At 48.8% G+C, this 118,821-nt stretch overlaps 1 protein-coding gene across 1 annotated transcript; it reads right to left on the bottom strand.

Moving 5' to 3' along the window:
• Positions 1-50,898: 50,898 nt before the first annotated feature.
• On the bottom strand, positions 50,899-114,095 carry TMEM151B (transmembrane protein 151B). The gene is made up of 2 exons (XM_086925846.1): positions 113,714-114,095; positions 50,899-53,815 (listed from the first exon to the last, which is right to left on the bottom strand). Exons 1-2 carry the CDS (start codon positions 113,798-113,800, stop codon positions 52,376-52,378), a joined length of 1,527 nt encoding a protein of 508 aa, XP_086781972.1. The 5' UTR covers positions 113,801-114,095; the 3' UTR covers positions 50,899-52,375.
• Between the last annotated feature and the right edge of the window lie 4,726 nt (positions 114,096-118,821).

Here is a 118,821-nt window from a genome sequence, read left to right as displayed (position 1 = left end):
TGCTGGTTTCCCTGAGTACAGGGGTTGATTGGGCCACGTTTCTGGGCGTCCACTAAAAATCCTGCTTCGGTTGCATATTTGTTTGTGGCAATGCTTATTCCTCAGACAGCAGAACTGAGGGGGTTATGGTGGCAAGCCAACGATCATGGCAATAGGAATGATCTCTTTATTATGAAATGCTATGATTGAGGCGCTAGGCCAGACATAGCTGTTGTGACAAGCATATGTTAAAGTCAACATGCATTTAAGTGTGGACTGTTGTTACTCTTACCTTAAAGCCTACAGATAGGTATTTTGTTACATGGAATCTCACAGATTATCGTAGTTGGCAAGGTTGTTGGTGTTGGTGACCCCCTGTGGCAAACCTTAGATATAGAAGAGAATCCTTGTAAGGCCCTCTTATATTTATTTATTTATTTATAACGCGCGGCACCAATCCGGATGGATATCACGACGCTGAAGGAAAATCCTTTCGGGTGAGAAATCCAGTAAGGTGGGGAGTTCTGTAACTCATCCAGCTTTGGAGAATAGATGTGTTTTCAGATTTTTCCTGAATAATAGGTGGCAGTCAGTAAGTCGAAGTTCAGATGAAAGTTCGTTCCAAAGTTTTGCCGCCAGATGTGAGAAGGAGCGGCCCCCTACTCTGGATTTTTTAATATATTTGGTACTTGCCCTAGCCTGGTGGCATGATCGCAGATTCCGCTTGGGAAAATAGAACTTGACTCTGCCTTGGAGAATTTTAGGTCCGGCATGATGCAGGACCTTATGTGCATGACACAGCAATTTAAATATGGCCCTCTGTATCATTGGGAGCCAGGGTAGAGTCTTCATGCATTCCGAGGCTGAGCTATATTTCTTCGCATTGCATACTGCCTTAGCAGCCGCATTCTGAACTAACTGGAGTCGAGAGAGCAGGTAGTCCACCATGCCAACAAAAAGAGCATTCCCATAATCCAGCCTGCTAATAAGCAGTGCTTGGACCAGGGTCTTTCTGCACTCCAGCGTAATCCACTGGAATGTTCTCTTTAGCATTTTTAGGATAGCGAAACCTTTCCTGCAGAGTGCATAACCATGATTCTGCATGGTGAGTGTATTATCCACGAGAATTCCCACGTTTCTTGTCACCTGTTTGGGGGCCAGGGTTTTGCCCAAAGTCGAGGGCCACCAGGTTGTATTTCAAACTTGATGAGCACCTCCAAACAATAGGATTTCAGACTTGTCCGCATTTAGTTTCAGACAGTGGTCCAACATCCATGCTGCCATTTCTGTAAGGCAGATGGTAAGTCTGGTCCTAGTGTCATCTTGTCCATCTAAAGTGACCATCAGTTGGGTATCATCGGCGTAGGAGCATATAATGATGACCCATTTTCCACATATTTTTACCAAAGAGGACATGTAAATATTGAAAAGAGTGGGGCTCAATGATGCACCCTGTGGTACGTCGTATTTGATCAATCAATCAATCAATCAATCAGAGTAAAACGCTCTACTTACCCGTGAGGGTCTCAAGGCGCTGAGGGGAGGGGGTGCCGCTACTGCTCGAAGAGCCAGGTCTTGAGGAGTCTTCTGAAGGCGAGTAGGTCTTGGGTCTGCCGTATGTGGGTAGGGAGGGTGTTTCAGGTCTTGGAGGCGAGGTAGGAGAAGGATCTGCCGCCGGAGGGCGAGGCTGGCAGGGCGGAGCTGGCGGGTGGGGGTGTAGTAGCTGACTCTGCTGTTCAGGTAGGCTGGTCCGGCGTTGTGGAGTGCTTTGTAAGCGCGGGTGAGGAGCTTGAAGGTGATCCTCTTGCCGACGGGGAGCCAGTGTAGGTCTCTCAGGTGGGGGGTGATGTGGCTGCGGTGTGGGACGTTAACGATCAGTCGGGCAGAGGCGTTTTGGATACGTTGTAGTCGTCGTAGGTGTTTGTCTGGGATTCCTGCATAGAGTGCGTTGCCGTAGTCCAGTCTGCTGCTGACGAGGGCCTGTGTCACCGCTCTTCTTTTTTCGGTCGGGATCCATTTGTAGATCCTTTGGAGCGTGCGGAGGGTGTTGTAGCAGAAGGAGGAGACGGCGTTGACCTGCTTAGACATGGAGAGGGAAGTGTCGAGGATGAATCCTAGGTTACATGCCTGGTCGGTGGGTGTTGGTGCTGTTCACAGTGTGGTCGGCCACCAGGAGTCGTCCCAGGCTGAGGGGGTGCGTCCGAGGATGAGGACCTCCGTCGTGTCCGAGTTCAGTTTCAGACGGCTGCTCCTCATTCAGTCGGCGACGGCCTTCATTCCCTCGTGGAGGTTTGTTTTGGCGGTGTAAGGGTCCTTTGTAAGGGAGAGGATGAACTGGGTGTCGTCGGTGTAGGAGATGATGTTGAGGTCGTGATGGCGGGCCACTTGTGTGTGGGAGGCCATGTAGACGTTGAACAGCGCCGGGCTGAGGGATGCGCCCTGGGAGACGCCGCAGATGATGTCGGTCACTTCGGATCGGAAGGGTGGGAGGCGGACGTTCTGGGTTCTGCCGGAGAGGAAGGACGTGGTCCAGTAAAGGGTCTTCTCTTGGATTCCGGCTTCTTTGAGGCGTGTCTTTAGAGTGCAATGGCAGACCGTGTCGAAGGCGGCTGACAGGTCCAGGAGGATGAGGGCTGATGTTTCGCCATTGTCTAGTTGGCGCCTGATGTCGTCTGTGGCGGCGATGAGGTCTGTCTCGGTGCTGTGGTTTCGTCTGAATCCGGACTGGGACGAGTCCAAGATGTTATTGTCTTTGAGGTGGCGGGCCAATTGCATGTTGACGATTTTCTCAATGACCTTCGTCGGGAATGGGAGCAGGGAGATGGGCCGGAAGTTCTTGATGTCCTTGGGGTCCGCCTTGGGCTTCTTGAGGAGGGCGTTGATTTCAGCGTGCTTCCAGCTTTCCGGGAATGTCGCTGTTTCGAAGGAGATGTTGATGACCTTCCGTAGTTCAGGTGCGATGGCTGCGTCTGCTTTGTTGAATACGTGGTGTGGGCACGGGTACGACGGAGATCCTGAGTGGATGGAGTTCATGACCTTGCGTGTCAATCAATCAGTGACACTTATAAAGCGCGCTACATACCCGTAGGGTCTCAAGGCGCTGGGGGGGGGGAGCCGCTACTGCTCGAACAGCCAGGTCTTCAGTTTCTTCCTGAAGGAGAGGTGGTCTTGGGTCAGGCGCAGGTCGGTCGGGAGGGAGTTCCAGGTCTTGGCGGCCAGGTAGGAGAAGGACCTTCCTCCTGTAGTCGCTCTTCGGATGCGGGGGACGGCGGCGAGGGCGTGGTTGGCTGATCGGAGGTGGCGTTTGGGAGCGTAGAAGTTGACTCGGCTGTTGAGGTAGCTCGGGCCTTGGTCGTGTAGGGCTTTGTGTGCGTGGGTGAGGAGGCGGAAGGTGATTCTTTTGTTGACGGGGAGCCAGTGAAGGTCTCTCAGATGTCCGGAGATGTGGCTGGTTCGTGGGATGTCGAGGATGAGTCTGGCTGAGGCGTTCTGGATCCGCTGGAGTCTTTTCTGGAGCTTGGCGGTGGTACCGGCGTAGAGGGCGTTGCCGTAGTCCAGTCGGCTGGTGACGAGGGCCTGGGTGACGGTCTTCCTGGTCTCGGTGGGGATCCACCAGAAGATCTTCCGTAGCATGCGTAGGATGTTGAAGCATGCCGAGGAGACGTTGTTGACTTGCCTGGTCATGGAGAGGGAGGAGTCCAGGATGAAGCCCAGGTTGCGTGCATGGTCTGTCGGTTTGGGTGCGGTGCCCAGGGCGGGAGGCCACCAGGAGTCGTCCCAGGCGGAGGGAGAGGAGCCCAGGATGAGGACCTCCGTCTTGTCCGAGTTCAGTTTCAGGCGGCTGGTCGTCATCCACTCGGCTACCTCTTTCATCCCTTCGTGCAGGTTGGCTCTGGCGGCGGCGGGGTCGTTGGTCAGGGAGAGGATCAGCTGGGTGTCGTCGGCGTAGGAGATTATGCTGAGGTTGTGTTTGCGTACGATGGCCGCGAGGGGGCTCATGTAGACGTTGAAGAGGGTGGGGCTCAGAGATGATCCTTGGGGGACGCCGCAGATGACTTCGGTGGCCTCTGACTTGTACGGTGGTAGGCGGACTCTCTGTGTTCTCCCGTCGAGGAAGGAGATGATCCATTCCAGCGCCTTGTCCTGGATTCCGACGTTGCTGAGGCGCCGTACTAGGGTGCGGTGGCAGACCGTGTCGAATGCCGCGGAGAGGTCTAGGAGGATGAGGGCCGCTGTTTCTCCGTTGTCCATCAGGGCTCGGATGTCATCGGTGGCGGCGATGAGGGCGGTCTCGGTGCTGTGGTGTCTTGTTGATGTTGGACCAGGAGGTCAGGCGGTTGGCGCTGGTGGTGTGGTATCGGGTTCCCAAGGCCTACATGCTCCATAGATAACCCACTTACACCGAAAGAACTGTTGGCACGGGAACTGAAAAGTACAAAGAACAAGTTTATTAAGACCCCATGGGGTGGTGGTACATTCCTACAGCACCCTTTGGCAATGCAAGCAGTATCACACCGAACGTTGGTGCGAATACTTCTTTTATACATTTTTACAGGTAATAAAAGATAGGCGGTACAAGGTTACAGAGTTTTATGTACATATATGGTCATTTTTGGAGCACAGCCAACTCATGGGAGGGGTTACAACTCCACTGGTCAATTTGGCGGAACATTCCTGAAGGGTGACTGGTCAGTTGGAACTGCGCATGCACAGGCTTGACCGTTGCTAAAAATAGCCTGTTGCTGGGCAAAGTCGAGTGGTCAGTGGTACGGACAACGGACTAAAGGGCATGCTGACCACGAGCTCATTCCCTAAAATGGCCGCCGTAACATACAAAATGGCGTTTTCTAATATGGCCAAGTAAAGGGGAATAACGTGTAGCAAAGCTAAGCGCTAACCCGGCCATTGTCAAATTACGACAGACGACCCTTTTAGCGTTTAGCTGAAGCTACCTCATAGTGGACGTAGTCGGGATACTCATCCTCGATATCAATTAACATTATTTGAGCTACTTCTTTATGAAGCATCATTTCATTTTGAGCAAGAGCTCGTCTGGATGGGATACAAGCTGATAAACACATGGAACATAAGGCAGGGCCACATTGTATACATAAACATACAAAGAACAGTATCCCAACAATGATACATAAAATCGTCAGCAGTTTCCAACCCCAAGCGGTAAGCATTGACCAGAACCACCCTGAAAGAGTCCAAGTGCCATTGTCCGGGTGTATTTCAGCAGCTATCTTGTGAAGCTTTGAGATTGCATCATAAACAGATGGCGAATTATCTGGCACATACATGCAGCAGCTACTTCCGATGATTCTACATGCCCCCCACGGTCAGCTAGAACCACATCTAGAACCATACGATTCTGGAGCGTAACAATCCTAGAAATCTGGAGTTCTTCTGTTACGTACCCCAATGCAATAGCAGTATCATTGGCTACAGCCTCAACAACACGAGTCAGCCGTCGTATTTTCCGACTATTCAAGGCAGCCCCCTCAAAGGAAAACAGTCCCAAATTAAAGTCTACATACTGTTGCAAAGCAGTATCGGTCTGGTCAATATCGTCCAAGACCACAGCACGTTTAACACGATTTAGTACAAAATCATGGTAGAGTACATAATCATTATGGTACATTGGCGGGGCAATGAATACAGGGGGCAATACAAAAGATACATAACATGTGCCTAACCATCCTAAAGGGAGCTGATGATAGCCTTTATTGCCACAGATAAAGTAAGTATTTCGAGATGCCACAAATGATATGCCATTCGGACTGTCAAATGTAAGTGTAGTGTTACATTCACTTTTCCCCACCGAGATTGTACCTTTATTACGAATGCAGAGATCTGCCTTGGTAGTGATAACATGAATAACATGTGAACTGGACATATTAATGTTCCTTTGATTACTGTAAACACGGGGTGCAGACACATTATCGGGGCGGTACTCTTCCCATTCAAATCGAGTACCCTCAGCTCGTGGATACCCATCCCGGTCATGGTAACAAACTTTGTTCAAACGGAAGAGCACCCCCCCTTTCGTTGGCCATCGTAAAGTGAATAGAAGAGTGTACCAGGCATTGCAGGAACCATTATGCGAAAATGGGAGTGGGATGAGTGGAGTGCCCCCTTTCTTCTGATGACCAGGCAACATCCCACACACCCAACAATTTGAAGTGTTCGTCATATTGTGAGTATGATGCAAAATCTGAATGAAGCTATTGTTCAAGTAAGTCTGTCGGTGCCGTTCTTCATGGTAGGGCAAAGTGAAGTGAAAATGTTCAGATGGAGCCGGGGTAGTCGGCAGCAAATGTTCACGTACAGGCACCACGAGTTCTACTACCCAGGCTATTACTGCTATCACCACAATTGTCAATACGAACAAGATGGCACCAAGTATTCTTTTGTCTCGTGATGCAGAAGACGCCATAGTTCAAAGAGTTCACAATGTCTCAAATGTGTATACCTAAAAAAGAAAAATACGGTGCTGAGCTCCGAGGTAGCCGTTGTTTTCTTCTCCGGGGTCAAGACGGGTGTCGCTACTCTTGGCAGAACTGATCCCCCCCCCCTTGAGATTCCCGGCTTCCGTTTCACAAACCCCAGAGCGGTAACCAACCAGTCTCGAAAAACAAAAATCTTCTTCCTATCGTGGCCGCAGATCGTAACGCTGTCGTCCAGAAACAGTGTGGTCCGGGAAGGCTCCCTCAACTTCGTCCGATGTCACAGCTGGGCTCTTTTCTTTATCCAGAATCTCCTTGTAGTCGGTCAGCACAGTAGGATTCACCAGATCCGGAGAGACACGGCGGCAGTGAGTTGAGTGCACCCACCGCTTCCTGTTGGTCACTCGCACAGCTGTTCGAGTTGCCAGGAGGACTTGCTCGGGGCCACGCCACCTCGGTTCCAAGCTATTCGCCCTCTCAAACGACTTCACCATCACAAAATCGCCAGGACGAAGATTGTGAGCCTCTCCAGTAGAATTGTCAGGGAGCGCTTCTCGAACCTGTTGATGAATAGAAAGCAAATCATTTGTTAATCGTGCCAAATAATCGTTCATCATTATGCAAGGCACATCATGTATCAATCGCGGCTTAGGCACTCCCCATATGTTCATAGGCCTTCCAAACACCACTTCATACGGTGTGAGGCCTGTTCGAGAGTGGGGCACTGATCTAAGAGAGAGCAATGCTAGCGGCAAGGCATCCGGCCACTTCAATGACGTGGACGCCACAATCTTAGCCAGTTTCAACTTCAACGTAGCATTATACCGTTCAACAAGACCTGCTGACTGAGGGTGGAACACAGCATGAAACTTCTGCTGGATACCCAACCCCTTCAGTACATACTCCACAATTTTCCCAACGAAATGAGGCCCATTATCGCTCCACAAAAATTTGCAAACTCCAAATCGAGGGAAGTACTCCTTGAGCAACACCTTAGCTGTTGTCAAAGCTGTATTATCTTTCGTGGGGAAGGCCTCAACCCATTTGCTGAAGGCACACACCACCACTAAGACATACTTAAGGTTATTGCAGCGCTCAAGCTGGATGTAATCCATTTGGAGTACCTCGAATGGTGCAGAAGGTGGAACGATCCTCCTTTCGGAGTATGTGTCCCTTTCGCAGGATTGTGCTGTAAACATATCAGACAGGTCTGCACTACTCTCTTGGCAGTATTGGCAATCTCAGGATGCTCCCAAACTCGTGTTAACAATCGAGTGATTGCAAGAGCTCCCACATGCGCTAATCCGTGTGTCATCTGAACCATCGCCTGCAAGTAAGCTGCAGGCAATTTCCATCTCTCCATGTCCTTGCTTCTCCAACAACCCTCATCATCTAGTACCCCTTCTGCTGCCCATGCCGCAAGTTCTGATTCAGTCGCTGATTTTTGGATATCTAGTATCTCCGCTCTAGCATCATACCATCGCTCAGCCTGTGATTTTGTTACATACATGGGGGAGTCAGTTCGGGACATAGCTGTTTGTCTTGCTATGCTGTCTGCAAAAGCATTTCCTTGACCCACTTTATCAGTGATCTTTTTATGGGCACTGCATTTAATTATCGCTACTTTCTTTGGACAAAGCAACGCGTGTAGGAGATCACGCACCAGTTCTCCGTGCATAATGTGTACTCCATGAGAAGTCAAAAACCCACGTTCTCTCCAGAGTAGCCCGAAATCATGCGCTACTCCGAAGGCGTACCGGCTGTCTGTGTATATGTTCACACATAGGCCAGCACTCAGCTCGCAGGCTCTTGTCAAGGCTATCAGCTCTGCTGCTTGAGCCGATTTCTGTGGTATTCTAGCTGTTTCTACCACTGTCTTAAGTGTCGTGATCGCATACGCTGCGGAAGTCGTACCATCTGGCAGCCTCAAACACGATCCATCAACCCACAGTTCCCCATCCACATCTGGAAGTGGCATATCCTGTAAGTCGACACGACCTTTTGTCTGTTCCTCGGTCAGGAAAACACAATCATGATGTTTTTCTTCCTGACCCTCCTCAACCGGATAGGGCAATAAAGTGGCAGGGTTCAGGGTAGCGCATCTTTTCAATGTAATGTGTGGCGCCAAAAGTGTGAGCTCATATCCTGTCAAACGTGCACTCGTGAGATACTGTGTTTTTGTTTGATTCAACAGGGCATCTACTGCATGAGGAACTAACACCAACAATTTGTGCGATAAAACTATTCCCTCACTTTGTCGTATAGCTACCGCTGTTGCTGCAACTGCTCGAAAACACCCAGGTAACCCTCGTGCTACAGGGTCAAGAACCGCTGAAAAGTATGCACATGGCCTCTGCTTGTCCCCGTGCGCCTGCACTAACACTGATAACGCGCACCCATCTTTCTCGTGCACGTACAACGTGAAGATCTTTGTATAATCTGGTGTACCTAACACGGGTGCAGAGCAAAGGGCTTGTCTCAATTGATCAAAAGCATTTTGGCATTCATCTGTCCATTCGAGGGGCATTGGTGTAGTTTTGGACAGTAATGCTAACAAAGGTTTTATAATGTGCGAAAACCCCATGATCCACTGTCTACAAAAGGACGTTAATCCTATAAAGGCATGCACATCTCTCTGAGTGCGGGGGACTGGTGTATCTAAAATCGCCTGAATTCGATCTGATGTTAATGCACGCCCCTCCTTAGACAAAAGATGACCGAGGTAGGTCACCTTGGGTTTACAGTATTGAAGTTTTTTCTTTGAAACCTTATGATTGTTCTGAGCCAAAAAGGAAAGCAAGGCGAGCGTGCTCTCCTCACATTGTGCATAAGTGTCTGCAGCCAACAGGAGGTCGTCAACATATTGAATAAGGGCTACTCCAGATTGCAATTGAAAAGAATCAAGCTGTCTTTTTAAAGCCTGGCTGTAGATACTAGGACTCTCAGTGTAACCTTGAGGAACACGACAAAATCTATACGATTTACTATTTCACGTAAAGCCAAATAAATATCTGCTATCAGGATGGATGGGGGTGGAAAAGAACGCATTTTTCAGGTCGATGACACTAAATGTCGTCGCCGTCGGTGGAACCAATGTGAGCAATGTCGTGATGTCGGACACCACCGGATATTGGGGATTGACAATTTTATTTATTTCTCTCAAATCAATAATAAATCGATAGACCTTGTCGTCAGTGTCTTTCTTAAGAATCGGAAGAATAGGGCTGTTGCAAACATTATAGGGAACTTCCTCCACTACTCCTGCAATGATCAAATCTTGAACAATGTGTGTCAGGGCAATTTCACCTTCCCTGGAAATCTTATACTGTGGTACACGTGGCAAAAGTACTCCCTCCTTTACAGTAATTCGAATAGGTGGAATAAGCATCTGTCCCACATCCGTATCTGAGATAGCCCATAACGTGTGAGGGAGAGAGGCTAACGCTTCACTTTCTTGTATAGTGCAGAATCTGTCTGAATCTGGATAATTGTCATTCAAAATAACTCGCACTCCCTCCGGAGCGCAACGTATCGTTGCTCGAAAATATTTAAGCAAATCAATGCCCAGAATGTTATCTGGAGTATGGGGTGACAACAAAAATTGACCAAAACTGAAAAATTTATCAAGACAAAGTGCAAGAGGCTTTGATAATGGGCTAGGCGAGGGTGTGCCATCAAACCCTATACATGTTATCACGTCGCTGGACAGGGGAGCCCTCGGAACCAAGTTTTTAGACAAAGCGCTACGAGTAGCTCCTGTGTCAACTAAAAACTGATCAGTAGAACCCAAAATGCCCGCTGATACATATGGACCTCTCTGATCTACTGGCACTTCAACTGATTCCGTACCCCATCCTACGCAGTCCTATTCATGCACATAATCCTGATGCTCCACATTCTCACCCTCCGATATCTGATACTGGTTTCGTCTATCAAATGTATTACGTTCATCCTGGCCACGGCCCCTCTCTTCAAACCTACCACGATCACTTCCGCCACCTCTCGCCCCGAATAACTGTTCCTTGACCTTCCACCTCCTCGACCACGCTGACTACGTTGCTCACGAAGTACCGGACAATCGTCAGCCCAATGCCCAAACTCCTTACAATAGGCACATTGGTCCTCCGCTATATCCGTACGCCCGTACGACGCATTACCCCCTCCTCGCCTGCCTCTATCATTCCCTCTAGATTGCGTTCCACGAACCTGAGCCAACATCACCTTCGTTTTCAATTCCTTCGCTTTTTTATCAACACTTTCTTTAGCCTCCAATTCCTGCCGCTCATAATACTGAGCCATAGTTAACAAAGACGCAGGGGTCGCCGTGGTCCAGGAACTTTCGCTCGTTTTCAATCGCTTCGCAATCTCCGGTAGGAGATTAGCCACATACTTATCAACAAACAGATGCCTACCCGTATCGTCTGTTAATGATTGCCCACTATAATCATGAAATGCTTCTTCGAAGCGTGTAAAGAAATCAGATACCGATTCATCTGGCTTCTGTTTACATGAAGCCAACATAGTCCAATCGATCTTTTTAGGAGGCACCAGAGTTTTTAATTTAGTCAAAATAGCCGTCGGGAGATCTAGAATCAAAGCACACGGTTTACATGCAGGTTCCCTTTGTAAGTCAGCCTGTTCTAAGTCCTTCCAAGTAGCCCCAAAAGTCGTTTGATCATTAGTTTTACGAATCAACCTCCACATATCAGGGGGAAGAATTAACCCAAAGAAGAGATCTATATCAACAAGAGTCATAACACAAGAGGAAATGGCCCCCTCCACCCCTTCATAGAACGCAGCTGGATTTTTACGAAGATCGGGCAGGGAGTTCTTTAATGCCATAACATCTGCTCTATTCCAAGGCGTATATACCCAATTATATATAAAGTACCCCTTTGCATCCTTCGATGCTTTATCGTCATCCGTACCCTCTCCCTTTGGGGGAACATACAAAGGTGCGGCTTCACGCATAGGCATAACATGCACTTTAGAACTCTTATCTGAACCCCGGAGAGGACACTCTTTGGACTCCTCCGTCGACCCCGGCACGGACTCTTTAGCATTTCCCCTTTCATCCCGCAGTCTGGTCGCCTCATCCCGCAGATGGAGTAGTCGTTTGAAAAGGTCATCAACATCTGAAAGAGCAAATAAACCTTTATCCAAATTCTCACAATAGACCGACACAGCTTTGGGTTCTAAAGTCTCCGAATATTTACGAAAGCGAGTAACAACTTCCTGTGCTAAAGTATTTATGAAACACAGTAATTCTCGTTCTGACCACATTTTCCTTTCAGCTAAAACCGTTGCTACAGTTATATGATCCATGTTTAATTTCCTAGCAAGACTACGCAAGTCCGCAGCTTTTTCCGCAGATAACCTGACACTCGAGTTGTCCTTTCCATCCGACTTATCCCGACCTTCATCACCGGAATCCTCGGACGGAGCCGTAGGGTGGACATACGGAGGCGGAGAGCGATCTAATAATGAAAAATCATCAATTTCGTTATTAAGGACAGGATAAAGCGGCCGACGAATAGGAAATTGCCCGGTCGTTTGCAAATTACGTTCCCGTGCCTCCCTCTCTTTCTTCTCCTGCGCCTCCTTTTCCTCAAGCTGTAAAGTCTTATCTCGAGCAGCCTTGCGCTGCTCTTTATCCGCCAAGGCAACCTCACGCTTCATACGCTCACGCACCGCTTTCTCCCACATTCGTACACAATCAAACATATTCTGTCTAGACCTACGCTGAAACAAACATTGCTCCACAAACTGAACCTTTCGTAAATCAAACGACCCATGTAGTGGCCATTGCAACTCGGGATCGGTTCTGGTATATTTATGCCATAATTTACTGTACAGTATAGGGGGAAGGCCGAATTTCACATACATCTCACGAGTTCCTTCTGGGGGAGCAGGCTGTGATTCCGCTAACCTAATTGTGGTACCATTTCCAAGACAGCACATCCCTCGGAGTGTGCTTAAAACAGGAATGTTCAAAAAGTATCACGAAAGCGTGATACCATATAAATGGCACTTACAGTACTTCATACAAATGTGCCGATCAGAGTACAAAACAAAATTAGAGAAGCATCTATACATGCCTGCCTATGTGAAGTGCACTACACATATAATTCAAAGTTCACAAAGTCAAAAATGTTAGCTAACTCAAATCATAGACACAATCATAGAACTTCAGTAAGCGTCCGGAGACTACCTTACCGATCACAAATCATAGAACTTCAGTAAGCGTCCGTAGACTACCTTACTGATCACAAGTCTTACCCAATTTCAAATATCCAGGTTCCAACTGCCAAGGTCTTTAATCGAATCAGCCAAACAGGCACTGTACAGCAACGCAGATGATCAGGATCTCAGTCGGAGACCGGCGCCACCTGGAAGGTCAGATCAGAAGGAAAGGAAGAAAACACCGTGGGTGCCAAGACTCGGGTCACTCAGTGGCAGCGTACGCGTCCATGGCGAGTTTCCAATCCTTCGTCACGACCTCTCCTTCGGGCATCCGAGTCGCCGATGAGTCCCTTCGTGGTCGCCAATTTGTGGTATCGGGTTCCCAAGGCCTACATGCTCCGTAGATAACCCACTTACACCGAAAGAACTGTTGGCACGGAAACTGAAAAGTACAAAGAACAAGTTTATTAAGACCCCATGGGGTGGTGGTACATTCCTACAGCACCCTTCGGCAATGCAAGAAGTATCACACCGAACGTTGGTGCGAATACTTCTTTTATACATTTTTACAGGTAATAAAAGATAGGCGGTACAAGGTTACAGAGTTTTATGTACATATATGGTCATTTTTGGAGCACAGCCAACTCATGGGAGGGGTTACAACTCCACTGGTCAATTTGGCGGAACATTCCTGAAGGGTGACTGGTCAGTTGGAACTGCGCATGCACAGGCTTGACCGTTGCTAAAAATAGCCTGTTGCTGGGCAAAGTCGAGTGGTCAGTGGTACGGACAACGGACTAAAGGGCATGCTGACCACGAGGCCGCTCATTCCCTAAAATGGCCGCCGTAACATACAAAATGGCGTTTTCTAATATGGCCAAGTAAAGGGGAATAACGTGTAGCAAAGCTAAGCGCTAACCCGGCCATTGTCAAATTACGACAGTGGTGTTCGCAGGGGATGTAGAGTCTGGCGTAGTCGGGGCAGTCGTGGTGTTGAAGCTGTCGTGGATGTCAGCGATCTTGTGGTGGAAGAAGATGGCCAGTGAGTCGCACAGTTCTTGTGAGTGCGGGATGTCGTTGGCATTGGCGCTGAGGTTGGAGAGTTCTTTTACGATGCTGAAGAGCTCTTTGCTGTCGTGTGCGTTGTTATCCAGGCGGTCTTTGAAGGAGGATCTCTTGGCTGATCTGATGAGGTGATGGGAAATGGAGTGGAAGAGAAAGTACCCAGCTGTATAGTTTGTGTTCGATTGGTCAGAAATGAATGGAGCCATTGTAGGGCTTTGGAATGTATGCCCTTGGTGGATAGTGTTTTCAGCAGGAGATTGTGTGAAACAGTATTGAACGCTGTAGACAGATCTAATAAGTGCAGTGCAGCAGCTTTGCCGTGATCTACCACACATCTGATGTTGTCCAGTACTGCTAGGAGTGTTGTCTCAGTGCTATTATTAGTTCTGAAGCCTGTCTGGGAAATATATCGAAGTTCATTGGCTTCAAGATACTGAGTCAATTCCCTATTCACTAATTTCTCCATTACTTTAGACAGGTAGGGTAGTTGGGATATGGGACGGTAGTTGACTGGGTTATGGACGTCGATACCTGCCTTTTTTAACAAGGGAACTACTGTAGCATTCTTCCAGATGTCTGGAATACTGCAGTGCATAATGACTGATTAAGGACTTGGGTAACATGGGGGCAAATTGATTGTGGCAATCCGAGAAAAAATATAATGGAGGCAGGTGTCTACTGGGGACCCTGATTTGACTTTCATCATGATTTTTTCCACCTCATGTTCGGTAAATGGACCAAAACTATCAAGGTGGACCATTGTGTTCGGGTTGGGATTACAAAATTCCTGTTTATAGTCATCAGGTGGCTGCTTAACATGAAAAGAGGTATAGATCACCTCGATTTTGTCCACAAAGAACCTACTGATCGCCTCGCAGCCCTCACGCGACAGAGTCAGGGTTTGCGACATACTGGCCATACTTGACCAGGTCAAACCGGGTACCTGGCAATGAGGGAGGGTCGCTCCACCTGTGGAGAAGTGTGGCTCAATTGTTAGAGCGGCAGACCCTGATGCAGAGGTCTGGCCCGGGACCAGGGTTCAATTCCCGCCTCGGTGGGTCTTGGGCTCAATTTCCTCGGACCTGATAATTCTCGCCTCAGTGCCTATTCTAATCATGGGTCCCACTCTGCAACTCTGGGCAATAGCGTGCTTAATCTCCACAACGGCCCCAACAGCGCTGGGATACCTGGCTTCACCTTGGGGGTGCCCAGGAGTGGACATTTCACAGGTAAAAGCCAGGAAGGGTTCCACAGCGGTATGCGTACAGCGCCAGGAAACCCCGGTTGGGGTATAAGTGCGCTTTACAAGTACAAATTCATTTAATTTTATTTCACAATTTCATACAATTCTTTGGATGAGCTGCTATTCATGGCCACGTGATTGGAGAAGCAGTTTTTTTTTTTGCATTCTTTATTGCAATGTTGTAACTTTTCATTTCAACCTTATACGACTGTCTGTCTCGGTCTGTTTTAGACATCCTCCATTTATGCTCAAGAATTTTACATTTTCTCTTCCGTATCTTGAGATCCAAAGAGTACCATTTTTCTGTTTTGATTCTGGCCTGATGCTTGTTTCCTATTTGGGGGGGCACAGAAATCAAAGGTTCAGAATTGTATCATGAAGATTGTCTGCACTCATCCCTCCTACTATCAATTTGGGGTCATCACGGTCCCTGGAGTTAAAGGGCCTCTCAAATTTCTCCGGAGGACCTGCCTCCAAGCCCTCTTTACTGCTGCTACCGGAATTTTAGAACGTGAAAATTTCTTCAGGAGACTAAGAGTGAAGGTAATCAGAGAGTGGTCTGTCCAAAGTAAAGGTCTAATTTCTTTTTTAACAATAGACTCTATGTTGGAGAAAACAAGGTCCAGGGTGTGTCCAGCAATGCGGGTGGGTTCACCTATCCATTGCTTTAGCTGCAGGAACTCCATATCACTACTAAGGTGCTTAGTTGCAGAGTTGTTTCTATCCTCGTAATGGACATTAAAATTACTAGGTAACTCTTATATTTCAGACATGTGGGGAACAGCTGGGTAAGAAGCTGGGTGCTATATTGAAGTGATTGACGCACAGGGTACACGACAACACTCCACTCCCGATGTATCCAACACTTTTCTGTCATACTACAAAACCCTTTACACTTCCACACTTTTGGGGGAACACTGCCACCCGGGACCGTATTTGAATGAAATTGCCATGGTGTACCTAGCGAAAAACACGCAGGAGTTTTTGGCCATGCCCATAACGCCAGATTTTATAATTGAGGCCATTGACTCATTGAGAAGCTCCTCAGCTCCCGGCCTTGATGGTTACTCGGCTGACTTTTACAAGGAATACAAGGAGGAACTTGTCCCTAGACTTGTCGAGGTATACGCGGAGGCGCTGGAGGTGGGCTTTCTCCCACCCACGCTCCGGGAAGCGGTTATTGTTTTATTACCCAAGCAGGGTCGTGACCCCTCTTTGTGTAGCTCCTATAGGCCCTTATCCCTCTTGAACTTGGATTCCAAGATTTTGGCCAAAGTCCTTGCAATTCGCTTGGCGCTGCTCGTGGAAACTATCATTTCGCCGGCTCAGTCCAGATTTGTCCCACATCGATCCACCTCCCTCAATCTTCGGACACTGTTTTCTGTTTTACACAGAATTGAGCCCTCCACCCCAGCTGCAGCTGTGTTCCTGGACGCGGAGAAAGCGTTCGACACCCTGGAGTGGCCCTTTTTTTGTCAATTATGAGACGAATGGGAATGCCCGCTATGTTTGTGGCGACGGTGGAGTTACTGTATTCCGCTCCCACCGCCCGGATACGATTGAACAGCACCATTACTGAAAACTTCACACTTTCGCGAGGTACCCGTCAGGGGTGCCCGTTATCCCCGCTCCTGTTCATCATTGCGATGGACCCCCTGGTATGACATTTTCAAGAGAAACATCTCCACAGGGGGCTTCAGTTCCGCACCGGGCCACTACTCGTCTCGCTGTATGCCGATGACACTGTGTTGTATGTTCGGACTCCTCAGTCCAACTTGGAGCCGCTATTGTCGAAGATTACCCGCTTTGGCGACTATTCGGGCCTTAGAATAAATTGGCACAAATCGGTCATTTTTCTGCTCACCCCCTCCACCTTGCAGTGGACCTGCTCGTTTCCTCTAGAATGGAGCACCGACTCTGTGAAATATTTGGGAATCCACATCCACCTCGACACAGTTTCCATTGTCCGTTTTAATTACGGACATGCCCTTGATATTTTGGACGACCACACGGAGCGCTGGCTTCGCCTCCCACTGTCTATGGCTGGCCGGACTGCCATCATCAAAATGATTGTCCTCCCCCGGTTTTTGTATTTATTCAACAACATTCCGATCCCTCTCACCAAGATTTTTTTTTCACATTTTCGCTCCTTACTGCTGCATTTGATATTGGGCGGTAGAAACCCACGAGTGGCCTGGCGCACATTGACACTCCCTTACGAACGTGGAGGATTCGGAGTACCAGATTTTTTTCTTTATTACCTAGTAGCACAGAGCTCGTACGCATACCCTTGGTTCCACCCGGATGCCAGAATTCCATATCTGAGGCCTGAGACTGATTTGGCACTCCCTGTGGCCCTCACTTCCATCCTTCCTAGGGGACTCCCTCGGGACCCACAAGACATACAGCCTTTGTCCACTACATGTTGGGCTTGGGATAAACTGTGACGCCTACTAGACGTTGAGAAACTATACTCGCCTGCACTGCCGTTGCCTAATCCTCATTGGCTCCCCATTACAGGCGAATCGGTGGTACAGCGCACAATGTACAAATACCAACTACACACGGTCGGAGATCTCTTCCCGGACGGCCATGCTTTCTCCCTTATGGAAGACCACCGCTTCATAGACAGAACGTTCATGGACTCATTCACGCTGACTAGACTTCGCTCAATGCTGAGGGCTTAATTCCCCACATTTCCGCTCCCTCCTGATGATACTCCTGCACTCACGTTTATAATACAGAACCAGACGGGGGCACATGTCGTCTCTAAGTTGTACAAGATATGCCTTGCCTCAGTCCCTTCCTCCGAAGCAGCGGTGCGCACCGCTTGGGAGGGCAACATGGGCATCCAGATCACAGACGACCAATGGGCGGCGTGTTGTGCTACCACGAGAGAAGTGTCCATTAACACCAGACATAAACGTATACACTTTAAGTTCCTGAAGAGGACGTATCACACTCCCGCAATTGCTCATAGGATTGAATCTAGCAGGCCACACCATTGCCCTAAATGTAAAGCCCCAAAGGCAGATTTCGCCCATCTTTCCTGGACTTGCCAGCAACTGCATAACTACTGGCTACAAATGCACCGGGTTCTGGGGGACATATTGGGCATGGACCTGCAACCCACCCCTGAAATTGCATTGCTAGGTTATGTTGCCAACGTCCCACGCCCTCTTCGTAAACTGGCATCCATTGGCGTTCTTTTGGCTAAACGGGAGGTGGCGCTGCTCTGGTGTGCTAGGCGCGCTCCAACCATCCGCGCTTGGCTCCGTAGTATGGCCTACTGTAATGTTAACAGTGTTGAATATTCAGAACAGATTCTAATTGCTTCCAGACTGATTGACATATGGGGGTCATACCGGAAGTATGTGGCGAGGCTCACTCAGGAGGCACAATCCCAATCGATTAATTCCTTTGTTCCGGCGGGGGTGGGCTAGGGTGGGCTCCACTGCCATGCAGAGACTGCCTCCATTGTTATTTTTATGCGGATCATGTATGATTAACTCAGCAGAACATCGTTGCTGGTCGCTCCGGTGGTTTGTGGAAAGGCCCCATGGGCCGCCTTAGGTGTTGCCTCTTTCGCTGTGGGACTCCGCTGTCACTCCTATGGTGTTGGGCGGGGAACTGGCCTGTACCTGAATGCCTCGATGTTTCCATTTCCTAATGCGCCAAATTGAGAATATAATTGTTTCTTGTGCTGATTGATCTGCTCTACTGTACTCGCAATCTTACTGATATGACTCACTCTTTGTATGTTGCTTATTATTTCTTCTTCAGTTCCTATATGATTTTCTCTTTTATTTCTAGTTTCGTCAAAAAGCAAAAATGTACTATTGCCCTGTGTCATTCTAGAAGTTTGCAATCCCCCTGTGATACATCTCATTATTGGTTATTGACTCAATTTATGCATCTCGATATTTACCTTGATACATCTGTATGTAAAAGCGGATTGCTTTCTTGTGCAATAAACATATTTTTTTAAAAAAAACAGAAGCTGGGTGCTAAAGTCTGCCTTATATCCAGGAGGGTTATAGATGATCACACCTCCAAATAGAGTGTAAGAGCCCTTCTGTACTTCAAACGCTAGATAGAACCTCATGTTTCCCAAGGCAGGTCACAGGCTCATGGAGGCAGGAATAGCAATTCTTAAAAAGTATGGCTACGCCCCTCTTAGGAGTGATCGTATTTTGCTTAGCCACCTGTCGTTTTGATATCTCTCAGTTTTTCAAGTCTGTGCGCCTGATGTTTGGCTTGAGGAGAAATGTCCTCGTGCTGAAAGCCTGAGTTGGATATAGTGACGAACTATAAGCCTGATTGGGTCACTGCAAAATGTTATGTTCGATGCCATAGATCAGGTCTGCTTGTTATGAAATGTTATGACAAAGCTAGAAGGCTTGACCTATTTATCATGAAAAGCGTATGTTAAAGACTATAGGCTTTTAAGGATGGATTGTTATTACACTACTGTGCTAAAGCCTGTAGGCAGGTAGTTTGTTACATGAAATCTCACAGGTTATTTATTCGGCAAGGGTTTTGGGGCCCGATGTAGGTAAATTCATTTTACCACTTCTTAAATACCGAATCATACCGATTCGGTATTTGAGAAGTGGTAAAATGGAAGGGGGGTGGGGTTGTAGGTATTTCTGAATCGGTAAATACCGAATCGTTAAGATTTGGTATTTACCGATTCTGTAAATACCGAATCGGTAAAGCCCATTGATTCCTATGGGCATTGAAGCCCATAGGAATCAATGGTCATTACCTAATCGGTATTTACCGATTCAGTAAATTTACCGATTCGGTAAATTTACCGAATCGGTAAACTAGGGCCCCTACATCAGGAATGACCATTTACCGGTCGGCAACAGCCGAAATCGGCCGTTACCGGTCGGTAAATGACACCTACATCGGGCCCTTGGTGTTTGTGATCCACTCGAACACACTGTTGGTGTAGAAGATATTTATTTTTATTTTATTTTATTTTGACGGTTTTGTATAGCGCGAACAAGACCCTTGTGGATATCAGATTGCTTTACAGGGCAAATATAGGATGACAAATACAATTAAACACAGAATTATGAGAATACAGTACTGATAATTATTAAACATTAGCATATATCTACAGGAATGTACAAGTAACAGTTCAAGTGAATTTAGACATGAGTATCGATTTCACTTGTTTTTTTAAAAAGGCTGCGGACGGAATTAGTCTTGTTTCTGGGGGTGAAGCGTTCCAGATCCTGGGAGCCATTCCTGAGAAGGTACGATTATATGTTTTCTTCTTGGAGAAGAAAGACAGTATGGCAAATGGTTCCCTCGTGGAAAGCTTAGGCTCAGTACATTAGTCTTGAGTTGGTTATAGTGCTGAGCCAAAGTCCGTAGGCCTTATTTAGTAGGTAAAGTTATATTAAAGGCAGTGGGCCTGGCGTATTGATTGTAAAAAGCATATATACATATAGGTTTTATATAGCGCAAACTCAACCCGAAGCTATGGGAGCTCTTTACACGAGCACCAGTTACGGCGCATACGGTCACATTCATTGTTTTAGGCCCGGGGACATTAAGTCAATTTTGCAGAATCACAGGAAGTTGAGCCGATGCCAAGACCTGAACATGGTGGCCACATCCTCTCCCCTAAATGTGCAGGTCATTGGGCATTTAGGGTAGATTGCTATTACTCTGCGTTAAAGCCTACAGATATTTTGTTACATGGAATCGCAGATTCCCGTAGGAGGCAATCATTTGGTGCTGGTAATCCAGTCTGACTAACAAGTAGGTCCAGAAGGTTTCCACGGAGAGAACCCTTGTTAGGCCCTCTTAGTAGAGACAGTATTTCATTTTGTTTGTATAACTTTATTCGATATACAATATCATAAAAGTTTGTTATTTTCCCCTTGTTTAAAAACTTTAAAAAACATTTACACAATAAAACTATGATATGTTACAAAGTTCATCCATGGTGTACAATACACACATTTTATAGCACAGATTGACTGATCATACATTGTTAAAAAGGATAGAGACCAGTGTATCGTAGGAAGACAAGGTATACGTCAATCGGGACAACAATCCGCGACTCCACAACCAGTGGTTGGGTCTTCTCACACAATTTCATCCTTCTCAACCAGGCACAACCCAAGTATTTGTCCAGCCCACATATTAGACTTGGAATCGCGGTATCCAATCCCAAGATACGCAGTGCTACCCTGTAATTTCTACAGCCCAGGTTGGAACAGACTGGTTTCAACCACCTCCTCCTGGTCTGACCATACGCAGGGCAGGCGAAGAGAAAGTGGGCAACCGATTCCGTGGGCGAAGGACAACCCGGACACCCCAAAACATTCTCCCCCCTGTTCCCCCAGCCTGTTCTGAAATCATTTACTGGTAGGTTATTTCATTTTGTACTATGTATTTTATGACTGAATGCCTGATGGTTGCCTTGTGGGAAAGCTGAAGCACAGAACAGGAGCTCTTAGTTATGGTGGCAAGCGAGTAACATTAGCTAGAGGCCTGCCTGGTTTATTAGGAGAAAATCATTCTGATGCCGAACCTCTGATCTGTGTGTAATGAAACGTCATGAGAATCACAGTAGGCCTATCTACCCGGGTAGATGCATAGAGAGCCTATGAGTGAGCTATGTTCTGCCATTGGTCGGAGCGCCATTTGTACTCTGCGTCCATCCATGAGAGTGAACTGAATGGGGCAATGCTTCAGCCCACATCAGTTCTTGGCTCTTTTTCTGTCTGAATGACATCATTTTCTCATCACATGTTCATCTACCCGAATGTAAGTGTGCTTCAGTGTCGGGCTGGTTGGGCAGTCCTTTACTTTTCACATTTCTGTAATGTAATGTGTCCCTGAGGCGTCGTGGCGCTGTAGACCGCTGGGGAACCCGTCCTGGCTATCCCTGTGAGATGGTCCCTACTGGGTATCTCCAAGGTGAAACCAGGCATCCCCGGCGAATGTGGGGGGCCGTTGTAGAGAAGAGGCAAGCTTAATGCCCAGAGTTGCCGAGAGTGATCCCTGGTTAAAGTAGGCACGAGGCGAGAACTATCGAGTCCGCTGACCCTGGTCCACGACCCTGCCGCGTTGGGAATTGAACCCTGGTCCCAGGCCGTCCTCTGCTTTCGGGCCTGCCGCCTCTAACCAGTGAGCCACAGCACTCAACTTTCTCCTGTTATAGGTTCCCTGTCATTTCTTTACTCCTCCTTTTTATTTTAATGTTTCTTAGGAGGATACAACAGTGCTCCAAGCAGTGCTAGCGGCCACTTGTTTGCATCTCATTTAATCTGCATTGACCGCATCTTACATGGTCACTTTCACTAAACTCGGAGACCGTTATGGGAATACTGTTGTTCATAGTGTATCATTGTTTTACCATTCCTAAATGGCCAGCATGTTGGTCCTAAATGTGGCAGGCTTGCTGTAACTTTAAAACAATTACAATACACAATTCGTGAGTCGGTCGGTAACTCCTGTTACCAGTAAATTGAGAATTACGGTCCACGTGGAATGAAGGCTTTGTCTGCCCTTCCAAGCTGTTCTTGTCCTGCCCTTTCAGGTCTCGAGAAATGTGATTCAACAATTTTAGAAGTAGATTTGATGACTGTATACTAGCCGTAACAGGCTTTTTGTTTGATACTTGTGGCCTTGCTTTAAATGTCTAACAGCAATGTGACAAAAAAATATTTTTTTTGTAGCCCTATGCTTGCTTGACCTCATTAGTAGGAGTGTGGTCTGCAGCTTTCTCCTTTCAGCCTCTAGATTCATCTCTTTTGCCAAGTCTTTCTGCTACGATTGCCTTTTTGGTGGCCTCTACACCTGCCTGTTGCTTGTGCAAAAGTGAGTTTCATGAAGATGCTAGATCATAAAGTTGGGGACCTACAGACTTCCCATTTGCTACCAGAGTTTGATTGCAAGGTGCTTTCGCGATTCTACAAAAGTCAGGATATTGTCCTTCTGGCCTTTTTGAGGACTCCGTCATGGAAGGAGGACGAGGGCTGCATAGTCCTGATTTGAAAAGGCCTCCCCTTCTGTACTGCAGTAAGACAGAGGAGCCCCGCGACAATGAATCCATATCTGTCTCTCGTGGCTAGGCAGGTAAGGGAACACACCAACAGCATCTAGCTTGAACCAGCCATTGCCCTCTCCGCTGAAGTTCCTTTGGGGTTCCGGCCATTGCCCTCTCCGCTGAAGTTCCTTTGGGGTTCCGGCCATTGCCCTCTCCGCTGAAGTTCCTTTGGGGATTAGGCCTTTGCCGTCTCAGCTGAAGTTCCTTTGGGGTTCCGGCCATTGCCCTCTCCGCTGAAGTTCCTTTGGGGATTAGGCCTTTGCCGTCTCAGCTGAAGTTCCTTTGGGGATCCAGCTGTTGCCTTCTAAGCTGAAGATCCATTGGAGATCCGGTCTTAGCTGAAGTTCCTTTGGGGATCCGGCCATTGCCGTCCCAGCTGAAGTTCCTTTGGGGATCCGGCCATTGCGGTCTCAGCTGAAGTTCCTTTGGGGATCCAGCCATTGCCATCTCAGCTGAAGTTCCTTCGGGGATCCGGCCATTGCCATGAAGTTCCTTTGGGTATCCGGCCATTGCCCTCTCCACTGAAGTTCCTTTGGGGTTCCGGCCATTGCCATCTCAGCTGAAGTTCCTTTGGGGATTAGGCCTTTGCCGTCTCAGCTGAAGTTCCTTTGGGGATCTGGCCATTGCCGTCTCAGCTGAAGTTCCTTTGGGGATCCAGCTGTTGCCTTCTAAGCTGAAGATCCTTTGGAGATCCGGTCTTAGCTGAAGTTCCTTTGGGGATCCGACCATTGCCATCTCAGCTGAAGTTGCTTTGGGGATCCGGCCATTGCCATCTCAGCTGAAGTTCCTTTGGGGATCCGGCCATTGCCATCTCAGCTGAAGTTCCTTCGGGGATCCGGCCATTGCCATGAAGTTCCTTTGGGGATCCGGTCATTGCCATCTCAGCTGAAGTTCCTTTGGGGATCCGGCCATTGCCGTCCTAGCTGAAGTTCCTTTGGGGATCCAGCCATTGCCATCTCAGCTGAAGTTCCTTCGGGGATCCGGCCATTGCCATGAAGTTCCTTTGGGGATCCGGCCATTGCCATCTCAGCTGAAGTTCCTTTGGGGATCCGGCCATTGCCGTCCTAGCTGAAGTTCCTTTGGGGATCCGGCCATTGCCATCTCAGCTGAAGTTCCTTCGGGGATCCGGCCATTGCCATGAAGTTCCTTTGGGGATCCGGTCATTGCCATGAAGTTCCTTTGGGGATCCAGCCATTGCCATCTCAGCTGAAGTTCCTTCTGGGATCCGGCCATTGCCATGAAGTTCCTTTGGGGATCCGGTCATTGCCATCTCAGCTGAAGTTCCTTTGGGGATCCGGCCATTGCCGTCCTAGCTGAAGTTCCTTCTGGGATCCGGTCATTGCCATCTCAGCTGAAGTTCCTTTGGGGATCCGGCCATTGCCGTCCCAGCTGAAGTTCCTTTGGGGATCCAGCCATTGCCATCTCAGCTGAAGTTCCTTCGGGGATCCGGCCATTGCCATGAAGTTCCTTTGGGGATCCGGCCATTGCCATCTCAGCTGAAGTTCCTTCGGGGACCCAGGGAGGCCCATTTAATTTTAAGGGTCCAACATGCTTTTGAACCTACATATGTGTTATGAGGTCCCAACCTTTTAGGCTCACAACCAATCCTGCTGCATTTATTTATTTATTTATTTAGTTATTTATTTTCAAAGTTTTATATGGAGCAAACATGGCCACCAAGGGCACCAGAGCGCTTTACAAATTATGCATCACAAGGTAATAAGCATACAAAACAGAATAACGAAAACAACAAATTCAAAGTCAAAAGTGTGCAGCATTCTCGTAAAGGCACAGCAAAACACATCATAAACAACAGAGAGAGAAAAGAGATCACAGTCTAGAATTGTCAGACAGACTCATGAACCAGGTGGCTGGGCAAGAGTCAGCGGGTATGGACCCAGTATCAGAGGAAGCTGTCAGGCTAAGGCAAAAATTGCTTCATCAGGAGCCCTGTGACTTCCTTTTTCTAAGAAGACAGTCGACGGGTTCACCCAGACTTCAGGGGGAAGGGAGTACCAGATCCTCGGAGCCATCCCTCAGAAGGCTCGGTTATAGGTCTTTTTTTTTTAGGTTTAAGCAAAAGGGACCTGGCTCTTCTGGACGGTCTAGAATGACAGGAGAGTTCCAGTTTCTGCGCAAGGTACAACAGCGTCTTGAAGTGGATGGCTTTGTGAGCCATGCATGCAATTTTTTGCTGTATCCGAGCTTCATATGGGTGCCACTCAGTTCCGCAAGTCCGGGAAGATGTGGTATTTTTTGTGCCAGTTAACAGCCTCGCAGCGGAGTTGAGGGTAGCCCTAAGAGGAGCCGTCCTCACTCTGGGCTGGCCACAAAGTGTTGCACTACCATTGTCCAGCTTTGAGAGCATCAATGCTTGAACCGCAACCTTTAGGTCATGAGCAGGGAGAGAGGGTTTGAGCTTCCTATGTAAGCTGAGTTGGAAGTTCCCTCCTTTGGTGAGGGAACTGATGTGCTTCTGCATGTTCAAGCTTTTGTCTAGAATGATGCCCAGAGATGATGCCGAATCTACAAGGTGTGGTCTGCAGTTAAGGGCAGTCAGCTGATTCAACCATTGCTCCATGACGGGGGATTGGTTGTGGGGTGAGATCACTAGGAACTCCAGTTTAAGTGCATATTTTGAGAAAGTTGAATGCAGTGTGAGGGCAGGCTTGAGGTCTATCTCTAGATGAACACTCTGGAGTCCCAATGAATACTCTGCCCTTGAGTGCTCAGCTTTGCTGCCTAGTCCCTGTGAGCTCCCCCTTTACCTGTTTAGACTTGATTATGGCAGGGTCTTTTAAAGCCTAGTATTTTACCAAGGGGCCTTAACCGTCCACCACTTCTTGTGTGCTTTCCTTAGTCTCTCACCTGTAGGGGTTGGTGATTCAGGTGGTGTTCTACCCCCCTCTGGATCAAGGATTCTGAAAAAAGCTATTGTGTTGTGGCGTCTTCCAGGTCTGTTGACCTTCCCTCCAGTTTAGAGGTTACATCCTTTACTGGACTTCAATATAAGCCGTTGGAGCCGCTGGTGACCTGCGAGGATGCGGTGCAGGTACCAGTTACCTAGGATTGCACGCACCCTGCGCATCGGCTATGCTGTGTTCAGAGCTCCCTGGCATAGTTGCATCGGTGCTTCCTAACGTGCCGTAGGATATCCATATCACTCAGGAGGGGCCAGCTTTAGCACTGGTGGCGCCTGGTGCCACAGTCTTTTTTGCCTCCCCCGATGAGTTCCTCCTCAGATTCCCTCACTAGCAGCCAGTAAAAGTGCCCCTCACCTATCACTAGCCCCTCCCTCATATACATTGAATTTCTTTTAAAGCACTAGTGAGGGCTGGCTTTACTAATCCACATAAAAAACAGAGCTGTCCTTTGCAGCAGGCACATAAACCCTCTGCGCTAATTTATGGTGCTTCAAAACTGACGCTAGGCAAATCTCCGATCTCTCTCTCTCTCTCTAGCAGGAACATTATTCACAATAGTTATCTTGACATGTTTATTGCTGCCTCACAGCTGGACGCACAAGGAACTCTGCATGAGCTGCTTTAAAACCGTATGTTATTGCTAAACACAATGCCCCCCCAGGTTTGAGCCCCCCCCTCCAGGTCAGAGCCCAGTGCGGCTGCACCGGTCGCACCGCCCTAAAGCCGGCCCTGACCCGGGAGATTGTACACCTACTTTTTTTCTCTAATCTCTCCTCTGATGGTAACAGGACTTTTGCTACTCTGAATGTGAGGCGTTTCTTTACATGTTACCTGGGTGAAAGGCGATCATTGAATCCTCCGATCAGTTGTTTGTTCCTGATGGTGGCCTCTCTCCAGGCAGCAGGCAGCCCAGTGGCAGCAATAGCTTGTTCAGTGGTCCATCCTTTCATAGCATTTTTAAGTTGTTGGTCTCTGTACTGCAGGTGGTATTTACTGACTTGTGCAGTAGCGTCATACCTTTCAGACGGCTGCTTGTGGGTCTGCTTGTGGGTCTGCTTGTGGGTCTCCCTCCTCCAGGTGGCTTTCAAGGACTGGTCTCCTTCCTTTCAGATGGTTGCTTGTGGGTCTGCTTGTGGGGCTGCTTGTGGGTCTGCTTGTGGGTCTGCTTGTGTGTCTCACTCGTCCAGATGGCTTTCAAGGGCTGGTCTCCTTCCTTTCAGACGGCTGCTTGTGGGTCTGCTTGTGGGGCTGCTTGTGGGTCTGCTTGTGGGTCTGCTTGTGTGTCTCACTCGTCCAGATGGCTTTCAAGGGCTGGTCTCCTTCCTTTCAGAAGGCTGCTTGTGGGTCTGCTTGTGGGTCTGCTTGTGTGTCTCCCTCCTCCAGATGGCTTTCAAGGGCTGGCCTCCTTCCTTTCCGAAGGCTGCTTGTGGGTCTGCTTGTGGGTCTCCCTTCTCCAGATGGCTTTCAAGGACTGGTCTCCTTCCTTTCAGAAGGCTGCTTGTGTGTCTCCCTCGTCCAGATGGCTTTCAAGGACTGGTCTCCTTCCTTTCAGAAGGCTGCTTGTGGGTCTGCTTGTGTGTCTCCCTCCTCCAGATGACTTTCAAGGACTGGTCTCCTTCCTTTCAGACGGCTGCTTGTGGGTCTGCTTGTGTGTCTCCCTCCTCCAGATGGCTTTCAAGGGCTGGTCTCCTTCCTTTCAGAAGGCTGCTTGTGTGTCTCCCTCCTCCAGATGGCTTTCAAGGACTGGTCTCCTTCCTTTCAGAAGGCTGCTTGTGTGTCTCCCTCCTCCAGATGGCTTTCAAGGGCTGGTCTCCTTCCTTTCAGAAGGCTGCTTGTGGGTCTGCTTGTGGGTCTGCTTGTGTGTCTCACTCGTCCAGATGGCTTTCAAGGGCTGGTCTCCTTCCTTTCAGAAGGCTGCTTGTGGGTCTGCTTGTGGGTCTGCTTGTGTGTCTCCCTCCTCCAGATGGCTTTCAAGGACTGGTCTCCTTCCTTTCAGAAGGCTGCTTGTGGGTCTGCTTGTGGGTCTGCTTGTGTGTCTCCCTCCTCCAGATGGCTTTCAAGGGCTGGCCTCCTTCCTTTCCGAAGGCTGCTTGTGGGTCTGCTTGTGGGTCTCCCTTCTCCAGATGGCTTTCAAGGACTGGTCTCCTTCCTTTCAGAAGGCTGCTTGTGTGTCTCCCTCCTCCAGATGGCTTTCAAGGACTGGTCTCCTTCCTTTCAGACGGCTGCTTGTGGGTCTGCTTGTGGGTCTGCTTGTGTGTCTCCCTCCTCCAGATGGCTTTCAAGGACTGGTCTCCTTCCTTTCAGAAGGCTGCTTGTGGGTCTGCTTGTGGGTCTGCTTGTGTGTCTCCCTCCTCCAGATGGCTTTCAAGGGCTGGCCTCCTTCCTTTCCGAAGGCTGCTTGTGGGTCTGCTTGTGGGTCTCCCTTCTCCAGATGGCTTTCAAGGACTGGTCTCCTTCCTTTCAGAAGGCTGCTTGTGTGTCTCCCTCCTCCAGATGGCTTTCAAGGACTGGTCTCCTTCCTTTCAGACGGCTGCTTGTGGGTCTGCTTGTGGGTCTGCCTGGTCTAGATGGCTTTCAAGGGCTGGTCTCCTTCCTTTCAGATCGTTGCTTGTGGGTCTGCTTGTAGGTCTCCCTCCTCCAGATGGCTTTCAAGGACTGGTCTCCTTCCTTTCAGAAGGCTGCTTGTGGGTCTGCTTGTGGGTCTCCCTCCTCCAGGTGGCTTTCAAGGGCTGGTCTCCTTCCTTTCAGACGGCTGCTTGTGGGTCTGCTTGTGGGTCTGCCTGGTCTAGATGGCTTTCAAGGGCTGGTCTCCTTCCTTTCAGACGGCTGCTTGTGGGTCTGCTTGTGGGTCTCACTCGTCCAGATGGCTTTCAAGGGCTGGTCTCCTTCCTTTCAGACGGCTGCTTGTGGGTCTGCTTGTGGGTCTCACTCGTCCAGATGGCTTTCAAGGGCTGGTCTCCTTCCTTTCAGACGGCTGCTTGTGGGTCTGCTTGTGGGTCTGCCTGTGTGTCTCCCTCCTCCAGGTGGCTTTCAAGGGCTGGTCTCCTTCCTTTCCGAAGGCTGCTTGTGTGTCTCCCTCGTCCAGATGGCTTTCAAGGACTGGTCTCCTTCCTTTCAGAAGGCTGCTTGTGGGTCTGCTTGTGGGTCTCCCTTCTCCAGATGGCTTTCAAGGACTGGTCTCCTTCCTTTCAGATGGCTGCTTGTGGGTCTGCTTGTGGGTCTGCCTGGTCTAGATGGCTTTCAAGGACTGGTCTCCTTCCTTTCAGACGGCTGCTTGTGGGTCTGCTTGTGGGTCTCCCTCCTCCAGGTGGCTTTCAAGGGCTGGTCTCCTTCCTTTCCGAAGGCTGCTTGTGTGTCTCCCTCGTCCACGTGGCTTTCAAGGACTGGTCTCCTTCCTTTCAGACGGCTGCTTGTGGGTCTGCTTGTAGGTCTCCCTCCTCCAGATGGCTTTCAAGGACTGGTCTCCTTCCTTTCAGAAGGCTGCTTGTGGGTCTGCTTGTGGGTCTGCTTGTGGGTCTCCCTTCTCCAGATGGCTTTCAAGGACTGGTCTCCTTCCTTTCAGAAGGCTGCTTGTGGGTCTCCCTCCTCCAGATGGCTTTCAAGGGCTGGTCTCCTTCCTTTAAGACGGCTTCTTGTGGGTCTGCTTGTGTGTCTCCCTCCTCCAGATGACTTTCAAGGACTGGTCTCCTTCCTTTCAGACGGCTGCTTGTGGGTCTGCTTGTGGGTCTCCCTCCTCCAGGTGGCTTTCAAGGGCTGGTCTCCTTCCTTTCAGACGGCTGCTTGTGGGTCTGCTTGTGGGTCTGCTTGTAGGTCTCCCTCCTCCAGATGGCTTTCAAGGGCTGGCCTCCTTCCTTTCAGAAGGCTGCTTGTGGGTCTGCTTGTGGGTCTGCTTGTGTGTCTCCCTCCTCCAGATGGCTTTCAAGGGCTGGCCTCCTTCCTTTCCGAAGGCTGCTTGTGGGTCTGCTTGTGGGTCTGCTTGTGGGTCTCCCTCCTCCAGATGGCTTTCAAGGGCTGGTCTCCTTCCTTTCAGACGGCTGCATGTGGGTCTGCTTGTGTGTCTCCCTCGTCCAGATGGCTTTCAAGGGCTGGTCTCCTTCCTTTCAGACGGCTGCTTGTGGGTCTGCTTGCGGGTCTCCCTCCTCCAGATGGCTTTCAAGGGCTGGCCTCCTTCCTTTCAGAAGGCTCGTTGTGGGTCTGCTTGTGGTTCTACGTGTGTGTCTCCCTTCCCCCAGATGGCTTTCAAGGACTGGTCTCCTTCCTTTCAGAAGGCTGCTTGTGGGTCTGCTTGTGTGTCTCCCTCGTCCAGATGGCTTTCAAGGACTGGTCTCCTTCCTTTCAGAAGGCTGCTTGTGGGTCTGCTTGTGTGTCTCCCTCGTCCAGATGGCTTTCAAGGACTGGTCTCCTTCCTTTCAGAAGGCTGCTTGTGGGTCTGCTTGTGTGTCTCCCTGGTCTAGATGGCTTTCAAGGACTGGTCTCCTTCCTTTCAGAAGGCTGCTTGTGGGTCTGCTTGTGTGTCTCCCTCGTCCAGATGGCTTTCAAGGACTGGTCTCCTTTCTTTCAGAAGGCAGCTTGTGGGTCTGCTTGTGTGTCTCCCTCCTCCAGATGACTTTCAAGGACTGGTCTCCTTTCTTTCAGAAGGCAGCTTGTGGGTCTGCTTGTGTGTCTCCCTCCTCCAGATGACTTTCAAGGACTGGTCTCCTTCCTTTCAGAAGGCTACTTGTGGGTCTGCTTGTGGGTCTGCTTGTGTGTCTCCCTCGTCCAGATGGCTTTCAAGGGCTGGTCTCCTTCCTTTCAGACGGCTGCTTGTGGGTCTGCTTGTGGGTCTGCTTGTGTGTCTCCCTCCTCCAGATGACTTTCAAGGACTGGTCTCCTTCCTTTCAGAAGGCTTCTTGTGGGTCTGCTTGTGTGTCTCCCTCCTCCAGATGGCTTTCAAGGGCTGGTCTCCTTCCTTTCAGAAGGCTGCTTGTGGGTCTGCTTGTGGGTCTGCTTGTGTGTCTCCCTCCTCCAGATGGCTTTCAAGGGCTGGCCTCCTTCCTTTCCGAAGGCTGCTTGTGTGTCTCCCTCGTCCAGATGGCTTTCAAGGGCTGGTCTCCTTCCTTTAGGACGGCTTCTTGTGGGTCTGCTTGTGTGTCTCCCTCCTCCAGATGGCTTTCAAGGGCTGGTCTCCTTCCTTTCAGACGGCTGCTTGTGGGTCTGCTTGTGGGTCTCACTCATCCAGATGGCTTTCAAGGACTGGTCTCCTTCCTTTCAGACGGCTGCTTGTGGGTCTGCTTGTGTGTCTCCCTCCTCCAGATGGCTTTCAAGGGCTGGTCTCCTTCCTTTCAGACTGCTGCTTGTGGGTCTGCTTGTGGGTCTGCTTGTGAGTCTCCCTCCTCCAGGTGGCTTTCAAGGGCTGGTCTCCTTCCTTTCAGACGGCTGCATGTGGGTCTGCTTGTGGGTCTGCTTGTGGGTCTCCCTCCTCCAGATGGCTTTCAAGGGCTGGCCTCCTTCCTTTCAGAAGGCTGCTTGTGGGTCTGCTTGTGAGTCTCCCTCGTCCAGATGGCTTTCAAGGGCTGGTCTCCTTCCTTTCAGACGGCTGCATGTGGGTCTGCTTGTGGGTCTGCTTGTGGGTCTCCCTCCTCCAGGTGGCTTTCAAGGGCTGGTCTCCTTCCTTTCCGAAGGCTGCTTGTGTGTCTCCCTCGTCCACATGGCTTTCAAGGACTGGTCTCCTTCCTTTCAGACGGCTGCTTGTGGGTCTGCTTGCGGGTCTCCCTCCTCCAGATGGCTTTCAAGGGCTGGCCTCCTTCCTTTCAGAAGGCTCGTTGTGGGTCTGCTTGTGGTTCTACGTGTGTGTCTCCCTTCCCCCAGATGGCTTTCAAGGACTGGTCTCCTTCCTTTCAGACGGCTGCTTGTGGGTCTGCTTGTGTGTCTCCCTCGTCCAGATGGCTTTCAAGGACTGGTCTCCTTCCTTTCAGAAGGCTGCTTGTGGGTCTGCTTGTGTGTCTCCCTCGTCCAGATGGCTTTCAAGGACTGGTCTCCTTCCTTTCAGAAGGCTGCTTGTGGGTCTGCTTGTGTGTCTCCCTGGTCTAGATGGCTTTCAAGGACTGGTCTCCTTCCTTTCAGAAGGCTGCTTGTGGGTCTGCTTGTGTGTCTCCCTCGTCCAGATGGCTTTCAAGGACTGGTCTCCTTTCTTTCAGAAGGCAGCTTGTGGGTCTGCTTGTGTGTCTCCCTCCTCCAGATGACTTTCAAGGACTGGTCTCCTTTCTTTCAGAAGGCAGCTTGTGGGTCTGCTTGTGTGTCTCCCTCCTCCAGATGACTTTCAAGGACTGGTCTCCTTCCTTTCAGAAGGCTACTTGTGGGTCTGCTTGTGTGTCTCCCTCGTCCAGATGGCTTTCAAGGGCTGGTCTCCTTCCTTTCAGACGGCTGCTTGTGGGTCTGCTTGTGGGTCTGCTTGTGTGTCTCCCTCCTCCAGATGACTTTCAAGGACTGGTCTCCTTCCTTTCAGAAGGCTACTTGTGGGTCTGCTTGTGTGTCTCCCTCGTCCAGATGGCTTTCAAGGACTGGTCTCCTTCCTTTCAGATGGTTGCTTGTGGGTCTGCTTGTGGGTCTGCCTGTGTGTCTCAATCGTCCAGATGGCTTTCAAGGGCTGGTCTCCTTCCTTTCAGATCGTTGCTTGTGGGTCTGCTTGTAGGTCTCCCTCCTCCAGATGGCTTTCAAGGGCTGGTCTCCTTCCTTTCAGATGGTTGCTTGTGGGTCTGCTTGTGGGTCTCCCTCCTCCAGATGGCTTTCAAGGGCTGGTCTCCTTCCTTTCAGATGGCTGCTTGTGGGTCTGCTTGTGGGTCCCCCTCCTCCAGATGGCTTTCAAGGGCTGGTCTCCTTCCTTTCAGACGGCTGCCTGTGGGTCTGCTTGTGGGGCTGCTTGTGGGTCTGCTTGTGGGTCTGCTTGTGTGTCTCCCTCGTCCAGATGGCTTTCAAGGGCTGGTCTCCTTCCTTTCAGATGGTTGCTTGTGGGTCTGCTTGTAGGTCTCCCTCCTCCAGATGGCTTTCAAGGGCTGGTCTCCTTCCTTTCAGATGGCTGCTTGTGGGTCTGCTTGTGGGTCCCCCTCCTCCAGATGACTTTCAAGGACTGGTCTCCTTCCTTTCAGAAGGCTGCTTGTGGGTCTGCTTGTGTGTCTCCCTCGTCCAGATGGCTTTCAAGGGCTGGTCTCCTTCCTTTCAGACGGCTGCTTGTGGGTCTGCTTGTGGGTCTGCCTGTGTGTCTCAATCGTCCAGATGGCTTTCAAGGGCTGGTCTCCTTCCTTTCAGATCGTTGCTTGTGGGTCTGCTTGTAGGTCTCCCTCCTCCAGATGGCTTTCAAGGGCTGGTCTCCTTCCTTTCAGATGGTTGCTTGTGGGTCTGCTTGTAGGTCTCCCTCCTCCAGATGGCTTTCAAGGGCTGGTCTCCTTCCTTTCAGATGGCTGCTTGTGGGTCTGCTTGTGGGTCCCCCTCCTCCAGATGGCTTTCAAGGGCTGGTCTCCTTCCTTTCAGACGGCTGCCTGTGGGTCTGCTTGTGGGGCTGCTTGTGGGTCTGCTTGTGGGTCTGCTTGTGTGTCTCCCTCGTCCAGATGGCTTTGAAGGGCTGGTCTCCTTCCTTTCAGAAGGCTGCTTGTGGGTCTGCTTGTGTGTCTCCCTCGTCCAGATGGCTTTCAAGGGCTGGTCTCCTTCCTTTCAGAAGGCTGCTTGTGGGTCTGCTTGTGTGTCTCCCTCGTCCAGATGGCTTTCAAGGACTGGTCTCCTTCCTTTCAGAAGGCTGCTTGTGGGTCTGCTTGTGTGTCTCCCTGGTCTAGATGGCTTTCAAGGACTGGTCTCCTTCCTTCCAGAAGGCTGCTTGTGGGTCTGGTTGTGTGTCTCCCTCGTCCAGATGGCTTTCAAGGACTGGTCTCCTTCCTTTCAGAAGGCTGCTTGTGGGTCTGCTTGTGTGTCTCCCTCCTCCAGATGACTTTCAAGGACTGGTCTCCTTCCTTTCAGATGGCTGCTTGTGGGTCTGCTTGTGTGTCTCCCTCGTCCAGATGACTTTCAAGGGCTGGTCTCCTTCCTTTCAGACGGCTGCTTGTGGGTCTGCTTGTGGGTCTCCCTCCTCCAGATGGCTTTCAAGGACTGGTCTCCTTCCTTTCAGATGGCTGCTTGTGGGTCTGCTTGTGGGTCTGCCTGTGTGTCTCAATCGTCCAGATGGCTTTCAAGGGCTGGTCTCCTTCCTTTCAGATCGTTTCTTGTGGGTCTGCTTGTAGGTCTCCCTCCTCCAGATGGCTTTCAAGGGCTGGTCTCCTTCCTTTCAGATGGTTGCTTGTGGGTCTGCTTGTAGGTCTCCCTCCTCCAGATGGCTTTCAAGGGCTGGTCTCCTTCCTTTCAGATGGCTGCTTGTGGGTCTGCTTGTGGGTCCCCCTCCTCCAGATGGCTTTCAAGGGCTGGTCTCCTTCCTTTCAGACGGCTGCTTGTGGGTCTGCTTGTGGGGCTGCTTGTGGGTCTGCTTGTGGGTCTGCTTGTGTGTCTCCCTCGTCCAGATGGCTTTCAAGGGCTGGTCTCCTTCCTTTCAGACGGCTGCTTGTGGGTCTGCTTTTGGGTCCCCCTCCTCCAGATGGCTTTCAAGGGCTGGTCTCCTTCCTTTCAGACGGCTGCTTGTGGGTCTGCTTGTGGGGCTGCTTGTGGGTCTGCTTGTGGGTCTGCTTGTGTGTCTCCCTCGTCCAGATGGCTTTCAAGGGCTGGTCTCCTTCCTTTCAGACGGCTGCTTGTGGGTCTGCTTGTGGGTCTGCTTGTGGGTCTCCCTCCTCCAGATGGCTTTCAAGGGTTGGTCTCCTTCCTTTCAGACGGCTGCTTGTGGGTCTGCTTGTGGGTCTGCTTGTGGGTCTCCCTCCTCAAGATGACTTTCAAGGGCTGGTCTCCTTCCTTTCAGGCGGCTGCTTGTGGGTCTGCTTGTGGGTCTCCCTCCTCCAGATGACTTTCAAGGACTGGTCTCCTTCCTTTCAGATGGCTGCTTGTGGGTCTGCTTGTGGGTCTCCCTCCTCCAGGTGGCTTTCAAGGGCTGGTCTCCTTCCTTTCAGACGGCTGCTTGTGGGTCTGCTTGTGTGTCTCCCTCCTCCAGATGGCTTTCAAGGACTGGTCTACTTCCTTTCAGAAGGCTGCTTGTGGGTCTGCTTGTGTGTCTCCCTGGTCTAGATGGCTTTCAAGGACTGGTCTCCTTCCTTTCAGACGGCTGCTTGTGGGTCTGCTTGTGGGTCTCACTCATCCAGATGGCTTTCAAGGGCTGGTCTCCTTCCTTTCAGATGGCTGCTTGTGGTTCTGCTTGTGTGTCTCCCTCCTCCAGATGGCTTTCAAGGGCTGGTCTCCTTCCTTTCAGACTGCTGCTTGTGGGTCTGCTTGTGGGTCTGCTTGTGTGTCTCCCTCGTCCAGATGGCTTTCAAGGGCTGGTCTCCTTCCTTTCAGACTGCTGCTTGTGGGTCTGCTTGTGGGTCTGCTTGTGTGTCTCCCTCGTCCAGATGGCTTTCAAGGGCTGGTCTCCTTCCTTTCAGATGGCTGCTTGTGGGTCTGCTTGTGGGTCCCCCTCCTCCAGATGACTTTCAAGGACTGGTCTCCTTCCTTTCAGAAGGCTGCTTGTGGGTCTGCCTGTGTGTCTCCCTCCTCCAGATGGCTTTCAAGGACTGGTCTCCTTCCTTTCAGATGGTTGCTTGTGGGTCTGCTTGTGGGTCTGCCTGTGTGTCTCAATCGTCCAGATGGCTTTCAAGGGCTGGTCTCCTTCCTTTCAGATCGTTGCTTGTGGGTCTGCTTGTAGGTCTCCCTCCTCCAGATGGCTTTCAAGGGCTGGTCTCCTTCCTTTCAGATGGCTGCTTGTGGGTCTGCTTGTGGGTCCCCCTCCTCCAGATGGCTTTCAAGGGCTGGTCTCCTTCCTTTCAGACGGCTGCCTGTGGGTCTGCTTGTGGGGCTGCTTGTGGGTCTGCTTGTGGGTCTGCTTGTGTGTCTCCCTCGTCCAGATGGCTTTGAAGGGCTGGTCTCCTTCCTTTCAGAAGGCTGCTTGTGGGTCTGCTTGTGTGTCTCCCTCGTCCAGATGGCTTTCAAGGGCTGGTCTCCTTCCTTTCAGAAGGCTGCTTGTGGGTCTGCTTGTGTGTCTCCCTCGTCCAGATGGCTTTCAAGGACTGGTCTCCTTCCTTTCAGAAGGCTGCTTGTGGGTCTGCTTGTGTGTCTCCCTGGTCTAGATGGCTTTCAAGGACTGGTCTCCTTCCTTCCAGAAGGCTGCTTGTGGGTCTGGTTGTGTGTCTCCCTCGTCCAGATGGCTTTCAAGGACTGGTCTCCTTCCTTTCAGAAGGCTGCTTGTGGGTCTGCTTGTGTGTCTCCCTCCTCCAGATGACTTTCAAGGACTGGTCTCCTTCCTTTCAGAAGGCTGCTTGTGGGTCTGCTTGTGTGTCTCCCTCGTCCAGATGGCTTTCAAGGGCTGGTCTCCTTCCTTTCAGACGGCTGCTTGTGGGTCTGCTTGTGGGTCTCCCTCCTCCAGATGGCTTTCAAGGACTGGTCTCCTTCCTTTCAGATGGTTGCTTGTGGGTCTGCTTGTGGGTCTGCCTGTGTGTCTCAATCGTCCAGATGGCTTTCAAGGGCTGGTCTCCTTCCTTTCAGATCGTTTCTTGTGGGTCTGCTTGTAGGTCTCCCTCCTCCAGATGGCTTTCAAGGGCTGGTCTCCTTCCTTTCAGACGGCTGCTTGTGGGTCTGCTTGTGTGTCTCCCTCGTCCAGATGGCTTTCAAGGGCTGGTCTCCTTCCTTTCAGATGGTTGCTTGTGGGTCTGCTTGTAGGTCTCCCTCCTCCAGATGGCTTTCAAGGGCTGGTCTCCTTCCTTTCAGACGGCTGCTTGTGGGTCTGCTTGTGGGGCTGCTTGTGGGTCTGCTTGTGGGTCTGCTTGTGTGTCTCCCTCGTCCAGATGGCTTTCAAGGGCTGGTCTCCTTCCTTTCAGACGGCTGCTTGTGGGTCTGCTTGTGGGTCCCCCTCCTCCAGATGGCTTTCAAGGGCTGGTCTCCTTCCTTTCAGATGGCTGCTTGTGGGTCTGCTTGTGGGTCTGCTTGTGTGTCTCCCTCGTCCAGATGGCTTTCAAGGGCTGGTCTCCTTCCTTTCAGACGGCTGCTTGTGGTTTTGCTTGTGTGTCTCCCTCCTCCAGATGGCTTTCAAGGACTGGTCTCCTTCCTTTCAGACGGCTGCTTGTGGGTCTGCTTGTGGGTCTGCTTGTGTGTCTCCCTCGTCCAGATGGCTTTCAAGGGCTGGTCTCCTTCCTTTCAGACGGCTGCTTGTGGGTCTGCTTGTGGGTCTGCTTGCGGGTCTCCCTCCTCCAGATGGCTTTCAAGGACTGGTCTCCTTCCTTTCCGAAGGCTGCTTGTGGGTCTGCTTGTGTGTCTCCCTCCTCCAGATGGCTTTCAAGGGCTGGTCTCCTTCCTTTCAGACGGCTGCTTGTGGGTCTGCTTGTGGGTCTGCTTGTGGGTCTCCCTCGTCCAGATGGCTTTCAAGGGCTGGTCTCCTTCCTTTCAGACGGCTGCTTGTGGGTCTGCTTGTGGGTCTGCCTGGTCTAGATGGCTTTCAAGGACTGGTCTCCTTCCTTTCAGAAGGCTGCTTGTGGGTCTGCTTGTGTGTCTCCCTGGTCTAGATGGCTTTCAAGGACTGGTCTCCTTCCTTTCAGAAGGCTGCTTGTGGGTCTGCTTGTGGGTCTCCCTCCTCCTGGTGGCTTTCAAGGGCTGGTCTCCTTCCTTTCAGACGGCTGCTTGTGGGTCTGCTTGTGGGTCTGCTTGTGTGTCTCCCTGGTCTAGATGGCTTTCAAGGACTGGTCTCCTTCCTTTCAGACGGCTGCTTGTGGGTCTGCTTGTGTGTCTCCCTCCTCCAGGTGGCTTTTAAGGGCTGGTCTTCTTCCTTTCAGACGGCTGCTTGTGGGTCTGCTTGTGTGTCTCCCTCCTCCAGATGGCTTTCAAGGACTGGTCTACTTCCTTTCAGAAGGCTGCTTGTGGGTCTGCTTGTGTGTCTCCCTGGTCTAGATGGCTTTCAAGGACTGGTCTCCTTCCTTTCAGACGGCTGCTTGTGGGTCTGCTTGTGGGTCTGCTTGTGTGTCTCCCTCCTCCAGGTGGCTTTCAAGGACTGGTCTCCTTCCTTTCAGATGGTTGCTTGTGGGTCTGCTTGTGGGTCTGCCTGTGTGTCTCAATCGTCCAGATGGCTTTCAAGGGCTGGTCTCCTTCCTTTCAGATCGTTGCTTGTGGGTCTGCTTGTAGGTCTCCCTCCTCCAGATGGCTTTCAAGGGCTGGTCTCCTTCCTTTCAGATGGCTGCTTGTGGGTCTGCTTGTGGGTCCCCCTCCTCCAGATGGCTTTCAAGGGCTGGTCTCCTTCCTTTCAGACGGCTGCCTGTGGGTCTGCTTGTGGGGCTGCTTGTGGGTCTGCTTGTGGGTCTGCTTGTGTGTCTCCCTCGTCCAGATGGCTTTGAAGGGCTGGTCTCCTTCCTTTCAGAAGGCTGCTTGTGGGTCTGCTTGTGTGTCTCCCTCGTCCAGATGGCTTTCAAGGGCTGGTCTCCTTCCTTTCAGAAGGCTGCTTGTGGGTCTGCTTGTGTGTCTCCCTCGTCCAGATGGCTTTCAAGGACTGGTCTCCTTCCTTTCAGAAGGCTGCTTGTGGGTCTGCTTGTGTGTCTCCCTGGTCTAGATGGCTTTCAAGGACTGGTCTCCTTCCTTCCAGAAGGCTGCTTGTGGGTCTGGTTGTGTGTCTCCCTCGTCCAGATGGCTTTCAAGGACTGGTCTCCTTCCTTTCAGAAGGCTGCTTGTGGGTCTGCTTGTGTGTCTCCCTCCTCCAGATGACTTTCAAGGACTGGTCTCCTTCCTTTCAGAAGGCTGCTTGTGGGTCTGCTTGTGTGTCTCCCTCGTCCAGATGGCTTTCAAGGGCTGGTCTCCTTCCTTTCAGACGGCTGCTTGTGGGTCTGCTTGTGGGTCTCCCTCCTCCAGATGGCTTTCAAGGACTGGTCTCCTTCCTTTCAGATGGTTGCTTGTGGGTCTGCTTGTGGGTCTGCCTGTGTGTCTCAATCGTCCAGATGGCTTTCAAGGGCTGGTCTCCTTCCTTTCAGATCGTTTCTTGTGGGTCTGCTTGTAGGTCTCCCTCCTCCAGATGGCTTTCAAGGGCTGGTCTCCTTCCTTTCAGACGGCTGCTTGTGGGTCTGCTTGTGTGTCTCCCTCGTCCAGATGGCTTTCAAGGGCTGGTCTCCTTCCTTTCAGATGGTTGCTTGTGGGTCTGCTTGTAGGTCTCCCTCCTCCAGATGGCTTTCAAGGGCTGGTCTCCTTCCTTTCAGACGGCTGCTTGTGGGTCTGCTTGTGGGGCTGCTTGTGGGTCTGCTTGTGGGTCTGCTTGTGTGTCTCCCTCGTCCAGATGGCTTTCAAGGGCTGGTCTCCTTCCTTTCAGACGGCTGCTTGTGGGTCTGCTTGTGGGTCCCCCTCCTCCAGATGGCTTTCAAGGGCTGGTCTCCTTCCTTTCAGATGGCTGCTTGTGGGTCTGCTTGTGGGTCTGCTTGTGTGTCTCCCTCGTCCAGATGGCTTTCAAGGGCTGGTCTCCTTCCTTACAGACGGCTGCTTGTGGTTTTGCTTGTGTGTCTCCCTCCTCCAGATGGCTTTCAAGGACTGGTCTCCTTCCTTTCAGACGGCTGCTTGTGGGTCTGCTTGTGGGTCTGCTTGTGTGTCTCCCTCGTCCAGATGGCTTTCAAGGGCTGGTCTCCTTCCTTTCAGACGGCTGCTTGTGGGTCTGCTTGTGGGTCTGCTTGCGGGTCTCCCTCCTCCAGATGGCTTTCAAGGACTGGTCTCCTTCCTTTCCGAAGGCTGCTTGTGGGTCTGCTTGTGTGTCTCCCTCCTCCAGATGGCTTTCAAGGGCTGGTCTCCTTCCTTTCAGACGGCTGCTTGTGGGTCTGCTTGTGGGTCTGCTTGTGGGTCTCCCTCGTCCAGATGGCTTTCAAGGGCTGGTCTCCTTCCTTTCAGACGGCTGCTTGTGGGTCTGCTTGTGGGTCTGCCTGGTCTACATGGCTTTCAAGGACTGGTCTCCTTCCTTTCAGAAGGCAGCTTGTGGGTCTGCTTGTGGGTCTCCCTCCTCCAGGTGGCTTTCAAGGGCTGGTCTCCTTCCTTTCAGACGGCTGCTTGTGGGTCTGCTTGTGGGTCTGCTTGTGTGTCTCCCTGGTCTAGATGGCTTTCAAGGACTGGTCTCCTTCCTTTCAGACGGCTGCTTGTGGGTCTGCTTGTGGGTCTGCTTGTGTGTCTCCCTCCTCCAGGTGGCTTTCAAGGACTGGTCTCCTTCCTTTCAGACGGCTGCTTGTGTGTCTCCCTCCTCCAGGTGGCTTACAAGGGCTGGTCTCCTTTCTTTCAGACGGCTGCTTGTGGTTCTGCTTGTGTGTCTCCCTCCTCCAGATGGCTTTCACAGGCTGGTCTCCTTCCTTTCAGACGGCTGCTTGTGGGTCTGCTTGTGGGTCCCCCTCCTCCAGGTGGCTTTCAAGGGCTGGTCTCCTTCCTTTCCGAAGGCTGCTTGTGTGTCTCCCTCGTCCACATGGCTTTCAAGGACTGGTCTCCTTCCTTTCAGACGGCTGCTTGTGGGTCTGCTTGTTGGTCTGCTTGTAGGTCTCCCTCCTCCAGGTGGCTTTCAAGGACTGGTCTCTTTCCTTTCAGACGGCTGCTTGTGGGTCTCCCTCCTCCAGGTGGCTTTCAAGGGCTGGTCTCCTTCCTTTCAGAAGGCTGCTTGTGGGTCTGCTTGTAGGTCTCCCTCCTCCAGATGGCTTTCAAGGGCAGGTCTCCTTCCTTTCAGACGGCTGCTTGTGGGTCTGCTTGTGGGGCTGCTTGTGGGTCTCCCTCCTCCAGATGGCTTTCAAGGACTGGTCTCCTTCCTTTCAGACGGCTGCTTGTGGGTCTGCTTGTGGGGCTGCTTGTGGGTCTCCCTCCTCCGGATGGCTTTCAAGGACTGGTCTCCTTCCTTTCTGAAGGTTGCTTGTGGGTCTGCTTGTGGGTCTCCCTCCTCCAGATGGCTTTTAAGGACTGGTCTCCTTCCTTTCAGAAGGCTGCTTGTGGGTCTGCTTGTTTGTCTCCCTCCTCCAGGTAGCTTTCAAGGGCTGGTATCATTCCTTTCAGACGGCTGCTTGTGGGTCTGCTTGTGGGTCTCCCGACCTCCAGATGGCTTTCAAGGACTGGTCTCCTTCCTTTCAGAAGGCTGCTTGTGGGTCTGCTTGTGTGTCTCCCTCGTCCAGATGGCTTTCAAGCACTGGTCTCCTTCCTTTCAGACGGATGCTTGTGGGTCTGCTTGTGGGTCTGCTTGTGGGTCTCCCTCGTCCAGATGGCTTTCAAGGACTGGTCTCCTTCCTTTCAGACGGCTGCTTGTGGGTCTGCTTGTGTGTCTCCCTCCTCCAGATGGCTTTCAAGGGCTGGTCTCCTTCCTTTCAGACTGCTGCTTGTGGGTCTGCTTGTGGGTCTGCTTGTGGGTCTCCCTCCTCCAGATGGCTTTCACGGGCTGGTCTCCTTCCTTTCCGAAGGCTGCTTGTGGGTCTGCTTGTGTGTCTCCCTTGTCCAGATGGCTTTCAAGGGCTGGTCTCCTTCCTTTCAGATGGCTGCTTGTGGGTCTGCTTGTGTGTCTCCCTGGTCTAGATGGCTTTCAAGGACTGGTCTCCTTCCTTTCAGAAGGCTGCTTGTGGGTCTGCTTGTGGGTCTCCCTCCTCCAGGTGGCTTTCAAGGGCTGGTCTCCTTCCTTTCCGAAGGCTGCTTGTGTGTCTCCCTCGTCCACATGGCTTTCAAGGACTGGTCTCCTTCCTTTCAGACGGCTGCTTGTGGGTCTGCTTGCGGGTCTCCCTCCTCCAGATGGCTTTCAAGGACTGGTCTCCTTCCTTTCCGAAGGCTGCTTGTGGGTCTGCTTGCGGGTCTCCCTCCTCCAGATGGCTTTCAAGGGCTGGCCTCCTTCCTTTCAGAAGGCTCGTTGTGGGTCTGCTTGTGGTTCTACGTGTGTGTCTCCCTTCCTCCAGATGGCTTTCAAGGACTGGTCTCCTTCCTTTCAGAAGGCTGCTTGTGGGTCTGCTTGTGGGTCTCCCTCGTCCAGATGGCTTTCAAGGACTGGTCTCCTTCCTTTCAGATGGCTGCTTGTGGGTCTCCCTCGTCCAGATGGCTTTCAAGGGCTGGTCTCCTTCCTTTCAGAAGGCTGCTTGTGGGTCTGCTTGTGGGTCTCCCTCCTCCAGATGGCTTTCAAGGACTGGTCTCCTTCCTTTCAGAAGGCAGCTTGTGGGTCTGCTTGTGGGTCTCCCTCCTCCAGGTGGCTTTCAAGGGCTGGTCTCCTTCCTTTCAGACGGCTGCTTGTGGGTCTGCTTGTGGGTCTGCTTGTGTGTCTCCCTGGTCTAGATGGCTTTCAAGGACTGGTCTCCTTCCTTTCAGACGGCTGCTTGTGGGTCTGCTTGTGGGTCTGCTTGTGTGTCTCCCTCCTCCAGGTGGCTTTCAAGGACTGGTCTCCTTCCTTTCAGACGGCTGCTTGTGTGTCTCCCTCCTCCAGGTGGCTTACAAGGGCTGGTCTCCTTTCTTTCAGACGGCTGCTTGTGGTTCTGCTTGTGTGTCTCCCTCCTCCAGATGGCTTTCACAGGCTGGTCTCCTTCCTTTCAGACGGCTGCTTGTGGGTCTGCTTGTGGGTCCCCCTCCTCCAGGTGGCTTTCAAGGGCTGGTCTCCTTCCTTTCCGAAGGCTGCTTGTGTGTCTCCCTCGTCCACATGGCTTTCAAGGACTGGTCTCCTTCCTTTCAGACGGCTGCTTGTGGGTCTGCTTGTTGGTCTGCTTGTAGGTCTCCCTCCTCCAGGTGGCTTTCAAGGACTGGTCTCTTTCCTTTCAGACGGCTGCTTGTGGGTCTCCCTCCTCCAGGTGGCTTTCAAGGGCTGGTCTCCTTCCTTTCAGAAGGCTGTTTGTGGGTCTGCTTGTAGGTCTCCCTCCTCCAGATGGCTTTCAAGGGCAGGTCTCCTTCCTTTCAGACGGCTGCTTGTGGGTCTGCTTGTGGGGCTGCTTGTGGGTCTCCCTCCTCCAGATGGCTTTCAAGGACTGGTCTCCTTCCTTTCAGACGGCTGCTTGTGGGTCTGCTTGTGGGGCTGCTTGTGGGTCTCCCTCCTCCGGATGGCTTTCAAGGACTGGTCTCCTTCCTTTCTGAAGGTTGCTTGTGGGTCTGCTTGTGGGTCTCCCTCCTCCAGATGGCTTTTAAGGACTGGTCTCCTTCCTTTCAGAAGGCTGCTTGTGGGTCTGCTTGTTTGTCTCCCTCCTCCAGGTAGCTTTCAAGGGCTGGTATCATTCCTTTCAGACGGCTGCTTGTGGGTCTGCTTGTGGGTCTCCCGACCTCCAGATGGCTTTCAAGGACTGGTCTCCTTCCTTTCAGAAGGCTGCTTGTGGGTCTGCTTGTGTGTCTCCCTCGTCCAGATGGCTTTCAAGCACTGGTCTCCTTCCTTTCAGACGGATGCTTGTGGGTCTGCTTGTGGGTCTGCTTGTGGGTCTCCCTCGTCCAGATGGCTTTCAAGGACTGGTCTCCTTCCTTTCAGACGGCTGCTTGTGGGTCTGCTTGTGTGTCTCCCTCCTCCAGATGGCTTTCAAGGGCTGGTCTCCTTCCTTTCAGACTGCTGCTTGTGGGTCTGCTTGTGGGTCTGCTTGTGGGTCTCCCTCCTCCAGATGGCTTTCACGGGCTGGTCTCCTTCCTTTCCGAAGGCTGCTTGTGGGTCTGCTTGTGTGTCTCCCTTGTCCAGATGGCTTTCAAGGGCTGGTCTCCTTCCTTTCAGATGGCTGCTTGTGGGTCTGCTTGTGTGTCTCCCTGGTCTAGATGGCTTTCAAGGACTGGTCTCCTTCCTTTCAGAAGGCTGCTTGTGGGTCTGCTTGTGGGTCTCCCTCTTCCAGGTGGCTTTCAAGGGCTGGTCTCCTTCCTTTCCGAAGGCTGCTTGTGTGTCTCCCTCGTCCACATGGCTTTCAAGGACTGGTCTCCTTCCTTTCAGACGGCTGCTTGTGGGTCTGCTTGCGGGTCTCCCTCCTCCAGATGGCTTTCAAGGACTGGTCTCCTTCCTTTCCGAAGGCTGCTTGTGGGTCTGCTTGCGGGTCTCCCTCCTCCAGATGGCTTTCAAGGGCTGGCCTCCTTCCTTTCAGAAGGCTCGTTGTGGGTCTGCTTGTGGTTCTACGTGTGTGTCTCCCTTCCTCCAGATGGCTTTCAAGGACTGGTCTCCTTCCTTTCAGAAGGCTGCTTGTGGGTCTGCTTGTGGGTCTCCCTCGTCCAGATGGCTTTCAAGGACTGGTCTCCTTCCTTTCAGATGGCTGCTTGTGGGTCTCCCTCGTCCAGATGGCTTTCAAGGGCTGGTCTCCTTCCTTTCAGAAGGCTGCTTGTGGGTCTGCTTGTGGGTCTCCCTCCTCCAGATGGCTTTCAAGGACTGGTCTCCTTCCTTTCAGAAGGCTGCTTGTGGGTCTCCCTCCTCCAGATGGCTTTCAAGGACTGGTCTCCTTCCTTTCAGATGGCTGCTGGTGGTTCTGCTTGTGTGTCTCCCTCCTCCAGATGGCTTTCAAGGGCTGGTCTCCTTCCTTTCAGACGGCTGCTTGTGGGTCTGCTTGTGGGTCTCACTCATCCAGATGGCTTTCAAGGGCTGGTCTCCTTCCTTTCAGATGGCTGCTTGTGGTTCTGCTTGTGTGTCTCCCTCCTCCAGATGGCTTTCAAGGGCTGGTCTCCTTCCTTTCAGACGGCTTCTTGTGGGTCTGCTTGTGTGTCTCCCTCCTCTAGATGGCTTTCAAGGACTGGTCTCCTTCCTTTCAGATGGCTGCTTGTGGTTCTGCTTGTGTGTCTCCCTGGTCTAGATGGCTTTCAAGGACTGGTCTCCTTCCTTTCAGAAGGCTGCTTGTGGGTCTGCTTGTGGGTCTCCCTCCTCCAGGTGGCTTTCAAGGGCTGGTCTCCTTCCTTTCAGACGGCTGCTTGTGGGTCTGCTTGTGGGTCTGCTTGTGGGTCTCCCTCCTCCAGGTGGCTTTCAAGGGCTGGTCTCCTTCCTTTCCGAAGGCTGCTTGTGGGTCTGCTTGTGGTTCTGCTTGTGTGTCTCCCTCCTCCAGATGGCTTTCAAGGGCTGGTCTCCTTCCTTTCAGACGGCTGCTTGTGGGTCTGCTTGTGGGTCTCACTCGTCCAGATGGCTTTCAAGGGCTGGTCTCCTTCCTTTCAGATGGCTGCTTGTGGTTCTGCTTGTGTGTCTCCCTCCTCCAGATGGCTTTCAAGGACTGGTCTCCTTCCTTTCAGATGGCTGCTTGTGGTTCTGCTTGTGTGTCTCCCTCCTCCAGATGGCTTTCAAGGGCTGGTCTCCTTCCTTTCAGACTGCTGCTTGTGGGTCTGCTTGTGGGTCTGCTTGTGGGTCTCCCTCCTCCAGATGGCTTTCAAGGGCTGGCCTCCTTCCTTTCAGAAGGCTGCTTGTGGGTCTGCTTGTGGGTCTCCCTCCTCCAGATGGCTTTCAAGGACTGGTCTCCTTCCTTTCAGATGGCTGCTTGTGGGTCTGCTTGTGTGTCGCCCTCCTCCAGATGACTTTCAAGGACTGGTCTCCTTCCTTTCAGATGGCTGCTTGTGGTTCTGCTTGTGTGTCGCCCTCCTCCAGATGGCTTTCAAGGGCTGGTCTCCTTCCTTTCAGACGGCTGCTTGTGGGTCTGCTTGTGGGTCTCACTCGTCCAGATGGCTTTCAAGGGCTGGTCTCCTTCCTTTCAGATGGCTGCTTGTGGTTTTGCTTGTGTGTCTCCCTCCTCCAGATGGCTTTCAAGGGCTGGTCTCCTTCCTTTCAGACGGCTGCTTGTGGGTCTGCTTGTGGGTCTGCTTGTGGGTCTCCCTCCTCCAGATGGCTTTCAAGGACTGGTCTCCTTCCTTTCAGATGGCTGCTTGTGGTTCTGCTTGTGTGTCTCCCTCCTCCAGATGGCTTTCACGGGCTGGTCTCCTTACTTTCCGAAGGCTGCTTGTGAGTCTGCTTGTGGGTCTGCTTGTGTGTCTCCCTCCTCCAGATGGCTTTCAAGGGCTGGCCTCCATCCTTTCAGAAGGCTGCTTGTGGGTCTGCTTGTGGTTCTACGTGTGTGCCTCCCTTCCTCCAGATGGCTTTCGAGGACTGGTCTCCTTCCTTTCAGATGGCTGCTTGTGGTTCTGCTTGTGTGTCGCCCTCCTCCAGATGGCTTTCAAGGGCTGGTCTCCTTCCTTTCAGACGGCTGCTTGTGGGTCTGCTTGTGGGTCTCACTCGTCCAGATGGCTTTCAAGGGCTGGTCTCCTTCCTTTCAGATGGCTGCTTGTGGTTTTGCTTGTGTGTCTCCCTCCTCCAGATGGCTTTCAAGGGCTGGTCTCCTTCCTTTCAGACGGCTGCTTGTGGGTCTGCTTGTGGGTCTGCTTGTGGGTCTCCCTCCTCCAGATGGCTTTCAAGGACTGGTCTCCTTCCTTTCAGATGGCTGCTTGTGGTTCTGCTTGTGTGTCTCCCTCCTCCAGATGGCTTTCACGGGCTGGTCTCCTTACTTTCCGAAGGCTGCTTGTGAGTCTGCTTGTGGGTCTGCTTGTGTGTCTCCCTCCTCCAGATGGCTTTCAAGGGCTGGCCTCCATCCTTTCAGAAGGCTGCTTGTGGGTCTGCTTGTGTGTCTCCCTCCTCCAGATGGCTTTCAAGGGCTGGTCTCCTTCCTTTCAGAAGGCTGCTTGTGTGTCTCCCTCCTCCAGATGGCTTTCAAGGACTGGTCTCCTTCCTTTCAGACGGCTGCTTGTGGGTCTGCTTGTGGGTCTGCCTGGTCTAGATGGCTTTCAAGGACTGGTCTCCATCCTTTCAGATGGCTGCTTGTGGTTCTGCTTGTGTGTCTCCCTCCTCCAGATGGCTTTCAAGGGCTGGTCTCCTTCCTTTCAGACGGCTGCTTGTGGGTCTGCTTGTGGGTCTGCTTGTGGGTCTCCCTTCTCCAGATGGCTTTCAAGGACTGGTCTACTTCCTTTCAGATGGCTGCTTGTTGTTCTGCTTGTGTGTCTCCCTCCTCCAGATGGCTTTCACGGGCTGGTCTCCTTCCTTTCCGAAGGCTGCTTGTGGGTCTGCTTGTGTGTCTCCCTCCTCCAGATGGCTTTCAAGGGCTGGCCTCCATCCTTTCAGAAGGCTGCTTGTGGGTCTGCTTGTGGGTCTCCCTTCTCCAGATGGCTTTCAAGGGCTGGTTCTCCTTACTTTCAGAAGGCTGCTTGTGTGTCTCCCTCCTCCAGATGGCTTTCAAGGGCTGGTCTCCTTCCTTTCCGAAGGCTGCTTGTGGGTCTGCTTGTGTGTCTCCCTCGTCCAGACGGCTTTCAAGGGCTGGTCTCCTTCCTTTCAGACGGCTGCTTGTGGGTCTGCTTGTGAGTCTCCCTCCTCCAGATGACTTTCAAGGACTGGCCTCCTTCCTTTCAGACAGCTGCTTGTGGGTCTGCTTGTGTGTCACCCTCGTCCAGATGGCTTTCAAGGGCTGGTCTCCTTCCTTTCAGACGGCTGCTTGTGGGTCTGCTTGTGGGTCTGCTTGTGGGTCTCCCTCCTCCAGATGACTTTCAAGGACTGGTCTCCTTCCTTTCAGACAGCTGCTTATGGGTCTCTCATCTCTAGATGGCTTTAAATGACTTGTTCAGTGGCATTCTACGTCTCACAATGCTGGGTCTGGGAAAGGTCTATTGAAGAACATGTTTGAGTATACGATGCTTGTAAATAAGGTTGTCTCCTAGCTTACCAGCACATACCCCTCATTGCAAGTAACAAACAACTCTTACACTGGTAGGCCATAGCCACCCCCCCTTCCTCAATAGAAGTGCCTCCGTCGGCCATCAGCCTGTACCTACAGGTGTTTAGGTGACATCAACCGACTGAGGTTTGTGAGTTGGCAGGTACCAAAGAGATGTGTTGTGTCTCTTGTGAAAATGTACTTGGCTCGCAAACATTTTCTGTTGCTGCGCATTGTATGCACAGGGTTTTAGCTGTGCAGTTCAGGGCAGTCCATGAGCCTGGAGGTTAACACAGGCTGCCAGTACAAGTATCACAACATGCACAGACACAGACATGCCAACAGATGAGTGTGTGCACATGCACTAACACAGTCATAAACGTTCAACAACACACACGCTCTCACACAAACACATGTACACAGACGCACACAACCAGGCACGCCCACTTAAACTGAAATAGACACACATGCACGGGCGGTCACATGTAGATAGACAGCCACAAGGGCACAGACATGCCAAAGTAAAAATGCTTCCATTCAGTTACAAAGTCACATATACAGGTACATATACACACAAGGATAACATGCAAAGACAGATGCATGAACTGGACTCTTTCCAATCGAGTCAGTGAGTTGTTGGCAACTTTATTACACACATTTGGTTTACAATCTTCCATAGTTCCAACTAAAAAGGCAACAGTGTGATACAGTCTATGTACATATCTATAAATTCATACACAGGAGTCGGACAGAGATGCCGTGAACACAAGCTAGTCTATGCTGAAGTCCTTTCACCCATCATATGAGTTGGAACATAATGAAATGTTGTCTCTCTAGAACTATTACCACTGAGTACTGTCTCCTAGGACAAATTGATGCTAGTCATTGACTCATAACCTGCCTAGAGCAATATCCGCATACTGGGACAATGTCTTGATTGGCCGCTGTTGGGGCCTTCTGCTGGTATTAATTCACTTTTACCTATGACTTGTTGTACCTCCTCCAGGGCTTGCTCTGAAGACATCCCATGACACTGTCCTCCGCCCACCCAGTCACTCTCTGGACTCATTGCTGACCCAATGAACCAAGGGGAGGTTGTGTGGTGGTTTCTCAGAAGTTTGTGTGGTCACCATGCCCAGCCCAACCCCATGAGTTCTTTCTCAGGTTTGCGCCACTCACGTACGGTCTAATCTACTATGAGGTCATGCTTACCCTGGACTGCTGATCGCACACAGTGCAACTTTAGTTGCTGTGGATGGGAAACGCTCATGCAGTGCCTTCAAGAACCTATATCACTCAAGAATATTACATTTGAAACAAGACTTTTATTAATAAACTATGAACTGGCTGGACTGGCAATAATGGTAAAGTTCATCTTGAGACACAAAGCTCTGACACTGTAAGAGCATCTCTCGTGCCATCCTTCCTATTAGCAAGTCCAGGGGATCAGTTCCAGGGGTCTTTGGAAGGGCGATCACCCTGGGGGTTTTGGCGGTGACCATCACTCTGCAGTTCCCCCGAATGAGGTGGCACCAGCAGTGGTAGTTTGTGCCTCAAAGGCCCACGGTTGCACCAAGGGCACCTCCCTTGCTCAGGGGGTCCAAGTATTGCCATCCACTGTGTGACTTCCTCAGGTGACCCAACAATAAGAGGAATGAGGTGGGCACTTAATTCTGAGCCCCCAGAGATGAAAGTCATCTCACCCACCGAGACCTCAAGGTGCCCTTAGAAGCCACCTGATGCCCCAATGCACGCACTGGAGGAACTTCACAAAATGGTGGACTTGACAATACCTTCTCGAGGGCGGTACCAGGTGTGAATTGCGCCAATCCGTGGCCCTGTGGTTTACTCTTCAGAGCCGGTTGGTGAAGACAGAGAATTCAGAACCCCTAGAGTCTGCCTTCCCCCCCCCCCCCCGAGCTAGGGTAGGTCTTTATTCGGCCAGCCTCATCTTGCATCACATTCCATCACAGAGAGAAGATGCCACTTAGCACCCCAACCCTCTCTTCTTCTTACTTTCTCTTACAGGACCTCGGTTTCATCACCTCTCCTCCACCCTCCACCTTGCTCTCTATTTACCTTGAACACGATTTGATCTAACCTCTTTCTATCCCTCACTACCACACTCCGCTCTCACCAACAATGTCATCCTCTTCTGCTCTCTCATTCTTGCAGTCTTTGTCTAGTCCCTTCTCTTTATCTATTGCTCAAACCCTCTCACACTCTTCCTCTCTTATCGCCTCTTCTCACCACTTGATTTTTTCTTATACTGTTTCATCGTTTACTCTTTTCTTCCCCAATTCTGTACTTCTTTCTGTCTTTGTCCTGTCTTCAACCTCTTTCCTACTATTGCTTTTTCAGATCTTCCTAACCGCCAACTCACACCTCAATCCACTCTGCATAGATAGATGTTCTCTCCCTAACCCCCACACATTTCTTAATCCACTAAATATACAAACAAAATGTTTGTTCCCTAAATCTGCTCTGTATACATCGAAAATGTTCTCTCCTTAACCCCACACATCCCAAAATCCACTCTATTTACACAGAAAATATCCCCCTCTAACTCCTCAAATGCCCAAATCCACTCTATGTACACAGAAAATATTCTCTCCCTAAAACTCAGACATTCCTAAATCTGCTCTATATACAGAATATTTGTAAATGTACAAATGAAAAATAGACCTACATAAAGATGCATTCTATTTTTCAAAGAATGGAATGCTTTACTGGAGACTGAAAGAGATACCAGAGGGGGGAGGGGAGGCAGCAGAGGGTGTTGTGCTCTCACACATCCTTCTATACTTTACACAAGGAGGTTAGTTTATATACCCACCAGTACTGACTGGGGTGATAATAAGAAACAAGACACAGGTCCGGTGGAACTCTTGTGAAACAATGCCACGCGTCCTACCTCACACTAAGTGATTTCCTGGACTACTGCCCATAAGTTGTCATCTTGTACGCATCACAGTGCACCTGCAAAGCTTACATCTACCTGTTCCCACCTTTTCAATGTACTCCATTAGATTATTTCAATGGCCATTTAGGGAACCCATCATTCTAGCCAGGCCTGACAGCTGTCACTCCTTCTCTATAAACATTCCTGCCTCTCTTTGCATGTGCCCTGCCTCCCTTTGCATGTGCCCTGCCGCCGCTTTGCATGTGCCCTGCCTCCCATTTGCATGTGCCCTGCCTTCCTTTTGCATGTGCCCTGCCGCCGCTTTGCATGTGCCCTGCCTCCCATTTGCATGTGCCCTGCCTTCCTTTTGCATGTGCCCTGCCTCCATTTGCATGTGCCCTGCCTCCCTTTGCATGTGCCCTGCCTCCCTTTGCATGTGCCCTGCCTCCCTTTGCATGTGCCCTGCCTCTCCTTTGCATGTGCCCTGCCTCCCTTTGCATGTGCCCTGCCTCTCACTGGCATGTTCCCTGCATCCCCTTTGCATGTGCCCTGCCTCCCCTTTGCATGTGCCCTGCCTCCCCTTTGCATGTGCCCTGCCTCCCCTTTGCATGTGCCCTGCCTCCCACTGGCAAGTCCCCTGCGTCACTTTGATCTTTAGTACCCCATATATGATTCTCTCCCATACCCCGGGAGTATCTGTCCTTCGTGGAGAGGTTCTTGTGTGATAAGATGTCTGATTGCTCTTTCCTAGTGGTGAGTGCCGAGATGCAGTGTCCCCTTATATACTTATTTTACTTGTTCCCACTCCCATTGTGATGCTGTGTTGTTGATGTCTTAAAGGATAAGTGTCATTGCATGGCTCCTCGGTCTTCTCACCCCAATGCTGTTTCCCAAAGTCTTTTGATGTGACGTTTCGCCCCATCCGTCAGCCTGCTCAGTGCTCCTTGGTACCTGCTCCACGGTCTGTGTTCCGCTTTCCTCCTGGTGTTCACCCTTTGTGTCCAGAATCTGGTGCCGCTCTTTATACCACTTTCTATTTCCATGCCACGCGGTGTGACACTCAACCAGACGCCTCCTCTCTCTTCCATAGGCTGTCTACACAAGGGGCTCCCTCTTCATTGAGTCAAGCCCGAGAGTTTGACCCCTGATGTCCTAAATAGCAATGTACCATATACCATGTCTACACCATCATGAACAGAGACCCTTCACCCCAAGCAGCCATGACAAAATATATAAAACAGATAAACAATGTCATGTACTTTAATAGTAAAAACGAATGTTGAGTGTGAATGGCGTTCATAAGTGACTCCCCCCATGATAACATGGTAGCTTCCGCCTTTCGTCAGACCACCAACTCTTCTGGGAAAACATGCTGAAGCCTCCTTCCTGTGAAAAGAAGCTAGGCTTAGCAGATGTTAACCTGGTGGCCCTGGTCCCGGCTTGCACCACACTGAAACAGTCGGCTCACGCCTTCTCCTGGTCGCTTTTTGGTGGCCACTGCTCAGAGGTAGGAAGTGGAACTGTTTGCACAGGACCTGTAAATGCATATCTGTTGGATTTTGCTTCTGCTTTTCCTGGAAGGATTTGGAAGATGCTGCTGCCACCCCCTACTGTCCTCATCATATTGCAGAGTGAGCAGACTTGTGGCCTTTATTGATACACCTACCACCTGGCTCTAAAGGCCATTACTGTCAGTCGTGAGCCATATTGCTGAGTATTTTAATGATCCTGAACCCTTGCATTTGGGCACGAATGTCCCATCTCACCTGTTCCCAAAGTGTCCCATGGCCTCCATCAAGTAGTGTAGTCTAGGAAACTTTCCCACCTTCAATATCTGATGCTAGATCAGATGTTTCCTTCCCTTTCAGTGTCAAAGTGAGGTCTCCACGCACGATCCGTTGCGATGGATCCGTCGATGGTCATGGTTCAGACAGCCCTCGTTGCGGTGCACAATGAGCACAGGGAAGTAGAGAGCGTCTTGGTAAGGTGGAGGCTCTTCCTCGACTGTGATGTGGCTGGAGAGGTGTGTCTGCTCGTTCGGACAGCTTTGCTCATTGAGGCTTTCGCTGCGGCTCTGCCACAAGCAGCTCCTCCGGGATCCGTAGAGGCGGCTTAGAGAGAAGCGGCTGCTGCTGAAGGGAATCCTGGGGCTGCCATTGCAGATGCTCAGTGCGCTCCTGGAGAAGATGGACGAGCTGCTGATGGTCCCATGACATCGCTCACAGTTCTGTCTGTAACTTCCTGTATATCTACAACTTGAGTAACTGGTACAGCCATTCGTCAGGCCCACCAAATCCATCAAGACGGCCTCGGAGTAGCTAGGGACCAGCTGTTGGTTGGAACGGATGTGCCACTCCAGTTCCGTGCTGTCCACCGTGTTGACTCGTGGCATCCTTCGACAGAAGGCGCGGTCTTCAGCTGGCGTGACCGGCATAAAGTCAAACCCAAAGAGCTTTTCAACATGGTAATGGACATAGGATGTGCGGTACTCATTCAAAACCCTCAGGGGCCAGGATAATGTCAAGATGGCTGCCGTCCAAAAGACAGAGTGTGAAACATACCACGGCAGATGGTCAGGGTCTGAGAAAGCCACCATGTATTCTTTAAAGTCCACATTCTTTAAATGCATCCCTTCCCTGGCTTCCATGTAATCGTCCAACCCTTCATTCTCCGTGAAAAACCTGGCCCTCTGTGTCAAGTAGGAGTTCTCTGACTCTACGTTGGCAAAGCTAAAACACTTGGTGAACCTCAGCCTTGTTGCTGGGTAACTGTCCAGGTCAACGAGATCCTTGGATATGTCCTTCACGCCGCAGTTGGAGTAGTCAAACTCCGCTTCGGCTACATGGGTGTTGACCCTCTCGTGGTACACCTGGGTGGTTGTGTAGGCATCTCCGTTCCTGTAGCGGGTGACCTGTCTGGTTCTTCTCACGTAGTGGTAGCTGATGGCTTTCCACCAGATGCAGGGCGTAGCCTGCTGCATCTTCAGCACGCGCTCATGGACGCTGTCCAGGTCCACCTTGTACTGCAGCTCGTTGCGGGTATAGCAGTGCCAGCATTCCACTAAGTAGACCACATAGAGCATCACCAGGAACGCCAGAGGGATGTAGACATAGCCGTTGGAGCAGGGACTATCATGGTACATCATGGACTTCCCTTTGTAGGCGCTGTCAAAGGTCAGCCTGGTGACTTTGGTCACGTGGCACCAGGTCATGGCTCCCATGCAGCCATATATGAGGAGGGAGAGCAGAAGGCATTTCCAATGGGACTCCCGGCAAAGCGATTTGCTGAACGATTGTTTCACAGGTCGTTGCTGCTCGATGTCCGCCAAGCGATGGAGATGTATTATGCAAGAAAGGAGAAATAGAGAAGATTAGAAAGAGTAAGACTGCAGGACATAATGAAATACGTGCAGCAAGTGAATACAAACAATAGAATAAAACAACACAAAGTAGAGAAGAAATGAATGAAAGAGCCATCATGGCGGGTAAAGAGGACCAATTGAATGGTGAGATGAATAGGGCTGAGAAGGGCGGAATAAATAAACAAAACAAGTGAGGAGGATGGTAAGAGTTCAAGAGAAGACAAAGGAGAAAGAGAGAAGAAAAAACATTAGAGTTACACATAAGCATTTAATTACAATCAACCTATAATAATACTTTAACACTGGAAATAATGAACCCTGTCCGGGAGGCCGTGCCCTCAGAAGTGTAAGGTTTACAGTTACTGACTGGTCGTGCTCCAACATGAGGCCTTGGTGAGGGTGAGTTCCTCTTTCCTGGTGTATGAGCATGGGTGGGGCTGTCACTGCCTTGCTTAACCCCACAATCCTCATTTCCTGCAAGCGGAAGTCTCTGTCTTTCTCACTTCCTGTCCCAGATACCTCTCAAGAGCACACAGAGGCCTAAGACTGGGCTATCAGACAAGAGCAAGCACTGTCTCCTAAAGTCCTTCAACAGACCTATAAGCCACAACTGTGGCACCACAGTCACGACTGTGGCATCACAGTCACAACAGTGGCATCACAGTCTTGGCGTATCTGAGTGTGTGGCCGCCTAGGAACTCCTTCCTTAGCAATAACTTCAAATCCTCACCACCCCCACACCAACACTGCTAAATATGATAGTCTGAGATCTGAGAGTAGACTATATCCAACACACACAGACTAGTAAATATCAGCCCTTGTCAGCAGAGATCTCTCTGACCTGGAATACTCTAAATGTATTAATGCGGAGGGAGTCCGCCTCCCTCCGTTCAGATCTGAGGCCACCGAAGTCATCTGCGGCGTACCACAAGGATTTTCTCTCAGCCCGACCCTCTTCAACGTCTACATGAGCCCCCTCGCAGCCATCGCACGCCAACACAACCTCAACATCATCTCCTACGCCGACGACACCCAGCTGATCCTCTCCCTCACCAACGACCCCACCACCGCCAGAGCCAACCTACACGAAGGGATGAAAGACGTCGCCGACTGGATGAGGAACAGCCGCCTTAAACTGAACTCAGACAAGACGGAAGTCCTCATCCTGGGATCATCACCCTCCACCTGGGATGACTCCTGGTGGCCCCCAGCCCTGGGCACCGCTCACAAACCAACGGACCAGGCACGCAACCTGGGCTTCATCCTGGACTCCTCCCTGTCAATGACCAGACAAGTCAACGCCGTCTCTTCCTCGTGCTTCAACACCCTGCGCATGCTCCGCAAGATCTTCAGATGGATCCCCACTGAACCAGGAAGACCGTCACCCAGGCACTCGTCACCAGCTGACTGGACTACACCCTCTACGCCGGAACCACAGCCAAACTCCAGAGAAGACTCCAACGCATCCAGAACGCCTCCGCACGACTCATCCTGGACATCCCCCGACACAGCCACATCACCGGACACCTGAGAGACCTGCACTGGCTCCCCGTCAGCAAGAGAATCACGTTCAGGCTCCTCACCCACGCACACAAGGCTCTCCACGACCTGGGCCCCAAGTACCTCAACGACCGCATGACCTTCTACACGCCCACCCACCAGCTACGATCGACCAGCCACGCACTCGCCACCGTACCACGCATCCGCAGAGCCACCGCCGGAGGAAGATCCTTCTCCTACCTGGCAGCCAAGACTTGGAACTCCCTCCCCACCCACCTTCGGCGAACCCAAGACCATCTCTCCTTCAGGAAGCAGCTCAAGACCTGGCTGTTCGAGCAGTAACATACCCCTCTCCCCCCAGCGCCTTGAGACCCTCCCGGGTGAGTAGCGCGCTTTACAAATGCCGTGATTGATTGATTGATTGATTGAATGTGTCAGTCTTCATGCTGCAAAGTAATCTTGTTGTTGTATATCTCGCATGTATACACTGCCCACAGCATGTTGCGTACGCGCTAAAGTTAGGACTCCTAACTTCTGTGAATACCGAAATGAGTAAGTGCCTTCTGTGAATACCAAAATGAGTAAGTGCCTTCTGTGAATACCAAAATGGTAGTAAGTTTAGAATTTTGTCTTAAGTTAGTTCTGTGAATCGGACCCTTTGCGGCTATTTATAAGTCTGGTCAGTAAGACTTGGTTGGAAGTACCGGAGATATTTTCCAAATTTCCCATTGACGTGCTGTGGCATCGGATATCTTAGCCAGCTAAGTATCTCAGGGTGAGTAACAGTTGTATGCATCCTTTCCCCAGACGCGTCTACGAAACTATCAAAATCATCCAACCAATCAGCCCATTTGGGGCACATGTAGTTACATGGAATTAAAACACACTGATCTTGTGGTCTGAGGAATGGTGAGGAGTCTTTGGTCAGTTTCCGTCAGTGGGCTAATTTGCCATCCTGTTTCTAGTTTGCTGTCTTGTTTCTTTTTTTCTGTAGTTTTCCTTTATGAGCTTCTTTTGCTTTGCACTAGTCCTTCTTCTGTGACTGGGGAGCTTCCTGACTCTAAGATGGCTGCCGCCTCTGTGGTGTTGCCAGTTGAATTGTTGAGGCTTAGTAACAGGTGGGTCAAGAATGTGCATTCATTAATTATTTTAGTCTCAGCAGTACAGTATTGATGTCAATGCCCATGGTCCCTTTCCTCCAACTGCACTGCTTCTTCACTCGCATTCCCTTTCCCCCCCTTGCTCCACCCCATATTCACACTTGCTGCTTGTGTGTTTCCTTGTTCTGATGGTGGTGTCCTCTGGTCAGCTATAGTACTAACCAGCAGAGCCAGTGTCCTAATGACTCCATTACATGTGTGCTGGGGTACTTTTTTATAACAGATATTTATTTAATGAGAAAGACTGGGGTTCAAATGTTTTTTAAAGAACTTAAATAAAAAAAGAATGTTGTTTTTCTGAAAATTCGCCATTGGGATTTACCAGCACACGGTCCAGAGACCTTGAACATGTATTGTCTAGAAATGTCTAGCCCTGCTAGTGCATATGTACTGTCCTCTTTGTGTGACCAGCAAATCCAGAGTTTTAATCAGGCTCAGCTATTGCCCCTTTTATCTTCCTAAGCATTGGTGATCAGAGTACAGTTAAACTAGAAAAAGCAAACACCTATTCTTTATTATGCTTAGGAGCATCACAAATGGCACGATTAGGTGTGTATGTAGAAAGAAGGTATTATTATACCCCACATGTTTTCCTTTAGAGGTTGTTAAGCCATGATATCACCATCTTGACAAGCAGACAAGCTTCCCCTTCCCTTTGCTAAGCCACTTGACCCCTGTGGGTCAACATCTGTAAATGCCCATTCCTACTGCAAGCTAAACTCTACAAGTAGGCAGCTCACAAACTACCTATAGTCTGTGACTACTGTGATTCAAACTGTGTTCCAACAATCCAGTCTTGTCACCTTCCCAAGCCAGAGGGAATCATCTAGAATGAGACAGGATTCAAAATTAGGCTTAGTGTCAGACTTCATCTTCAACCAGGGGAAACAATAGGTATCGATTTTGTTGCAATTCAAAGCCAGACACATCCATAGCATAGGTAGCTATGAATCTATTGTAATGCGATATTGAAATCTGCGTAAGTGACTGAGGGGCATATGTAGGTAATTTTTGTTTTCCGATTCTCAAATTGTGATTTTTTGGGAATTGTAATTAGAGAATCGCAAAACGAAATGTAGGTAGGATTAGCACTTTTTTTGCGAATCCCAATTATTCCTTATTTGTGAATCGCAAATAGAGATTCGCAAATAAGGAACATCTTCTCATTCATTCCTATGGGCTAGAAGGCCCATAGGAACGAATTGGAAGACATTCTCAATTTGCGATTCTCAATTAGAGAATCGCAAATGGAGAATGCATTTCAGGGTTGCAAGGGTGTCAATAGGACAACCTGTTTAACCCCTGAAATTAACATGTGTGCACATGTGGCCGACATACATGCCCTACGGGCATGTATGTGACCCATATGGCACTTTGAAAAATGCCAAAAAGTGAATTTTTCTAAAAAAATCCCAATTTTCCACCAACCTGAAGTTGGTGGTATTTTGCGATTCCTTAAGCCTCAATTCGCACAACTTGGGTGCTTCCTACATTGCATTTAAGGAATCGCAATTTGCAATTCCTTAAATGCATTTGCAAAATAAGGAATCGCAAATTTTGCGATTCCTTATTTTGCGTGTGGCTTTTTGTGTGCTACATAGCACACTGCCCAAATTGTGATCGCAAACGCTGAAATTCTGCGAATTTCAGCATCTGCGATCGCAATGGGGCTACCTACATATGGCCCCTAGCTCCTTCTCAGCGAAAGACTGCACAATGACACATGTGGACAGTTCATCCTCAATGCAACACAGCACAGCCGTGAAACAGATGAAGGTATCATAGATTTAGACTATTTGGACATTGATGGACTTGTTGTCTAAAAAGTAAGGTCCACTCTAGTGTCATAAATTAGTGACCCGCAAAATTAAAAAAAATATGAGCCAGAACTTAAACTCGTAATATAGTATTTGTCCAGACCTGTGCCAGTACAGGCAAACCAGGTAAAGATGTAAATAAGTCATTGTGAGGTACAGCTGCACTGTTACTAAAGATATAGACTCTGAAAATGTCCTTCACATAAAGATGAACTAGGCACAGGATTTGGAGGAGTGTACAAATAATAACAAGAATTGGCTAAGCTAATAGGTCTGGTTTTGGCAAGCGAGTGCAATGGTTCTTTTTTTTTATTGCTACCATATGCCACAAATTCAAAAAAAGTTAAAAAAAAGAAAACATTCCACCTAAATGTGGTGGCTATTAGGTTGCAATAAAAATCTAACATTTTAAAAAAGTGAACTATTGCACACAATTTAGTAGCACAGTACGGGTGCCTCCGAGCAGGAAGGTGGGCCTAGAAAAGGTAAAAGAACTCTTTTTAATTTTAATGCACAACGCAAAAATAGGATTCTCATTAGTGCAAAGAAAAGATACTGCGGATTTTAAATTACTTGTCAGTACATGGGTATGCAGTATGTACTGACAAGTATTCGATTGGAGGATGTATGCTGGACTTTCATGTGCTATTGGTCCCCCCTTGTTGTAAAAGACTTTGAATTACTGCAACCTGAAGGCGTAGTTTAAAAACAAAAAGACTGGGAAAAAGGCCAAAGAATGAAAAGAAAAAAGCATTATTGAAGTATTGCCTCATCAGCCTGGTAAAAGAAGTACACTTCTTTTTAGGCGTTTGTGCACCTGCTAAACGGCAAATTCCATCACTCACAGTGCAAGAGAATCAATGCTTGTAGTGGGCTAACCCAAAAAAATCCACGAAAATATATGTATGGATATTTTATTTTAGAATTTTGTGACTAATTCATTGCTAAACTGGTGAAATGTGCCCAACAAACCATTCTCATTTTGGGAATAGAATGTGGTAAGAAAGACTGAGCACCTCAGGTAAATCTACCTCAACTAACAAAAGGAGCAACAGACATCTCTGCACTATATAAATGAAAGAATATAAACAGTACACCTCCATAAGAAGAGCAGTATTAAGAAACAAATAGAGTGACAGTCGAACACAAAATCGCAGATCATACCTTCACACAAGAGACACTGGTCTGCAAGACTATAACAACACCAATAGATGAAAAACACAGTTTACTTGTTTCATAATCTTCAGAAAAGACATTACCGCAGTCTAGCTGCCAGGTCTAAACATGAAACTGCTGGAAACTAGAAAGTCTGGAAGAGGCAGTATGGATACATAGCATGCAGGCGCTTTCATAGGACTGTGGCTTTAGTGCAGCACCAGCCTCACTCTGGCCACCATGCACACAGCCAGAAGACTGTCAGATCCCAGGTCTAGCTTTGAGGGGTTTGGAATTAAACACTTGCTAGATGTGGCACTGAGAAGTTTAGAATTTCAAATGTTGCTGCATGCAGATGGCCTGACCATCACATAGTCACTAAAGAAGGGCTCCTGCCGAGCCTTACGAGCCTCACCAGCCTGGAAATATATTAAGATTCATGTGGTCTGAGGGTAAATACTGAAAACAAGCAAACCAATTCAATGAAAACCTAAGTCATGCCTCAGAATAAACTTGTTTAGATAAGTTAAACTATATTAAAGCACTACATTGTAAGCTCTCTATTGGTGAACATATATATATATCTACACTAGCTGTACCCGGCCACGCGTTGCTGTGGCTCAGTCTGGTTAAATGCAAGAGAAAGAAAAGAGTAAGCGAACCAACTCCTCCCCCCTCCCTCCACCCACTTCCCGGTCTGCCATCCTGACACCAACTGTCCATCCTAATCTATGTAGACTATTGTCTCTATTCATCCTTTCTTAATGTTGCAAAGTAAACCAACTCCTCCCCCCTCACTCCACCCACTTCCCCGTTTGCCATCCTGACACCAATTGTCCATCCTAATATATGTAGTCTATTGTCTCTATGCGTCCTTTATTAATGTTGCAAAGTAAACCAACTCCTCCCCCCTTTTCAAAGCAATCGGTAAAGAACTTTCGTAGATTTATGATTTTAAAAAAAAAGAAAATTTACATTTTTATGTGTCCGGAGTCGAATACGCGCCTGTCCAATGCTTCCCGGCCTGCCATCCTGACACCAACTGTCCATCCTACTATATGTAGAATATTGTTTCTAATATATGTAGATTATTGTCTGTATGCGTCCCTTTTAGTTTTTGCGCAGCAAGCAAATCAATAGGGTCTTTTCTGCCTTTCAATTAAAAACACGCTCGTATTGGACACACACGTATTCGAATCCAATGTTGTGTATATATAACCACGCGCTTAATCGAAACCAACGTTGTGTCAAAATTTCAAAAGAATCTGTAAATTACTTTCTGAGATTTAACTGTGTGTGTGCGCTTAATCGAATCCAACGTTGTGTCAAAATTTCAAAATAATCGGTGAATAACTTTCTGAGATTTAACTGTGTGTGTGTGTTTTGTGTGTGTGTGTGTGTGCGCGCGCTTAATCAAACCCAACGTGTCAAAATTTCAAAGCAATCGGTGAATAACTTTCTGAGATTTAAGATTTTTAACTGACGCACATAGACATTTTTTTTATGTGTCTGTTTTGTCTTTAGATTAAAAACACGCGTGTATTCTACACGTGGGTATTCAAATCCATCGTTGTGTATATAAAAACACTTGTATATTCAAATGCAACGTTGTGTCAAAATTTCAAAGCAATCGGTGAAACACTTTCTGAGATTTGAGATTTTGAACAAACGAACATTTACATTTTTTTATATATATATATATATATATATGCATATATATATGTATGCGCATGGAGATTAACACACCATTACCACTAATATACAGCTGCTTCTTTTTAATACACCAGTATTACAGATATGAAAGAGCTGGTATCCTTTAATAAACCAGTATTGCTCATGGAAAACTGGTACAGTTTAATAAATCAGCACAACATTCTTACTTAACTGATATACATATATTTTTTTAATTGCTGCTTCTAACATAAAATGACTATTATAATTGAATGCACTGCTGCTACTGACATAAAACAACTGGTATACTTTAACACACCACTACTACTAAGAAAAGCAACTAGTATGGTTTAATACTCGAGAACTATTATCAAAAATAACTACTATACTTTTATACACTAGTAATATTAATATAAAACAGTTGCTATAGTTTACAATACCAGTACTATGAACAAAAAAACACTGGTAAACTTTAATGAATCAGTACTCCAAACACAAACAATTTATATAGTTAAATACACCAGTGCTATTAACATAAAATAATTGATACAATTTGATAAATACAACTAACAAAAGCAAGTAGTATAGTTTAATACAACAGTACTACTAACAAAAAGAGCTACTATACTTTAATACACTAGTAGCATTAATATTACATCACTGGTATACTTTAAAACAGCATTTCTATAAACATAAAATCAATGGTATACTCTAATAAACTACTACTACAAACACTTGATATAGTTTAATACACCAGTGCTACTAACATAAGACATTGGTAGCATTTAACAAACCACTACTACTAACCAGCACAAATGACTGGACTTGAATACAAAACTAAAATCAATATATAAAACAACTGGTATACTTAAAAACACCAGTAATGTGAACATAAAACCACTGCTATGGTTTAATAAACCAGCATGGCAAACACAAAAAACTTATATATTTTAATAAACTGTTGCTACTAACATAATACAACTGGTATAGTTTAATACACTGTTGCTACTAATATATTATGACTCATACTGTTTACTATCCTGATGGTAGAAACATAAAACAGCTGGTAAAGTTTAATACACCACTACTACTAACACAAAACAACAGCGTTGTTTAATAAACCAGTGCTACAAACACAAACAACTAATCTAGTTTAACACATCGCTGCTATTTACATAAAAAAACTCGTATGGTTTAATACTCCAGTACTATTATCATAAGAAACTAATGTAGTTTAATATAGAGATACTACTAACAGAAACAACTACTAACATTTTATACACCAGTAATATTAATATAAAACAGCTGGCAAAGCTTAGTACACCCGTCATACTAGCATAAAACAACGGATATAGTTTAATAAACTAGTACTACAAGTGATAGTTTAATGCACCAGTCTTACTAAAATAAAATAACATATAGTTTAATACACCAGTACTTCTAACTAAAACAACTAATAAAGTTTATCGCACAATACTACTAACAAAAACAACCACTATACATTAATTTACCAGTAATGCTAATATAAAATTACTGGTAAAGTTTAATATACCAGTGCTACTAACATAAAACAACTGGCATAGTGTAAAAAACAATGCTACTAGCATAAATCAATGGGTATAGTTTAATTAACTAGTACTACAAACAAAAACAACTTATAGTGTTTATTATACCACTGCTTCTAACATAAAATTGCTTGTAACTTTTAATACACCACTACTACTAACTAAAACAACTAGTAAAGTTTAATACACCAGAACTACTAACAAATACAACTACTATACTTTAATGCACTCTTAATACTAATATAGAACAACTAGTATAGTTTAATGCACCAGAGCTACTTACACAAACAATTACTATACTTTAATACACTAGTAATACTTATATAAAACAACTAGTATAGTTTATTACACCAGTACTACCAAAATAAAACCACTGTGTTGTTTAATAAACCAGTACTACAAACACAAACAACTGATATAGTTTAACACATCGCTGCTAGCAGTACTATTATCATAAGAACAAGTATATTTTAATACAGCAATACTACTAACAAAAACCGCTACTAACCTTTTATACACCAGTAATACTAATATAAAACAGCTGGGGTTATGTAGGACACCTGTCCTACTAACATAAAACAACTGATATAGTTTAATACACCAGTGCTACTAACATAAAATGACTAGTATAGTTTAATAAACTAGTACTACAAACAATAAGAACTGTTAGTTTAATACACCCACGCAACTGAAATAAAATAACTTATATAGTTTTATACACCAGTACTTCTAACTAATGCAACTAATAAAGTTTAGTACACAATACTGCTAACAAAAACAACCACTATACATCATTACTGCACCAGTAATACAAATATAAAATAACTGGTAAAGTATAATATACCAGTTCTACTAACCTAAAACAATTGGCATAGTGTAATACACCAGTGCTACTAACATAAAACAACCGGCATAGTTTAATTAACAGTACTACACACAAAAACAACTTATACAGTTTAATATACCACTGCTTCTAACATAAAGTTGCTTGTAACTTTTAATACACCAATACTACCAACTAAAACAACTAGTATCGTTTAATACACCAGAATTACTAACAAATGTAACTACTATACTTTAGTGCACTGGTCACAAACAACTACTATACTTTACTAAACAAGTCAATCTTATATAAAACAACTGGTATAGTTTGTTACACCAGTACTACCAACAGAAAACCACTGTGTTGTTTAATAAACCAGTATTACAATCACAAACAACTGGTAAAGTTTAACACATTGCTGATATTTACACAAAACAACTCATATGGTTTACTACACCAGTACTATTATCATAAGCAACAAGTATAGTTTAATACAGCAATATTACTAACAAAAACAACAACTAACCTTTTATATACCACTAATACTAATATAGAACAGCTGGCGTAATGTAGGATACCCGTCCTATAACATAAAACAACTGATATAGTTTAACACACCAGTGCTACTAACATAAAACAACTGATATAGTTTAATATACCAGTGCCACTAAGATAAAACGACTTGTAAAGTTTAACAAACTAGTACAACAAACAATAAGAAGTGATAATTTTACACCAGTACTACTAACATAAAAGAACATATCGTTTAATACACCAGTACTTCTAACTAATGTAACTAATACAATTTAGTACATAATACTGCTAACAAAAACTACCACTATACATTAATGCACCAGTAATGCAAATATAAAATAACTGGTAAAATGTAATATACCAGTGCTACTAACATAAAACAACTGGTATAGTTTCATTAATCAAACTATAAACAAAAACAACTTATACAGTTTAATATACCACTGCTTCTAACATAAAAGTACTTGTAACTTTTAATTAGGGCTCACGGTTTTAAGGTATTTTTTTTTTACATTTCCGTCTGTATGTTTCCATATTTATTTTGGGTTTTGTGGAAAAAGGAAGTTGAAGTTAGAATATTTCCACATTTATTTAACCGGTAAATATGCACTCATGTTTGAATGCCTACTAGGTTTCAATGCTGTAAACACCTACAGAAGATAAATTAATGCACTTTTAAGAAAATATGCATATTTCAGTATCACCCTTGTGTGTATATATACTCTGTTAAAGCCTCTTTACTAAAATTCATTTAGTTTTTTAGCCCCCTTACCTATCAATCCACAGAGCTAAAGGCCTGGCAGCCATAGCAGACAGTATTTAGAATTACTCAAAAAGTAACCCAATTTCCATTTGTATCCACATTTAAAAATAAATACAGACAAGAAAATACATGTTTCCTGTCTGTATTTATCTGTAAAAATCAGTGAAAACTGAAAACAGTGAGCCTTACTTTTACATCAGTACTACAAACTAAAACAAATAGTATCGTTTAGTAGACCAGTACTTCTAACAAAAACAACTACTGTAGCTTAATACACCACTAATACTCATATAAAAGAATTGGTATAGTTTAATACACCTGGGGCCACATTACAATAAGGGTGAACTTTCCCTGTTTGCTCCACGGCACACCTTAAAATAGAACAAGGAATAGCGGAGCACTCCTAACGTATTTGAGATATTGGTTGTACAAGTGTAGATCAATAATTGTAATTATTTATATATTTCAAATGCACAGGGCATTTTTCAGTTGAGTAATGTAAACAATCATTCCAATAACAAAATCAATCAAAGCATCAGGTACTAAGGTAAATGTTATTTTTACTTAATTCTGAAAATAAAATGCAAACAATATCATAATCATAATTCACGATTTGTAAATAGTGACTACAGATATGTTGATAGAGATACTTCAAAGATGGTTTCAGCCAACATGAGTTTTGTACCTGCGTGGGACTTGCTGCAAGGTTATATTGAAAACAATATATGAAGAGTGAAATAGTATGTATAAAGAATAAAGTCTTCCTATAAGCCAACAGCCATGAAAAAGCCATGTGCCATGGTTTTGCTGGACCTGTCCGCGGCATTTGACACGGTCAACCACAACCTAGTTTTGTCGTGGATCTCGGAGCTAGGCATCCAGGGCAAGGCCCTTATGTGGATCACATCTTTGCTCAGCGGTCGACCCAGAGAGTACAGCTGGTTGACCATGTGTGTGATCCAGGCAAACACTCGTGTGGGGTTCCACAGGGCTCGGCGTTGTCACCCCTCCCCTTCAACGCCTACCTTCAGCCCCTGATTGCTGCACTGAATCTCATGGAGTGTTAGATCTACAACTACTACGCCGATAATACCCAAATTATCATCCAGATTGACAGCTCCCCGGCCGCCCACTCAAGAATGCAAAATATTTTAAAATTCACTGTCAACTGGATGACGGCCAACTCCCTCAAAATCAATCCTGATAAGACTGAGGTATTGGCCATCACTAACGATTCCAATCCCTGGAGCAACCTCTTTTGGCCAAGGGAGTTGGGCACCAACCCGGAACCGGCCGTGGCTGTAAAGAGCTTAGGCATCAAAGTCGATGTCAAAACTCTCTATGACTCAGTAGGTGTCTGCAGTAGTGGGAACATGTGTCGGCCTGATGAGACAGCTCCAGAAGCTTGCCCCCCTTCTCACATTTGCCACACTCAGACTGGCTGTATCGGCCATGATTGTGTCATGACTGGACGACGGAAATGCCCTTTACATTGGCCTCCCGGAAAAGCTGTTGGCTAGACTACAGGTCATCATGAATGATGCTGCCAGATTAATCTCTAGATTGCCTAGGAGGGTTCATGCCACCCCTCCTACGTCAGCTGCACTGGCTTCCTGTCAGGCAGAGAACCAAGTACAAGGGCCTTTGCATTGCGCATAAAGCCATCTATGGCCAAGCCCTAACTTACATTAAAGATCGCTTAATCTCCTACACCCCTAACAGGGTGCTCCGATCTTCAGAGGCTGGCCTGGCCGCACTTCAGCCTCACCTCTAAAGGAAGAAGAGCCTTCTCAACCGCTATTCCTCCACTCTGGAGTAAATTGCCGGAGAACCTGCGCAAGGAGCGCGCCCTCCTCCCTTTTAGGAAGAAGTTAAAAACAGTGCTTTTTGCGGAAGCCTGGGGCCTACCCTAATCAGCACCACCCCTTTGCTAGGGCATGCCTCTCTCTGACAGCGCTTAGAGACCTGACGGTGATAATGCACTCTACACATGCGAATTACAGTTACAATTACAACAGGATCACAAACGTCTCTCAAGTATAGAAAATTGCAAGAAAGCTATAATAGCTAAGTCAGTTGGTGCATATATATTGTTCCTTTTCAGTAACACATGCACACATGAAGTTTATTCCTTCCAAGATCTAAAGCACATGAACACCAGTACAAAGTAACGGTTGCCAAATTCCATATCTCAGAATTGAAGGCAAGAGCGAGCATCCTTCATGATACTATAGATCTTGATAAATCTGTAAGATTACGCACATATAATGGTGTTCCATAAGTTGTGACCTTATTTCTGGATGGGAACTTGTTTCTCTGGTCTAGATGCACACATCATGCCAACAGGTGTGTTAAGCAGCACAAAAGGGGGTGGTGATGGACGGAGCATCTGAACCAATCAAACACTCACACCCAGTCAAAAGATTTGGGTTTAATCCATCACCGATCTTTAGCCCACTCTGCCACCCCAGTTCAGACATGGCTATATGCAAATCAGTCTGACCCTGTGCCTCATGGGAACAGTCCAGCCCGAACTGCCAAGCCATGTCTTCCCTGGACCGGAAACAAGCTTCCGAGGACCGGTTTCTGGCATTCCAGCCGTCTTCAGCCCGGCTTGCTTGAATCCAGTGGCAAAGTGAGCAAGGGACTCACGTCTGAGCATACCCTGCCAACTTAGGGCAAACAAAGCGGTACAAAAGGGGGTGGTGATGGACGGAGCATCTGAATCAATCAAACACTCACACCCAGTCAAAAGATCTGGGTTTAATCCATCACCGTTCTTTAGCCCACTCTGCCACCCCAGTTCCAACATGGCTATATGCAAATCAGTCTGACCCTGTGCCTCATGGGAACAGTCCAGCCCGAACTGCCAAGCCATGTCTTCCCTGGACCGGAAATAAGTACAAAATGGGATGTGCGACTTCTGTACCACTGTTGCCCCTTGCTGTTAGGACACCTTAAAATATGTGTGCCGCACGCAACTAGGGAAAGTGTGGCCTACTATGGTGAAGGTGCTACCCTCAGGGCAGTCACGAGCTCGTGCTGCCCTTGGGGCAGCGCATTCCAATGAAATATGGAGTGGATACTGTAAAGCTGCTCTATGTTTCACAGTGCAGGTGGCCCCTGACTGCACTTTCAAAAGGGATTAGAGATGCCTTTGCAGTGGGCCACAGATGGTGACTCAGGCCTTAAATTGAGATGGTGATTTCCGGTGCTCGGCACTGGCACTTATGACAGTCTGCCACATGGTGGTGTTGTCTGTCTGATGTGGAGATTGGCACAACAACAGTTGTTTATTAATTCACTGTGCATTACAAATGACTGATACCTGCTGCCCAAGCCTTGATTATAGCTTTTTGGGTTCTGGAATTGTCTGCATTGTGGTGCAGGCTGCAGTGGCCGAGTCACAAGGGCCCTGAGACGTATTTTTTTTTTACAAATTAAGAGGATATCATCAAGGTGGCGCAGAAACATTATCGCTGCTTTTGCGTCCTTAAACTTTATGCGACTCTCAACTCTGAGCCAATGAAGCTCACGGAGGCGTTCTGTGATGTGGTCAGTTTCCCGGCCGCCACAGAGAAGACGGTTGGAGACGACGCGTGACTGCCCCCAGGTAGAGTATGTTGCCATAGTCCAACCGGGAGGTCACCAAGGCGTTCACTATGGACCTCTGGGTGTCGGACGGCAGCATCCAAAAGATTTTTCTCAGCCAGCGCAGGATGGTAAAACAGGTGGCTGCTACTTTGTTGACCTGACATTTCATTGTTAGACCATTATCTATGATCTATGATCACACCCAGGTTGCGCACATGCTCTGAAGGAGATGGAAGTGAGCCCATTCCAGCTGGCCAATGCCTAGAGCTTCAGAGATCAGGATTTTTCCCAAGGACCAGGACCTCAGTCTTCCCACCATTTAGTTTGAGTAAGTTGAGATTCATCCAAACAGATATCTCACTAAGACCAACTTTCAGGGGAGAAGTCGAGGCTTGGTCAGATTGGGATATAGAAAAGATGATTTGAGAGTCGTTGGCGTAAGTGTATAAAGTTAACCCAGAGCGTATCGCGATATGAGCCAGGGGAGTAACATAGAGATTAAAAAGGAGGGGGCTCAAAATCGAGCCCTGGGGCACACCATAGGGAGAAGAATATGTTTTGGAGGAGGAGGAGTGCGAAAAGATTTGGAAAGTCTGGTCCGTCAGAAACAATGCCAACCAGTCCAGGGCTTTGCCACCGATACCTATGGCAGCAAGGGATCTGAGGAGTATGTTGTGGGAAACAGTGTCAAAAGCTGCACTGAGACCGAGCAATATCAGTTCAACTGTATCACCTCGATCCAGAAAGAAACAAAGGTTTTCTGTGACGCCAAGGAGTGTAGTTTCAGTGGAAAAACCAGGACGGAAACCGGACTGGGAGGAGTGCAATAAGTTGTTTGCCGCCACAAACTGAGACAAATGTTGGTGGATGTGCCTCTCTAAGACTTTGGAGAAGGCTGGCAGCAAAGAAATAGGGCGGAAGTTGGAAAGGACCTTGGGGTCAGCAGTAGGCTTTTTCAGCAATGGGGTGACCATTGCATGCTTCCAGCAAGCAGGGACAATGGCAGTGTTAAGTGACTGATTAAGTGTGGTGCAAATCATGGAGAGCTGAGGGGTATCCAATAAGCGAAACATTGGAATGGGCAAAGGATCAAAAGGAGAGCCCGATTTCACCCTGTACAAAATCTCAAGAAGAGTTGTAGGGTGAAGATCAGGCCAAGACAAAAGTGAGGCAGGAGAGGAAATAGGAGGATAGCTAGAGTCCCCAGAATTGATGGGCAATATAACAGGGGTGTTGCTACCTCTTTGGGCAGAAATATCTTGGTAAATTTTATCTATTTTTGTGATGAATTCTGACACCAACAACCCAGCCACTACAAAACTCCTACACAGAGACCCCTGAGTTGACACTGACTGAAGTTACTAGTTACTAGTGCCATAAACCAAATAGCCCCCAGCAAACCTCCAGGACTGGATAAGATATCCGGGGATCTTTTCCGCGCTGAGCCTAAAATTTGGGGGCCATACTTGTGGGTGTTTTTTAATGCCATATATATCAAAGGATGGCACTCCCCACAACTTGGGTTGGAACTGAGATACTTCCTGTGTATAAAAAGGGGTCCCCTTTATTGCCTACCAACTATAGGCCAATCAGTTTGATTGATGTAACCCAAAACATTTTTGCTCGAGTTTTGTTGGATCGCCTTCAGACCTGGCTGGATAAACACAAAGTTATGAACCCACTCCAATCTGGCTTTAGAAAAAAAACATCCACTATTGACCAGATATTTAGACTCTAGCTCCTCTATTGGAGGGAGGAAGCCTCTATGTGGTCTTTGTGGATCTAAAAAGTGCCTTTGATCTGGGGCCCAGAAATGCTCTCTGGGCGGTACTTAGTTATCTTGGAGCCCTCCCACTATCTTCTGAATGTGTTAGGTGACTCAATGAAGGCAACTTCGCCCAAATTAGGTATGGGAAGCATGGGGAACTTACCCCACCTATCCCTGTCTATAGAGGAGTCAAACAGGTTTGTGTGCTTGCCCCTACACTGTTTTGTGTTTACATTAATGGCTTGGTCAGTGAATTGAGCGGGCTGAAAGATATAGATGCTCCCGAGCAAGTGCTTACGATTCTGCCGGTATTGATGTTTGCAGATCACACCCTTTTGTTCTCCAAGACACCAATGGGTATCCAGAGATTCTTTGATGGCTTTGGAGAGTTTTGTAGAAACAGGGGGTTGGAGATCAATGTACAGAAACATAATATATGGTCTTCAACCCTGCCAGCACGACCCGTCCGAACCCATACATGAATGGCACCCAACTTGAGAGGGTATCTGTCTTTAACTATCTAGGCCTCACTCTAACAGAAAAAAACGGATTGGGGGCCGCAAATGGAAAAATCAAGACTCAAGCTAGCCCAGACCACAGGTGGGCTGGCCAAGCTATATAGAAGTTCTTTTCACAAGCCAGTAGGACCAGTCACTGAGATTTATAAAATCCAGTTAAGGGATGCTGCTATGTATTGGGCAGAACTTTTGGGCAGTGTTCCCCAAAAAACATTATCAAGACTGAAAACAATTTCTTCGGACAGCTATTTAGCCTTCCAGTGTGTTCTCCATTTACCCCACTGCGCTTGGATCTAGGGGTGAGGCCAATTGCAGAAGAAGCAGACTGTAGACCCCTAACATTCTGGCGGATATTATGGGTGACCCCTGGATTGATTGAGTATAGGACTCAACTAAAGGAGGTACTGGGACTCCCCGGTATAGGCAAGCTGGCATGGTTTGCATATATTAAGGAAGGTTTTCGCAATATAGGCAGGGAAAGTCTGGGGAGCAACCCAGAGGCAGCCTGTACTGCAATATCACACAAACAACTAACCAGTAGCTACTTGGGGGGTACACTTGCACAACTACACAAAAGTTCAACCACTGGTTCTCTTACAGTTAACGTTTTAAAATTAAAGGATACTTATAACCTAGAGCCATGTCTAGATGAGATAAAACCGGCACTAGCAAGGAAACTTTAACAACAGTTCAGGCACGCCTCTCTCCCTCTGAGTGCACTTGCTAACAAGTGGGCTGGCAGTTCTGACCTGCGGTACCCAGCATGCAGCACCGAAAAGGAGACTGAACTCCTTGTATTTTTCTTTGAAATATACCTGGGCTATTTGTCCATATCAAGGAGTTTTTAGAGAAATGGTCCCTCATCGCCAATAGGTGCTCAAGGGACCTCATGATGCTCATTGTCGAGACAGCAAAAGAACTACTATTACAACTATTAAATGAAATTCTAGAGATAGAAAAAAAAATAAGATCTTCCACAGCAGTAGAAGATGCAAGAAAAGCGCTGGATGACCTAGAAAATGAACTGAACTCGTACAGTGACTATCTGACCAAAAGAAAGACCGATAAACTCCAAAAGGATATAAAATATTTTAGCAAAGAACATACCTATCCTTATCTTGCAGACGGTTATTATAACCAATCAGATGCTAGTGGACAAGACACAATGTCCTACCAACAACCTATGAGGCCTTACCCTAGAAAAGTGACTTCATTCTCTGATTCCTCGGACTCAGATAGGGAAGGCATTATGACTTGATCAGAGAGGTAATGGATACACTCCACGTCATCATAACCTAAGCTACCGTCCTTTTTTAGGGAGACGCTATCAGAACAAAGGCAATTGGCATCAGCCCTATCGACCTCAGTTCCAACCCCCATTTCAAGCACAATACCAACCTCGTGCACAATATCAGACTCAATACCAGGGCCATCAACAAGCGAATCAGAATAGGGTGGTCTAGTTTGGTCTAGAGAGATATAGAAGTGATGTGTATTAAATACCTAGCTAAATTCCTTACCTTATGGCCTTTGGTACACATAACAGACACGTCTTAAATGCAAGGACACCATTACCAGAATGACTCCGCTTTGGGCGGCACGTAGGTTAGGCAAACTTTGTAACAGCAAGGGTTTCAGGCAGTGAGACCTGATAGGTATCTCCACGGTGGGGGACCTATGGAAGGGACGTGCAGTAATACCTATCGACCAACTTCAAACCCAGTATGACTTAGCGCCCACCGAAAAATTCAGGTATTTACAGATTAGACATGCTCTGGGGGTGGTTATCCAAGCAGATACTGATATACCGGAGTCCACTCTGCTAGAAGACAGACTACTTACCGAACACATGCCTAAAAAAGCGACCTCCTTTACGTATCGGAACCTAGTTAACAACTTACCGGACCCAACATTAAAACTAAAGAACAGATGGAAAATGATTTGGGGGACTTGAACGAGGCGGAATGGCAAACAGCACTGTCTTCTCCGAGGGAAGTAGCAGTACAACTGAAGATACTTCATCGCGTATACTACACTAGGGTCACTCTACACACTATAGGAGCGGCCACGCACCGTCTTTGTTTTATGGTGCTGCGGGGAGGAGGGAACATTCTTTCATACCATATGGCAATGCCCTCATGTTGCGGCCTATTGGGCCAAGGTCATGAGAACAATATCACAGGTGGTGAAGGAATCTGTAGTACCGGAGCCACGGCTCTGTCTACTGAACATCTGGGAGCCAAGCGATCTTACCCACTCTGTCCAGGACTGGGTGACACTGGGTGTTATGTTCGCCAAGCGGAATACTGCCAAATACTGGGGTTCCAGGGAAGTGCCCACAATAGGAGACTGGTGTAGAGATCTGGATGCAGCGATGCTTGTGGAGAAAGTGGTGTATGTGCACCGGGGGTGCCCTCAGAAATAGGGGAAAATTTGGGGCTCCTGGAATGAGTATAGAGGGTATCTGTGTGATCCACCTACGCCTGATGGGGAGAGTGAGTCAAGTTCTTAATGGGGAGTTATTGGAATGTACCAATATTTATGGAATTATGTCTATATAATATCTCATGTTATGTAATGATACTATCTGCTGCAGCGAGCTGTCGTGTGCATTGCATGTAACATCTACCTAGCAAATGCCCTGTTTTTGTTATCAATAAAAACAAATAAAAAAAAAGAAAATGTATTGTCTAGAAATGTCTGGCCCTTCTAGTGCATATATTATGTCCTCTTTGTGTGACCAGAAAATCCAGAGTTTTGATCAGGCTCAGCTAATGCCCCTTTTATCTTCCTAAGCTTTGGTGATTAGAGTACAGTTAAACTGGAAAAAGCAAACACCTATTCGTTATTGTGCTTAGAAGCATCACATATGGCAGGATTAGGTGCTATATAGAAAGATGTTATTATTATACCCAAAATGTTTTCCTTTAGAGGTTATTGATCCTTGATATCACCATCTTGGCAATGACCTTGGCTGTCAAGCAGATACACCAAGTTTCCCCTTCCCTTGGCTATGCCACTACACGCCTGCTGTTCAAAATCTGAAACACCCATTCCTACTGCAAGCTATACTCTACTAGTGGGCAGCTCACATACCGCCTATAGTCTGTGACCACTGTGATTCAAACTGTGTTCCAACAATTCAGTTTTGTCACCTTCCCAAGCCAGAGGGAATCCTCTAGAATGAAGACAGGATTCAAAGTTAGGCTTAGGGTCAGACTCTATCTTCAACCAGGGGAATAGGTATGGATTTTCATCAAATACACAGCCAGGCACATCCCTGGCAGAGGTAGCTATGAATCTGTTGTAATACGATATCGAAATCTGTATGAGTGTATTATGGTAAACCTAGTGGCCTTCCACATCTGAAACTAAAATCTGGTTTGGACAGCCACTGTACGCACAATAAACCCAGAGACAGAATTCTGGTAGAATAAAAGTTGGATTTTCCAGCAACCAGACCTTAGAAAAATTGTTTTGGCAGGCTGTTTCCCTTTATTTATTTATTTATGTGCTTGTAGAGTCCCTGATTCAATTCCCGAAGGGATATCTCTGCGCTTGTGTTTCCACTGTGTAGACACTACTATCTTTTAGCTGTAAGTAAGGAGAGTTAATTTAAGGCAGTGTGAAGAGATATGTTTTTAGATTTTTTCTGAAAGATTCAAGGCTGGTGATCTGTTTCAGCACAGGGGGCAGGGAGTTCCAAAGGACAGGTCCTTTGTATGATAGAGCTCGACCACCTTGTCTGGCTCTTCTGACTTTTGGAACCTGTAACAGTTGATGGTTACTGGAGCGCAGAGTGCGTCCGGGGGTGTATGGAACACATTTTTCCTTTAGATATTTGGGGCCAGTACCGAACAGGCATCTATGTATCATACAGCATATTTTGAATTTAACACGCTGCTTTACTGGCAGCCAGTAAAGTTGGTGTAGAAGGGGACGGGAGGGAGTTCTGGGGGGGGCATTAAGAGCTAGTCTTGCTGCCGTGTTTTGGACTACTTGTAATTTATTCAGTTGTTCCTCATTTGTCGATATGTATAGGCCATTACAGTAGTCCATTTTGCTTATTATTAGAGTCTGAATGAGTGTTTTCCTGTGGTTGTCTGGCAGGAAAGGGAAGACGCGTCAAAGCAGCCCCACCACATGGAAGCAAGCACCTGTCACTTGAGTGGTGTGTTCCTTAAGTAGGAGTGCCTGATCCAGTTTGATGCCAAGGTTTTTAACTGTTAATTTGGGGTTTGGGACAGGACCCAGCTCCAAGGGCCACCAGTCTGGGGACCACATAAGAGTTGCCCCCCCAAACAACATGACCTCAGTTTTGGTCACGTTGCATTGGAGGTAGTTCTGTGCCATCCAATGTGCCACTGCTCTCATTCCATCCGCAAAAGATTTTTGAATTGCGGGTGTGAGGGTTTGGAAAGGAAACAAAAGCTGGGTGTCATCGGCGTATGACACCGGGGTGAACCCATAAGATCTTATAATGTTTGCTAGGGGGCCACATACACGTTAAAGAGCGTGGGGCTTAGGCATGAGCCCTGTGGCACTCCCTTAGTGAGCTCCCTTAAGATTGAAGAGTGAGAGCCCAGTTTAACACCTTGTGTACGACCCGAGAGAAAGCTTTGCAACCATGATATAGCCGCTCCTCCTACACCCACATCTCTCAATCGACCGAGAAGAAGTTCATGTGACACAGTGTCGAAGGCAGCAGACAGATCTAACAGCACCAGAATCACTGAGCCCCCCTATCAAGTGACATCCTGATGTTATCGGTCACTGAGAGGAGGGCTGATTCTGTGCTGTGATTGGGCCTGAAACCAGATTGAGAGAGGTCCAGACCCTCCGCTGCCTCGATGTACTTCGACAGGTGAGTGTTCACATGCTTCTCGGTGAGTTTACTGAGATAGGGTAGAAGGGAAATAGGTCTTAGGTTGGAAAGATCCGTCCAAGGAAGTGTGGTGTTCTTTCGGATGGGATTGACCACTGCTTTTTTTCCATTCTGCTGGTACATGTCCTTCTCTGAGGGAGTGATTTATTATTGTTTGGATTTGGGGTCCTAAAAGGGAGCTCAGGGGGGCCATCATTTTGGCAGGTACGAGATCATTAGGGGAGCCTGATTTTATATGGCTGGTAAGGAGGGGAAGATCTATGTCAGTGACTGGTGGGAAGGTTAGTAGGGACGCTTTCTTTTGTGTAGGTGTGATGGGGATGGGGGTACCACAGTTAGTGCTGGTAGCTTTCAGAATTTTCTCATAGATTGTGTTTATTTTGCTCTCAAAAACAGTGATATCTCATTGCACAATGGCAATGAGAAGTCATCTGGGCTAACACAAGCTGTGAGTTTGACGAATGCTTCCAGTATTTTGTATAATTCCTTTGAGGAGTTTCCTGCCTCTACCAGTTGCTGGGCAAGACTGTTCTTGCGGGCCTTTTTGATGTTTTTATAGTATTTTGATTGTGCTTCATAGTGTGCTTTCCTATCCTCTTCTAAATGTGTCTTCCTCCATTTTTTTTCTAGCCTTCTACATCCTTGCTTCTCAGTTCTCAGTGCCTCTGTATACCATTTCTCCTGTTTATTTATGGGGAATTGTTTGTGTAATTTCAGTGGGGCCAACTTGTCTATTGCCTCAATAAGGGATGTATTAAATTTGGTTAGTGTGTCTTCCACTTTATCTGTTTCCAGAAATTTGGGCTTTTCCCAAACCCTCTGCAGCTCTTCTATTGTAACTCTGTGCCACTGACGGCGCCATATTGGAGGGAGGATTTTTTTGTGAGGACGTGTGTTGATTACAGGTAGACAGAATTCTACCAAGTAGTGGTCTGTCCATTCCATCTGGGTGGCAGTTTTACAAGGGATTGTAATACAGTTTGAAAAGAGCAGATCTAGTGAGTGTCCCCCTTCATGTGTGGGTCCATTGTTCTGTAATTCTAGCCCAGAGTGGATAGATCTGCAAGCAGAGATTTTCTTTCAGCAAGCTCTGGAATATCTGCATGTATATTAAAGTCGCCCAAGAGAAAGAAGTCTTCTTTGGCTCTAAGATAGGGGGCTAGCAGTTCCATAAGAGAGAGGGAAAATCCTGAACATGGTCCCGGTGGGCGATAAATGAGTGCCCCTTTTTTGGATATTTTAGTGGATAGATTAATTCTAAAAATTATGATTTCTAGTGTGGGGAAACATTTTTTTTCCAATATGGTGTCTTTCAGATGTTCTTTGTAGGCGATAGCCAGACCGCCTCCTATTTTAATGGGTCGATCCATATTTAGGAACTTATATCCTATAGGAACCCCTAATGTGATAGCGGGGATTGTATGGGGCTTAAGCCATGTTTCTGTGAAGAAACATAGATCCGGCTGTAATGTGTGAAGTAGATCCCATATTTGTAGTTGATGTTTGAGCATGGAGCGTACATTCAATAATATGCATTTTAGTCCTTCTTTTAGTCTATCTGTAGCTATGGCCGGTACTTCAGAAGGATTTAGGTGGGTTGCTTGAAAATGACAGGTATTACAAGAGAAAGGACCCCCTTCCTTTTAATTGTTCCCCAAAGTGTAATATGGAAACACAGTATACAAGTCAAGCTGGATTTGACACTATAAAGTCAAAAATCATGCTCACGGCCTCACCTTGTCTACTCTGTCAAGTTCCGAGAAATAATCTCTGCCCTTTTAGGTCAGCCTATTCTTTGCTCCTCTGAAGCACTTTGTACCTTTTCACGCCAATTCAAATCCTAATTACTGGCTATCAGAAGTGGGAGAGCAAATGCATATTTAACCTACAGGACTTTCAGGCTGGTAAAAGATAACTTTCTAAAAGTTACATTTCCATAATAGTTTTTAAAAATCCACCTTCACCATTGAAGTTGGATTTCAATAGCTTTTAAACTTTTGTGAACTTATTTTTCTAGCTAGTCCCATTCCTGAGATACAGTATTACATTTTTTAATCTGTACTCTGGTTTTCTACATAGGACAACTAAACCTGTGAAAAATACCCATTCGGTGCTATTCACTGTAAGGACATGTTAACATTGACCGCTGCCTGTACGTATGGGCGGAGGGTCCTTGTCCCCTCACCTTTTTCCCAACAAGAAGAGTGTCTGTCAGGCTGAGCAAAGGTCAGCCTGACGGACTCTCTTCTTGTTAAGGTTAGGCAACCAGGAGGTATACATGTGCTAAATATGAGCTGAACTTTGGCAGACGGAGGAATTCACAGCCCTGTGGGTGTGACCTCCCCTCCTGTGCCTCAAGGCCCTCCCTCTCCTGATGAGGGGGGAGTGTCACTGATTGCCTCAGACCTGGGCACTTCAGTTTTAAGCCCTGAAGTGCCCAAGGGCCAAGTGTCAATCAGTGACACCTCGCAACAAAGTGGGGTGGGGTGGTGTCAGCAGTCTCACTGACCCCTCTCACTGTTACGAGTGAGGGACTGCTGCCATTTCTCATTGGCAAACCAATGAGAAGAGGCAGCAGTCCCAACTCACCTGGGAACACTGAGGCTTCCATCTCCAGGAGCTGCAGCGCAGGTAAGTGTTATGTTTTTGAATGTTTGGTGCAGGCATGTATGTATGAGTGTTTGAATTTAAAGTGAGTGAGTGCTGTGAATGGGTGTGTATATGTGCGCATTTGTGAATGCATGGGTATGAGTGAGTAAATAATATTATAATATTAATGTCATTTGTAGACCTTGGCTACTTCAATGGTGTTGCAGCGCTATATGTGTGCGTGTCTGGCCCACTCTACCCCTTCCATGCTAAAATTACCAGCCGCCATTGGTTAACATTACAATTTCTACATGTTCTACTTTTGAATACCCTGCACTCTGCCTTGCAGGCTCTCAGACCTACATAGTGACTGTAGAAGTCAATTCTTCACAAATGATGGCCCAGACTCGTATTGTAGGTGAGAGAGAGTTTTATTCAAGTAGATAGAAGTAGAGAGACCCCATCCAGCAGCTAGTCAGGGGTATCTGCCTCACAAGTTCAAGCAGTGCTAGGCACCGCTCACAACGTTCCATGTTCTGGAATCAGAGACTAGCAGAGAAGGTACAGATACCACATCACCAGGCTTGCAGAGAAGGTGCAGAATACCACAGTGACTTTTTAATGTTTAAAAAGAAGGTTTTGACCTGTGAAATGGTTTCCTTTTACAATTTGAATTGCAGTGTTTAAAATGCAATGATCAAACTACAATGGCAGAACAGAAGCCCTGTTTGACACTGTAACTATTGTGGACACTAGTGACATTTAAATTACAGGCCCTGGTGCATTTCTACCTGTACGCCTCTGTGAGAAGTTGGCCCGATATGCAACGTTCGCTATTCTAGCGACCGCTATGTATCGTTCCAACGACCCTTATGGTGTTTGGTTGTAAGTCAACCTATAGACCAGCTATCCTAGTAGCGTGGATACGAGCAGTCTAAGGCTAAAGACTCGAGAGGGCGCGTTAAGCCAGCTGTTTACCACACATGTACCCCTTGAACACCCAGTGAAAGGACACCACACAAGTGTTATGAAAATAAACAGTATATTTATTAAGAATCACAACAGCCCTGTACTCTTTATGAGGACAGGGTACTAAGCACAAACCAAATCTCTTTAGCAAATACTTCAAGTGCACAGTTAAAAACAAGTGTCCGGGGACACGGAAAGGTTAAGGCAAGTCGGAAGCGAGGGACTCGGGACCCTAGAGTAAGGAGGCTATGCAGGCACCGAAATGCCGAGTTACCTAGCCACGAGGGCTGCGGCTGCAAGTCTTACAGGCGTCGGGGTCTTCGCTGACGAGCCAGGAGCCGGAAGAAAAGGAGTTGCTGGCCGGCGACCAGTGATGAATAGTTCGTAGGGATCCAAGCCTGGATCGGAGATTGATGAAACCTGAAAGCAGAGGGGACCAAGTTCGTACTACTAGCCAGTAGTCAGAGGGTACCAGGAAGGCACCAGTTGGCCGTCACCTCGACCAGGTGAGTGGGCGACGCTAGGCTCTGCAGTCTCACAAACCAGGAGGCGTTGTCGGCGACCACGGTGGAGGTGCGAGCTGTCCCACGACGGATGTCGCTGTCGGCGTCTTGAGTGGACCAGGAGGGTCCGGGGTGCTTCTCGAAAAGATGGAAGCAAGGGCCAGTCTGGGGCAACCAGACCGGCAGTGTTGATTTTCGGATGTCGTCACAGAAGGACACAAGCCAGCGGCTAGTGACCAGACAACGTGCTGAGCAGCGAGCAGAAGGGCCCCACGCAGATCGTGGAGATGCTGGGAGACTGCACTTCGGTGCTGGAGCAGCTCAGGGTCGGGGCTTCTCGGACCCCAGAGCACTCACCAGAGAGTTACCTCGATGGTCGTGCTGGTTTTTAAGAGCGTGCAGGTTCTGATGATGGCCGGTCCCTCGAGGTCTCGTCGCACCCACAGATCACAGCTGAGCTGATGACGTGGGTAGAGGTCAGAGGTGCCAGGGAAGCCGGTTCTCGTCGAGCTGGGCCGTCGGATTCCTTGAGGAAGGACTTACAGCAAACCGCAGAGTTCTTAGATGGTGCCCGCTGATGCAGGGTGACTACTCCTTAGCCACAAGGGAGAAATCTTGAGAAGAGTCTTGAAGTCCTTTCGTAGAAAGTATTCTTGATTCAAAGATGATCTAATTTGGAAGGGTCCCCGCTCCGGCCTTTATCCTAAAGAAAGGGGTGGGTACATGACTAGGTCCTGCCCTAAGGGTGGGACCAGGAAGGGGGGTAGTTACACCCCTCTCCCCTGCCGGACTTTCCCCAGGCCAGGGCTGTCGCCCCTGGAACTGGTTCTAACCGGCAGATGCGTAGTGAGCACCGGGGTGCCACTCCGCAGTCACCTTCTCGCAAAAGCCCTACCTACCCAGAATACACAAACCCTGTCTGGGACGGTGCGAACACCGCCCTCGACAGGAAACCCTTTGTCCAAGCGCTCCTCGCTGGAAGGACTCCCAGCAGCAGGAGGTCAGACTCGTGTCTGTGGTGGCAGCATCCATTTTGTGGAGCTGAGGCTTTCGTTAACTTTAACCGGGGTTCACAGTTACGTACATGTCGTGTCCCTCTAGAAGGGCGGAATGCTAACCTCGTCGCCAGAGTTGGTGAGAGGGCAGCATCCCGATTCGTATGACACCTTACTCGACATGTCTTGATAACGCGACACCGAAGTTACCGATGTGGTACGCGTTATCATGGAACAGCCATTGGGTCTTGATTCCGCAAGCTGCAACCGGGCTCGGCTCGGGCCTGAACCTAGCTCACACGAGCCCACGCACTCTGCCTTCAGGATTGTTAAGGCCTGCCATAGGAGTGACTGATAGGAACTCGGGTGTCCATTGTATGGTTAGATATAGAGCTACTATACCTAAAGCAAAGGGTGATTACACGACTTCGCCCCAGCTGTCATGCAGCCAGTTGTGTCAGATTTAGGAGGCCAGCCAGGGGTGGCATAATACATGCTGCAGCCCCTGGCGGCCCTGGGTACACCTATGCCCTGGGTTACAGGGTCTGATAAGGTGGCCCAGTACCAATTGGTAAATGCACCTAGGGCACATATCGTAATTTAGAGAGAGAACAGCCAGGCTGTGGGTCTGATTGGCAGGCCCACAGCCAGAGAAAGTCGTAAACCAGTGAAACAAAAGCAAAAAATCTGGGTGATCATAGGATTGCAGACCCTACTCTCCTACAGCCTCTGTCAGCATTTGTCTCAGATTTTGAACTTGTCCATAGGGAATCCTTCTTCTTACTTGCAGACAAGACCTCGGAGATCACTAAACCTGCTTGCTGAAAGAGACATTCCAATAGTCCGACAGTATCCCCATGGCAACCAAGTTATGCGTTCCATTCTGCCCTCAAACTTTGACCCTCTAGTCAGGGTAAGTCTGCCCAAATGACTAACAGAGGCCAATAACAGCTGTCAGCGTCAGGAACCAGGCTCCTGACCATCCACTACCAGGTGGAGGCTCCAATATGGGGATTGTTTAATTATTATTATTCGTTATTTTTCTAGCTAGTCTCATTCCAGAAGAGTATAAGTCCCACAAGAGAAAAACCTGGACTGGAGCAGCACATCATACATGGACTGGAGAAACCTGTCAAGGTTGAAGAAGAGGTCAGCTGTAAAAATGTGGATATGTTAACTGTCGTTAACAGTGAGCCCGAAAGTCTTAAACTTTAAGACTTTCTGTATTCACTGAAGGCATTTAGGAGTCCTAAAGTTAGGAGTCCAAACTTCTGAGAATACCGAAATGAGTAAGTGCCTTCTGTGAATACCAAAATGGTAGTAAGTTTAGGATTTTGTCTTAAGATAGTTCTGTGAATCGGGCCCAATGTTTCCTGCCCATGATGACCTCTGACCTGGGACATCGAGGTCAGATGCACTGACGTCACTGATCCTGTATTCATTGTTGTTATGCCAGGCCAGTCATTTCTTGCAGCCCTTTATTTGTGCGTTTCTCCTTCCCTCTGTCTTGATTCTCATGTGAACATTGTGGGTCATGTGTGGACTATTCAGCCAGATGGTGAAATGTGTTCGGTCTCTCCTTGTAATTGGCGTGACCACTCTTTAGGTGAATTTGCTCTTTGCGTGCCCCAGCGCCTAAACTCGTGCTATGTATCCTTCCACAACTGGAATAAACTCAATCTTGGTGATTGATCAGGGTTTTTACCACAGGCAAACCATGGACCACTGAGAGAGCGCAATTTGAATGAAATGTATGAATACGCCATATTTACAAACCAGTTGCATAAAGTTAGCTAAGGTAATTAGAGATATGAGAATATGTGTCCGCCTTTACTCACAATTGCTTTGTTAGATATAGAGAGCACATATAGAGTGTGGGCTAATATAGAAATGTGTGGAAATGTTTAGAAATGTTAGATGTGTTAATCAGGTTCCATGTTAGGTAGCTCCTAAATGAAGAAGGATGTAAAATGCAAAATGAAGAGACGTGCAGACCACATGGCACTGTATAAGAACGAAATGTACAATTGCATCTTTCACGTAACGTGGATTCAATATTCTTCAATGATTTTACTTATATGTTAAAGGCTATGTTTTATAGATGTGTTTTGTATAACCAGAGAGTGGTGTGTTAGCATATTATTTTAAGTTAAGAAATAAGGGTTCACAGGGTGCAGGCTGCTGCACGTAATTTAGTAGGCCTGGAGAGATAAAGTGTCTTCTTTGATCTGCACGTGCTAGTTAAAAGTCAAGCCTCGTTAAAATAAATTGCCAATGCTGGTCGAAGTTTTATGGCCTAGCCTGATAAGGGGAGCCTGGAATTTGGGGCCCTGCTTCGAAGTGTCTGTTTGCAGGTGCGAGGGGGGTACCAATCAAGAGCTTGATGAATAGAGCTCTGTCCGGGGAGATAGGCTCGGGTCCGGAGGAGTCTACTGGAATGTCATGGGGGTACCAGCATGCTGGAGACGGAGCCTGGGAAGCAAGGTCAACTTAACAGACGGCCCAAAGAAGCGAAACTATGGAAAAAAACAGAATCGAGACCACGTGAATTGTGTACGTGGTGGGCGTCTCAGAGGGGCGTTCCACCCATACTGTGATTCTGTATTAGGGACAGTGCTCTGGGGAGGAGGCAGAGCAGATGGCCTGAGGACCCTTAGAGAGCGGATGGGTAGGCAGAAAGGGTACTGCTACAATGCATAGGTTTTCCATCTGAGACTAAGAGAGAGAGATTGAACTTCTTTGGAAGTCAAAACGGCTGACACCTTTTTAGGTAAAGAACTTGCTAAGTAGGGATGTCATCTAGTCTAGTGTAGGGTCAGTCTAACCTGATTTGTTTTTTTCTGTAAATGACGCTCAAACTTCATCTTGTGTCGATGATATTTAACTTACTGATTTTTGAATTGGTTTTGGTAGTTTTCTTCTGCAGATTAAGATCTCTCAGAGAGTTCATGTTCATCTTACTGCCTGTGTATCTGTTGAATCTTATATTGAGATGTTTGTACCTGCAATTAATTTTGGCTTTATAATAAATCTTTAAACTTATCCGTAGTAAGTGGTTCTTTAGAGTCGTATCAGTTTTGGGCTGGTTTGACCTACGTATCTGCCTTTTACTCAATGACAGTCAACAATCGATCCAAAAGACTTAAGTGAGATAGGAGTTAGGGTGATCTGATAATCGATCAAAAATCTCACTTTCCCAGTTGGTAGCAGAGGATGGTTGGCTTCTTGAGGAAGGCGACCTAGATTAGGTTAAGATTACCCCAAGGCCCCTAGTGATCGACGACCAGAAGAAGAGCCACCTGCCGAAGAAGGTGCTGACGGTGCGAGAGAGAAAAGCAGCAGAGTCGGTCGAGAGTGAGTATAAGGGTCATGCGTTGTCAGATTGCGGTGTTTTGTGTTGTACCTGTGTTGTAATGTCAAGCGAAGTTGAATGCCTGTAGTGTGATTGTGAGACGGTTGTGAGCGCGCGCAACCTGGTGAAAATCTTAAGTTCAGGGAAGGGCTTAAGTGGTTCGGGTGTATCGGACATCCAGAGTAATTGTCTGCCATTGTGAAGGGGGTCATGAGGTACCATTGATCGCCCGTAGGACCGTGATAGGGGGAACGTAAGAGTGAGTGTATGAGTAACGGGCGCTGGTCGGACGTTTACTGTGTGTAAGTAACCTATCAGTTAAGGCGATCGTCTGATCGTTTACGGAAGACGTTTCGTCAGTTGAGGTGACAATTACAGTTAGACTGTGGACGTACAGTCAAGGAAAGTGATTGCTTGGTCGGAAGTAGTCATTTTTCGGTGTATGAATGGGACGCATGCATGACCGGGAGACGAGCTGAGAAAGGAGGGGAACTGCTGCAAAGGGGACGAGTGACGTCAGAGAGAGCCGCGCTGTGATAGGCCGGTTGGTGTGAAGCCGCGCTGGGATAGGCCGGTTGACGCAAACCGCGCTGTGATAGGCTGGTTGGTGTAGAGCCGCGCTGGGATAGGTTGGTTAGCGAGAGCCGCGCAGGGCTGGGTGGTTCACCATCGGGAAGTAAACAAGGAAGTGAAAATCGTAGATTCTTGAAAATGAAGTGTTTTAAATGTTTGAGAGCGATCTTTAAAAGAGAAGGGAGAGATTCTTATGAAGGAGAAGAGGCCTCGCCAGAGGGCACACCCGCTCACTACATGGCCACGAACGTAGGGTTACATACTATACTGTGGATCTCTGAGTGGAGCAAGATAACGGAGGGAAATGAGGAACTGACGTTCCCGAAATACGGAACGTTTAGGCTGGAAGCATTGAACCAGCTGAAAGCAGTAATGCTTGCAACGAGACCTCTACCCAGACCAACACAGTTCGAAGCCCTCAATGCATGGTTTAGGGCGGCATACGATCAGAGTTTGAACAGGCGTCAAGAAAGAGTAAGACGATCGGTAAGAGCAGTACAGGATGCCAAATGGGATGAAGAAGCTAAAAAGTGGAGAGTTGAGAGAATTGAAGTAGATAAACTGTATCCAGTGATAGAAGTCACAGGAGAAAAGAAGCCTCCAGTGGAGGATGATGAGAGCGAGACAGATGACAGCCTGATAAATAGGTTATTGTTGGACAGACCACCTCCGTACAATAGAGAGGCTGAACGTCCCGAGCTCCAAAAGGGGGACGGGGCCGGAAAAGGGGAATATAGACCGCTGCCCATAACAGATTGGGAACCCAACAAATGCGAGGAAATACCTCAACCCGCAATCTGACAACAGTACAGACAGTGGTTGAAAGGTTTGTGGTACAAAAGGTGCCGGAAACAGAGTGTGCAAGGTCGTACCAACTGCCGGACGCTCTTCAAGTACCCGTTACCATAGGTCCTGTAGTATCGATTTACGACCCAGAAAGAGCGCAAAAGGGGGAACAGGTACGATTGGACAGGGAAAGAGCAGAGATGGAAAGCAGGAACAATACGATTAATTCACAAAGGCAGTTGCTAGGACCAAGAGGTCGGAGCACACCATTAGATTCGGTAGTGGATCCCATAACAGATCAAGGGGGTCAGAGAGGGCAGATGGATCTGAGAGGACCACGGCCGAAATCCTTTAAGGAGTTAAGGGAATACTTGAAAGAATGGGATGCGGCCGTAGAAACTCAAAACAACAGGTTAGAAGCGGAAGCAGAATGGGGAAACCGAGAGAACGGTACCCTGTCTCACTGCGGAGCTGGCGAAAGCGGTCCTGAGTGGGACGGGAAGAGTCAGGACGGTAAGGGAGATACTCGCCATATCAGGAGTGGAAGTAGACAGGAACATGAGGATAGGAATGCAGGATGCGGAGGGGTGCCTCGCCCCATTCTCAGTGAGGGAGATCGAAGAACGCAGGAGTACAGGGACAGTTACAGGTGCACTCACCACACACCGGGCGAAGATGTACAACATTGGAGTCGCGGGAGTATGGAGAGTCGCAAGGGGTTTCACCATGCATCCAGTGATCACGGACGGGATCGCGGGAACACGGAGAGCTATGAGGGACCTTATCGAGTATTGAGTGACACTAGACAGCAAAGGAATGGTGAAGGCTTAGAAAATAGTGGGGGATCTTATTGTGTGCTTAGAGAGGCTGAACCGAAGAGACAGAATGGGATGGTGGGAAATAGAGCATTGTTTCACCACACACCGAGGGAAGATGGAAGAGCATGGGATTTAGAAAGATGGGAACAAGGGAGGACTCCTCATAACTCACCTGAACCTAGGCGTAGGACTCAGAGTTGGGACGGGAGGAATGTAAACGGCCCATCTAAGAATGAGGTACTAAGAGCTGAGGTAAAGGCAAAGAGACTCGATGTAACTAGTTTAAAATCGGACTTAGATGAAATAATAGACGGCACATTGCCAATGGAGAGGATCGACCTGTACGAACAAGACGAGGTACTGTTTATGGCGAAGGATGTTACTCGGAAAGCGAGGGCAGTACATGAAAGACTATCTGAATTGGCAGACAGGTACATGGTAGACCTTTCAAGGACTAAAGCATTAGAGGGTAACCATAGGCTGCATTGCACGGATCAGGATTTAGATGAAAGGAGGACGATCGGGTTGAAAACACACATAAAAGAACTGATCATGGGTATAAGAACGTGGAGAGATTTGGATAAGTGGGAGGAAAGATGGTCCAAGAGAGGGACCGTCAGAAGGAGCACAATTGGGATGTCCCCAGAGGGAGGACTACAGAGAATGGAAGCATACCCTTTGCGAGAAATTGCGAATGAAAGCTATGTGCATGTGCCCTGGAGTAGGGGGGACTTAGCGGCATTTACCAATTCTTTTCCTAAGCTAAGGGAGAACCCCGTGGAGTGGTATAAGCAGGTAGAGATATCCAAAGTACTATGGGTTGACCTGAACACCCTGTTTGACATTGTAGTGCCAGGGGACTTGTGGACAGCATGTAAGGTTAGCGTCGAATGGCCAACATCCGAACCGGATAGGGATGCCCAGACAAACGGACCATCAGAGAAAGTCATGGAAAAGTACGAAAGGGTAAGGCATGGCTGAAGGATAAGGTGCCGTTGCAAGACATAGATTGGGTTAAGATAGATCGGACCACCCAAGAACCTAAAGAGACTGTTCATGAGTATTATGAGAGATTGCTGAAAGCATTCAAACAGTACAGTGGATTGGATGTGATGGATCCCAGAGACATAGGACAGTTTGTATCAAAGTCCGTTCTGGGTTTGAGACCTGATATTAGTTTGATGATCCAGCAACATTTAATTTGTTGGCAAAACAAACCATTGGATGAAATTTTGAGATATGCAAGGTACTGCAGTGATGAGATAGACTCCAAAGCAAAGAAACTTAAGGAGAAACTGATGATGGTGCAGATGCAGTCGGCTGGAAAGGGTGGACAGCGGCAACAGGGAACAGGGACATTAGGAAGGAAGCAAAATAATCAGAATAAAGACGATGAGGAAAAACAGAGACCTAGGGTAGATATTGCGACATTGAAAAAGACGACCAGATGTCACCAGTGTAACGAGGTGGGGCATTGGAAACGCGAGTGCCCTTATAATATTGAGACTGGAGAACTAGAACCAGAGGAGGACGAGGTCCAGAGCAGTTTGGCGAAGGGGGCAACGATATACAAGGGAAAGATTATCAAAGGGGGGACCCCGACTCCTCGAGCCCAGTTCCCTCAACCACCCAGAATTGCGACAGGGGGAAAGACCTATAGACAAATGCCACTTTTCGTAGGAGGAGAAGAATGCTATTACGTTGATCCCCTTACGGGACAGCGAGTGAATAGAGAGGAAGATTGTACCCTCGGGCAGTTTTAGAGGGGGTCCAGAGGGGACCATACGTGGAGGCCGAAGTAGCAGGATGTCCTACAACCTTTTTGGTGGACACAGGGGCCACTCGATCCACTCTGAGATCAGCAGTAGTCCCAGGCCTGCCAATGTCAGGAGAAACAATTCAAGTGGTAGGAGTCGCAAATAGGAGAATGAATAATCCTTTGACAGAACCAGTATCAGTGAAAATAGGGAAATACAGTGATGAACATCAGTTTGTGGTCTGTGACTCCAGCCCTGTGTGTCTGTTGGGAAGAGATTTATTGTGCAAACTGAATTGTACAATATACTGCACCCCCCAGGGAGTGGAGGTACTAACTAACGATGATGACGCTGATTTCAAAGTTGCAAATTCAAGGGTGTGCGTGGAGCTGTATCCCACCTTGACGGTGGAAGAGCTTCCATGGGACTTAAGAGGTGCGGTGTCATCTGAAGTGTGGGATTTCACTGGGAAGAAATAGGACTGATTAAAGGGGTAGAGCCAGTGAAGATCATGGTAAAACCAAATGCTGAGTATCCAAGGACACCCCAATACAAGTTGACCCCGGAGACGATTGCAGGAATAAAGCCTGTGATCGAATCCATGATTATGCAGGGAATACTGAAGGAAATCGTGGGAAGCCCATGTAACTCCCCGATTATGGGTTTGCAGAAGCCTAGTGGGAAATACAGAATAGTGCAGGACCTTCGAAAGATTATTAACATAGTTGTTTCGTGTTGTCCAGTGGTACCGAATCCATCAGTGATATTGTTTCAGATACCATTCCAAGCTGAGTGGTTCACAGTGATAGACCTTTGCCAGGCCTTCTTTTCAATCCCCTTAGATGAGGAGAGCCAATATCTTTTCGCTTTTAAGCTGGAAAATCGCGTTTTAACATGGTGTCGTATCCCACAGGGGTATACAGAGAGCCCATCGATTTTTAACCAGCTGTTGAAGAAAAATCTTGAAAGTCTAGTACTGCCACAGAACTCGGTTCTGGTTCTGGTCCAGTACATAGACGACCTGCTTGTGGTGTCAGAAACTGAGGAAGCTTGCAAAATAGACACCATCACCTTACTAAATCACTTGGCTGAGAACGGACACAAGGTGTCTCCGAGTAAATTACAGTACTGTTTGACATAAGTACAGTACTTGGGTCACAGGATTGAAAAAGGGAAACGAAAGGTGTCACCAGACAGAATAGAGGCGATCATGAAAATGAATTCGCCCACAACACAGAGAGAAGTCAGGATGTTTCTAGGAATGGTTGGTTATTGCCGGCAGTGGATAGCTAACTTTTCACTGAAGGCAAAACCTTTACAAAAGCTGACGCACAAGGGGGTGAGTGATCCGGTACCATGGGACAAAGATTGTTTGATGGCGTTCTTGCAGCTGAGGGAGGACTTGTGTCGAGCCCCTGCTCTAGGAATGCCGGATTACGAGAAACCATTCTTACTTTACTGCTGTGAGAAGGAAGTATGTGCTTTGTCAGTTTTGGCCCAAATCCATGGAAATGCCCGTAGACCAGTTGCATACTTCTCGGCTACCTTAGATCCAGTAGCCGCAGCGTTGCCCGGATGTCTCAAATCCGTTGCTGCAACGGGTGTCAGCATTGAACGTTGCGAGAACATTGTAATGGGACACCAGTTAGTGGTGTATGTGCCTCATTCTGTAGAACTGTTAATGACCAGGACCAAGACACAGCATCTAACCAATAGCAGGCTCACGCGCTATGAGCAAGTCATTCTGGCTGCCGAGAACGTGACCCTCAAGAGATGCTCTATTTTGAATCCTGCCACTTTGATGCCACTTCCAAATGACATTGATGATGATTTATGTACAGATCATGACTGCCTTGATGTGACTGAACTATGCACCAAACCAAGACCAGATATCGTAGATGAGCCCTTGACTGACCCTGATGAAATATTCTTGGTTGATGGCTCATGCGTAAGAGACGATATTGGTCAGCTGAGAGCAGCTTATGCAGTTTGCACCATTACCGGAGTTGTGGAAGCCGCTTGCCTGGAAGGAGTACACTCCACTCAGGTAGCTGAAATCATTGCATTGACACGCGCCTGTTTAGCAGGTAACAAAATTAGAGTCACCATTTACACCGATAGCCAGTATGGTTTCGGGGTAGTTCATGACTATGGGCAGTTATGGTCTCAAAGAGGTTACATGACCTCTTCAGGTTCACCTATTCGAAATGGGGAATTTGTTCGACTATTGTTGGAAGCATTACAAGGTCCGGCGGCTATTGCCGTTGTAAAATGCACAGCTCACACTAAAAACACCAATTTTGTGTCGCAAGGCAATAGGTATGCCGACGAGGTTGCACGCTACTGTGCAGAACAAGGATATTCTTTTACAGAGGTGGAAGTGAGTGGGATTCAGGAAAGGACCGAGTTAACAATGTTATTGGAAACTGTAGACACTTGGGATGAGTTGAAATGTATACAAGAGAATGCACCTGACTTCGAGAAAAAGACATGGGAAACTGCAGGTTGCACAAAGAGTGAAATGGACTTTTGGGTCTCCGCAGATGGGAGAGCAGTATTACCAAACGAACTAGTTAGTCCAATGGCAAGGAGAATACATGGGCCAGCACACATAGGTAGAGATGCTATGGTGAGGGTATTCAGGCAAACCTGGTACAACCCCAAGTTTAGAGTAGCGGCAGAAGCAGTATGTCAACGTTGCGTGATCTGCCAACAACTGAATGTAGGAAAGCGAACACCAGTCACATTGAGTCACATAGGGAGGTCTGGGGGGCCATTCAATAGAATGCAACTAGACTTCATTGAAATGCCAAGGTGTAACCGCCTCAGATACGTTCTGGTGGTTGTCTGCATTTTTTCCAGATGGTTTGAGGCTTACCCCACACGTAGGTGTGACACCCTCACAGTAGCAAAATTATTGCTTAGAGAACTGATACCGCGCTTCGGGGTGCCGGCCTCTTTGGAATCAGATAGGGGAACACATTTCAACAGCGAAATTGTGAAGATGCTTTGCTCAGCCTTAAACATAGACCAGAAGCTGCACTGTAGTTATCGACCAGAAGCTTCAGGAATTGTGGAACAGATCAACAGCACAATTAAGTCCCGAATTGCCAAAGTTTGTTCATCGACATCCTTGAGCTGGCCTGATGCACTGCCACTGGTCCTTATGAGCATACGTAGCACACCGGACAGAAGGACAGGTCTCTCTCCACATGAGGTGTTAATGGGGAGGGCTATGAGACTGCCATCAGTTCCAACTACAGCACTGTTGAACATCACAGATGATTTGATCCTGGACTATTGTAAGGGACTCTCTGACGCCATTCATTCTGTGTCTCTTCAGGTGCAGGCCGCTGAAGTTCCATCGTCCCAAGACTTGTGCCACGACCTGTGCCCTGGGGACTGGGTCGTGGTGAAGAAGCACGTAAGGAAGAATTGCTTAGACGTGCGCTGGCGTGGGCCCTACCAGATCATACTGGTAACGAACACTGCAGTGAAGTGTGGAGGCTTGCCCAACTGGATCCACGCCTCACACACCCGAAGAGTTCCAGCACCTCCGGAAGAAACAGCTCCTCCCTCGGATGAAAATCCAGCTGAGAATGGAGAATCAACGGAGGAAACCAGTCCAGCTGTAGAGGTGCCAGAAGAGACTGGGAGCGTGTCTGACCAGGCCGAGGACGGTCAATACACCAGCGAAACTGAAGTTGCCACAGAAGGAGAAAGTAGCTGGGAGTACGAATCGGACACTGATCAAGCTGCAAGTGGTCAAGAGTCGAGTGCAAGAACAAGAAGCAGGAGAACAAGGAGTGGAGAGGCTAGCTGGCCGGAAAGAAGGAGAAGGCCAAGCCTGAGAATAAATCCAGAGAGAACTCTTGTTCCAATTTCTGAAGACTCAGACCTAGACAAAGGTGCAGTGGACTCAGACTCTGAGGGTCCAAGAAGATCAAGGAGGGTACGTGTGCCCTGCAGAAGATACGCCACTCCTGAGTGGACCTACTTGGCGGCAGATGTCTTGGGGCCAGAGATCCGGGAGGGTGAGGGAAGTGCAGGTGACCAACCTTGATCCAATCGTAACAGTGGAAGTAAGACTGTTGACACCTGGAATTGAGACTGAAGGGTTGTTAACGTTCACTCTCCCCGTCCCTCTGTATTTAAGCAGGATCAAAGACCTGGTACTGAACAGATTAGAATTTCCAACTTTGGGTCACCCAGTACCAGAGCACGAGGAAACCATCCTTCGTTTGGAATTGTTGGAATATGCTATTAGAGCCGCTGGAACAAGAATTATTGTAGATACCTAAAAGACTTTGTAAATAAGCCAGAGAGAGAAGATAACCTAGCGCCTAGTGGTAGAAGAAGAAAATTAGGGACATTTCATTTAGTGGACGGAGAAGGGCTAGGGTTGTCTGTTGTTGGAATTAAAGAGACTGAATTGCAAAAAGACTTTATCAGCTTCCAAGTGTGGTTAACAGACTGAGAAAACAAAATGAAAGCAGAGTGAAGAAATCAAAAGAGACTTTTCAGAAAGAAACTACACTGTTTGATAACATGGAGGCCGGTGGTCCGAACCGCAAGGCAAAATGCATAATAGGCACACTTATAGCAGTAGTGATTTCTCTTATAGTCATAGTAGTTACTGTTTCATACATAGTGGGACATGCAAGTGTAACAAAGGCAACAGATGTAAAGCCTGTAGCGACATCAAAACCTGCTGTTGCTGGGGAAAAGGAGGAGGACAATGCAATTCAGAAGAAAGCGTTGCTGGCAGCAGAGGCCCGTAGGTTACATATAGATGAGTCACAGGGCAATTTAAAAACCAATGCTTATGCCAAACTGTTATATGAATACATTGACGTCATGGAGGCCAAGGATTGCTATGTCTGCATGCAATTGCCGGCTTCCGTAGATGAAGGCATTCGGTATCATCATCTTCCATTGACTTATGGGATTACATGTAGTTTATTGCTTAGTATATTTTATGGACGAGATGGGTTTGAGTATTATTTCTCGAATTATGATTCAGTATTACCAGAAGTCCCGAACTATAAACAGATGAACAAGTGGGACTATTACAAGAAGGAAGATAGATTGGCGAAATTCTTCCTTCCTTGAGATACACTGGATACTTCATATGCACGCAGAAACAATCTAACTTGCAAAGTGTCAGAGATTGAGAAAAAGTTTATAGGGCAAGTTGATGACCGTTACAGAAGGCAAAAGATTCTGAAAATGTCAGGACAGTGGAAAACAGATTGGACCGAGGAGGAGAAGGCCCACAAAAGGAAGGGTAGTATCGGTCCAATAGCTTTAGATCGAACACAGAAAGGGAAGTTATGCCTACACAGAAGCAAAACTTATTATGAGAGTGTGTTTGTAGGTGAAGTTAGTTGTGAACATGCTTTTCGATTAGAATACTATACAAAGGATTTCTTAAAGGGAATGCAAGTGATTCCTAATGTATATTTTGTATGTGGAAGAAATCCTTACGTGAAACTGCCTGACAATTGGTACGGTTCATGTTATTTGGCAATTGTCTTCCCCAAAATATATCATGCAAAGGATTTAGAGATCATAGAGGGAAAAGCCTCAACAAGAGGGAGAAGAGATGTAGGTGATGCTGAGGTAGTTGGAGATGTATTTGGCGCTATGTTTCCTCTTTTAGGATTGATACTTAATGATGTCAAGATCAGGAGACTGGCTACAGTTGTAGACAGATTGTCTGCAAGTACTGCAAGATCACTAATGCTGGTAGAAGGGGAGATGCAATCGATAAGGGCAATGGTTCTTCAGAACCGTCTTGCTTTAGATGTTCTGCTAGCAAAAGAGGGCGGAGTCTGTAAGGCTTTGAAGGTCCAGGAATGCTGCACTTACATTCCAGACAACTTAAAACCTCTTGAGAAGGGCATACAGAATATTACGAAGATACACCAAGAAATTGAGGACCTAACAAGGGTAAATTTCTGGGAAAAAGTAGGACATGGGATGGGTAAAGTTGGAGGTTGGTTTGCCAATCTCGGGAAGAGTTTTGTTTGGTATATTCTGAAGCCTATCATCATAATTGTGATTTGCGTAATCATATTATGATGTTTAGTGAGACTGTACAAATGGTATAGGTCGAACAGATTGCAAAGGTCTATGAGAGAACAGGAGCAGAGGTTAGCTGCTATGCAAGATCATCAGTATAGGAGTCTGAGGGCTCTAGAAACGATAAAAAGGGGGAGCCTTGCAACAAGTTCTGTTTGACCCATTCAAATTGGTACTGGTGATGACCCCTAGAGGTCATCAAAGGGGGGAACTGAGAGAGCGCAATTTGAATGAAATGTATGAATACGCCATATTTACAAACCAGTTGCGTAAAGTTAGCTAAGGTAATTAGAGATATGAGAATATGTGTCCGCATTTACTCACAATTGCTTTGTTAGATATAGAGAGCACATATAGAGTGTGGGCTAATATAGAAATGTGTGGAAATGTTTAGAATTGTTAGAAGTGTTAATCAGGTTCCATGTTAGGTAGCTGCTAAATGAAGAAGGATGTAAAATGTAAAATGAAGAGACGTGCAGACCACATGGCACTGTATAAGAACGAAATGTACCATTGCATCTTTCACGTAACGTGGATTCAATATTATTCAATGATTTTGCTTATATGTTAAAGGCTATGTTTTATAGAAGAGTTTTGTATAACCAGAGAGTGGTGTGTTAGCATATTATTTTAAGTTAAGGAATAAGGGTTCACAGGGTGCAGGCTACTGCACGTAATTTAGTAGGCCTGGAGAGATAAAGTGTCTTCTTTGATCTGCACGTGTTAGTTAAAAGTCAAGCCTCGTTAAAATAAATTGCCAATGCTGGTCGAAGTTTTATGGTCTAGCCTGATAAGGGGAGCCTGGAATTTGGGGCCCTGCTTCGAAGTGTCTGTTTGCAGGTGCGAGGGGGGTACCAATCAAGAGCTTGATGAATAGAGCTCTGTCCGGGGAGATAGGCTCGGGTCCGGAGGAGTCTACTGGAATGTCATGGGGGTACCAGCATGTTGGAGACGGAGCCTGGGAAGCAAGGTCAACTTAACAGACGGCCCAAAGAAGCGAAACTATGGAAAAAAACAGAATCGAGACCACGTGAATAGTGTACGTGGTGGGCGTCTCAGAGGGGCGTTCCACCCATACTGTGATTCTGTATTAGGGACAGTGCTCTGGGGAGGAGGCAGAGCAGATGGCCTGAGGACCCTTAGAGAGCGGATGGGTAGGCAGAAAGGGTACTGCTACAATGCATAGGTTTTCCATCTGAGACTAAGAGAGAGAGATTGAACTTCTTTGGAAGTCAAAACGGCTGACACCTTTTTAGGTAAAGAACTTGCTAAGTAGGGATGTCATCTAGTCTAGTGTAGGGTCAGTCTAAGCTGATTTGTTTTTTTCTGTAAATGACGCTCAAACTTCATCTTGTGTCGATGATATTTAACTTACTGATTTTTGAATTGGTTTTGGTAGTTTTCTTCTGCAGATTAAGATCTCTCAGAGAGTTCATGTTCATCTTACTGCCTGTGTATCTGTTGAATCTTATATTGAGATGTTTGTACCTGCAATTAATTTTGGCTTTATAATAAATCTTTAAACGTATCCGTAGTAAGTGGTTCTTTAGAGTCGTATCAGTTTTGGGCTGGTTTGACCTACGTAGGGTCTGCCTTTTACTCAATGACAGTCAACAATCAATCCAAAAGACTTAAGTGAGATAGGAGTTAGGGTGATCTGATAATCGATCAAAAATCTCACTTTCCCACCACCTAATCCCGATAAAGTCCAATTGTCAATTCAATGGTACAAAACCAATATTTCTGGCTTATTATAAGGTAAAGTGCTGCTTCAGTGCATTTACCTATCCATCCTTCTATGAAATGTTGCCATGCACTTAATAACTCAAGCTTTTACTCATCCATCCATTCCTCCAGCCATTGACAGTCTTTTAATTACTCACTTGCTCATTCCACAATATCATACACACACAACTCACCAGTCAGTGAAGTGACACTTTCAGTTAGAAGCCTGGCCTAATGTATTACTTTCCAACCAAAAACAACTCTTCATGATTGGTATTTCAACAACATTACTTGGGTAACCTAACTGCTAAAGCAATCGGGCCCCAGACATCCTAGGACTTGTGGTCCTGCATTACTCCAGTTCCTCAGCTGACCTACAAACCAGAGGCTATTTTATGAATATGGCGCACTTTTCTTGGTTGCGCCATGGTGCACCTTTCAAAAGGGGTGCTGGGTGCAAACGGGGCAGTGTGCCATCTTAGAAAGAATGCACTGCCCCCAGGGCAGTTGCAAAATGCCCCCGGGCAGCGCATTCATGTGAAATATGGAGCAGCTGCTTCACCGCTGCTCCGTGCTTCACAATGCGGACAGAAATCTGCCTGCACTTTAAGGATGGGAGAGAGATGCCCTAGCAGGTGGGTGCAGCGATTGCCAGCATCCGTCCGCAGGGGGATGTCTGGGTGTCCATTGAACCTCCTTCTTCCCCTCCAGAGGACTGCCTTTGCACTGACAGTGCCTCACCTTTTTTGTGGCCTCCTAAAGGCATGTTTGCCTCTGGCACAGAGGCACAGTGATTTCCTTATTTGCAAGGGGCCACACCCCCATGCAAATGAGGGTACATCCTCTTCTGAATGCGGTGGTGCAATAAGAATCTCAAAGAATGGAGAGCGGCTCCACTAATCCAATACTCCAAAAGACAGGGTACCTTGTTCAGTTAATGTATCATACAAAACTCTCTTGGATGTCTTGATTATTGTCTCTCTTAACAATGCTTTGATCATGTCATGTTCAATATTTTAGGATGAATTGAGATTGTCTTTTGAAGCAATGTCAATTTTATATAATTGTACAATTGTTTTATATTGATTGCCTTATTAAACAGATTGTTATAATTGTCTTTTGGGTTCCCTCTTATATTTATGTTAAGAAATGTGTGAATGTGAAGACAGTGGAGTTTGAGATATCTGAATGAGTTGTTTTCTCCAAGACAGTTTTTTATGATACATTAACAATAAGAGTGCCAGCGTTATCTGTGTTACAGAAGAGAACGCACCAACATCTGCGTCCCCCTCTGTAATACCATTGTGTTCTGGGGGCGCACAAATCGGGCACAATCTATAAAAAGGGACCGGGCCCCTTTTGATCTGACAGCACAGCAAGAGATTACCCCCTCTGGAAAATCTAAATATGAACTGTGTTTGAGGATCTGGACTGCCAGGCTTGTTAACCAAGCCAGAGACCAAGTTGGTCACAATGACAGACCATTAGACAACACTTACCAACCTGGTGCAACAACAGTGGCCAAGAATGAGACCACACTGGGGGCAATGACCATGTTGTAGACTAGATGTGACAATGAGGAGGCCATACAAGGGCAATCAAGGGAGGCATAGACCAGGGGGGGCTTAATGATAAAAACCAAGTTAGGCTCCCATGAGGTGGGAGTCGACGCAGATGAAGGCTAGAATCGACAGGGCTATAAAACAACATGGGCAAAGAACCGGAGACCAAGCTTGACTCCAGTGGCATGGCAAGTTTTTGCATTTGTCACCCCGAGTGGGACGGGTATGCCCAGACGTCTGTCCCGTGCTCTACATGCCACTGGAATCAAGCTATCCTGGCTGATGAGGAGTGAAACCCCGAACCGGTCCTAGGATGCTTGTTTCCAGTCCAGGGAGGACCTGACCTGGCAGTTCGGGTTGGACTGTTCCCATGAGGTACAGGGTCAAGGCTGATTTGCATATGGCTGGGTTAAAACAGGAACGGCATGGGGAGCAAAAAAACAATGGATTTAGGCACAGATATCTGTACTGGGGTGAATGTATGACATTGTTCTGCATTCTGTCCATCAACTGTTGGTTTTGCATTTGTCACCCCGAGTGGGAAGGGAATGCTCAGACGTGAGTCCCATGCTCTCCACACCACTGGAGTCAAGCTATCCTGGCTGAAGACGGCTGATAGCCCGAAACCGGTCCTTGGATACTTGTTTCTAGTCCAGGGAGGGCCTGGCTTGGCAGTTCGGGCTGGACTGTTCCCATGGGGCACAGGGTCAAGACTGATTTGCATATGGCTGGGTTCCAACTGGAATGGCATGGGGAGCAAAAAAACGATGGATTTAGGCCCAGATCTCTGTACTGAGGTGAATGTATGACATTATTCTGCATTCTGTCCATCAATTGTTCTTTTTGTATTTGTCACCCCGACTAGGACAGGTATGCCCACACTTGGGTCTCGTGCTCTCCATGCCACTGGAATCAAGCTATCCTGCCTGATGAGGGGAGAAACTCCGAAAATGGTCCTAGGATGCTTGTTTGTAGTCCAGGGAGTACCTGGCCTGGCAGTTCAGGCTGGACTGTTCCTATGGGGTGCAGGATCAAGACTGATTTGCATTTGACTGGATTCAAACTGGAATGGAATGGGGAGCAAAGAAAACTATGGATTTAGGCCCAGATCTCTGTACTGGGGTGAATGTATGACATTGTTCAGCATTCTGTCCATCAATTGTTCTTTTTACTTTTAGAAAGTTGGCATTTTCTTGCCTTAGTCCTTTGGTGCCTTTAGCATGTCTCTCTGACACATGACTGCGTGTGGGTGACAGTTGGGCTTTGTGTATTCCCCTTAGAAAGCCGCACACAATGCGAGCTTAGGTGTGAGTAGATGGGATATCACTGGCAGGATGAAAGATGGAGCTGGGCACAGCGCCATGAGCACCTGAGGAGGCTGTGTCCTGCTGCCACACAAAGGTCTCCATACCTCCTGTAGTTAGTCTGGAACCAGGAGAGGGAAGACAGAATGCATGGGGATTTCAAAGGGGAACCTTTAGAAGCTTCTCCCCCACTTCAAAGGCACAACTTGGCACAAAAACAGGACTTCGGACACCAACTCTTCAGTACACTTCTGGACCTCTGGATCCTCTGCCAGGATGATGGAGTGCTGTGCCGCTGAAAGGACTGGCATTCTGCTGGATTGCTACTGCTGCCCTTTTGCCCGGGGAAGAAAAACTGGACCTGCAGCTTCATCTTGAATTCTAGTCCTCAGAGTGACTCCAAGGGCTAGACTGCTGGGCTCCTGATCTGAGCCTCAGGGACATAAAAGGCTCCTAAATCAGCTCCCTGGACCCAGCTGCAGTGAGCTCCTGTCCCCCAAGTGGTGCCCCCAGGTCCTGGACCCTTGGTGTGGCTCACAGGCTCTTAAATACAAGCTTTTGTGCTCTTTGTCACCACCAATGGGTCAGTTCGCACTGGGACTGCATCACCCGTTGCGGCGCTCAGTCTGCTCTTCACACAATGCCAACTGCCACCCACGACACTCTCCCTGCTACTCGCGACCCTCTCCTACGAGAACAGGACTTTTGGCACAAAACTTGAGAAGGAAAACTTCAGCAGGTCTGATTTGGGACTGTATCTGGCCCGCGCTCCATCTTGTTGCCCTGAACCTTTGGCATTGACCCTGTCCAACGCGACCAGATAGCTGTGGTTGGTGCTTCCTGCTTTTATGTGCTATTTTACAATTTATTCTTAAAAAATTCATAACCTCTTACCTAATGATTGGATTTTTATAGTTATGGTCTTCTTTTATTTATTAGATTTTGCTCTATTTTTCTAGTCTGGTGTGGGATCTTTTTGTGTAGAGTTTTTACTGTTTTACTGTTTGAAGTGTTGCACAAATACTTTATGCATTGCTTCTAAGGTAAGTTGGACTACTCTGTGCCAAGCTACCAGGTGTTGAGGACAGGTTATTTTGAGGTTTGCTTGTGCCTTACTGTGACAAGGATTGTGATTGCTCCTTGACAAGGTCCCATGCTCCATAGACCATTAACCCAATATTTCACAAGTGATATGCCATGGAGTGCAGAAGGGTATTATGCGTCACCATTAGTGGTATGCAATGGAGTACCACAGGGTATTATCCCTCACTATCAGTGGCATGCCATGGAGTACTGCAATGAATTATCCATCACCATCAGCGATACACCATGGCGTATCATGGGTGGTATCCGTCACTATCAGCGGTAAACCATGGAGTCTGGCAATGTATTATCCGTCAACATCACTGGTATGCCATGGAGAACGGAAGGGTATTATCCGTCACCACCAATTGCATGCCATGGAGTGCCACAGGGTAATATTTGTCGCAATCAGCGGTATGCCTTGGAGAACTGCAGGGTACGCTCCGTCACCATCAGTGGTATCCCTTGGGGTAATGCAGGGTACTTATCTGTTGCCATCAGCGGTATGCCATGGAGTACCACAGAGTATTATCTGGTGCCATCAGTGGTATGCCATGGAGTACCACAGGGTATTATCTGTTGCCATCAGCAGTATGCCACAGAGTATTACCTGTCTCCATCAGCAGTATGCCATGGAGTACCACAGGGTATTATCTGTCTCCATCAGCGGTATGCCATGGAGTACCACAGAGTATTATCTGGTGCCATCAGTGGTATGCCATGGAGTACCACAGGGTATTATCTGTCCCCATCAGTGGTATGCCATGGAGTACCACAGGGTATTCTCTGTCGCCATCAGCAGTATGCCATGGAGTACCACAGGGTATTATCTGTCTCCATCAGCGGTATGCCATAGAGTACCACAGGGTATTATCTGTCCCCATCAGTGGTATGCCATGGAGTACCACAGGGTATTCTCTGTCGCCATCAGGGGTATGCCATGGAGTACCACAGGGTATTATAAGTTGCAATCAGCAGTATGCCATGGAGTACCACAGAGTATTATCTGGTGCCATCAGCGGTATGCCATGAAGTATCACAGGGTATTATCTGTCACCATCAGCGGTATGCCATGGAGTACCACAGGGTATTATCTGTCCCCATCAGTGGTATGCCATGGAGTACCACAGGGTATTCTCTGTCGCCATCAGCGGTATGCCATGGAGTACCACAGGGTATTATCTGTCTCCATCAGCGGTATGCCATAGAGTACCACAGGGTATTATCTGTCCCCATCAGTGGTATGCCATGGAGTACCACAGGGTATTCTCTGTCGCCATCAGCGGTATGCCATGGAGTACCACAGGGTATTATAAGTTGCCATCAGCAGTATGCCATGGAGTACCACAGAGTATTATCTGTCGCCATGAGTGATATGCCATGAAATATCACAGGGTATTATCTGTCGCCATCAGCGGTATGCCATGGAGTACCACAGGGTATTATCTGTCACCATCAGCAGTATGCCAAGGAGTACCCCAGGGTATTATCTGTTGCCATCAGCAGTATGCCATAGAGTACCACAATAGTTTGGGGGAGGGATCTTTAGTAATTTCAGACAGTATACAATGATACTCCCTCATCCGTCCTGGACCTCTGTGCTGTTCCGTGGCATGGAGGTCCTGGACAGTTGAGGGAGTATCATTGTATACTGTCTGAAATTACTAAAGACCCCTCCCCAACCCCGGCGCTAGCTCATGTGGCACGATGAACAAAAGCAAGTGTACCAATTTGGTAAACCTTTTTTGAGGAGGTCATTCAGCCTCCCCAATTTTTTGATGGGTATAAACTAAAGTCACACATCACAAGCAGGTGGAGAAGTGTGACTCAATGATTAGAGCGGCAGACCCTGATGCAGAGGTCTAGCCCGGGACCAGGGTTCAAGTCCCCGCCTCAGCGGGTCTTGGGCTCAAAATTCCACGGACCTGATAATTCTCGCCTCGGTGCCTATTCCAATCATGGAGTCCCACTCTGCAACTCTGGGCAATAGCTTGCTTAATCTCCACAACGGCCCCCACAACGCTAAGGATGCCTGGCCTCCACCTTGGGGGTTCCCAGGAGTGGACGCCTCACAGGGAAAGCCAGGATGGGTTCCACAGCGGTATTCGTACAAGCGCCTTGAGACCCTTGCGGGTGAGTAGTGCGCTATACAAGTATCAATTTACATTTACAAGCAAATATAAAAACCTTAAAAGAAAAAGAATAGAATCCCGTTGTTTATTTAATTTAATTTAATTTAAAAGAATTTATAAAGCGCACGTATGCCATGCGGCTTCATGGCGCTGGTGAACACTAAAAACCAGTAACAGGGGAGCAGGAAGATTTTAGGCTGGGAAAGCTTTCAAGAAGAGATAGGTTTTGAGTGATTTTCGGAACTCCATGTAGGAGGCAGCTGAGCGTAAGGCCAGCGGGAGGGAATTCCAGAAGGAAAGGGCCAGGACAGAAAATTTCAGGCCCCCCATCCGACTCTTCTTGAATCGGGGAACTGTCAGAAGGCACATAGAGGAGGAGCGTAGCTCTCTAGTGGGATGGTAAGCTTGAATTGCCGAGGAAATATAGGCAGGCGCCGTTGCCGCTCGGGCTTGAAATGTGGTGCAACCTAATTTGAATAAAGCCCGCTCCTTGATCAGCAGCCAGTGAAGGGACTTCAGTAAGGGTGAGGAGTGGTGGAATTTGGGCAGCCCGAAAATCAACCGAGCCGCCTGGTTCTGGACTGACTGAAGGCGCTGGAGGGCATAGGCGGGAACACCGTTATACACGATGTTCCCATAGTCTAGCCGGGAGAGAACCATCGCCATCAGAATCAGTTTAAGAGCAGGGAAAGAAAAAAAAGGGGAGATTTTCCAAATAGTTCTGAGCATAAAAAAACAGGAAGACACGACAGAACTAAACTGGGAGTGAAGAGTGAGTTGATGATTGATGGTGATGCCAAGGGTTTTGACAGAGGGGGAGGGTGAAGGGGGGGAACCTAGAGATGGGGGCCATAAGATGGGGGACCAGGGACTGCCACTACCGCCGGTCAAAACTAACTCAGTTTTATCCGGGTTGAGTTTCAGATGGTTGTGATTCATCCAATCCCGGATAAACAGCATGACCGACTGAAAAGAATGAACACCGGATTGGGAAGGGGAAAGGTTAAAGATCTGCTGGAGGTCATCGTCATAGTTGTACACCATGACCTCCATCTGTTGCAGAGCAAACACAAGAGGGAGGATGTACAAATTAAATAGTAAGGGAGAGAGGGAGGACCCTTGAGGAACACCACACTGAACTTCTCGCGGGGGAGCTGAAAAATCGGCTAGATGGACAGCCTGAGTGCGGCCGTTAAGGAAAGACCTAATCCAGGCCAAAGTCGAGCCCACCATACCCGCCGCCCTGACACGAGATAATAAGATGGAGTGATCGACCGTGTCGAAGGCGGTGGATAGGTCGAGGAGGACGAGAGCCTGGGGAGTGTTGGTGTCTAGTCCTTCCCTAAGCTGGTCCATGACCGAAATGACCACCTTCTCGGTCGAGTGTCGGGGACGGAAGCCAGACTGGCAGGGAGCGAGGTAGCCGCTATCCTCCACGAAGGAGCTCAGTGTCTGGGTGACATGAGTCTGAAGGACCTTACCCAAAAAAGGGAGGAGGGAGATCGGACGGTAGTTAGTAGGGAAAGAAGGATCAGCCCCTGTTTTTTTCAGAATAGGGATAATGGCGGCTGCCTTGTGGAGAGCAGGCACTGTGCCGTGACATAGGGACTCGTTCAGGAAAGTCAGAGGTGGCAAATAAGAATCAGAGAAAAATTTTCACAGGACATAGGGCGGGCAGACGTCGGCTGGGGATCCTGATTTGACGCTGGCCAGGAGGGGAAGGAGAGACTCCTTGGTTAGAGGGGGTATGATGTTAATAGCCGACCTATTAAGCGGGGGCTGGGGATCAGAGAAAGAGGGGGGAGGGATGTTGGATTTAATCAGAGCGACCTTGTCTATGAAATAGTTATTGAGCGAATCGCACAACAACTGGGTTGGAGGAACTTTAGATGTCCTGTCAGAGGAGGCCAGCTCGCGCACTGTGGCGAAGATTTCCCTAGGCTGGCTCTCAGGGGCAAGGATTTTCTCTGAGAAGTAGTCAGTCTTGGCCTATAAGATGGCGTTTTTATATTCCTTACATACAGTTTTGTAGCGGGCTTTGCGGGAGGGGCAGTAATCAAGCCTCCAGGCGCGCTCCGCTTGGCGCACCTCCAGCTTTTTCGTCTTAAGGAGGGGGGAAAACCACTTATTTGCCTCGTGAGCGCGCCTAACAGTGACACGTCTCAGAGGAGCTACTTGATCGCAAGCTCTCGAGAGCCAACCATTGAGCGTGGCAACTTGGGACAATGAAGGGGCGCTCATTAGGTCAGGGCAGGAAGATGACAACATCGCGCAAAGAGCGGAAATGTCTACCTTGCTCCAGTTCCTAGGCCAGGAATTTCTCTGGGAGAAGGGTATCTTTACCAAGTTAAGGTGTAGATAAAAAGAAATGAAGAAGTGGTCAGACCACACACAAGGAATAGCAATAGGCGTGGTAATAGGGACGTTTAACGTCCAGATTTGGTCCAGAGTGTGGCCACTGGAGTGGGTAGGGGAGTGGACGGGGAAACAAAATTAAGGCTAAGAAGGAGCTGAGAGTAATCTCTTGATGGGCGGTCTTGCGCCAGGTCGCCAGGCCAGAAGTTGAAGTCCCCTAGAACTAAAACAGCTGTGTTATTGACTGCTAGGGTGGCCAATAAGTCCTGAAGGGCAGGAATAAACCCTGGATTGGGTTGGGGGGGACGGTAAACTAAGACGTATGTAACGGGGACCTGAAAGGAAGCAGAACGTACAACTAGGCAGTCGGCTGTAGGTAAGGGAGAGAAAGGAAGAACCTGAAAATGAAGTCCAGTGCTGAAGATCAAGGCCACTCCGCCCCCTGTCTTCCTCTCCGGCCGATCGGCACGAAGGACCGAGTAGGAGGGGGGGAGGGCTGCCAGCACATTGGGCAGATAATCTGGTCTGTACCAGGTTTCTGTTAAAAACATGAGGTCGGGTTTATGGTAATCCAAGAAGCTAAAGAGCTCTATCTGATGCTTGACTGCAGACCTGGTGTTTAGCAGAAAAGCCGAAGTTGTGGGGACAGGCGTGTGATTGGGGAGGGAGGGAGGGGAAGCCAATGAAGGCAGCAGAGGGACCGGGAGGAAGGTGGAGGGCCTGGCCCGAGCCAGCCCAAGCTCCGTGATCCGAGTAAGAGTAGGAAGAGGAAGGACCCATGAATCCTGATAAGAGCAGAGTTGGAAGGCAGAATAAGACAGGAGAGGGGCATGGTGGGGTGCCCCTGGCACGGGCCGGCCGCGGAAGGGCGCACACGGGCTTAACTTAGGCGCAACTTTGGCGCGCCTTCATCGCGCGCGCTACGCTCGCGCGCTGCGCGTCCCATGGGGCGGTCCTTATGTGGGAAGAGGTGGCTGCCCTTCCCAAGATGGTGGACTGCAGCCCCGTCAGCCCTCCGAAGACCGGCCCAGTGCCGGAGCAGGGCTAGGGGTGCAGCCAGATGGAGAAAGGGGGAAGCAGCAGGTAAGCCCGGTCAGGTAACAGAGTGCACGTAAAAAGTCTAAGTAGTTTTTTTTATCTGTCTCCATCAGCGGTATGCCATGGAATACCACAGGGTATTATCTGTCTCCATCAGCGGTATGCCATGGAGTACCACAGGGTATTATCTGTATCCATCAGCGGTATGCCATGGAGTACCACAGGGTATTATCTGTCGCCATCAGTGGTATGCCATGGAGTACCACAGGGTATTATAAGTTGCCATCAGTGGTATGCCATGGAGTACCACAGGGTATTATAAGTTGCCATCAGCAGTATGCCATGGAGTACCACAGGGTATTATCTGTCGCCATCAGTGGTATGCCATGGAGTACCAAAGGGGATTATCTGTCTCCATCAGCGGTATGCCATGGAGTACCACAGGGTATTATCTGTCTCCATCAGCGGTATGCCATGGAATACCACAGGGTATTATCTGTCTCCATCAGCGGTATGCCATGGAGTACCACATGGTATTATCTGTCGCCATCAGCGGTATGCCATGGAGTACCACAGGGTATTATCTGTCTCCATCAGCGGTATGCCATGGAGTACCACAGGGTATTATAAGTTGCCATCAGCAGTATGCCATGGAGTACCACAGGGTATTATCTGTCTCCATCAGTGGTATGCCATGGAGTACCACAGGGTATTATAAGTTGCCATCAGTGGTATGCCATGGAGTACCACAGGGTATTATAAGTTGCCATCAGCAGTATGCCATGGAGTACCACAGGGTATTATCTGTTGCCATCAGTGGTATGCCATGGAGTACCACAGGGTATTATCTGTCTCCATCAGTTGTATGCCTTGGAGTACCACAGGGTCTTATCTGTCTCCATCAGCGGTATGCCATGGAGTACCACAGGGTATTATCTGTCTCCATCAGCGGTATGCCATAGAGTACCACAGGGTATTATCTGTCTCCATCAGCGGTATGCCATGGAGTACCACAGGGTATTATCTGTCGCCATCAGCGGTATGCCATGGAGTACCACAGGGTATTATCTGTCTCCATCAGCGATATGCCATGGAGTACCACAGGGTATTATCTGTCGCCATCAGCGGTATGCCATGCAGTACCACAGGGTATTATCTGTCTCCATCAGCGGTATGCCATGGAGCACCACAGGGTATTATCTGTCGCCATCAGCAGTATGCCATGGATTACCACAGGGTATTATCTGTCGCCATCAGCGGTATGCCACAGGGTATTATCTGTCGCCATCAGCGGTATGCCAGGGAGTACCACAGGGTATTATCTGTCGCCATCAGCGGTATGCCATGGAGTACCACAGGGTATTATCTGTCGCCATCAGCGGTATGCCATGGAGTACCACAGGGTATTATCTGTCGCCATCAGTGGTATGCCATGGAGTACCACAGGGTATTATCTGTCTCCATCAGCGGTATGCCATGGAGTACCACAGAGTATTATCTGTCGCCATGAGTGATATGCCATGAAGTACCACAGGGTATTATCTGTCGCCATCAGCGGTATGCCGCAGGGTATTATCTGTCGTCATCAGCGGTATGCCATGGAGTACCACAGGGTATTATCTGTCGCCATCAGCGGTATGCCATGGAGTACCACAGGGTATTATCTGTCTCCATCAGCGGTATGCCATGGAGTACCACAGGGTATTATCTGTCTCCATCAGTGGTATGCCATGGAGTACCACAGGGTATTATCTGTCGCCATCAGCGGTATGGCATGGAGTACCACAGGGTATTATCTGTCGCAATCAGCAGTATGCCATGGAGTACCACAGAGTATTATCTGTCGCCATGAGTGATATGCCATGAAGTACCACAGGGTATTATCTGTCGCCATCAGCGGTATGCCGCAGGGTATTATCTGTCGCCATCAGCGGTATGCCATGGAGTACCACAGGGTATTATCTGTCGCCATCAGCGGTATGCCATGGAGTACCACAGGGTATTATCTGTCGCCATCAGCGGTATGCCATGGAGTACCACAGGGTATTATCTGTCGCCATCAGCGGTATGCCATGGAGTACCACAGGGTATTATCTGTCTCCATCAGCGGTATGCCATGGAGTACCACAGCTGCTGATCGAGCTGCACACTAGAGGAACGGAGGGTACCACAATGGCACACTTAAATGAACAGCGGCTAATACAGCTACACACTAGAGGAACATATTCTGTACAATGGCACACTTAAAAAAACACGAGCCCTGTGCCCCTACAGTACCCAGGGCCATTCTGGGGCATGCCAGTAAGTGCAGTGATGCCATTAAGAGTATATGGTGCTGGGAGGTTGTCATTACGAACTCCACATCACCATAATGGCTCCACTGAAGACTGACAAGTTTGATATCAAACTTCTCAGCACATTAAACCCACACTAATGCCAGTGTGGGATTTAATGTAAAATGCACCCCAGAGGGCATCTTAGAGATGCCCCCTGAACCCTAACCTACAATCCACGTCTGGTCTGAGTGGCTGCCTGGGCTGCCACACAGCAGACATGTTGCTGGGCCCCTGGGTGGAGAGCCCCCCGCTCTCCTGGGCCTGAAACAATGCACATCCTGGGCGATGTGCTAGGTCTCCTCCCCCTGGAGGGGCAGGGGGAAGCTTCAAAGGCCTGCCGCCCTTGTGAGCTTCCCCAGGCCACTTGCTGTACTCAGCAACTGGCCCCCATAGTTCTAACCCCCAATCTGGCTGGAAACTCTTCATCAGGAAGGGGGGGGTGACATCCTGTGCCAACCCCACCCCTTAGGTGGAGGAGGTGAGGTGAAGCAGGGAGCCCTGCCCAATCACAGCTAGGCTCATGTCCCCCTCCCACAGGAGAGGAGCAGGCTAGGGGGTGTACCCCCCCAGGACAGTGACCTATTGGTCCCTGTCCTTGTCCTACCTGTAACGCCCCTAAAAAATATTTTAGTGGGACCCTGAACCTTCCTTCCTCAGATCCTGATAAGAAAAAAAGAAAGAAGATCAAGAAGAAGAAGACCCACCGTGCAGCTGCTAATTAGAGGACGACACCAACTGACTTGGCCCCAGCCCTACCGGCCTGTCGATCCTGGAACCTGCTCCTGCTTAATCCCGGCGACTCCTGCAGCCAGCAACCTTGGGAAACCCAGAGGACCTGCCTGCCTTGAACCTCTGAAATATTGGGACTGCCCTAAGCAGAGGCTCTGTTTCAACAGCAATACCCCTAGTCCCAGCCAGGAACCACGAATCCAGCTCACTCTGCACCCGCCGAGCCCGGCCAGTGCCCGAGTGATCCAAGACCACAAGGACGTCCCCCGGTGACTGGGACCCAAAGTCCAGTGCCCAAAGACCCTCCTCGACGAACCAGACTGCACCTGGAGCCTCAGAACTAGGGACCCCTCCAACCGCGACCAGCTGAGGGTAAGATTTCCCGACACCAAAAGGCAACCCTGCACCCGGCGCCCTGTGGCTCCCTGTGCCTTCCTTTGGGGTACCTACCTCTTCTCCAAGATCCCAACTTACCTCTCGAAGTGGTGGCCACACCTGAAAAATCACAGTTCCCGAGTCTGCAGCCTTTGTTCCCTTTTTACCTTTCCCATTGGATGACATTGAGCGCCCAACGGCACAAATGCACCCTGCACCCAGCCACCCGAGTGCCGCTGGAAATGCAACAACTACCCTACTCTACTGCCCCACTTGCCCTGAGTAATTGACCAGGAGCTCAGCTCCCACAGCCTCGTGGCCTGCTTGCTTGCAGCCTCCAGCCGAAGGCCCCCTACCCTCCATTGTATTGCTTTGGGCCTATTCTCTCTGTACCCGACTGCCCCTGCGCCGCTGAGGGTGTAACTACTGTACCTTTCCGACCCTGGGAGACCTCTGAGTCTATGCCCATAACCTTAACTTCACCAGTCGAGTACTCACCTGGAAACCGATAACTCACTTTCCTGCCATAGGATAACATTGACTGGCTTGACTCGAAAAATCTTCTAAGTGTGAAGTTTTGAAACTCTAAAATATTCCTATATAATCAGCCGAGTAACGAATTTCGAACTATTCACCTAGGATCGGGAGGGGAGCCAGTACTGTACCTTTTAGCCCAGTACTGAACCACAAAAGTAATTTTACCTGTACTTACCCATAACCTGAATTTCCTCCCGTAGGAAACCATTGAATCTTTTTCTCTGAAATTTCTTCGAAGTGTCTACTTTTGAAAATTACAAATATTCCTTAAAAATCCTACCAACTACTAAAATGTAAATACTTACTTGTCTTAGGTAGAGACCCCCGTACTGAACCTAGGAGTCCAGTCCTGGATTAGAAAAGTAACGAGAACCTACTTTATCTGTGACTTGAATTTCCTTCCATAGGATAACATTGCTAGTTTTTCACTGAAAAGTTTCTGTCAACTTTTAAAATACCTTTATATTCTTTAAAAATCATTGAAATAACCAAAACGTTTTTACTAAACTGTTTTCAGCTTAGACCCCAGGACTGAATCTGGGATCCAGTCCTGGAGTTACAAAAGTAATCCTTAAAGTAATCAGCTGCATTTATGTAGAAAAACCCATTGAGCTCATTGTTAAATTGTGTTTAGAATTGTGTTGCCAATTGCAACCACAGTAGCTATTGTACTTACAAAGTTTATTGCCTTTCTGAAAAGTAACTACCTGAGATCACTCATATTGAGAAAAAGTAAATTTTGATACCTGTAGGTTCTAAAAATAAAACAACTATATCTTTTGATATAAGAACAATTGGCCTGGAGTTCAGTCCTTGAGTGTGTGAAACCTTTTGCTGACTGAGTGTGCACAACAAATGCTTTACACTGTCCTCTGGTACTGCCTTACTGCTCGACCAAGCTACCACTTTAGAGAGTAAGGTCATATCTGACTTTAACCTCTGTCTTACCTCTGGGGATTGGGGACTCTATACACACTGTACCTTACTTTGGTCCAGTATATATAGAGCCACTTTCTCACATCCATTATCTACCCATCCTGGACAGGTTCCCTGAGAAATAAGCCTCGGCCCCTCTTGTCTCCACTGGCAGAGTCAAGCTCCTCACTACCTGGGAGTTCGCCTCTATCACACCACTGCAGAGCTCTGGCAGGAGTCCGCATTCAAATGTGTTTCTGGGCCACCTTGCCTTGGCCCCTATAGGCAGGATAACTCTGGAGAAAATGGTGGCGCTTCCTCGCCTACACTACCACTTTAGAAACATTCAGTGGCCCTTCCCCAGTCCTTTTTCAAGGAACTGGACACCCTCCTCATTGGACTGGTCTGGGGTGCAGGCTGTCCCTGAGCAGCTCTATCTAAACTTCAACTGTCCACCGATCGGGGAGGTCTCTGGGCACCATCCTTCGAAGCATATTTCCTAGCAGCACAACTACATTGGCTGTCCCATTGGACAGCTGGGTTCTACCTGGGGAAAGTCATGCAGAAATGGGCCCCTTGACCATTCCGACCCTTAGACACATGCTCCTTCCAGGCTCCCACCCCATTGCTGCATGGCTCCTACGAGTGGCAACAGCACGGAGGTACATGTCCAGGATCCACCGCCTATCACCGGCGATCCCTCGGTACTCCCCTGAGCTACCGCTGACTGGCCTCCCTCGAGGTCGAGGCCATTACACAGCGCGGGAGCTCCAGGTCTGGACTTCGCACTCCATGGTCAAAGAAGGCGAGCTTTTCGAAGATCAGAACACCTTTTGATCAGCTGTCTGCTGACAACGGACTGCCCCTGTGCTAATTCCTACTTCACCTGCAGCTTTTGCATACCTGTGGCACCATCTGGGACCTTGCGGATGAGGAGTCGGAGACTCATCCGGTCTTGCATGCCCACTGACCATGGGACCAGGACGTCATCTCATCACCTGGCTATACAGGGCAACGCAAGACTTGACGGCCACCTCCCTTTTCCCCATCCACCTTAAATGGAAGAATTCAGAAGGGCTCTGCACGAGAAAGAATGCACTTGAATCCCTGCAGAAGATCTCCCGCAACGCGTGCTTCAAGAACATACAGTTCTTCATCTTATACAGAGCATACTTTACACCTGAACAGTTGCGCAGCCGCTTCCCGGATACACCATTCGAGTGTCCGAGCTGCCGAGCTGCCACGCTGCGGAGGCCACGCTTATACACATGATGTAGTCATGCCCATCCCTTCAGGCATACTAACACATGATGTGGTCATGCCCATCCCTTCAGGCATACTGGCACACAGTGCACAACACACTCCGGGAAGTCACCGGACTGCCAGATCTTTCCTCCTGGGAGGCCTGCTCCCTTGGTCTCTTCAAGAGGCGAAAACATTACAAAGTGTAGTCGAGATTCGCCGTCCTAGCACTACTGCTGGCCAAACACACCATCACACTACACTGGTGCTCCCCACTCCCCCGTCCGCTGAAGCCTGGAGGGGGGCACAGTGTAAATGGGGTGCGGCGGAGGAGGCTGCACTAAGCTCTGAGGAGGTCCGGCACCCCAAGCGTAGACCAATCTCCCCACAGTGGGCTGATCTCATCTTCCGGTCTAGACAACTTGGTGAACAAGGGGAAAAACAGATTACATGAAGTTTGAGCCAACATACAGATTACTTTAGGTCTCGCTGAGACAGCGCATGCGCTGCTTGCACTGCCAAGACGAGACCTAAAAATGTGACACGCCTCTAGATCCCGTCCACCGCCACGCGGGGGCACCCTAGTGTGGTTGGAACACAGGCACACCAACCTGCCTCATAGCTCTACTGCAAACGACAGTCTACACGCTTGTTGCTATGCTCCACCCCCTCTTCCACAATCTCCCCTTTCTTTTGTCACCCAACGATGTTTGAGACATTACATAACATAACATGTGTATTTGTAAAGCGCACGTTCCCCCGGAGGTGTCTTGACGCTGAATAACAGATGTTTTATTGTTACCCAAATGTCAAGGCTTCATCTCCTATTGTAATAAAGCAGTCTCCCGAATTGTAAACTGAGTCTCAAAAGTTTCATCTTCGCACAGTAAACTGAATATCAAGATGCAGCGCCCCCTGCAGTAGAATCATGTCAGTGGTGTATTTGCCCCAATAATAAACTTAGCCTTCTTCTTCCCTGATAAAAAAAATCTAACTTTAATATGCCGTCTGTCTCTGAAGTGAACTCAAGGATTCATCGCCCCACAGGGCACTGTCTCTCCCTGTGGTGGAAACCATGTTTACGTTTTCATCTCCACACCCCACGTACCCCATCCCTCACCCTCTTACCACACCCTGACTCTGCTCTTAAATACTCGCACCCCTTACTTTTGCCCCATCACACCCCTTGATCCTTACGTCTCCCCACCTACTTTAGCTGTCCCCCAGCACTCCTTAGGGATGGATGTGCCAAACAACACTGTAACAGCAAGAAAGGAAATGGAATGCCAGACACACCACCACCGAAAGAACGACATACGAGGCTGCACTCAGACGCTATCACCAGAAAATTAGAGACAAGTAAAAAGCACTAAGGGATCTCATGGAAGGAAGCTCCAACAGCTGCAACGACATCTCAGTCATCAAGAAATTCATCTCGCCCTCAGCCACTGTCAACAAAATTACTGTCAACAAACAACTCTGCAACAACCTATCCAACTTCTTCCACAGCAAAATCGCAAATGAAATGAATGAAATAAAATGAATTTGTACTTGTAAACATCTGCAGCCACTTCGCACGCCAACCCCCAACCTCAAAGAACCCATTGCTAACCTACCCACCGCCAACCAAGACGGCCATCTGGGCCCGATGTACAGCCCTCACCAGTCAATCATGGGGACCATCCACTCAAGGGCTCCAATGGACCCGTGCCACCACCACATCTACAAACTAGGAACATCACCTATCAGCAAAACTCTGTCCCACATCTTCAACACCTCCATCATGTCCGCCACTTCCCTGGATGAACGGAAACTTGCAGAAATCAACAGCCTCCTCAAGAAGCCCAAAGCTGACCCAAATCAACTGAGCAACTTCTGCCCCATCCCCCTGCTCCTATATCCAGCAAACATAATTGAGAAGGCCATCAACAAGCAACTCGAAACCCACCTCGAACTTCACCATCTTCTAGACAACACACACTCAGGATTCAGAAAGAACCACAGCACCAAAACAGCATCACGGCCACTGACAACATTCAAAGCATCCTCGGCCGAGGAGAACCAGCAACCCTCAACCTGCTCGGCCTCTCTGCTGCCTTCAACACCGATGAAACCCAACTCCTCACTCACCTCCCTCGTCCTCTCCCTTGCCCTCACTCACCTCCCTGCCCCCCACCCCAAGTCCCTCACATACCTGCCCCCCACCTCCCTCGTCCTCTCCCTTGCCCTCACTCACCTCACTGCCCCCGAGTCCCTCACCTCCCTACCCCCCACCCCAAGTCCCTCACATACCTGCCCCCCCACTTCCCTCTTCCCCTCCCTTGCCATCACTCACCTCCTCCCGGACGCTCTCCTCTTCCTCCTCCCCCCGGGGCACCGAGGCGCTGCTGCTCTCACTGGCCGCCGAGGCCGGGGGTGACATGGCGTCGGGGCAGAGGCCCCCCCGGACCGTCGTCTCCCCAGCTCCGGGTGACCCCGGGCATCCTCCGACGGGGAGTGCAGGGGGGGCTCCAGCTCCACCAGGAAGGGAGGGGGCAGAGCCCAAGACCCTCAGAGATGGTGGGGTCGAGGAGAGGGCTCCTGGAGAGGCTGAGGGCCACAGGTGACACGGAGGTAGCAGGCGGAGGGAGGGTAGAGGCTGACACCGAGGCAAGTCAGGCAGGGGTGCTAAAATAATAGGAAGCCGGGGGGGGGCTAAGGGGCCCTCAGGAGGTCAAGAGAGGCTGGGGGACCTCAGGATATGAAGAGAGGCTGGGGGGATCTCAGAAGGTCCAGAGAGGTTGGGGGCTCTCAGGAGGTCAAGAGAGGCTAGGGGGGCTCTCAGGAGGTCAAGAGAGGCTAGGGGGGCTCCCAGGAGGTCAAGAGAGGCCGGGGGGCTCTCAGGAGGTCAAGAGAGGCCAGTGGGGTTCTCAGGAGGTCAAGAGAGGCTAGGGGGCTCCTAGGAGGTCAAGAGAGGTTAGTGGGGGGGCTCTCAGAAGGTCAAGAGAGGCTGAGGGGGGCTCTGAGGAAGTCAAGAGAGGCCGGGTTGTGTGGGGGGGGGGGTTCCCAGGAGGTCAAGAGAGGCTAGGAGGGGCGCTCAGAAGGTCTAGAGAGGCGAGTGGGGGGGTCTCTCAGGAGGTCAAGAGAGGCTAGGCGGGGCTCCTAGGAGGTCAAGAGAGGCTGGGGGGGGCTCTCATGAGGCCAAGAGACGCTGGGGTGCATAAAAGGAAGCCAATGTCAGGACGTCATGGGAGTCTAGGGGGCCTCTCCGGTGGTCAAGAGAGGTGTGGATGAAATGGGGCCAAGGAATGCAAGGAAGCATGTCAGGAGGTCATGGGAAGCTGAGAGCCTGTCAGGAGGTCATGGGAAGCTGAGAACCTGTCAGGAGGTCATAGGAAGCTGAGAACCTGTCAGGAGGTCATGGGAAGCTGAGAACCTATCAGGAGGTCATGGGAAGCTGAGAACCTGTCAGGAGGTCATGGGAAGCTGAGAACCTGTCAGGGGGTCATGGAAAGCTGAGAACCTGTCGGGAGGTCATGGGAAGCTGAGAACCTATCAGGAGGTCATGGGAAGCTGAGAACCTGTCAGGAGGTCATGGGAAGCTGAGAACCTGTCAGGAGGTAATGGGAAGCTGAGAACCTGTCAGGAGGTCATGGGAAGCTGAGAACCTGTCAGGAGGTCGGAAGCTGAGAACCTATCAGGAGGTCATGGGAAGTATGAGAGCCTGTCTGGAGGTCATGGGAAGCTGAGAACCTGTCAGGAGGTCATGGGAAGCTGGGAACCTGTCAGGAGGTCATGGGAAGCTGAAAACCTATCAGGAGGTCATGGGAAGCTGAGAGCCTGTCTGGAGGTCATGGGAAGCTGAGAACCTGTCAGGAGGTCATGGGAAGCTGCGAACCTGTCAGGAGGTCATGGGAAGCTGAGAGCCTGTCTGGAGGTCATGGGAAGCTGAGAACCTGTCAGGAGGTCATGGGAAGCTGGGAACCTGTCAGGAGGTCATGGGAAGCGCCCTGGAGGCAAACAGAGGCTGTGGCTTCTGACTGGAGGATGGGTAGGAGAGGCAAGGCAAGGCTGGAAATGACAAGTGGTTGAGAAGGGGCTGAAGCTGCTGGTGGAGGCGAGGCGGTGGATGCTCAGTTCAGGCTGAGCTCAGGATGCTGACAGAAAGATGCCTGGTCTGCTGAGTTCCTCTGATACCCTCAGACGTGACTGGGGATGCAGCCGGATACTGGATAATGCTGACAGACAGCTGCGGATATGCTGAGCACATGTGGTACCCACGGGACGCTGACAGACAGCTGCGGATGTGCTGAGCACATGCGGTACCCACGGGACGCTGACAGACAGCTGCGGATCTGCTGAGCTCCAGTGGTACCCACAGGATGCTGATAAAGGAGACGGAGGTTTCTTCGCTCCAGTGGTACCCACAGGATACTGAGGCTGGTGTCAGAGGCTGGAGGATGCTGCGCTCCAGTGGTACCCACAGGAGGATGCCGGGGGATGCTGCGCTCCAGTGGTACCCACAGGAGGATGCTGTGCGATGCTGCGCTCCAATGGTACCCACAGGAGGATGCTGGGGGATGCTGCACACCTGTGGCACCCACAGGAGGCTGATGTCTGAGGCTCCTGCCGGATGTCGGGGGTTGCTGCGCTCCAGTGGTACCCACAGGAGAATGCTGTGGGATGCTGCGCTTCAGTGGTACCCACAGGAGGATGCCGGGGGATGCTGCGCTTCAGTGGTACCCACAGGAGGATGCTGGGGGATGCTGCGCACCTGTGGCATCCCCAGGAGGCTGATGTCTGAGGCTCCTGACGGATGACGGGGGATGCTGCGCTCCAGTGGTACCCACAGGATGCTGATGTCGAAGGCTTCTGCCAGAGTCTAGAGGATGCTGTGCTCCACTGGTACCAGCAGGAGGCTGATGTCTGAGGCTTGCGGTTGGGGGATGCTGCGCTACTGTGGTACCCACAGGATCCAGATGCTGGTGTCAGAGGCTGGGGGATGCTGTGCTCCAGTGGTACCCACAGGATGCTGAGGCTGGTGTCAGAGGCTGGGGATGCTGCGCACCTGTGGCACCCACAGGAGGCTGATGTCTGAGGCTCCTGACGGATGTCGGGGGATGCTGCACTCCAGTGGTACCCACAGGAGGATGCCGGGGTTGCTGCGCTCCAGTGGTACCCACAGGAGGATTCCGGGGTGTGCTGCGCTCCAGTGGTACCCACAGGAGGATGCCGGGGGATGCTGCACTCAGTGGTACCCACAGGAGGATGCTGGGGGATGTTGCGCTTCAGTGGTACCCACAGGAGGATGCCGGGCGATGCTGCGCTCCAATGGTACCCACAGGAGGATGCTGTGGGATGCTGCGCTCCAATGGTACCCACAGGAGGATGCCGGGGGATGCTGAGCTCCAGTGGTACCCACAGGAGGATGCTGTGGGATGCTGCTCTCCAATGGTACCCACAGGAGTATGCTGGGGGATGCTGCGCACCTGTGGCACCCACAGGAGGCTGATGTCTGAGGCTCCTGCCGGATGTCGGGGGTTGCTGCGCTCCAGTGGTACCCACAGGAGGATGCTGTGGGATGCTGCGCTTCAGTGGTACCCACAGGAGGATGCCGAGGTATGCTGCGCTCCAGTGGTACCCACAGGAGGATGCTGTGGGATGCTGCGCTCCAATGGTACCCACAGGAGGATGCTGTGGGATGCTGCGCTTCAGTGGTACCCACAGGAGGATGCTGAGGTATGCTGCGCTCCAGTGGTACCCACAGGTCGCTGATGTCTGAGGCTCCTGACAGATGCTGGCAGATGCTGCGATCCAGAGGCACACACGGAAGGCTGAGGCCTGGGGATGCTGTCGGAGGCTGGAGATGCCGACAAGAGTTGCTAAGGCAATGGTACCCTCAGCCCGTCGGCGGATGCTGTACGCTGCTCACAGAGATGCTGCGGTCCGGAGGACGCCCAGGTGTGTCTCTGGGGCTGCCCAGGGTGTGGGGTGAAGGTGGCAGCAAGGCTCCCAGGTGCACGGGGCCCCCGATCCTGCTGGGAGCTGGTGGCGGCTGTAAACAAAGGCGAAGCAGCAGAGGGGGCGGCGGGAAATAAAAGGGGTGAAAGCAACGGAGGCGAAGGAGCGAGGAAAGGGGAGACAGGAGGGAGCGGGCAAGGCAGGGGGCACGGGGGGGGCAGGGGTTAAGGGGAACCCCAGGGGGAGCAGTGCAGGTGCGACAGGGAGGGAAAGCAGGGGTCCGTGGGGAGGGGAGGGGCAGGTCTGTGATGAGGAGGAGGGGCAGGTGGAGCGGGAAGAAGAGGAGGAGGAAAGAGGAGGAGGCGGGGGAAAGGAGAAGAGGGGGAGAGAGGGAGGAGGAGAGAGAGGAGGAGCAGGGGAGCTCCCCCCGCCCCCCTCCTGGGGAGAGACGCGTGACCTTGAAGCTGGTGCTGCCTCCTTGTCACAGCCTGGATGTGTTAAACTCACCCCCCCCCCCCCCCCAGCCCTTCACACACCCCCTCCTTCACACCCACCATACATCTTCACACTGACTCTGCGCGCCTCGAAGGGCTGTGAAGCTTCTGGGAGGAAGGCTGCCTGGCGGGGCGGGGGCAGCCTGTCTTGCCCCCCCCCCCCCTCACCCCGGGGCAAAAGAGAGCCCAGAGGAGGCACCAGCAGTGCGACCTGTGTGTGTCTGCGAGGGTGCTGTGTCTGTGCAGGACTGTGTGCTCTCCATCTGTGATTGTACAGGTCTGTGCAGGCTGTGTGTGCTCTGTCAATCTGTGAGCGTGCTGTGTCTATGCAGGACTGAGTGTGCTGTCCACCGGTGAGCGTGCTGTGTCTATGCAGGACTGTGTGCTCTCCATGTGTGAGCGTGCTGTGTCTTTGCAGAACAGTGTGTGCACTCCATCTGTAAGCATGCTGTGTCTATGCAGGACTGTGTGTGCTGTCTACCAGTGAGCGTGCTGTGTCTATGCAGGACTGTGTGCTCTCCATGTGTGAGCGTACTGTGTCTTTGCAGGACTGTGTGTGCTCTGTCAATCTGTGAGTGTGCTGTCTGTGCAGGGCTGTGTGCTCTCCATCTGTGAGTCTGCTGGTCTGTGCAGGGCTGTGTGTGCTGTCCATTAGTGAGCGTGCTGTATCTGTGCAGGACTGTGTGTGCTGTCTATCGGTGAGCGTGCTGTGTCTATGCAGGACTGTGTGCTCTCAATCTATGAGTGCGCTGTGTCTGTGCAGGGCTGTGTGCTCTCCATCTGCGAGTGTGCTGTGTGTGTGCAGGGCTGTGTGCTCTCCATCTGCGAGTGTGCTGTGTGTGTGCAGGGCTGTGTGCTCTCCATCTGTGAGTGTGCTGTCTGTGCAGGGCTGTGTGCTCTCCAACTGTGAGTGTGCTGGGTCTGTGCAGGACTGTGTGCTGTCCATCAGAGAGCGTGCTGTGTCTGTGCAGGACTGTGTGTGCTGTCCATCTGTGAGTGTGCTGTGTCT

Source organism: Lissotriton vulgaris, chromosome 6, assembly GCF_964263255.1.
Source record: "Lissotriton vulgaris chromosome 6, aLisVul1.2, whole genome shotgun sequence".
Taxonomy (NCBI): Eukaryota; Metazoa; Chordata; class Amphibia; order Caudata; family Salamandridae; genus Lissotriton; species Lissotriton vulgaris.
Note: the sequence above shows the minus strand (reverse complement) of the source record. Positions and strands in the feature narration are given on the sequence as shown.

Excerpts from the sequence above, each read along its gene's own strand:
- TMEM151B (XM_086925846.1), bottom strand. The coding sequence starts at position 113,800 with ATGTCACCCCCGGCCTCGGCGGCCAGTGAGAGCAGCAGCGCCTCGGTG. Across the intron at positions 53,816-113,713 it reads AGGAGAGCGTCCGGGAGGAG|CAACGACCTGTGAAACAATC; the intron begins GTGAGTGATGGC and ends GACATCGAGCAG.